Source organism: Podarcis tiliguerta (assembly GCF_965153285.1).
Source record: "Podarcis tiliguerta genome assembly, chromosome: 2".
NCBI classification, from domain to species: Eukaryota; Metazoa; Chordata; class Lepidosauria; order Squamata; family Lacertidae; genus Podarcis; species Podarcis tiliguerta.
The window spans coordinates 119,334,594-119,459,548 of NC_139535.1; the positions used below are offsets into that span (position 1 = coordinate 119,334,594).

The window sequence follows — 124,955 nt, forward strand, 5'->3', positions numbered from 1 at the left end:
GGCAGGTTCTTCTTATGTTCTTATGACTAGTTCTAATGGCGTTTAAGTTGACTTTATAAGAAATGTCTGGGTGGTAAGAAGTAGTTTGGCAATGGAACCACTTACCTAGAGCAGGGATGGGGAACCTTTATGGTCTTGTGGGCCATATCTTTCTCTCCCCCATCTGGGTGGGACAACTTTGACAGGTGGACAGGACCACCCACCTGTAAATCTTCTGATGTCATAGTGACATCAGGTGATTGACAGCTGTGTGGTCCCTCCCATCAGTGAAAGTTGTGTTGGAGTAACTGGACATGAGAAGGGGTTAATTTCCTTAATTAGCTCACCCATGGATGAGCAAATCGAAGGTGCAAGGTCATCCAAGTCAGTTGCTATGCTAATGGTCCAGTGCCACTACTATATCTGTGATTAATGCATGTCAGTTCAGTAGTGTGTCAGTCTGTGAGCCTGCAGTTTGTCTGTCTGCTAGTCAGTTATCTAGTCAGTGTTACTTGCCAGTGTTAAGTCTTTAATTGCTGAACTTATTCAGAGCAGCAAAGATACTTTGTACGTGTATGCAGTGCTTTTTCTGGGGGGATGCAGGGGTACGCATACCCCTAAACATTTTGTGAATCTAAGTTTGGCCTCATTAAGGGGAAGTATTTGAATATGAGTAGGAAAATGAGAGTACCCCTAAACATTTTTTAAAGAAAAAAAAACACTGCTTGTATGTATCTGTATATATCTGTATCTGCAAAAGCCTACAAGCTGTATACAGTGGTACCTTGGGTTACATACGCTTCAGGTTACATACGCTTCAGGTTACAGACTCCGCTAACCTAGAAATAGTGCTTCAGGTTAAGAACTTTGCTTCAGGATGAGAACAGAAATCGTGCTCCGGCGGCGCGGCAGCAGCAGGAGGCCCCATTAGCTAAAGTGGTGCTTCAGGGTTAAGAGCAGTTTCAGGTCAAGTACGGACCTCCGGAATGAATTAAGTACTTAACCCGAGGTACCACTGTATATCTGCATCCAGAACTGTTTTACTGAGCCTTATCTTCTGCAACAGTAAACTATCTGAACCATCTGCTTCTGTGTGGCGACTAATAGGGAGAAACTTCTACTATGTGGTTATCTCATCTGATGGCCTTTGGGATCAGGGGCAGAACAGAACTCCCTATGCATCCTTGTCAAAATCCAGGTTCCAAAATGTCTCTGATATTGTCCTCTTCACATTCCTGGGAATATAATTCATTACAAAAGAACAGAGCAAGGAGCAAAGCCCAGGTTGCTTGCACCACAGTTCCAACTGCACCCCTTTGTTCTCAAAACATCAAAAAAACCACATCCAAATACACTCACACCTCAGATGTATCCTTTCTGCTATACGGTCATTGCTAAGACTCGTTAGGGGTGAAGGAAGGCTACCCAGCACCCAGTGCAGGGTGTCAGGGGCAGGGCAAACCGCCCGGCGGGACATGTGTATGCAATGGCACATGTGTGGCACCGCTGCGTGTGTGCAGTACATAGCGGTGCCACACATGCGCAGTATGTAGTGCCGGTGTGCATGCGCCATGGGCCGTTTGGTGACGGTGCTGCTTGAGCGCCGTACGGATGGTGGTGGGATCCCTCCTCCGCCACTGCAGCCGCGAGCGGAGGATCTTCCATACGCATTGACGCGATGGCATCGGCATTTAACTTTGAGATGAAAGGATAGGACAGAATTAAGAGATCTGATGATATTTTGAAACCATTAATAATTATAAGTATAAATGCTTCAAACGGGCCTCAACTTACCAGTTGCCAAATACACATGTTGGTGCTGGTGCTTCTTCTTTGTTGTGGTTGTCAGCTTACTAAAACCATGCTTTTAAATACAATATGCATTTTAATTGGGACATTGGAAACTGAAATTTGGTGGCATATATTGTAACTTGCCCTGATTGCTCAAAACACCCTCTCAGCACACCGTGATCAAGCCTCTTCTCTCTCTCTCTCTCTCTCTGTTTTCTGCATCTGCCTTATAGGAAGAACAGTTGACAATAAGGAAGTTTAGGTAGCAATGGGAGTGAACGATGGGTGGTGCAAGTATTTCCTTTGCAAATTTGAGGCAGCTGCATAATAGAGGGGGATAGTAATTGGCAGATGCAAACATTGCATGGAAGTGGGGCAAGTGATGCTGTCGTGGGACTTCCTGATTCTTGGACTGCTGTAGCATGTATCATTCACACAATACTGAATCTGGCCATTGGTCTACTCTCATTGCTCTGTTATCTACTCTCATCAGAGGAAACCTACTAAGATTAAATACTGTCCTACCCGAAGTCCTTTTCATACAGAGATATGAAGAGCTGAACGTGAGACCTTCTGTATCAGGGTTGGGACACTCTGACTCCCATCAGCCCTAGTCAGAATGGCCAATGGTCAGGAATGATGGGAGGTGTAGTTCAAGAACATCTGCAGGCCCATGGGTTCCCCCATCCCTGCTCTCCCTGCAATAGCCTAGGCTTCACTGCCACGTGATGGTCCTTCCACCCACCCACCTCCCAGCCAGGCCCTCCCATTTTTTTAACTGTGTTAACACCAAGCCATGTTCAGATGCAGCATGGAACTGCACAAGCAGAGCTATGCCAAAGCTTTGGCTTTGAAAAAGAACACATTACATTGCAAACAAGCATGATTGCTACACAGTCAAGCTGCTAGGCTATATTTCATTTGAGCTGTTTGTGAAAGTGCAAAACTGGAAATCCCCCAAACTATGCCCCCTGGCTTGGCCTTCACTGTACCAAGTCATAGAAGTTTGTTTCTGATGAAACATGGTCTAGATTTACTGTAAATTCTCTCTCTCTCTCTCTCTCTCTCTCTCTCTCTCTCTCTCTATCTCTATCTATCTTTTTTTTTTTAGCTCCAGAGCAGTGACTCCCAATTCTCCCCCAATGAACAGGAGAAGCAAGCTGGTAATTCGGGTAAATCTGCGATATGCTCAGCAAACCCCCTGTAAGCTCCGGATCAGCCAGCATTTTCAATCTGTTTTCAGAGAGGTACAGAATGTTTGCTTAGCAGTGGCCAAAGGCCAGGAGATTAATCAGTGGGTTTCCTCCCTCTCCCCGCTCCCTTGCATCTGCTCAGACAAGCCACAAACAAGACAGCTAGCAAATCTAACAGCAGGCAGACAGGAGCTCCCATCAATGATCAGGGGCACTGCCTGCCCCTCTATTCTGGGGTGGTTGCTTTTACAAAATATCCTGTTTCCTTCCTCCCCACCCAGGACCCTGTTGCATGCAGAACAGGGTTTGCACACCTGTAAGACCATGTTAGAAGGTGCACATTCCTGAGATTGCACTTCTGAGATGGCAATGAAGAGGACATGCTTGGCTTCCACTTTCTCATATTCCTTGTGATGATGCACAATAAAAATGGAATTAAGGCAGCTGTCTCCTTTTGCTATTTACTATTTGTCCAACTGAGCCAGGTATCATGCTCTAGCCCTCCCCAATCTGGTGCTCTCCAGATGCTGCTGGACTACAACTCCCATCATCCCCAACCACCGGCTCTGCTGGCTGGAGCTGAGCGGAGTCAAAGTGCAAAACATGTGAAAGGCACCAGATTGTGGAAAGGTAGTCTATTCTGACTGGCACCTCAGAGGTGGTATTGAGGATCCAAAGGTTGATTGACATGGGACATTTCATCATCCCTCTGACTCCTCTGAGTCACTAAGTCTGGAGCAGTTCAGGATTTCAGGATCTCTGTGATGACCATGGGGTGGACCTGTCTCCTGATTACTTTCTGTCCAGCACTTGTGACAGGGCATTCACTGTTTAGAGAGGGAGGTGAAAGGAACAACATGGGAAGCTACCATGGTCCAGCCAGCCAGTGGCAGAGCCGAGGTTCAGTTCATCTGAGCAATGTTGGAGTGTATGATGTTCTTACGTCATTTTTCTGAAAATATGTATGAAGGATGGTCTTGTTTTTCACACTAATCCCCCCCCCCCAACACCTCTCCCAGTTCTTCCAGGTCTCCTCCTCCACTTCCCTTCTTCATCTTTCTTGTTTCCAGAAAGAAGCCAATTTAATTCTTCCTCTCCAGGTCTAGGGAAGAGAAGGTCCTTCGAGGAACAGGGTGACCTGTCTACATCCTAATCTCCACTCGCTGTGGGGGTGGCAGCAGCACTCTCTGCCTCTTTGTCAGCTGGTGTCAGTTTTCACGGCAGATGGTGCTTCCCTCGCAGAGGGGCAGAGGCCCCACTCGGGCTATTGTGCTGCCTCAAAAGGCTGGGGTTGGCTGAACTGCCAGCACCGAGGTCAGCAGAAATCCACAGCTCAGGCTTCATGGTGAAACCCACACGCGTCCTCAGCCCCCTAGGGAACCAGGAGGAGATCCCTATGTCGGGGGGGGGGGGGAGATCTGCTTCAGCAAACACTCCAAGTTCAGGGATTCTTAAAAGTGCCACAGATTTAGTGATGGGATAAGTAATTTGAGAGTTACGGAGACTGAAGTCTGCCAGGAAATCATATATTCTGACCTGGATGCCACTGTCCTCCTCATATGAACTCCTAGTAGTTACTCCACATTTCTTTATTTCACTTTTTATTGTCACCATTCCTCCAAGAATCTCAGGATAGCATATGTCAGTATCTCCAACCTTTTCAGACCCAGGACCCTCTTTGAACCCAAACATGCATCCCATCTCTGAATCTTTTACCACATGGTGGTAGTCCTCATGTTGCAACCCACCTTGGATCAGGTCACAACCCACTAGTGGGCATACATAATCTTCTCCCTGCTTTATCCACACAACAACCCTGTGAGTCGGGTTAGGCTGAAAGAGGGAGAGAGAGACTGGTCCGTGATCACCCAGTGTGCAGGGGGGTTGGACTAGATGACCCTCATGGTCTCTTCCACCTCTACAATTCTATGACCTATGACCTGACCTTGTCAAACCATGTTCTGGCAGGTAACCAGCACTGCAAGTTACTGATAACCAGTCAAATACAAAGCTGGCCTGACACCAACTTCTTTGCATTCCCCCCGCATGCCTGGATGAGGCAATTTGTCCCTGATGTCTCACCAAATTAAATCCTACTGGTTCTGCTAGAGTCCACAGAGGAAAAGGAGGTGAGGACCCCTTCAGTTTTGTTGATAGAGGAGGACACTTTGGTAAGCAGAATTTCTCACTCCCCTACAGTATCTGCCAAAATTCCTTCCTTTCCTATATCTTGGTGGTAAGAACATGTGCTGTGCAAGCCGCAGGTTCAATCCTCAGCATCTCCAGGGGGTGGGGGTGGGGTGGGAAAAACCCTGCCTGAAACTCTGAAGAGCCAGTGGCAGCCATTGCAGACAATATGACAATACTGAGCTAGGTGGACCAGTCATTGGACTGACCCAGTGCAAAGCAGTTTCCTATGGCTCTCTTGTTGAAAGTACAGATTAAACTGTGTCTGCCATTACACCTGAACACTCTACAGCTCTGAATACTAGATTGTCTTGCCTAATTGGCCTTCATACTTAGTAGCAGACCCCATTGCTCCCTATGAGGGTTTCCTCCAGGAAGATTTTAGCTAATTCTGTTTTGGAAGGGGGGGGGATAGGGCTGTTGCTGAATCTGTAATACAATCTGAGCTTCCCTCTAAATTGTTTGAAATGGCACCAAGATATTCACCTAGAGATTCACCTTCAGAACAGTTTCCAGGTTTGGCAGCTCCTCAGGAAATCTGCTCTCAGTCTGTCTGTCCCCTGCAACTTCCCCACCATGCCCCAACCTCTCCTTCTGGGCCTAATCACCACACCACTTCCATTCCGTCCAACATGTTGAGTCCTCTAACCAGGGTCTTCCTGTCCGTGCTCCTATGCAAGTCATATGACCCATGTGAGATCACATGCTTTTTCAGAACCATGCTCTCACACATGTTTTGGGGTGCCATGTGAGATCATGGGCCCGAAGAAAGCACTCTTTCTTGATGTGAAATCATACAAGAACACAGTGGTTGCCGTGCTCTCATGGGAAAAAGCAGGATGTTCTGGATTTTCCAGGACACTTGTGGGGTATGCACTTCCCAGGAGGAGAGGACAAATAGGCTGCTGTATCTTCTCCTGTCTCATCTCTCACAGCTCACTCATTTGAAGAGGGCAGCTCAACAGGCACCAAGAGGGAGGGAAGGAGGGGCAGGGGAAGGAGGCGCCAGGCTCTGGCAATGGGCTCCTTGCTAGGACATGGGGATCAGGCAGTTCCTGCTGGTGCCGACCCCTGATGACAACCCTCCTTCAGGATCTCTCTCTGCCTCGCCATAAGACTCTTCCTTCGGCCACCGCTTCCCCCAGCCATCCACTTGCATCTGTGCCTTAAGAACATCTTGCCCGATTACAACTTTTCCGGGAGGATTGTTGCGCAGGACGAGTTTAAAGACAGGATTATTCCTGCTCAAACTCTCATTAAACCATCCCCCAAACCCTCATTGTACAAGATTAAAACAGAGCCCTAATCTCGCCGGAGCAGCAAGATTTCGCAAATCATTCCAAATCTCTCCTCTGTTAGTTTTATCTGTTTGGGGGGGATTAAGCTGGGAGGTCTCCTGAACTGTGCATTATAATAAAGCAGGGCATGTCTGCACATGACAGCTGTCATATCAGGAACGCTGGATGGGAAGGAGCACAATCCCACCTCCTGCCTCCACCAACAGCTTCATTTCTTCCCTTCAGAACCCCCCCCCCATGCTAGGACTGGCCCCCATGCTTAGTCAAGATTGAGGCTGTAATTCTAAACATTTACAGTGACATTAGCATAGTTTTCCACCCACTTTCTGTAGGGCAGAATTTACATGACATCACTCCCATGTTGGTTTGTGTTCAATGAAGTCCTACTCAGTGTAAACCCATTGAAAGCCGTGAACCTACGTAAATCAGCCAGGTCCATTAATTTAAATGGACCTGCGCTGAGTAGAACTAGTGGAGAATACCACACTCATGGTTATTCTCTAGTGTTTCCATGTGCTCCCTCCATTTTACAAGAATGTGTGCAGTGAGTGCACATGTACACAAGATAGTGTGCATAATGTGACCACTTTGTGAATTTTTAATAGTACTTTGGCATGTCCTGTGGTTTTGGTTAGAGAACAACAGCATCATTGCATGTGTGAGAGAAAGAAAAGTCCATATTTTGTGATCTCCACAATCAGAGCCAGCAGGACATAGCTAGGTAAGGTAAGCATGAGGTGCTGTGGGGCAGCAGGGGCAGGGACATAGCAATGACAACACTCTCTAATTTTGTGTTACATCATCAGAGGCAGTTTTAAGGTAGTGTGACTGATTCAGCTGCACTGAGCGCCGGCATTGCAGGAGGTGCCGCAACAATTATGTAGAATGGAGAGGCAGGGCGCCCAAATTTTAGTGTTCCATTGGGTGGGGATGGAACCTATGAGTTTCTGCACGCAAGGCAGACCCTCTACCATTGAGCTCTGACCCAGAGAAGGCAGATGTCAATATTTAGATTGTTCACACTATGCATTTTTCTTAAAAAAGCACTCAATAAAGCAACAGGAACAAGAAATGTCAATTGCCCAAAGTCTTACTGGTATCCACTGGAACACATTGCATGCCGTCCATTGTGCAGTGAGGAATTTTTTCACCCGTTAGATTCAATAGTCAGTGTGCACTGTATTGCTTAACACCAGGTTCCATCCATGCCTATGAGAAGTTCTACAAGGTCGTTGAATAGGTCAGCAAGGACATGCAAAAAGAAAAAGAGGTCAAGGCTCCCAGACTGGAGGGTCTGAAGGACATGCAGATCCAAAAGTTAAAGTGGCTGGCGGGGAGATGTGTTGGGGTGGGGAGAGGCGCCTACATGCGTCGCCGTCACCTTTGTCAAGTGCAGTTGCCCTTTCAGGACAACACAAAAGCCACAACGTGGTGGCACAGATGGCCCCTTTCAAAACAGAGCAGGCTTCTGTCCCTGTCTGCCCACAGGCTCCATCCTACATCAAAATCCCTTTTAATTGAATCCACACTTTTATACTTCATTACCTCCCTGATAGATTGGATTAGGATGGAGGCCGCCACCACCGTGGGGAACAGTTGGCTGCTTTCAGTCCAATAAGGAGGCCATGCATGAGGGGGCAAGGAGCGCTGTGGAAAGAGCCAGTCACTCATAAAGAGAAGCTCCAGCAAGGAGGAGTGGTATGATGGCAAGATTCCCCTTCCCTGGGCTTCCTCCACCCCCCTGCCTGGAACTAGGGATGGGACAAGGTGTCCATTTCAGTTTCTCCCAGTTTCTCACTTCTCTGGTCTTAAGTTCCATTTTCTGTACTTCCACATCAGTTTGCCCAGGTAAGCATAAAAGTACTCATGAAAATTCACCAGCATTTTTGTATGACTCTTTCTCCTAATATATAGAATTTTGGCTAATCCGCACATTCTTTTGCAAAGCAGTTTTCGCTAATATACTATATAACATATGCTTTCACATGCACAGTTTAAACTAGAATGTGCATTTGTTTACATGTAACGTGGCTGGAGAAGTGCCTTGCAAAAAATGGGCAAGGGAAGATTTTGAAGGATGGCTGCGTTTTGCAAAGTGCAATTTAGGGAAGCTCACCTTTCAATGTGAACTGAAGTGAATTTCTTTCCCACCCCTACCTGGAACCATCACTTGTATTCACCCATGATTGGCAGAGCCCAGCCTTCCACCCACGCTCCTTCGTAATGCAACTTATTCAGGTCCTTAATGTGTACTGACCAGGCTGCAGAAAAATCCTCCTGTTTAAGCCCAACACTGTTTCTTCAAACTAGGATTAGGTTTACTCAATTCACTTTAAAAATTCCCCAAGTGATTTACAACCAAATAAAAGGACAATAATGAAAGGCACATAAAATTACTAAAGTATTCAGCAATACAGTTATATAAATGGTGTGGACCAAATGCCCTGGAAAACATAAGCGCCTTTGCCTGGCACCCAAAACAATGACAAGAGACTCATTCACCAGTTATACTTACAGAGGTACAAGCATTTGTATGAATAACTGCATACTCATTGATTTCCACAGCTCAACTATTGTGTGCAGAGGTGTACAGAAAATACTACGGTCCCTGTTACATGTTTGTGTGCCCAGGTATATAAACTCATTGATTGTAATGTGAGGACACCACTGAGGTTGGTGTCACATGGGCCTTCCAAGGAACAGCATTCCATAAGCATTTGTTCCATAGACCAGCTTGTAACAGCTCCCTATAACTCATGAGGAGAGGCACAGTGGTACCTCGGGTTACATATGCTTCAGGTTACATATGCTTCAGGTTACAGACTCCACTAACCCAGAAATAGTACCTCGGATTAAGAACTTTGCTTCAGTCGGGCAGCAGGAGGTCCCATTAGCTAAATTGGTGCTTCAGGTTAAGAACAGTTTCAGGTTAAGAACGGACCTCCGGAATGAATTAAGTACTTAACCCGAGGTACCACTGCATTGCCAAACTGTTTGCTCCTCAAAAATCAGACATAACACAAACAGCAGACACAAAACATTGTCCCTACCAGAGCAATGTGTGCAGAATCATGCTTTTTACTCTAGAATAGTTGATCTAGAATAACTAGATTATAGACCATAACCCTCAAGCGGGGGGGGGGGGGGGATCTTGGACCACCCTCCTTATCAATCTCCTTGAAAACAAACTCTCCCTCCCCTCTGTTGGCTTGCTCATTTGGAACTTCCTGTCAAATGGTCAAGAGAATCAGACCACTTAATGTAGGACATGAAATAGGGTACCTTCAGACTCTTAGTATTTTGTGGGTGCGATTCACATGCATACCATGACTTTGTGTTTTTGCATTTAAAGAGTATTTAAAGGGGTCTGTCACCTGAGTCCAACAAATCCACTTTTAAAATAGCCACACTGAGGCTTTTTGCAGTTTGAAAAGTGATGGGTAAATGCCATGAAAAGTGTAGGATGAATGAATGACCAACATGAAATTGTATAAACACGCTATGGGCAAATAAGAAAAATGCAAGACGAATGCTCACTGCTATCTAACCTCCCTGTAAGCAAGTTAGAACAAATGTTCAATAAAGACCAGGTATAATCTAACTTCTGCATAAGCTTTGTGCAAAAAGATCAGGATGAATGCGCAGTAAATAGATTGTCTGCAGGGACCCATAGGAATATCCCTTGCACGAGCTTTCTTTTGAATGGAATTACAGATTTGTGTGTCCTCTGCAAGGACCTTTCCCAATATCTTTACGTTAAGCATCTTCTCCTCCTCCTGTGTTTGGTTTGTGCCATGTCCTGGGGGAGATTTTCATCCATTCACCCAATGGGTGGTGAATCTGGTATTTTAAAACTACACACACACACCGGTCTCTTTCCTGGGCGAGAGCTTCCTGCGTCCATATGGGATAACTGCCCCACATTCTTCTGTTCAAAAAGAACACAGTTTCCTCATTAACCTTTGCTCCAAGTTGCTTTGTTTAATGCCCAGCTTTCAACGAGCTGCCAGCCATGCTCAGGAGACCTGCTGCCTGCCCCCTCCCCCCGCTCTCTGCACAAACAGCGGGAAAGGGAAATGCACATTGTGCGTGCACTGCACCAAATGGCCTGGACTGAACACTGGGAGAGCTCAGCTGCCTCCCCTTGTCCCTTGTGGTTGGCAAGCTCTGTGGATAGAGTTGCCGTCTTTCAGCAGCACTTTGAGCATGCACGCGCGCGCGCACACACACACACTTATTTATATTTTTTAAATGAGGGTAAGGTAAAGGTAAAGGACCCCTGGATGGTTAAGTCCAGTCAAAGGCGACAATGGGGTTGCAGCACTCATCTCACTTTCAGGCTGACGAAGCCATCGTTTGTCCACAGACAGCTTTCCGGATCATGTGGCCAGCATGACTAAACTGCTTCTGATGCACGGAGGACCATGACTCCACATTCTGTACTAGGAAACCCCAAAACTCTGGGACCAGAATTATTATTGTAAATGATTGTGGTGGTTTCTCTGCAAAGATCAAAGGAGCTATCTTAGATGCACTAGTTCACAGGGGCAAGGCAAGTTGACATGGAAGTGTCATCTCCTGGCCTCCAGGCTGACTAAGGGAGAGCTGGAACTATGGGATCAATGCTTTCTTCTGCATCCTTCCTCAACTTGCACTGGTATATATAAGCTTTTCATACCTGGGAGACCATAAAGACCTTTCAAGGGAACCAAAGATCCCTTGTCACCAGGAAGTATCTTCAGTCTTAACTTTCCTTCTATGGATGGAACAAAAGTCATGCCCACTAAGTGGGGCCTTCCCCACCTCCCTCTTCCCTATGAAAATCTGGAGACATGTAAGAAAGGTGGAGGACATGGTGGGAAGGCAGAAATCCCATCAGCCTCAGCCAGCATGCCCAACATTAACAGATGATGGGAGCTGAAGTACAACTACTTCTGGGGGGCCATAAGTTCCCAAGCCTAGCTACAAGCAAAACAAGAGCAAGGATCTATCTAGTTCATCACTCTTTCCAAAAGCCATCAACCAGATCATTCCAGGAAGCCCATAGCACAGAGTGAAGGTGGCCAGTTCCCCCATGTTTTCCCCCAAGGCTGATTCATCAGTGCCACCTTTCCCCTTCTTTTCCAGTCTTCAAGTTGGACACCATCTCCCATCCATCCCAGACAGAACTACCAATGGTTAGGAATGATAGGAGTTGGAGTCCAGCAAAAAGTTCTAAAGAACTTTTAACTGAGTTAAGATTAAAAAAGGATGTGTTCCAAAAATGGAAAAGGGGGGAAACCACCAAAGAGGAATTCAAACAAATAGCCAGCGCGTGTAGACACAAAGTCAGAAAAGCTAAAGCACAGAATGAACTCAGGCTTGCTAGAGAGGTTAAAAGCAACAAAAAAGGCTTTTATGGGTATGTTCGTAGCAAAAGGAAGAACAAAGAAACAGTGGGGTCACTCAGAGGAGAAGATGGTGAAATGCAAACAGGGGACACAGAAAGGGCTGAACTCCTCAATGCCTTCTTTGCCTCAGTCTTCTCCGATAAAGAAAACAATGCCCGACCTGAAGAATTTGGAGCAAATGATTCAGCAGAGGATACACAGCCCAGAATAACTAAGGAGATAGTACAAGAATACTTGGCTAGTTTAGATGTATTCAAGTCTCCAGGGCCAGATGAACTGCATCCAAGAGTATTAAAAGAACTGGCAGATGTGATCTCAGAACCACTGGCAATCATCTTTGAGAATTCCTGGAGAACAGGCGAAGTCCCAGCAGACTGGAGGAGGGCAAATGTTGTCCCTATTTTCAAAAAGGGGAAAAGAGAGGACCCAAATAATTACCGCCCAGTCAGTCTGACATCAATACCAGGGAAGATTCTGGAGCAGATCATTAAGCGAACAGTCTGTGAGCACCTAGAAAGGAATGCTGTGATCACCAATAGTCAGCATGGATTTCTGAAAAATAAGTCATGTCAGACTAACCTGATTTCATTTTTTGACAGAATTACAAGCCTGGTAGATGAAGGGAATGCAGTGGATGTAGCCTACCTTGATTTCAGCAAGGCATTTGACAAGGTGCCCCATGATATTCTTGTAAAGAAGCTGGTAAAATGCGGTCTTGACTATGCTACCACTCAGTGGATTTGTAACTGGCTGACTGACCGGACCCAAAGGGTGCTCATCAATGGTTCCTCTTCATCCTGGAGAAGAGTGACTAGTGGGGTGCCACAGGGTTCTGTCTTGGGCCCGGTCTTATTCAACATCTTTATCAATGACTTGGATGATGGACTCAAGGGCATCCTGATCAAATTTGCAGATGACACCAAACTGGGAGGGGTGGCTAACACCCCAGAGGACAGGATCACACTTCAAAACGACCTTGACAGACTAGAGAACTGGACTGGGCAAAAACAAACAAGATGAATTTTAACAGGGAGAAATGTAAAGTATTGCACTTGGGCAAAAAAAGAGAGAGGCACAAATACAAGATGGGTGACACTGGCTTGAGAGCAGTACGTGAAAAGGATCTAGGAGTCTTGGTTGACCACAAACTTGACATGAGCCAACAGTGTGACGCAGCAGCTAAAAAAGCCAATGCAATTCTGGGCTGCATCAATAGGAGTATAGCATCTAGATCAAGGGAAGTAATAGTGCCACTGTATTCTGCTCTGGTCAGACCTCACCTGGAGTACGGTGTCCAGTTCTGGGCACCACAGTTCAAGAAGGACACTGACAAACTGGAACGTGTCCAGAGGAGGGCAACCAAAATGGTCAAAGGCCTGGAAACGATGCCTTATGAGGAACGGCTAAGGGAGCTGGGCATGCTTAGCCTGGAGAAGAGGAGGTTAAGGGGTGATATGATAGCCATGTTCAAATATATAAAAGGATGTCACATAGAGGAGGGAGAAAGGTTGTTTTCTGCTGCTCCAGAGAAGCGGACACGGAGCAATGGATACAAACTACAAGAAAGAAGATTCCACCTAAACATTAGGAAGAACTTCCTGACAGTAAGAGCTGTTCGACAGTGGAATTTGCTGCCAAGGAGTGTGGTGGAGTCTCCTTCTTTGGAGGTCTTTAAGCAGAGGCTTGACAACCATATGTCAGGAGTGCTCTGATGGTGTTTCCTGCTTGGCAGGGGGTTGGACTCGATGGCCCTTGTGGTCTCTTCCAACTCTATGATTCTATGATCTGGGAAGCCACAGCTTCCCTATCCCTGTCTTAGGCAAGTCAAAGGCTTTGGCCCTGGCCTCTGGCCCTGCCAAAAACTGATAGGTTGTGCCCATGAACCCACCAGAAACCACCAACCTCTTTACTCTGGATCCACACTCTCAAACCAGCCTTGGGCTCTGCCCCCTTTACCTAGGGAAGTGAATTCTGGTCTGCAAATTCTGCAGATTCCCTCTTCAATGTACCTCTATACAAAATCACAGAAGCCTCCTCTCCCATGGCCTCTGATCACCTTGTTTTCCAGTCATTTCAACTGACCACCACCACCACTTTCTCCTTCAGCCACATACTGCAATGTTATGACCAACACATGGTCTTCTCATCCTGTTGGGTAAAACAAATGTAACTGGGCTTTCTTCTCCATGTATTCTGCAACCAGATGTGGCCAGAGTCCCATCAGGGTAGTTAGAGCCATATCGCTTACTGGAAGGGATTAGCGAGCATCCCAAAGGCCTTGGAGATTAGTGTCTAATGCAGTCAGCTTTACTGAAATCAGGCTCAGAGGAGGCTCTAACCCTCTTCATCCTCGCTTTGGGGAAGCTGTAATAGTTGGGATTCTCTTTGGACTCAGAGGCAAGAGCCAGCAGCATCTACAAATCCAGAGCTCTGGTTCTCAAACAACAGGCTTGCTGTTCTGGCACCCTGACAGTCTATGTGACAGACCTGCATGAGCATCATTCAGAGATGCAAGCAAACAATGTATAAACAATTCCAATGGAAATATGATGAGACCAAATTCCGCACCCACTGGAATTTGTTATAAAATCCTGGGTGCAGATTAGGGCAATGCCAGGGGCCAACCCAGCCCAAAATATTTCACTGCCTGAGAAGAAGGACAAGGTGGTGTCCCTTCCCATCCCATGCTCCCCAAAATCTGTGCGTAATGCAGGCTGGGAGACTTCCAGCCTGGTGGCGAAAGGGCCTCTCCACGTGGCCCTTAGGATTCTCCCCTTCCCCAGGCACTTCCTCTTACCAGCCTTGCTTCACACCCTCCCTGAGTGTTTTTGCCTGGCTGGAATGTGTCCTTGAACTCTGATCATGACTCTTGATTGCCCGGGGGAAGGATAGAGAGCAGTGTGCGAGTATGTGTGTACAAAGGTAAAAATTTTATTCATTGCTCCATCCACATTTATCTATGGTCCCCCCCCCCCCGGCATGTGACACCCCACCCCCACCCCCAGAAGTTGCCCAGAGGGAAATGCTGCTTCCTTTTCCTATATCCTTTAGAACTTCCTCTCATTACGTATCAGCCAGACACTGTCTTATCTTCCCGGCAGCTGCTGAAGATGTTCCATTTCCAGGAAGACTTTTACATGAAGAAATTCTCTATTCTTATTGGACTAGAAGTTGTATTTGCATGTTCTTAGTACTGATTATTCTATTGTTAATCACTTTGCTATGGTTCTTAGGATGCAAATTGTATGTGAAATAAATTAAAGTTGTAGGTTTTTAAAAAAGAAATCCTACATGTCTTTGCAACAACAAAACTCAAGACCTTTTCAGAGCTCTGCAGGCAGCACTCTAGACAACCTCACATTGTGAGTCCTGACAGGAGGGCCGGCCCACTCCTGAGGCAAGGTGAGGTGACTGCCTGTGGCAGCAGGATCAACAGGGGCAACAGATCCAGCCTCCAAGGAATGTGTTGCCTGCAGCAGCTGCTGCTGCTGCTGCCACTATGATGGCAGTGATGGCTGCAGCATGCTCCTTGCAAGTAGGATCTGCCACCTCTTCAGCAGCCCCACGCCCCACTCCCACCCCAGTGCTGCCTCTAGAGTGGTGTCTCAACAAATAAGGAGGCACTGCTGGTCTCCTGCTACCCACAAAGAAGAAATGGCGGAGGCTGCTCTCTACACCCAGCCAGCGTGAGTCAGAGTGGGCCCCTTCCCTCCACCTCTGTGATAGCCTTTGATGCCCTCTTTAGCCACCAGGTAAAGTTGATTTGATCCCTCCCCCACCAGAGAACAAGGTGTGAGGGAGAGGAGGGGAGAGGAGCACCATATTATGGTTTGCCTCAGGTGTCAAAATGCCTTGAGCCCACCCTACCTACCAAAGACCTATTAAAGTCCAGGCTGGTAAGGCCTATGTGGAGACAGAAACAACCAACAGAAAAAGGTCAGTGTGAAACTAACTGCAAAGTGTTTTTTTAAAAAAATGTACAAGCAAGAATGCACACCACTCATCTACCTCTTAATTATTTTGCAGCAAGAAAGAGATGAACTCCCTCTCTCCTTTCATAACAGATTATGAAGGAAAGTGAATCCCCTTTTTATTCACCCATAAAAGTCCCTGGGACCTATTTGTCTGCAATTTGACGGAATTAATTCACAGCAGCAGGGCAGAGGGTGTTCCTGTGACTGCAAATTTCATGCACTTTGTCCAAAACAGGAACAAGTTACAGCCATTTTTAGTTTCCCTGTTACAATGAGTTGGGGAACAGAGAACTTTATACAAAGTGGCTTAGAACCTAAAATGCAGATTATAGCAGAGGGACTGCAGAGCTACTCAGAAACAGATTTATTTTTTTTAATTCACAGATATAAATGCAAGGTAAATCCTCACCCACACAAGCACAATCTCATATGCTCTGTTTTAGTGCTTATGATCTTTGCTTCTAATATTAGGAAATAAAAGGTTCTTGGCTCAGATCATCCAATGAGGCTGTTACTTAGACTGGCTGCTATTAGCATCACTGCTGGAACTCTTCACTAATCTGGGTTTTGCATCAGTGCACAGGGAAAAATCAAGTCCCTCACACTTCTCTGTCAGGGGTCATTCATTCTGGGAAAGCTGCAGTTCCTGAGCTCAGAGTTCCTGTCGGGGTTTTCTGCTTCACATGCAGCTCTTTGGATGACTCAAATCCCATGCCAAGGCCAAAGAGCTCTTTCTCCTTTTAAAGGCCTGCTCTTTGGAGATGCAGGGCCTCAGGCTTAGGAGGGCTCTTGTTCTGGGGTCCATTCTCAGTGCCTCAGGAGGGACTTCTCTGAAGTCTCTCAGCCCCACTCACCTCACAGAGTGTTTGTTGTTGGGGGGGGGGAAGGGAAAGGAGAATGTTAGCCGCTTTGAGACTCCTTCGGGTAGTGATAAAGCGGGATGTCAAATCCAAACTCTTCTTCTTCTACTGACAAAATCATTTTAAAGCACAGCTTAATTCAGTAGCAGATGTTGGGCTTTTCCTGCAAAAGCTCTCAGGTTCAACCCCCGGCATTTCCAGGTAATGCTGGGAACGTCTGAATCCCTGGAGAGATGCTGCCAGTCAGTGCAGACTGTACTGAGCTACGTCCCCCAATGGTTTCACGCAGGTCAAAGCAACTTCCTGAAAAGAGCACTTATTTTGAAAGAGAAAATATTACAAATAAGGGATTTTCCTTAATCCAAATCTTCCCTTTAAAAAAATTGAAAAGAGAGAGAATCACACATTTTCTCTTGAACATTTCCATTTTCCTGGACCTTCACATTTGTAGCTCTGCTACTTTACTGTTGGGCTACCACATTGGGTCCTGCTCAGTTAAAGAGCAGGCTAGGCTACATTCTATGACATGTCCACCAGTTCCCATGGCCCACGAGCCTCCAACCTTGGGATGCTGAATAACTGACAAACAGATGCAGGAAGATATGGAGCAGCCAAAAGTCAGATGGTGTTTCCTGCTTGGCAGGGGGTTGGACTCGATGGCCCTTGTGGTCCCTTCCAACTCTATGATTCTATGATTCTAGGTCCCATACTGTTGTGGGAGTGGGAATCTTCTGATTTGCAGCAGCTCAGATCAAACTGATATAAGAGAATGCGCCGTGCCTCAGCACAGCAACCCACAGAAGAGAGAGGCTTTGGGGTCACCCCAAGCTTTTCTGTGGCCAGAGGCAATCAAAATGGGGACCTCTTGCAGTAGCCAAGCAGGTGCCATGCAGATGCTATTGGACTCCAACTCCCATCAGCTCCAGAGGTGATGGGAATTGTAGGCCAACCATATCTAGAAGGCACTGTAATGACTACCCCTGTCCTACACTGTGAACATATAATAGCAGAAAACTGACAGTCCGTCATCCTTTAATGGCATGCAGAATCCATAGCTTCAAGCAGCCGCTTTGTAGTAATGCCTCATGGGGATGCCCTAAGCTACACTTAAGGGATTTTAATGGTTTTTCTTTTTTATAAAAAAATATTGATTTAGAGAGGCTCCCTGCAACAAATTAGGAGACTGTCTGCCTTAAGGCACCTTTCAGCTATGACAACTCCCTCTCCTGGGGATGGCACCAGCATCAGGAGGGCCACTTAAGGAAACGCAAAGGTGGTGAAGGTGCCTCTCAGATGAAATAACTTGAGGAGAATTGCTTCTCTTGCGCTGAGCCATTGTCTCATTAGCAGCCCCTTCTGCTGTTTTGGAGCCTGAGCGGGGAGGAGCCCACGGGGACCACTGGCCAACCGTCACCCAGATGCTCCCTTGCACAGTCATTAACCGAACAAAACGAAAAGGGGACCCCACGGGGCCCTCGTGGGAGGGGCTGGCGTCACCATCTTAAATTCCCTGACTTTGCTGTGCTCAGGTGGGGCTCGAGGCTCTGGCAGCCCCTCTGAGATATAATGCTCCCCCTGTCAGATGCAGGCCTGGGGGAGCCCCACGTCATCTCTCCAGCTCTCCGTTGGCAACAGATGTCTGACAATCGGCTTGCTGGCCTCTGCACCTCCCTTTCTTCCCAGGCCGTTGCACAGGCCTTTGTTACACCGAAGTTTTGTTTTGTATTCCAACACCCACCACTGAATTGGATTTCCCCAAGGCCTTCTCCCTCTCTCTCTCTCTCTCTCTCTCTCTCTCTCTCTCTCTCTCTCTCTCTCTCTCTGTCCTTCAGCCCAGAATATGTTAACACCTAGTAGATGAATGGAAAATCAGAGTGAATGATAAGACAGAGCTGAGCTTTTTCTCTCCTGCTCTCAGGGAACACTGCAAAACAGAGCTTTCCAAACTGTGTGTCGTGACACATGTCGGCTGCAGTGTGTAAGTGTGCCACGTGAACACTCCCTACACTGGAAAGGGGCTAGTTTAACCTCTAGTTTGCTAGTAAAACTGAATTATTGTGTTGTGAGATGATGCATGTCTAAAAAGTGTGTCACCAACATGAAAAGTTTGGAAAGGATCTGTATAATACTATAATCTTCAGGCCGAGGCCCAAAGAAATTGGCAAAGGAAAAAAAAACCTGAAACAGCCATAAAATCTCCAACATTTGTCAGGGGAAAATAAGGATGTTTGCCATAGAGATTGCTGGGTGACGGGGGGGGGGGGGGGGGAGGGGAGAGAGATTGTTGAGCTCATCTGCTGGTGTGGAACACAGAAAACTCTCTTACCCTGAACCAGACCATTTGCCCCACCTGGCTCACTCTTCTCTAAACTGACCAGCAGCATCTCTCGGGGGTTTTACACAGGGGTTATTCCTAGCCCTACCTGAAGATGCTGGGGATTTAACATGGGGCCTTCTGCGTGCAAAGCAGGTGCTCCGACCCTGAGCTCCACAGCCCTTCCCCATGGGCTTGCCAGCCCAACTGGAGGCTGTAGCGCACCAGGCTCTCTTATTCAGCCCAGATGCTAAGATGATCCAATGAAGCCCTGCTCCAAGGCTGACAACGATTTGAGGGATGGCAGGTGACAACACAAAGCAGGGCTTTGATGGTTGCAGAATTCCTTTCCAGCAGAAACTCCCTGCCAAAGGAAGGCTCACAGCAACGTTTCTTTGATGGCTTTCAGATAGCCAGTAAATACAGATCTGCTAAGAAGAGCCTTTTCCCACTGCCTTTTCATCACTGGATCACATTCATTCAGTGTTATACCAGCTGCACTGGCTCCCGGTGCAGTACAGGATCAGGTTTAAGGTGCTGGTTTTAACCTTTAAAACCCTATACGGTCTAGGACCCTCGTACTTACGGTCCGCAAATGATAACACCTTGGAGGTCTGGGCAATAGATTTCGGGTATAATATTGAATATGATGCATGGTTAAAACTGTGGAATGAAAATTTAAAATTTACAGCTTGCATGACATTAAAAGAAAATGTAATGAAAATGATGTACAGACAGCGGTAAAATTGGCTAAAATCTATAGAATGAATAATAGAATGGGTTGGAAATGTAAAGAGAAGGATGGAGATTTTTATCATATATGATGGACATGTGACAAAATAAGACATTTTTGGGAGCTGATATATAATTAACTTTAAAAGATGTTCAAATATACTTTCCCCAAAAAACCAGAAGCATTTCTACTTGGGTTGATGGGGGAAGAAATTGCGAAAGCAGACCAAAGATAATTTTTGTATGCCACAGTTGCAGCAAGAACTTTATTAGCCGAAAAGTGGAAATTACAGTATATGCCAACGATTGTGGAATGGCAGATGAAAATGATGGACTATGCTGAAGTGGTAAAACTGACTTGCAGAGTCAGGAACCAGGAGGACACAAAATTCCAGAGAGACTGGAGTAAATTTATTGACTACATTAATAAAAAGTAAAAGATTGAAGACACTATCAAGAATAATTCCTACGATGTGGACTTTATAGTTTAAGTTATAAATGTGATATATAGATTGGTAATAGAAAGCTTGTTGAAGGGGGGGGAGTCTTAAGCCTGGCAGAGCATGGAAAGATTGGATTGGCGATGTAAAGTGAAATTATTGTTTGATGAGAAAATGAAAAAAAAAATTATATATATATATATATATATATACACACACACACACACACATATATATATAGAGAGAGAGAGAGAGATAACACCTTGGAGGTCCCAGGCCTCAAGGAGGTTAGACTGGCCTTGACCAGGGCCAGGGCTTTTTTGGCCTGATGTAACACCCTGTCACAAGAGACCAGGGCCCTGAGGGATTTGACATCTTTCCGCAGGGCTTGTAAGACGGAGCTGTTCCGCCATGCCTTTGGCCCAGTCTGACGCCCTCTCCTTTTATAAGATCCTTTCATAAGACCCTGCATGTAAGTGGCCTCCCAAACTCTTCCCACTGGCCCATACAAGACCAGCACAAATACCCTAGTTGGGCCTGGGGAGCACTTAATGTTCCCAACCCTTATAGTTATAATATTTATTATTATTCAGTTAGTGGAAGTTCAGTTCAGTTGATATACAACTGTGATAAATCAGCACTGAATACCCAGGATGAAGGAATTTGCCTGAATTAATAAATCCTCAAGAGGCAGAGAATAATTCTATTGCTAGGTCCATTATTGGCCTGAATCCAGCCATGTTCCCATCATTTGCTTATTTCTCAAATGGAGCAATACTGCAACTGCTATGAACTCAGTCCTTAGATATTGCCCCTGAATTGCTTAAGTGTGCCTCTGAATGCCAGATGCTGGAAACTGTAAGTGGCGAGACCTCTGTTGCGCTCAGGTCATGCTTTCAGGACTCCCATTGGCATCTTGTGGGCCACTGTGAGATCAAGAACCTGGACTAGAACTAGATGGGTAACTGCCCTGATTCTGCAGGCTCTTCTCATCTTACATACATTTTGGCTCATGGGCACATTGCACCATAGATTCTATGAACAACTTTTTTATCCAGTGTCACACTGAATTGGGAATGGTAACCTTAAACTTGTGCAAATGCAAAGTCATTTTCAAGTACACATATATGACCTTGGTGCAAAAAGGTGGTATTTCAGGAACTGATGAGATTATGGGATAGGGTTAAGCACATAAAGGATTATAACATCATAAGAAAGCACCTGATACGTAGATATAGACGATATAGATAGATAGATATAGATATAGATGAGATTGCTTGAGACACCACTGAAAATTCCCTAGTCTTCAACTAATGTTCAGTGGATTTACTGAAAGAATGGTAGGTTTCAATAAAATGGCCAGATTTCTTTGAGCATGTCTTTTTATTATCTGGAACTACATTTGATTTTGATTTAAAAATGAATAACATTTGAAAATAGTTCTTTAAAATGAATTTTGGCAGCAGCAGGTCCTTTCTTAAGCCACCCAGTCAGCTTCTAAGAGGTACAACAGCACAAACAAGCTACTCCTTGGTCCTCTCACTGCGCTGGGAAACCCCCAAGCTTGAATAAATTGAGGTTCCTATTAGATGGAGATGTTCGGCAGAGGCCAAATCCCACAAGGTAAACAGCAGTGGGGAGCAATCCAAATAAAAACTGGCCAACTGTGCTATGTGTGGAGTGCTGTGTCCCTTTTGGCCAGTTCACCCCCACCCCCTTCATGGCAGCTCAAGTGCTGTTGGCCGGGGGGGGGGGGTCCATGGCCCTCCCCTTCTCACTCCACTAGGGAAGCCTATGCAGGCCACAGCTGTAAACTGGCTGCAGAGTCACTTGGAATAAACAAATTCTCCTGCCGAAGCCCTGTGGAGCCAGCCATAGGCTTCAATAAGCAAATGCATTTCTATAAATCAAGCCCTGGCATCTCTCTCTCTCTCTCTCTCTCTCTCTCTCTCTCTCTCTCTCTTGTCTGCAACTTCTCTCCTCCATCCCCCACCCCGCCCACCACAATGTTTGGGTGTCACCTGTGACCCCCTGGCAGATGGTGGAGGGAGGCCCGCCCCTTTGCTCAGAAACTGTTGCAGCTGAGCCATCTGTCAGGCCACGGATGTCCCAGCTCCCAGAGGCTCCCGCTTGAAGCTCACTGTTCACTAGGCCCCTGTTCAAGCTGTATCTCCGCCCTGGGACCTGGGGTTGCTGCTGCTGCCGCCGCTCCTGAAACTACTGCTCCTTCTCACACTGGCTGAGGAAGGGGCAACAGGCAAAAGAGCTGATGCAGAGCTGGCAACACTTTGGGCTGGTAGGTGGGTTTGTCACCCTGAGCAACAGGTCTCAAGAATGCTGTTGCAGATCACTGTGTCTGCACCAATCCTCTGGCATGGTTAGTGTGTATTAACATGGAGGAAAGAGTTTCATAACTTAAGAGCAACTGGAGGTTCAGTGTGGTGGCTAGCCTCCAGCTACAATGGGTTCTGCCATTCAAGGGATCATACAGACTGTTGTGCATTTCTTTGGAGGTAAGCTCCCATTGAATGCGGTGATCAAGTTCAGTTGTAATGCTAAGCCATGGGGGGTGAGCTGCAATGAATCTTGGATTCGTGCACTTCCACTTTCTCCCCTCTGCATGTGATGGGAGGACACTGAAATCTTTAAACAAACTACCATTTCCTATTACATCTGAACTCGGGGAAACTGTGGTTTAAAGTAACAGCTTAGTGCAGACAAGTTAGGTTCAAACCAATTTCATGTGAAGACTGGTAGCCTGGTTCATGGGCATAGAGACCATTTGCTTGCAAAAAATCTATCTGCTGGGATCAACTAACCATAAACATCTGGCTTCTTTCTCCAACACAGTGTTGGAGACCACCTGTTTCCAGTCATTGGACAATATTGGTGAGTTACAGAGTGGGGAGGTGTCCATCCACTTTCCTCCAAGTTTTAGTCCTATTTCACATCTGGCCAAGAGCCATTAGAGGTAAAGGTAAAGGGACCCCTGACCGTTAGGTCCAGTCGTGACCGACTCTGGGGTGCTTTATTCCTGCCTGCTCCCTTCTCCCTGCAAAAATAAGGGTTCTGCACAGTGCTGTTCTTTTAGAAAAAGAGGTGCTGGAACTCACCATGAACGCCCACCTTCTTCTCTTATAATGGCAATGGCACCCACCTGAGAGGTGCTAGAACTGAGGTCCACCAAGTTCTGGCTGAAACAAAGCCCTGGTTTCTTCTCCTTTAAAGGGTTATAGAAATAGATGTATAAAATCCATTCCTTGTGATTCTCTTTCTCTTTCTCTCTCGTAAAATTCTGTGACACTATCTTAGCAGGTCAGGAAATGCCAGTGTTGGAACCAGGAACTTTTGGCTCTCTGTAAAGTTGCCCCTTGGCTGAGCAACCTGATTGGAGCATCTTCCTGGCAGTCAAGTACTCAGGGGTGTTTCATCTGTCCTTTCCATCCAGGCTGGCCATTGGGCTCTCTTGGACAGGCTTCCTTGTTTGCACTGGGAGACCATGCCTGAGCAAGAATAGTCTTGCTGGCTCTGGTGTGTTTCTAAGCCTAACTTTGAGATTAGCTTGACTGTGACAGCCTTGACATAGCAGCACAGCCAAGAAGCTAGATGGACTCAGCTGTGCACATGGAGGGCAGCTTAGTTCTCCCGTTGCCCCCATTGGTCAATGGACTGGGCAGTGTGGCTACTTATGTTCTGGCAAAAAAGGAAAAGAATGCATCAAAAGAGGACATTATGTTGCAGAAAAAAATCCATCTCCTAATACAGATGCAAATTTAGAAAAATATCAGTGTAACTTCAATAGAAATGCAGCACATCTTGGCATAGTGGGGAAGACTGTGACCAGGCAACCTGTGGGCTTGGTCCACCTGCTGCCCAAGTTCTAAATGTTGATTGCTGGCTTCAAGGTCCCTCCTGCTCCCACTTACCCTCACATTAAGGTTCTTCATCTTAATCTGGACATGGACTGCACAACCCTTCAAACAAAGCAGATTTGGGGGACCTGCAGCCTCCATAATATTGTTGGAGTTACAACTCCCATCATCATCCCTGACCATTGACAATGGTGATGGGAGTTGATGGGAGTCGGGAGTCCCGCAACATCTGTAAGGCCACAGATGTTCTCCATCGCTTAAAAAAAGGATGCCTTGAGACAGTGGACTGTCCTCTGCAATGTTGTACACATGGCTACCCACAGTATGGGGGAGCATTCAAATAAGGAGTCAAGCAGTTTGGGAAGACAGCGGGCAGGGCTGGGTTTGGAAAAATGGCTTTGCCACTTGGTCCACGTTGGGCGAAAGACTGGTGCATTCTCCCCCACAGGTCCCACTAGACACTAGCTACCACATGGAATAGAAATGGGATCTCAGGCAATGAGAAGGAGTCCAGTATGACAGGAATTGATGGACAACATCGTTGTCTTTGGGACTCAGGACTTAAGGGGCATTGGAGAGAGCAAATGGCAGGAAGTGTGACTCCTTTCCTACTGAAACATGGATGGAGAACCATGGCTCTCCAGATGTTGTTGAACTCCATCTCCCATCAGCCCTAGCCAGCATGGCCAATGATCCGGGGTGACAGTCCAGCAAGTTCTGAAGTGCCACATGTTGACTTTTCCTGGCCATGGGCAATTGCCTCAGTGATGGTGGGGAGAGCGGACAGCAAAGGAGCTGAATTCAGGAACCAGGGGTGAGAGCGGGACTGTGGGAAAGGAACTTCCCACACCTTTCTACACCCTTTTCTACACCCTTCTACATCTTTGCCTTTCTACACCCATTTTGCTCGTGGATACAGAACACCTTGAATGTGGAGTCCTTCAGCCAAGGTCCATAGCAGGAGACAGTGTGCCTCAAGCGCCCCCAAGTGGCTGCAGGTCAGCCTGCTTTCATTAAGGCTATCTCCAGAGAACAAACAGCTTTGCTGACGGACTGCAATGCTCACAAGTTTGGATATTTTCAGCTTAAGGGTATGTAATGTAATGTAATGTATGTATGTAATTTGATATTATATCTGATATCTTCATTTAAGATGTGATAGCTTTTGGTTAGTTAACATGCTGTGGCATTTCATATGGGACCATTGGGAGAGTTTGAGATCTCAGATTTGATACCTACCAAAGTCAAATCAAACAGGCAATGACTATATCTCTAAAGTGCTCACATTTTGATTTGCCAGTGATGACTTGAAAGGGATGCCTTTCTAATGGAATACTGCTGGGCAGGCAAGATGGAGCAGAAGGTACTTGACTCCTTAGGCCAGAGGTGACTAACCCCCAGTATGACCTCACTGGAAGCCCATTTATCAGAGGGGAAGAGGTCCAAACCAGTCAATTTTGGTGGCAATGGCAGAATAAAAATAAAATAAAATAGATACAGTGTTTGGGGGGGGGCAGGGTGTGGAGCTGGTTGCCAGGGCTTGCTCAAAGTGTGACACTTTGGAAGCAAAACCCCTTTGGCCCTGCTGCATCTTTAACTGCCTCACACCTGATGTCTAGGGCAGGAGGATGTGGCTTGGCCAAAATATCCTAATGGGCCTAATGGGGAGGCCTGATGGGCCTAATTCAGCCTCTGTGTTTGGAGGTTCCCTACTCTCCTCCGGAGCACTGCGGAAAATTTAATACATGATTACACCCAGCAACCCTAAGGGGGTAATTTATGCATCACCAGGAAAGGAAGACCACAAAATTTGCAGGCACTTGTTTATATGTAAAGTTGCAATTTTGGAAAGAACTACTAACAAAAATACAATACATCACACCATAATAGGAAAGGCTGTGACCAGGGGACCTGTGTGACTGCCTCTTTGGTTCGCTCTCCAGGTAGTAACTATTGATCGTCACCTTCAAGGTCCCTACTCACTCTTTTTAGGGTTATTGGACCAAACAACCTCCTTCTAATAGTGGAATGTCTTTTGTCAACCTTTCAAATATTGTCTTTAAAGGAGGATACTTAACCACCCTAAGCTGCTCAGGGTTGCTTAGAGTGTTCCCACAATAGCCAGATCAGCTTTTGAGGACCCAGTGACAGATCAGGGGGCTCACTAGAGTACTATTTGCCTGGAGGACACCATCAACCCTGGACCCACCTTTGCTGAGAAATGTTGCTAGCATTCTTGACTCTAGTTTGGCTGCCTGTGAAATTTCTTGGGGGTAGGAACCTCAATTTTATACCAAATTTTGCCTTAGATAGAAGGATACGACCACCAGTGGTTCCTAGAGATGGTGGTGGTGTCCTGCCTTCAGTGTCTCAAGTGGCATGCCTTTAAATACCAGTTGCTGGGGATCAAAAATGTGGAGGGCGCACCAGTGCATGTCCTCCTTGTGAGCTTCCCATGGGCATCTGGTTGGCAACGGTGAGAACAGGAGACTGGACGAGATGGACCTCCAGGAAGGCTCCTCTTATGTTCTTACGTTGGTGGGACAGAAAAATTTGTTTTCCCCCAGTTGTTGTTGTTGATGATGATTGTTTCACTTTCCATTTACATTCTCCAGGTGTTTTTTTGTGAATCCACCTTGGACTGTGCTTTAGGCAAAATGTGGAGTCACTTCTGGCAGAGTATTACTTGGGGCATGAATGGTGCTCACTGCCACAGATGAGTTCCAGTCACAAGACCTGTTGCACACTCCATATGACTTAGGCAAACAAACAGACAAAAATGTGCAATCGAAAGATGAAATGCTATGTAGAGCAGCTCCCATACAACTGCGGTTGCATCATGCAGACTGCATCTGGCCATTCAGGATGTTTTCATACTCAGGATCTTGTAGCATCATGGGGAGACCACATAAGCTGTGGCTATGTACTTTTTCCCATTTCCATAGGTGGATTTATCCCAGGTATAAGTCTGAATCCCCAGGTTGTGGCCCCCAATTTTCAGTTGACACCTGAAGAACAGAAGATTGACATTTAATAATCTTGCTACTCAAACCTTCAGCTCTTTCCTTTGAACCAGACCACAGTTCCAATCAGAAGTTCCACACTGGGAGAAAACTAGTTCTTATTCAAGTCAGCTTTGCATTGCCACCAACACACTTCTTTCCCCTTTCCCACTTTCCCCCCCTTCCCCCTTCCTCAGACTGGTGCATGTGGAATCATCAGCCTTACAAAAAAACATCCAGATCACAACTCAACATATTTCCAAGACACGGATTGTCCTGGACTGTGTGACCTGAACATGAGCAGAACCAGTCATAAGACAGCTGCAACATCTACAAACAGTAAGTCAACTTACTGTGTTTGGGTGAACCTGTTCCATACCACTTTGAGGCTTTTCTTTTCCTTTCTCTATTTTTTACAATCAAGCGGCATATACATCTTATGAAATAAAATACTGTTCCTGAGCCACCTGCCTTGTCCTCTCTCTTAAATTTTATCTGCACCCTCCTCTTGACCATTTTTCATCTGAACTAACAAAGTATTTGGCTCTCCATTCCAAAGGCAGTAGACAAACTCCATGCTTGCTTTGCAAGGGACTAGATGCCACAGATATATTAGTGCAGCTGTGCAATTAGTACAGCTGTGCAAAGGACCCCCAATGCAGTTCAGACTTTGATCAGTGATCCAATTAGGAACTGATTTGGGCCTTGAACTGAATTGGGGTATTTGTACAGTCCTAATGTCTAATTAAGGGGTTTAAACTGTAATAAAATGTCGTTGGTGCTAAGGAGTGCAGGAAGAGGAAGAATAATGGCATTGTAGAGTTGGAAGGGACCTACCCCCTGCATTGCAGGAATCTTTCACCCAACATGAGTCTTGAACCCACAACCCTGAGATTAAGAGTCTCATGCTTTACTGACTGAGGTATCAGTCTGGGCAGAAGACATGAGGCAGAGGCTCTTGCTTGCATCTTCTCCTTCTCCCCTCTTGCAGTCTATCTACCTTTCTATATTGTTAAAACCAAAGAATCAGAACTGAAATTGGAAAGCGACATCCACTGAACCTCAAAACAAATCTCCCCTTCTCACTTTTCAAAAAATCATATATTGCTGATTTAGGAACTGTATCTTTAAGAACTTATTTTGCATTTATAGTAATGAATTAGGAACTGCAGCTTTAAGAGCTTGAGCTTGCTCTCCCCTCCTCCTTCCCTTTCCCTTTTCCTTGCATACTATGGCGGGTTTTGGGGGGCACTTATTGTGCTTCATGGTGAGTACCGGCACCCTTTTTTCTAAAAAGAACACAACACACTGGAGAGGTCTATAGACACAATAGTTATGTAAATGTCCTGTAAATACTCACACTTTTCCAGGCCTAGCAATGAAACACAGTGAATAGAGTCCAAATTCTAATTCAGGGCTGCTTCCAATAAAGGCTGTTCCAACCTCCTTGTAAAATCCATCCCAATTGAACTGCAGCCCCAACACATCTGGGTATGAGGTCCACTAAACCGGAAAACGAAAGCACCAGAAATTATTAAGGAGGATATTTAAAAACATTGGGGGGGGGGGAGAGAGAATTAAGGAGGATATTTAAAGACATTGGGGGGGGGGGAGAGAATTTTGCAATGTTAAGCTGTGAAAACTCCCCAGTTCTGAGTATATGAGTATTTGTGTTGATGGTGGTACATAAGTGGTTAAGCATGCCGCACCTCCAATGTTTGGAAGAATACAGGTATACTTTTTTTGTGAGAGTTGAGGGGTTCATCTTATGGGTAAATGAGGCTAGATGATTGCAATGTGCTCTGCATGAGGTGCAGATAAAGTGAGTGGACAGACTGCTTTTAAAGGTAATTTGGAAATCACTTGGATGCTTGTGGGGGCACATGGTCTGAGCAGATAACATCTGTAATGTGCTAAAAAAACCTAAAAGAAAATACGAGGCATTACACTTACTTCTGTAAAACAAGAAAATCTTTAATAATAAAAAACATCTGTAATGTTCCAGCTGCATTGGTTACCTGTTTGTTTCCAGCCTTAAAAGCCCTAAACTATTTGGAACCAGGTTATTTGAAGGACCTGGCACCGCCAGGTAGGGCTGGGATTGTCCCCTGCCTGAAACCCTGTTGAGCCACAGCCAGTTGATGTAGACAATACTGAGCTAAATGGACCAACTAAATGGACTCATGAGAAGGCTGCTTTCTCTGTTCCTATGGCCAACTGTACCCAGGTAAACCTGCCCAGGCCTTGAGATTGCCCTCAGAGGTCTTATGCACAGGCTGGCCATAGACAAGAGAGAGACAGCTTTTTTGGTGCTGATGGATCTGCATTTTACTGTTCTGAGGTAAGCTGCCTTGAGATGCAAAGCAGCCATATAATACTTTGGAAAAACTAAGTCAGAATATGTACTCCCTGTGCTCTGTTCCTCTTTACCTTCTCTTGGTGATCAGAACATAACAGATTGTGACCTTTCAAAGGGGAGGCACCCTCTGAAATAGGTGTTCTAAGAAGAGAGGTCCCCAACCTTTGGGGACTCAGGAACACATTGTAAATCTAGAGAATTGCCATGGGCACCACAACATGCCCATTTCACAGAAGAAAATTGCCAGTGCTCAGGACTCCCTCCTCGCAAAACACCTAACACTTTCCCCAAAAGGGTGTTATGAAGGCTTTTGTTTTAATTAACATAATAGGCTCGGACCTTGGTGGTCACTAGAGGAGATGCCTGAGGATATCCTGTTGCCCACAGGTGCAAAATTCAGGACCACAGCCTAAGAGAGTTCAGTTAAACGGCAGAATGCAGTTTACTTAATAGAGTGGTTTGAGCTTTGCTATAGGCAGCGGGTGAGTCTGGCATCCAGCATTTTCATTCCCCCTGAAAAATATGCTTCTTAGGGATCATCTCATTCTGTCACCCAACCCTAGGTGGCAGTGTAAGGCAGTATTTTGTGGAGAGGCACCTCCAAATGAAGCCCTTTGTTGTTTATTGCTATATATCAGGCACATGGCTGTTAGAGCAGGGAGACTAGGAACAGGCAGCAGAGGCTGGTTTACTGGGGCAAAGGGGCACTGCCCCACCAACATTCGCTCCTTTCTGTGGCACTAAAATAAATTTTCTAAAATGCTTGATCGATGTGTGCTTCTGTTATTGTTTACACGGCTATGTGTTAATTTGTACATAACTTATGACAAAGTAATAAAAAATAGTAAAAAAAAACAATGTTTGCAGTCATTGAGGTAAGAGTCTGTGTCTCATTTTAGCTGTTATGCAAAATTTCTGGATTTTTTTTTAATGGAACTTTCATTCTCCAAGATGCCTTCAAAGAGTCTGGAAGACTGTAGCCATTTCCAGTGATACTCACCGGACCATCATAGTTGTAGCTGAAATAGTTAATTATACCCTGCTTCTCCAGCAGATAAAAACGAATCCAGTTGTGGAACCCAGATACTTTTCCTTTCTTGACTTCCCCTAAAAAGTAAAGAACATTTCCCATTAATGGTTAGTAAATCCTCCTGCCACTAAATATGGGCATTTTAAGTTTACTTTCGGGTGATGAGAACAACAAAAGCAAAATATGTATTTATTTATCTACATATATATATATATGCACAGCAACAGATGTTGTGGTCGGGCTGCACCGTTCAGCCAACCTGGTTGCAGAGGTGTGAAGTGGCAATGAAGTCAGTGCAGTGCAAATGTGTCAGCACACTGCCACTGCCACTGCCTTGCCCCTCTTCTTCTCCATGCCAGTAAGCAGCAGCAGTGCAGCTGGAGGGAACCCAGGGGAGTGGTGCAAGCTGCCCTGCGGTCTAGTACTGTATATATATTAATGCCAGTTTGAGTCTTCCTGTGCAAATGTTCATGTAGCCAAAACCACAGAGAAGGCGAGTAGATTCAAGCTAATGGTGCTACCCTGTTTCTAGACCTGACCGGCTACATGCTGTTGTGACATCATCATGTGCTTCTTAATTGTTTAGATAATTCAAAATAGAAACTTCCTCAAGTTTAAAAAATGGTGTCAAAACAGAAGCAGATGGGGCAAACAACAGTTGCAAATAAGTGGAGGCGGGTAATTGCATGAAACTGTGGAAGGTGGAGGTTTGTTGGTTTTTATGAGTGTACCTATAAACACATGTTCAAAACCACTGGAGTCATGCTCATCCTTGCCCCTGGAATAAAGGCCAAACCATATCTCCTTTAGGTCAGCAACAAACTCTGCTTCTGTGCCATAACGATCTAGGAAAGAGATGGGGGGGGGAAGACAAAAGGCATTAATTTCTCACTCAAAAGAACCAAAATAAAATATCCCAAAGAAATCCTATATCTCCTCTTTAATGTTCTGCATAGCTTGGGTGAAGCAATGGGTACCAACTGTGTTTACTAATGATGTGACACTCGCAGAAAAAGTCGTGTTTGAATGAAAGCCAGACTTTGCACTAAAATGTTTAAACTGTCATGACTTTCACCCCAAGAATCTTGGGGTTCCCAGCACTAGAGAGATTTCCTTTAAAACAACAGCAGCACAAGAAAGAAAAACTACAATATCAAGGAAAGAGAGGGATATACAAATGAGAGAATAGGTACAGGAGGGTTTTGGGCAATGATGTTGCACTCATCATCCAACAGGCACTGCCACTCCCCACCCCAGCACACAAACACACCTTAGACAAAAACAGCAGCCACATAAAATAGCAAGAAAAAGCTCTCCAAAATATATTAAGAATTATTTATTTCTTTTTATTTATTTCTTTTTTATATCTCCATTCATCCATAGACCTTGGGGCAGTTCACAACATAGAAATACAAGATAAAAACACAAAATACGTAATAAAAACAATTGCAACCAACAAATCTCCCTCCCCTCCCACCTCCTCCCACAAACACATTTAAAAGGATGTCAATCAGCCAAAGGCCTGGCTGAAGAGGAACATTTGTGCCTGATGCCTAAAGGTGTATAACGAAGGAGCCAGGTCAGCCTCCCTGGGGAGAACATTCCACAAATTTAAAAGGCCTTGGGGAAAACGTCTTTACCTGGAGAGGGCCTCTCTGGGGAGGGAACCCCATAACTCAGGTGCCACTACCAAAAAGACCCTTAAGTTCAGTTGCATAGGTCAGGCGTATCCAACTCCAGAAATTTGGACTATAATACCCATAAGCCCCAGGTAGCATGGGCCATGGTCTGGGCTGATGGGAGTGGTAGCCAACAACACCTGGAGGGACCATAGTGGCTATGCCGGCAGAGACCTGAAGAAAGACTTACGTTTGCTGTGCAGGAATTTGTAAAGCACTTTCATCACCTCAGTCTTCATGACCTCACTCAGGAAGTTATCCTGCTCCTTCAGTTGCTCAGCAGTGAATTCTTCCCCTGTCCCTACACTTTTATGATAATTATCCAGCAGCTTAATGAAACTGGCATAAGTAGGCTTGGAGAAGAGCTTCTCCTGGTTGACGTAGCTGAAGAGCCTGCACACACACAAACAAAAATACCTGCTATGAAGATGGTCTTCTTTGTTCTCAGGGGGTCCCCAGCTAAACACTCTGCTGAGGTTAGGAGCCGAAGCACACAGAAATGGAATGTTTCCTATTAAAATGCCCTCTGCCTGGACTGTACTACTTCAGGGAACACACAACTGAACGCTGCCTTGTTTCTATTAAAAAGAAACAACTTTGTAATCATACAAATCTAGCATGTGGGGAGTGTCACAGACTGGCTGGACATAGAGGAATGGTGGGAGAAACCAGCTGGGGAATCCCAAAGTGGAGAAGGCTCAGAGCCCAGGTGGTGGTGTGACAAGGGTGAGTGGGCAGATGGAGAAGAGGGAGGAGACTGGCAAGAGGACAAGCACCATGTACTGCTTCTATTCATTGGAAAGAATCCTAGAAGAAAAATGAAAATTATCATGGGTGTGCATTTGAGGCATCTGTCTAATTTAAAAGGAAATGAGAATTTCCCTCTTGCAGTATAGTTCAGCAATAACATTGGAAGTAACTTAATGTCTCCAATCACTGAGGTCTGTCACTCCATCATTAGGAAATGAAATTTCAGATGAAATTTCAGATAGATATGAACTTTGGTGAAATATTAAAATCTAAATGCAAAATTTCGCATTTATGGTGAAATATTTTTATTGCAGGAAGTAAATCTTAAAGTCTTGTTGGTTTAACCGTGTATTTTGCACAGTTCTTTTGTGCCCCTTAAGACTTTCTCCCAGGAAAGTGAGCATAGGATTGCAGCTTAAGGGTTCCATCCTCTGCTTGAGATCCACCATCTGATAGGACGCAGATTCAGTGAGAACTCCTTTGATACAGGTGGAATTTGAGATATGCAACCAAAAGGATTTTGCAATCCTATGTATGCTGATCCAGGATAATGCCTCAATGAACACTGTGGCACTTCCAAGTAAAAATGGATAGGATTAAGCTGCATGCTAGGAAAATTTGCTTGAGATTTCCCACCTTTGTTTCAGTAATCAGTATTACTCATGTGTATGTTATAGCATTAAAGAAAATAGGAAACCTGATACCCAACATTCAAAAAAGTATAGTTGTTTTTTGGCTGTAACTCAAGTCTTGCTTCCAAAGTACTGGTGCACAAAAGCCCAGTAAAAGGAATAGTTTCCCCTTAAAAATTGTAAATGGAATATCCACTTGCAATTAATGAACTGAAATTTTTAGATTTTTGGATGTCCACATGCAAATTTTAAAGTTGAGAATCTCAATGAGTATTCCCACCTTTGCTTTAAGCGCTAGAATGTTAAATAGGTAGATTCCACCGCCCTCCTTTAAAACCTGTTTCCTGTAGCTGAGATGCAACCAGTTGAGCATCATCTACATTTACTGTGCTGTGTTTCTGCTTGGCAGGGCAGGAGGCCACTCAGGGCACTTAGATGAAAACTGTGGGGAGAGCGAGCAATCAGGAGAGAGAGCTGCAGCCGTGGGATGCAACTGTTTAAAAGTGCAACTCTAGAGCTCAGCATCTTTCCACCTCCTGCTAACCCGGAGGCACGCCCTGCAGGTAGGAGACGTGGGTCCAATAGGATGGGATGGGAGTTGGGAATCTGCAGAGAGGAAGGTGGTTGAAATAAATGTTTGAATGGGCTACTTTGATGCGGGTGTTTGGTACTGTTTTCTGCTGGTTTTAGCAAAAAGGCTTTAATTATTAAGTTACTTAAAAAGACAGAATTTAATAATCTTGCTAATTGTTAAACTGTAAGGCTGTTAAATAAAAAGTACATTGCAAACTAGGGTTGTTGGAATTGCAGACTGGGGGTTTCGGACACTCAAAGGGATTCTTCCAGCGTGGTGTGTGGTGGGGAGGGAAGGCTGCTCTGGTTATCCAAACTGAACGTAGTAATAATTTGGTTGCATTTTACAAAGCACTTCAGGGCGGTTCAGACACTTCCTTCCAGAAAGCTCCCCTGCCTGTGAAATCTTCCTAACAGCCTTGTGAGGGGGGCTCCTTCCTATGTTTGTAGCAAATGGTTTTGGAAGCAGGTGGCAGTTTACTAAGATGCTGGCTTTGTTTGATAATTTGTATTTTGCTGCCTATAAACCTTACGTGGTCTGCGTTAATTTTCTTGCCCTTACTGGCAGTGGCAGTCTCTTGATTGCTCGCGCTCTCTCTCTTTTCATCCATCTGCAGGCTGGAGACCTCCTTCTTTGGAGGTCTTTAAGCAGAGGCTTGACAACCATATGTCAGGAGTGCTCTGATGGTGTTTCCTGCTTGGCAGGGGGTTGGACTCGATGGCCCTTGTGGTCTCTTCCAACTCTATGATTCTATGATTCTATGATTTAAACCGCTGCAGGATCAAGCGGCCACCAGGGGGCAGACTTCCCCAGTGGAAGACAAGATACATCCACTCAATTGAGCGAGAATAATTATTTTAAATCTGCTCTTTACAAACATTAAATGCATGCAGGCTTCAGCTCCATCGCTGGAGTTGCAGCTGCTTAAGTCTAGCTTGATAGGGTTTTATCAGAGCTCCCGTCGCAAGTTATTTCAGTGCCAGCCTTGCAAATGTGTAACACTGACATTGATGGTCTTGGGGCACCTGCAGAGTGCTTTTTGTGGTCTGGGAGAGGGTGGACATGGCAGACAAGAACAGTCTACCTTTGAATACCAAATAATGAGCTGCAACTGGAGAATACAGCTGTGCTCAGGTCCTGCTTGGGGTTTTCACTTTGGGGGCATCTGGTTGACCACTGTGAGCACAGGATACTGGAGTGGAGGCGGGCCACTGGCCTGATCCAGTAGCCAGAGACTTAATGCTCTTAAAAACAGGGCACCTTCATGTATCAAGTCTGTGTGGAACTCACGGTTCTGGGGACTGGTCCTTGTTCTCCTGATTCTTTGAAGCTAAGTGTTGCTTGTTAAGGGTTATATCAGCCTCCCCAGCTCTGTTAATGTCGCTTTGGTAAAGCTGCTCAGATGTTTGTTGCAATTCTTCATTGGTGATTGCATCATCACTACTGGAGAATTCCCCTGTGGGAGAGACAGACATTGGAGTGTAAGGACAACCTTCTGGATCTGCCCAATGACCCATCTAGTCCAGAACCCTGTTCTCACTGTGGCCCACCAGGCGCCTGCATTCAGGACCTGAGCAAGACAGCACTTTCCCCTCCTGTGGTTCCCAGCAACTGGTGTTCAGAAGCATGCTGCCGCCTCAGTTCCTCCACAGTAGCAACCAACAACTCTCGCCAGTGAACCAACTCACCATCTGCTCCTGGTTTGTTATTCTACATGTCACAAACAACTCGTCTAAAAAGCAATTCAAGTACTCACCATCAAATACTGTGCCCGTTTCTTTGCCATCTACATTAGCTGATAAAAGAAAGGAGAAATGATTGTACACAAACCATATCAAGGCCCCGTGACCAATGCAAAATGAAACTTTTTGAGAAGTGTCTTGACTCTTAAGGGCATCTTGGTGATAGTGATATATTTTTAAAAGAAAATATTGTATTTTAGCTGTTGCAACACACCCTTAGGGTGAAGGGTGGGTAATCAATTGTAAGGATGGTAGTGATGATGATAGGCTAGCATCAAGAACCAAAACCCATTAGTCCAGTGTTTTTGTTGTTGTTTTATACCCCACCTTTCCCCCTGACCAGACAGGTATAAACCTTTTCCATTTATTTATATGGATGTTTCTGTCATACCAAACTGGACCAGACCTAAGGCCTACCTAGTTCACCATCTGTTTCCCACAGAGGAGGTCAACCAGATGGCTTTAGGAAGACAACTTAAGCAGGGAATGACCACAGGAGAACTTTAGTAACATTAGTGTCCAGAGTTTTCACTCACCTTGATGGCAATGGCTATGGTAGTCTTCACAACAGTTCTGGTGTCGTTCACATTTGCTGTTGCAGTGGCAAACATCTTTTGGATTGTATTTTTCATTACATCGCCCTTTGCAGGAATCAGGCGGGCCATACAAAGCTGAAATTAAGGTTGGATTCTGTGGATTAGCAGATTGCCGTCAAAGTGAAAGTGGGCATATGCAGAAAGGGGTGTAGTACCACTGTATAGGTTAGGAGGGCTAGTGGAGTACAACCTTAAACTGTTTCAGAAACATTTGTTTGTGTTATCAGAATGCTGCAAGAAGTGATGAGTCCCTTAGAATATACAGGAGATGCTACTGGCTAGCTTAATCCATGCAAAAAGGAAGCTGCCAGATTGTCTACTCTGATGGCTCTCCAGTATCTCAGGTGTGGGTACATTTCAAATCACCTGCAGCCTCACATTTTTCACCTGGAGATGCCAGAGATTGAACCCAGAGCATTCAGAATACAAACATATGCTGCAGCCTTGAGCTATCATCCCTTCTCAGCTCCTTAATTATGCTGGGACTGGCTAAAGTTGTGAGTATGAGGGAAGGGCACTCTGTGCTTAGAGACACTCTTACCAATAACATAACAGCATTGCATTACTGTTTCCTTCAAGAAGCTGGGAGAAGCAAGGTCACCAAATAGATACATTTTTGAGTGAGTGCCATGAACTCCACTCATTATGGTCCCCCCTACCTTCCTTGGGGGTGGGGGTGGAGGTGTTTGTTCTTGTTGTTTTTATTATGTATTTTGTGTTTTTATCTTGCATTTTTATGCTGTGAACCACCCTTAGAGCTACGGATGAAAGACGGTATGCAAATGTAATAAATGATACATAATTAAGATGCCTCTGAATCCGATGCTGTGCTGCTGGGAAAGGACAAGCGCCTCTTGAGATGTAAATACTGTGAACTCTTTCTCCATAAAACTCAGGTGTAACTATGTATGAATAAACCATATTTCATAAAAACACTAGCCAAGGAAACACAAAACCTGGTTATGTGCCAAGACCCCTGGAATCTCTTGCTACTTCTCGGCAGAGATTGGTGAGTAGCAATACTTTAGCAGCATCTATGAAGTGTGTCAACCTCACTTTACCTGTTTCCCTCCTACAAGCTGACTCACCTCTATTTTATCCTATGCCAGGCACCACTTATTCCCAGGGTTACCTCCTTTTCTCCACCAGCTCTGCTCTTGTGCCTTAACAGCATGCAGATCCCCCCACCCCCAGAGACAAAAGCAGAGCACCCAGGAGAGCTAGATAAGAAAAGAAGCTGGCAACCCTCCCCCCTCCTTTGCTCCTATTCCCTGTCCATCTAAAGTAGATTATAAATATTATAGGCAAAGAACCACAGGACCACCAGTAATAGCACAGAGGTAGGGAACATGGATAGCTGTTTTGGACCACAACTTGCATCAGCCCTGGCCAGCAGGACCAATGGTCAGGGGAGATAGGAGAGAGAATTCAAAATTTCTGGAGGGCACCACACTGACTATCCACCTTGAGGCTTTTTAAAAACTGCTTTGATATTTTTTATTTATTTACAATCAGAAGCATATTTTTTAAATGAAATCTGCTTCCTTTTAGTGCAAAAAAAATATGGAATCTTAGGACATGAATGGAAGGCAAGTGATGCAGACACTCTGATGGAGCTGATATATAATGGTGTGTGTGTTCATTATGCTTCGTCTTTTAATGTGCAGTTGCCTAATTTGCATGAACTGAAACATGAGTATCCTTCAAAATATGCACTTGTCCAGATTTTGTGATGCACTTCTCCAAACCCAAAGAATGTATTTAAAGATGTGCATGTTAGGGGAGTGGCCATAAACACATATATAAATAACACAAATAAATGCGGGGAATATGGGGAAACTGCTTGCAAAAATGTGTATATTAGGGGAAATTAAATTTAAAATGTGTATATTATTGCACAATAAAATGTTGGTTTTTGTGATTACAAAAGTGATCCAAAGGGGCAAAGTGAAATTATGAAAAAATGAGAAGCAGAGAGAATCCAAATTGACAGATCCACACATCCCTGGAAGCTGTGCAACTCTTTGAATGTGACCCTGATTTCCATCACTCTCTAGAATATAAATCAAATGATTTCACATGCAGCTCCACAAACTAAATATGTGCGAGCGTTCTCTTGTTCTCAGGAGGACAAGAGTTCCACAATGCATCTTATTTGCCGAAGGCAAATGGCTGTAATCATGCTTGTTTATATAACGAAGCTTGTAAGCTTGAGCAGAGTAGACACTAGTGAGACTTTTTGCCATCTCCTGATCATGGTAAGAGATTCAATCTACAGGGGGTCAGCAAAATTCCCCGAAACCTGCTGTTAATGACTGGGGAAATAAAAAGCACATTTTGATTGCCAGGGGAAACCTCAGTGATTTTCAAAGTGCAAATCTGCCTCAGAACATCAGTGGAAATTGGAAGCGGACATTTCGGCATACTATATTGTGTCACGGTTTTTGAAGTTCAAAGTAGTTTGAGAAAGCGTCTGTTTCCATGGAACACACTACTTTTTAAAACTTACTCTTGCTTCTAATAAAATTGGTTTTGTAAAGTTTTGAAATAATTCATAAACCTGCAACACATGTTTACCAGAGATGAAAGTATGATGCACTGACCCCTCTTTTAACGGCCTTCAGTTTTGGGGGTGGGGAGCGAGATTATCTCCACATGAAGATCACCACTTGACTCAGTGAATGAATGAATGAATGAGACTTTAATTGCATCAGCCATTGCAGCCATTGCAACAAAAGAACATTGCAGTATATACAGAACAAAATAAAAAGTCGATTATATAAAACACAGCTTAGAGTCCTGAATCAGCAGTCAAATAGCGAACCTTATTCTGATTGCTTGTACTCAGTACATTTGAGGGTCTGATCTTTTTCCCTAGCAGAGACTCAAGGCAGCTTACAGATAAAAATAAGAACAGCTAAAAACAATCATTAAACATAGAATTAAAACTATATCTACACACAGACACACACACACCCCTATCAAAACCATAAAAATAATTACAATAAAAACCATACAGCACTAGCCGTTTTGTTAAAAGCAGTCAATTTCCCAAAACTTGTTGGAACAAGAAGCTCTTCACCTTCCGGCGGAAGGACGGGAGCCGGTCTAGCTTCTCTAGGGAGGGACTTCCAAAGTCTGGGAGGAGCCACCACTGAGAAGGCTCTGTGCTACTTCCCTTCCAAGCATGCCAGTGTGCCTGTGGGACTGGCAGGACTGAGAGAAGAGCTTCCTCTCCTGAGGATCTCAGAACCCAGACAGGTTCGTATGAGTGAACAGGGTCTTTCAGATATGCCATACATTAGCTCCCCTTTTCAATTTTCAACACAAAAGTTAAAAACTCAAAAACAAATTTTATTTAGAGATGAATAAATGTGATTCATGGTGTTACATTTCATATTTCAGTCCCTGGGTTGCTGGCTCGCTTTATTATTCATCATCACCTAGGTAGTAGCTTTTTGTTACTTCATTCAGGTTAATTAATCATCAGTTCATCATAATGTGTGACAGATTGAGGAGCTTGCTAAATGTGGCAACTCTTACCATCCATTAAGTAACTGTTCCAAGCAATTGTGCAATAGAGCAAGCATCAAGAAAGAGCGGTTAAACCAGAACATATTTATTAACTTCATAAAATATGCATTTTAAAATGACGTCAACCCTCCCCATAGATTTGCCTCTACAAAGTTCATTAAACTGATGGGATTTTTTGCACAGGATTGCAGGCATTTCAAGAAATATATGATGATGATTCAGTTCTTTGTTCTACACTATGTGCAACCCGACATTACAGCAGGAAGACCTTCTCATTCCTCTTCTGTGTCCAGGGTGGCTGTCTACCAGCTCCATCTAGTATGCTGGCTGAGACCCTACCTGCCTGCACGCCATCCCAGCAGAGTGGTACATGCTCTGGTTATCTCCCACTTGGACTACACAATGCACTCTGCTTGGGGCTACCTTTGAAGGTGGCTCAGAAACTCTAACTAATCCATAATAAAGCAGCTAGACTGGTGACTGGGAGTGGCCGCCAGGACCATATAACAGTGGTCCTAAATTATCTTCACCGGCTCCCAGTACATTTCCAAACACAAGTCAGAGTGTTGGTGCTGACTTTTAAAACGCTAATCGCCCTTGGCCCTGGATACCTGAAGGAGTGTCTCCACCCACATCATTCTGCCTGGACACTCAGGTCTTCCTCCGAGGGTCTTCTGGCAGTTCCCTCATTGTGAGAAGTGACGTTACAGGCAACCAAGTAGAGGGCCTTCTCGGTAGTGGTGCCCTCCTTGTAGAACACCCTCCCCATTGGCATCTCAAGGGAGTGGCGGGGGCGGCAGTGCGCCCCGGGTGCCATGTCTGGGAGGGGACAAGAACGCACCCCATGGGGTGCTCACCCCACCACCCCAGGTGTGTCGGCGTGAGCAGCCATCGTGCCGCCGCAGGCACATGTGGAGGATCCCGCCACTGTTTGTATGGCTCTCGGGTGGCACCGGTGGCAAACCGCTATGTACAACACATGCATGGTGTTGCACGCATGCGCTGTGCGTAGCGACGCCACACATGCACTGTACATAGTGGTTTGCCACCGGCGCGGCTGGAGTGTTGTATGGATGGTGGTGGGATCCCTCCACCACCAGCAGGAGCCGCTTATGGCCAGGCGGGGCACCGTAAAGCGGCAAAGCAGGAGCCACTTACGGTGATCCGGGGGTCCCCCTCCCAACCTCCCTCACTCCCTGGCTCGGTGTAAGTGGCTCCCGCTTTGCCTCTGTACAGCAAGCCGGGGAGGGAGGGAGGGGGACAGACGGGAGCCGTGGCTCCCAAGAGGACGAGCTGAGCAGCTTTGCCAGCTCCCCCACAAAGCAGCATAGCTCCCCCCTTCCCCCAATGGCTCAAGGTACTTGGGAGTCACAGAGGCATAGGAAGGGGGGTGGACCTCCCCAGGTGTTATCGCTCAGGGGGTGACATTTGGCACCCGCCCATGACTCCCAAGCCTACCCCGAGCTGTCAATGTGGGGGGGGGGTGTCAAAAAATTCTTCACTGGGTACCACCTGGGCTTGCTATGCCTCTGACCCTCCCTTCAGATGTCAAGGAGATAATGAGCTACACAACTTTTAGAAAACATCTGAAGGGAGCCCTGTATTGGGAAGTTTTTAATGTCTGGCATATTATTATCTTTTTATGTGTGTTGGAAGCTGCCCAGAGTGGCTGGGGTATCCCATCCAGATGGATGGGGTATAAATAATAAAGTTGCTGTTGTTGCTGTACCCTCCCCCTCCCTCACCACTGCAAAGATGAGGATTTTTCTGACACTAGGTCAACACCTCCAACCTAGGAATAAGAGAACTGAGGGAGGACATGAATGATAGCCCTCTTCAGATACCTTATGGGTTGCCATTTAGATGTGGACAGAGCCTTGCTCTCTGCTGCCCTAAAGGGCAGAGCATTTAGTGTAAGGTTACCAGGCATCCCTGTTTCCTGGGGACATTCCCCGGATTTACAAATCAGTTCCCATACAAAATCCATTGAAGTTGAAAAGTGTCCCGGATTTATTGAAAAAAATCTGGTAACCTTAATTTAGTGGGTTTGAGTTACAGGATGGTAGATATTGGCTGAACATCAGGAGAGGAGAACATCTTGCCCGTCATGTAGAAAACACCCTTAGAATGAGTCATGCCATTGGTCCATCTAGCCCAGTATTGTCACACGCAACATATGGAGACAGTGGCTCTGAGGATGGAAGAGCTATTTATCCAGAAAAGTAACAGTGCAGACTCAGCAACAGACACCATGATCAAGAGTCAGGAGGTCAGGAGGTCAGAAGTTCAGGAGCAGGACAGGAAGTTCAGAACTGGTCAGAAGTGACGAAGCTGTCCCAACAAGTTTCCCAACCCCTCCCACTGAGCTTCTAAAGATTAAGTATAGGGCACTCACTCGCCTTGTGGGAACATCAGGATTGCAGGTGGATCTGTTCCCATCTGTGAAGGCAATGATTCTAAGTGACAGAACTGCATCCTCCTGCTCAGGCTCCTGTGGAGCCATTGCCACCTCCTGCCAGGGAAGGACTTTGGTAATATGGTGCCCTGAATAAAAATAAAATTTGGCACCTCCTCCTAAATATTTATTCCATTCTGCTCCCCTCGGCACAGCACCCTGTGCAGGGAAACTGCCCCCACCACCGTGAATCCAGCGTTGCTCCTGCTCAACCTTCCCTCTCCCTTACCTGATCCACAGGAAGGACAGAGAGGAGACCTCCTCCACCTTTGCCACCACCCCCTGAGGTGGCCCAGGAAAGTCCTCGTGTGCTGAAGGTTGTTGTGGTGGGGAGAAAATGGAGACTGGAAAGGAGCAGGCTGGGGGGGGGTGCAGAGGAGGAGCATGACAAGCGCAGGAGACAAGGAGCGGCATGCTCGGGGGGGGGGGCACAGCAGATCTGCCACCCCTCCCAGCTGTTCTCACCAAGCCTCACAGACTGACTGGCACAGGGATGGCTGAACAGGGATTTGAACCCAAATCTCTTGGGTCAAAGCATAGGTGTCAACTCCCTGGGGCCCTGAGTACCTGAGCACCCACAAAATTCCCCATGAAGGAGTCGGGCACCCACAAATTTCAGTGCCAGGGCCATGCATGCTGCACGGCACCCACAGATGCAGGGCCAAGCTGGCATTAAAGGGAAGGTGCCATAACTTAATGCACAGCTCATGCCCCCAGGCAGGAAGAAGATGGTGCAAACAGCTGCAGGGAAAGCAATGTGTCAGGCAACAGCCCAGAACCATCTTCATGATAAAGCCTGTATGTGATTTATGTTCTATGGCTGATCTTGCTGGTAAAGTTCTGCTGGGCCTGTACCACTTCTTAATTCAGGTAGGAAAAATCTCATGTTTCAATGCTCTGGCGCATGAAAAGAACTTCAATGAAAGTTGAAAGTAGAAAACTAGTAAAACAGTGTTTCTATTATTTTAAAAACAGCATTCACAAACAATCCCTCCCAGCAGCATTCTGAAGTGTTACAGACTCAGGAGGACATCTTCTCAAGAAACCAATCAGCTCTAATTAGCTGTAGATATTGGATGTTCCTCCCAGCCCATAAGTCTTTGGCAAAACCACCTGTCTGCTTCTCCTGGTTCTGGATTGAAGGACACAACACACGAGTAGTCAGCCTTGATACTGAGAGAGGACTATCGTGCACCACCAGAAGCATGAACAGTGTTCTAGAGGAAGGTTAGTGTGCCCTTGCAATCAGTGAAGCATTTAATATATGCAAAACTGACATGCACAATTCTGTTTTAGTACTGTTTGCTTTGAGTAGCATTTCAAAGGGGGCGGGGCAGAAAATTCACCGTGGTGGAAAAATTTAGGTCATCTTGGGCTGTGCTGTTCTTGGTAAATTTCTCTCTTCAGTCAAAGGCCCAGATATCATCAGGCTTGGGTTTTATAGTCTCGTAGCTACACCCCCCCCCTCCAGTTTTGCAGGACGTTTGCTTAAGATGACTTGGCACAAAAAGATAGAACTATGCTGTGAATCTGCGTATTTTGAGAATAAGAAACAGCCTGGTGTGGGCACAGCATAGACACGGCATGGGAGTGTCAGATTGGCTTTGTCACGGCAGCCACAGCTCACCAGACTCCCCTTCTTTGCCCCTCCTCGCTCCATATGTGGCAGCGCCATGTTCTTAGAAGACCGAAGAGGAATACAAGTCTGATCCTTGGGCTGTTTCTCTCATTATTGTCCACTCTGCTCTGACTGGCAGCAGCTCTCCTGACATCCAGGGTTTCCCAACTCTACCAAGAGATGCCAGAGATTAAGGCTGGAACATTTTGCATGCCAAGCACGTGCTCTGCTGCTGAGCCACAACCCTTCCCCAAAGGCAAGGACCTTCCCTATAGTGTCACGGTGCTTTTCTATTACAAGATGATGCAATTTAAAAATGACAGATTTTGGAAAAGCCCAAAGAACTTGGGAAGTGGCTCTACTTCATTCAGTCCATTTCCCCCTAATTATGGCAGTAACTCTGTGACAATAATAACCCATACTGCACATGAACCAGCCTTTTCTAGCTATGTGGAATGACAAGCAGTGGTGCAGGCTGAATAACTCTTTGGGGCTGGACTGCAGGGACTAGAAGCAATGGAATATTTTTGTGTTCCCCTCAGTGAGAGAAACTTGGAAATGTACTACTGGAACCATGATCAAGGACAGCATTTTCACAGTACTCTTTCTCTAATATCAACAGGGCCTGCACACAATAACAGCCATATTTACCAAATCATAGAAATGCATAACCTTTTTTAATATTATTTCTTCTTAAACACCTCACGGTGTTTAAGACAGCTTCTTGTCTAGTGGCAGACTTGACCACTGGCAAATCATCTCTCCTGAACAGTAATACTATAGCTTTGTGCGACTACCAGAACAGTCACTATGCTCCCTTTTATCCTGGTTAGCTAATGAGTACTACAACTGAGCAGGTATTTGCCAATGATCATAAATATAATATAATAGTTTTTTATTTCTAAAAAACTGTCTGGAGAATGAATTTGGCATGAATCCAGCTTATACTAAAGCTACAATCCAATTTAGCTGTATGTCCAGATGGGAAAGAGAAGGGCACACCATTAAATATGTTGCAGGTGTTTTTTCAGAAGCCCAGAGGTGGGGAACTTTTTTCAATGAGCCACTTCATGCACAACCTTCTGGGGGCAACATGCTGTGCAGTGGTTAGAGCCAAAGGCAAAACAGGCAGTGCAATGGATGTGACTCTTACCTCTGTACAGTAGGCTACATCTCAGTCATGCACAAGTCAAAAGCTTCTGTGCGCACACAGACATCTCTCCATCCAGGCAAGCAAACAAACAAGGGGCATTCTCACAGATCAGGAAGAGCCTATTGCTGCCAGGCAAAAGCACTCAAAAGGGAGAAGGCAAGGGCAGCAGGCACCAAAGGAAGGAGATGAACCCACTCAAGGAGGGGAGCCCACTGAGGACACCTGGCCCAATGAACTCCCCAGTACCACCCAAAACCCCCCACGGGAATCAGCATTGTTTACTCTGTGTGTGTGCGTGTGCGCGCACACTCATTTCAAGTAGCATACATTCAATGGCCACTTTTCAGTGGAGTGCTACCCAGTGCTTTATTTCTGGGGGGACACAGAGGTATGCATACTCCTAAACATTTTGTGAATCTTTGTGCTTTTGTCCATTTACTGTATTTATTTTTCCCAAATTGAACTATAAAATGGTGATTTTCTTGAGTCAAAATGAGTACCAAAACATTTTTTAAAGGATAAAAGCACTGGGATTTGTGGAACAGCTCTAGTTCACACATTCCCTTGATGACTGCAATATAAAGTGATGAATTGCTTGCATGTGCTGCTCACCCAACCTCACAGGTGGAACATTCCTGTCATCTGCTGTCACCTTAAGTGCAATGCCTGGCAAAAGAATCAGCTTGAGACCCACCTAGGAGTTATTGAGCTTATAGCAATCAAATGCAGAGTAATCAACCATCTCTTTTCATTGCAACCTTAGGCATATTTACTTGGAAGTAAGTCCTGCTCTCTTGGAGTTGTTTGCTAGTAAATGTGTTTAGGATTGGAGCCTCTCAGTTTTGGACTTAGAGGTGGCTCTGCAGTTGCAAGGGGAAGGACCATAACTCAGCGGCATGGGCAGGACACATGTTTTGCATGTAGAATGTCCCAGGTTCAATCCCCAGCATTTCAAGGTAAAGCTTGGAAATAGTCCTATGTGAAACCACTAAACCACTGATAGTCAGTGCAGACTATTGGTCATGGTGGGAGGAACATGTGGCCTGCTGGACTCCACCTCCTATAGTCCCTGACCTTTGGCCATGGTGGTTGGGGCTGATGGGAGCTGAAGTCCAACAGCACCTGGAGGTGGACAATACAATAGTTCCTTAAGCAGTTCTTCCTCAGCACTGTGCAGCATCAAACCATAAAGCATCTCTTTCTCTGGGTACAGGTAATCTAAACACCCAATCTATTTTTAAAAAAACTACTGCTACTACTGCTACTACTACTACTTACATCCAGATGCCAGGCTGCAGAAAGCTCCCGCCAGGAGAAGACATGCCCAGGTTTTCATGGTCCCAGTGGCAGAGATGGTGATGAGGGTGAAGTTTCAAGGAGGCACAGGGAAGAGAATCAACCAACTGAAGTTGTCTTTCATCGCAGCATGGTTATATATATAAAGCTATGGGTGGTTCATGCAAAGCAAATGAGGAGGAGCTTTGAGGGTTGGAGAGAGATAGCATGGCATCACACAGGGTGGGAAGAGGTGCATGTGAGTGTCAGTCAGCGATGCTCCTGCCATAGGTATGAGTCTGTGCATCACCTTGTGTGATATCAATCAAATTAGCACAGCCATCAGGCAGGAAATTCCTGTTTGTAGCTTCTGTGGCAATATGTATTCCGCTCTACAACAGAGGTGTTTCAAGATATAGTTACTAGCAGTGGGTTTATTTTGGGGAACTTTATAAGCCTAGAGCCCCAACTGTTGCTTTAGCACCATGATTCTGAAACTGTAGCAATTAAGAAGTGGAGTCATGCTCCAGAAAGCCCTTGGTTAAAATCTGATTGTTCAGCCTCAAATTCTGTAAGTGGCCTTCGACAAATTATCTTCAGCATCACCCACAGTCTGCAATATGGGGAAGAGAATAATAGTGATCTACCTTACATTTGTGTAAGGACAAATGTGAGGTTGTTGATATTTCTTCCGGCAATCTTGTGTAAGGACACAAATGTCAAATAAAACGTCAGCTCTACATCCTTCTGATGCAGATACTGTATATACCTCAAGTAGGGATGGGGTGAAATTAGAAGTAACTCGCATTTAAAGGCAAACTTACTTAATTTTCAATTTTTGAACTTTTTCTGAACTTTGCAACTGTACAAGCAAATATTAAAAAAATTTGTGCCAGGTATTGCAGAGGAATGTTAATCTGAAAAGTGTGTGTTGAAAATTTACATATGCTTTCATGTCTTTTCCAGCTCTAACTGGAGGAGCATAGATAGTTAGATAAATGCTGTGGTTGTTGGCAATCTGTCTTGAGAAACAATGGAGTGCACCTTCAGGGGTGAAGTCAAACTTGTGTTAGAAACCACCTTCTTGGCCATTGGACCCAATATTCGTCTCACCAGCTCAATCTGCCAGCGCTTGTCTTCGCATGTAGGGGAAGTCCCTAACTCATTGAGGGGTTTGAAACCCATCAGCTCCCCTCACCTGATTTAGCTGACCAGTCAAAACTGTTCCTTGCGTATGCCCACTGTCGTATGCTGACAGCTTCTAGGAGCCATGTGAGTGCTGCTGAGTACAGAGTGGGCACTAAAGGTGGACAAACTACCCCAGAAGAAGCTTGACATGTCCCCCACCAGAGGTACTATCCCTCCCCTAACATCCCATGTGCGTGCTGGTCCCTCAGATTTGAACCAAACCAAAGAAACTGCACCAGCTAGCCAAGTTAAAGAAAATTGTGTGCTGAGAATTTACAATTGCCTGACTGTGTGCTTCTGCACATTTCCTAAAAGCTGCTCTCTGCATTTATGTCCTGTCTGTACTTAATTGTCATAATATAATCAACAAATTAGAAGCCAGGGACAAACACAAAAGAGAATGCCTGCTCTTATGACTGGGCAAAACCAAAGTTGCTCCTCAAATACAAATTCACATAAATGCGGGTGTGGACTGCTCTGGTCCAATTCAGAAGAGGGGTGGAATGGATTAACAGCTAAATAATGCTCAACTGTAGACAAGCCTGTTTCCAGCAAAAAAAAAAAAAAGTTGACAGACAGTGAGTGAAGACATCCTGGAGAGACAGCTGTGGAGTCCCCTGGTTAAACGTCTTCTCAATCAAGTCAGCGGTTAGCAATTTAATTTGGTTATCATCGTGATTTGTAAGTCTGAACCATTCAAGAAGCTATGAGAACAGTCCTCATCTTTGCACAGGACAGTCAGAAAATCCAAATGTAAGCATAAAAGGGGATACATATCTGTGTAGATCCATTCACATATCTGTGAAGATCCATTTAAAATGCTACACCCTTCACAATCCAACATGAAAAGAGTTACAATGGCAAAATGTCAGCCACTGGAAAAAGCACATGGTATCTCCCTTTGTCTAGATTAAAATTGCAAGCTTCTTGAGGACAGGAAATGTCTTTTGTTTGTGCACTGATGGAACTATTTAATTAAAAGCCATCATCACTGATGAAAGGGCAGGGAAAAGGTCATAGAATGAAGACATAACAAGGGAACACACAATAAAACCATCTGGTGCAGGAGATCCTGGCTTTTCCCCTGCTTCACAACTGGAATTGTGGATGTATGCACCAAATAAAAAATGATTGCTAATGCAGCTTTCAATGTACCCCTTTGCCAATGCTTCAGGTAGGTGCTAATCTTTTATGCTATTTGTTAAAGTGCAGATTTATCCATTTCTCCTCTAACTGGTCATTAACTTTGTTTGCCTTTTTTTCCTTAATTGACACTTTCCCGAAAAGTGCAAACTGCTCTGGGAATTGTTATTTGGTGACAATAGCATACAGCATATAGGGACGCGGGTGGTGCTGTGGATTAAACCACAGAGCCTAGGATTTGCCGATCAGAAGGTCAGCGGTTCGAATCCCTGCGATGGGGTGAGCTCCCGTTGCTCGGTCCCAGCTCCTGCCAATCTAGCAGTTCGAAAGCACGTCAAAGTGCAAGTAGATAAATAGATACCGCTCCGGCAGGAAGGTAAACGGCATTTCCGTGCATTGCTCTGGTTCACCAGAAGTGGCTAAGTCATTCTGGCCACATAACCCAGAAGCTATACGCCGGCTCCCTCGGCCAGTAAAGTGAGATGAGCGCCGCAACCCCAGAGTCGGCCACGACTGGACCTAATGGTCAGGGGTCCCTTTACCTTTACCTTTACCTTTACCTTTACCATACAGCACAGCATCCTCAAAATTTGGCAAATATCAGAAACAGAGTGAATGTTGAGCCTGTGACTGAAGTTTCCTGGACCAAAGTTTCATCATATTCACTTTCTAACAAATGTTATCAAACCCACACCATCTACTGGGATAATAATGCATTACTCTAGGCTAGGAGTATCATTTGCATCACTGGTTGATTGTGCTGTACAACTGTACAACTCTGCACCAAAACTATGCTCCTTACAAATGTTTAAGTAGATTTGATTCAATATGCCTCCTCATATAAACCCTAGGCAGCTTACAAGCTCGTTTCTTTTTGCTGTTAAGGCAAAAACTCGTATAGAGAATCCTCCTTGATACAGGATGGTTTGAACCTACGGTGTCTTAGGGACTTATGATGCCAACATCACATTATGACGTCAACAGTGAGGTCATCAGCAGTTTCCTAGCAACAGGTAAAAGCTAACAATCAGTCGGCAGGGACAGGCTGCCACTGGCAAGGCGGAAAATGAAACACCGCCCCAGAAGAAGTGAGATGCGAAGCGACTGCAAGGGAACAAAAGTACTGTCCAAAGTTTTCAGAGGTGCAGATGGGACAGACAGGAGGGAGGTCCCGAAGTCACTCTTTGTGTCCCAGAGCGAGACACACTCCCACCTGCGCCATGCCGAGAAAGCAGGGGTCCGAGCGCTTTCCCCTTCCAAGGGAACCCCCCCCCCCGTTCTTTAGTAAACGATCAGAACAAATAGCAATCTTTTGGAGCGCTATAGAGCAGCTTTCCAGCAGAGGCGTGGGAGCAGCTTGCCAAGAAGTGTGGATAAGCCCTGGGAAATGTTTCCCAGGATTGGGCGTTTTGTCAGGAAGTAGCTGCGAAGAATGATAAGAAATGCTTGGCAGTGACTCTCTCCTCTCTTGAAAGGAGGGTTGGCTACACTTTGAGAGCTGAAACTATAGTGGTACCTCAGGTTACAGACGTTTCAAGTTACAGACGCTTCAGGTTATAGACTCTGCTAACCCAGAAGTAGTACCTTGGGTTAAGAACTTTGCTTCAGGATGAGAACAGAAATCGCATGGCAGTGGCAGAGGGAGGCCCCATTAGTTAAAGTGGTGTCTCAGGTTAAGACCAGTTTCAGGTTAAGAACGGACCTCCGGAACAAATTAAGTACTTAACCTGAGGTACCACTGTAATGGCTAGGCTGAACTTAGCAGTCTGAATGTGTGGGCTAGGGGGAGAGGTTAGACAAAGTCCAAAGCATACAGAGCCTCTTGTTTTCAGGACTTGGGCTAGTGGTTGTCCTCTCCTGCACCTTTTTGGGGATTTTCCAGAAGTTCCTGCTCTGAGGGTCATGTTGGTGAGAAATGACCTTGAGAAAAATGATATTTGCCTGCCTGATGGCGTTTTTAAGAATTCCATTAAACCCTGTCAAGCTTCCCCCCAGCTCCAAGAAATGAATAACTGAGTTGCCTTCCTCATTTTGTGGCACGTGGGGCTATAAAACTGAGGTTTGCAGCAGATTTTTGCCTAGACAGCCTTAGCTGAAAAAGAGATAGTTCTGAATTCTAAACTGTTTCATTCTTACAACCAAAAATATTCCTTTTTAGGGTATATAACATGGTTTGCAAGAAGATCAAACCTATCCATTCTTAAGGAAATCAGCCCTGAGTGCTCACTGGAAGGACAGATCCTGAAGCTGAGGCTCCAATACTTTGGCCACCTCATGAGAAGAGAAGACTCCCTGGAAAAGACCCTGATGTTGGGAAAGATTGAGGGCACAAGGAGAAGGGGATGACAAAGGACGAGATGGTGGGACAGTGTTCTCGAAGCTACCAGCATGAGTTTGACCAAACTGCGGGAGGCAGTGGAAGACAGAAGTGCCTGGCGTGCTCTGGTCCAGGGGGGCACGAAGAGTCGGACACGACTAAACGACTAAACAACAACAAAACATGGTTTTAATGTATGGTTGATGTAATGTGATCTGATTGCATTTTAATATCGTTTTGTGAAACACCCAGACGACTTTGCTATTTAAACAGCTAAAGGGAAAAAACGAATGGCTCACTTTCTGAGGAGTATTTAATTACTGAATTATATCCTACCTTTTCTCCAAGGAGCTCCAGGTGGTGTCCATTGCCTAATTTAACCCCCCCCCAACCCTGCAAGGTAGGTCAGGCTGCGAGGCAGCAACTGGCCAAAGGGCACACAGGGGAGTTTCATGGCTGTGTGAGGATCAGGCCCTCTTAAAGTATTAGTTCAAAGTCCATTGTAATGAGATGCTTCACCTTTATTTATTTGTAGGACACAAATCTTTCCTTGGGTTAGATTTAGCTATCCACAGTCGCCCTTTCAGCCCCTCCAGACCCTGCATGTGGCTGCCAACCTCTAGTGATGTCACCAAAGTTCATAATTACGGGGGTTCATAATTTGCCTCATCATGCTTGGATGTATTCAGACTGGAGCCATGCTCCCTTGGCATTAAATTCTTACTCCTTTTTTTTGGGGGGGGGGGGAGCCTGCAGAAGTTGTGTTTGCACTTTACTGAAATGGGGGGCGGCTTTTGCACGAATTTGAAATTCAGTATCATTTACTTTATTTTTATTTATTTAAAACATCTGTATACCACTTCTGTACAGAGAAGCAATCCACAGAAAATGGGGCAATATAAACAATAAATTTTAGCACCAAGTGAGCCTTAAAATGCTTGCTGGAATAAGAAAGTCTTAGTTGTGCATTTGAAGTTCAGCAAGGAACCCTGCTTAATCTCAGGTCTGGGGCTTTTTTCTTGAGCAATGAATCTGACTGTGGGGAATGGGAGCGATTTCTGCTGGATCAGATTAGAGAACTGTCTACCCAACTGCTTCCCACGAACCTCAACCCTTTATCCACCAGACCTACACATAGCAGATCACATTGTGCTACATCTGCAGGATTAGGAAAGCATTTTCATTCCACATGTGAAGAGATGTGGAGCAGAAAGGCACTTAATACAGCAAACAAGGACTCAAGAAAGTGATCCAAGCCACCTGCTTCAGGAAAGGCAACATCTAATTCTGGAAGAAAATTATTTCTGGGCCTTGTGTCTGGAAAATTAGGTGGATCTTTCCCAGACAAAAACTGCAGCTTCCAAATCTTCCTTGCTGGGCTGGGCTGTATATCTAATACTTTGGCACATATAACTTTGTCTCTATCTCCTGGCAGTGAGTTCCACAGTTAGCACTCACTGGAGGGAAGAGTAAGGTTTCCCTGATGCCTTGCTGGATGCTGGTCGGATGATGAGGGGCGCATCGTTGAGCCCCCCTGCCCGGACCCCAGGGTAGAAGTACGGCCGGAGGGGTCCAGAGAAGGAGTCTGCAAAGGTAAAGATGTGCGACCCATTATCAGCATTATAGAAGGAAACCTCCCCTGCATCATAGTCCAGGAAGATGCCTAGTGCCCCAGGCCTGGCTCTCAGAGCTAGTTCTGTGAGAGGGGAGGTGAGGGCTGCGTACTCATTGCCATTCCTCAGCCACACAGTCCAGAAGCCAGTTGCTGGGGAGGGAGTGAAGATTCCTTGGCGGCTCACAGATTCTCGGCACACCCCCAGGGTCCAGCTGGTCTTGCTCTCCACACACACTTCCCAGTAGTGTCTCCCAGTTGTGAACTGCTGACAACCCAGCAGGCAAGTGCACGTCTCAAAGCGGGACAAGCTCTTGGGCAGGTCTTGCTTTTGATCCCCTACTTGCACACAGAGCAGGTTGTCAGAGAGGAGCAGGTAGGGATTCGCTGTGTCCGGGTCGAAGGTCACCAGTACTGCAGGCAGAAAGAGACACGTTCAGTCCTGATGTGATGTTACTGCACCAATACAGAACATGTGACATTATAGTAGGATGCTGAATTATAACTACCCTGCCAGGGATTCCCTGCTTGTTGTTCTGCCTGGGCTGACAGCAAAGTATAAAGGGGCCTTCTCAGTGGTGGCCTCCCTGGTTACAGAACTCCCTTCCAAATGGCATTAAGATGTCCCCCACATTAGCCACATTCAGGTAACCTTTTTCATTTGCCCAGGCCTTTGGGGTGTAAGTGGTATTTTTGGATGATTTTACGATCTTTGCTCTCTAATGTTGTTTTTATTCTGCTTTCATATCTGGTTCTGATGTAACTGATTACAAGTTTACTGCTGAGTATGTGATTTTGTATGGTTAGCTGCTTTGTGTTCCCATTGAAAGCAGGGGCAGGGTAGACAGACAAGGTAGACCAGGTCAGACTATTGGACACCTAGTCAGAGATTTTCTCCACTGGTGTTGGCTCTTTAAGGGATGCACAGCCTAAACAGATGCTACTAGACCACAGCTCCCATCAGCCCCAGCCAGCATCAGAGTGATGGCCGTTCTAGTCCAGGAGTAGCTGGAGGGCATTGCACTGGCTTCTCTTCCTCTAGGTTGTCAATCAGGCAAGGGTCTTTCCTTTCCCCTGCTGAGAATCCATTTACATAACTCCAGATGTCAGGGACTGAACCCAAGATCTTCTGCATGCAAACCCTGTGCTCTACTACCAAGTCATACATGATTCTCTCCCAGGTTTTGTGCATGTGTTTGTGCTTGGGGCTCCAACTTGAAGTGAAGAAGGTGCTCAGGCAAATGAGTACAAGAGCAACCGCGCTCCCTCCAGCTGTCGTTGCTTCCATATTGCCGTGCTGACTTGCCATAGCCAAGTTAACTCAGAGCTTTCCAAACTTTTCATGTCGGTGACACACTTTTTAGACATGCATCATCTTGTGACACAGTACCGTAATTCGGTTTTACTAGCAAACTGGAGGTTAAACTAACCCCTTTCCAGTCCCAGGAGGAGCGTAGGGAGCATTCGCGTGACACACACACACACTGCAACAGACACACAAATGTGCCGCAACACACAACTGAGTTAGCTCTGACCTAACTCAATAGAGCTGGTGGAGGGGCTGTCAGTGAAGGATGAATGCTCATTGTCATATAACCAGCACAAAAGCAAATTGGAACAAATGATTACAGCTGGGTATAGGCTGACTTGGTTGTTTTGTGCAAGCAGAATGAATGCTCAGTAAACAGGTTACCTGGAGAAGCCCAAATAAAATCAGCATCCTGTCTGTTGATAGACCTTTCTCTGGTCTTTTATTGCTTAAGAAGGCTACTTGCCATATCTGTCTATACATCACTCAAATCTGGAAGTAGCTTTTGGCCGCAAAGTTCCCTACCTAGAAGTAACCTAGGTCACTTTAATCATGATGGTAATAAGTCTTAGCCTGCCAAGTGTGTTCAGGAAATTTATTCACCTCTACCCAAGACAATTATGACAAGGGGCTTATGAATGGTAGATGGCAGAAGCACTGCTCATGGAACCACACCTTTACCCAGATACCAGTTTTGGTGTGACGCAGTTGGGTGAGCAGCCAACTGACTCCTGTTATTCTGGCAAGTGCTGAGCTGATGCATAGGCGCATCAGGTTTAAAAGATGTGTTGCTGGCACTCAAAGTTGCAGTTGCTTGTGGTTCTTTATGGTTAAAAGATCAAAGCAACTGGTGAGTCATTCTGAAAGGGGAAACAAACTTTGGCTGCAGGCTTGAATGAAAAGCATATTTTATGGTTTTGTTTCAAAAAACCCAGATGCAAGGAGGGAAGGGCCAGTACAGCTGAAGTAACAGTCATTCAAGAGTCCATAAGTCTTTAGCTGTCACCAGTCTCATCAGTAAATAGATTGGAGAAGCTCATTTTAATTTGTGATTAAAGCTTTAGTTGAGTAATCCCACCCAGTTGAAGTTCAGAGGCTCCCAAACTAAGAGCTACAAATTGTGTATGACAACCACATGCTGAGAAGAAACCTTTCTCTTTGCTGCCAAGCTCACATGACTAACACAGCTCTGCACCATTGCTCACTTACCTGAGTATCTCTGGAGTGACTCCATCAGCCCAGGAACATCATATAAGTCCTGTAGATCCATTGAGATGGGCTGGGGTTCCTGCAGTGATACATCCTCACTCCTAAGGAGAACATGTCAGTAATTATCCCCCAAAGCCAAAGGCACCATTTTATGACCCCACAGTGTCATGAATGAGACCAAGTCACAATCCAATGCTCATATTCTTGGGAGTAAGCCCCAATCAACACAGCAAGACTTATTTCTAAGTAAGTGGGCTGCAATATGAATTATAGTTATAATGAGAAGAGAAGACTCCCTGGAAAAGACTCTGATGTTGGGAAAGATGGAGGGCACAGGGAGAAGGGGACGACAGAGGACGAGATGGTGGGACAGTGTTTTTGAAGCTACTAACATGAGTTTGACCAAACTGCTGGAGGCAGTGGAAGACAAGAGTGCCTGGCGTGCTCTGGTCCATGGGGTCACGAAGAGTCAGACACAACTAAACAACTAAACAACAACAGCAACAATAAATTATAGGGTACTGACCTGGTCAAGGCTACCTTAACATCCTAGAGGAGAGAAAAGAGAAGCCTGTAAATGTCCAGGGACTAAAACTGACTTATGAACATTGCTTAAGAAATCCAGAAGTACCAGAACTGCATCTGCTTTATCAAGGTCATTTTAGGAGATGCCATTCTGTAGAGTCTCACCTTCAGCAGGGAGGCAGCTGGCTGCTGGCATTTCTGCTCCATTTCTGAGATCAGATCCCGTAGTCTTGTGCACTGCCCAAGCAGGAAGGCCCAGTTCACCTGCAGCTTCTTCAGCGTCTCCTGCGCCTCATCCTGAAGCTGCCTCAAAAGCAGCTGCTCCTCTTCGGCCATTGCCTGGCGGCGTCTTTCGTACCCTGACACAATGAGCGCTCTGCGTTCCTCCACTTTCTCCTGCCAGGGACATACACAGAAAGCAGAACTGGCCATTGGATCAGACCAGAGAGAGACCCATCCAGTTCTGCATTCTCTTCCCACGTGGTCAACCAGATACCTGTGGGAAGCCTGTGCGAGAGCAAGAGCGTTCTCCCACTCCTCTTCCCTAGTGACTGCAGACAGACAAATCTGACAGTTTCAATTTCTCTGTCTTTTTCTCATTTTTCCAGTCCTAAACTCAGTTCTCCACATTTATGTATTAGTCTGTGATTATAAATGTTTTTTTAAAGGAAATTCATCAGTATTTTAGTGTACATTTCTACAAATGCATTTTTATCTGTTAGTTAGAATACACACATTTTTAATGCACATTTCCCCCCTAACGTTTGTGCAGATTATTTAGTTGCAGAACTGAGTCACAAAATTAGGAGAATTATGAATTTCAAAGGTTAGCTGCATTGCAGTTTCCATATACTTTCAAGAAGGTGCACCAAACTGAGTTTCTTCCCCATTCTTAGCAGAGACTGGTATGCTTCCTCTGATACTGGAGCTAATAAGGAGCCTGCGCTGAATATTATTCTTTAGCTAACTGTTTAAAAATAAGTCACCTGCCTCACCTAAAAGGGAAACAACCCATTAAATAACACATATAAAATCCCATCCATATTCTTATTAAGGTCCACCAAACACCTAATAAAACTCCCCTGTCATATCTATGGCCTTGTTGCATGATCCTGGCTGATACTTAGGCTGGTAATAGTATTTCATGTCTTTTGTCTGTGCTATTTGGCTGGAAGATTATTGGTGTTTTGTAATTTTAGTGCACATTTATAGCTGGAGGAGAGAAAGTCTGCCCACTTTTAATGAGGTTTTCTTATGCAGAACATCCCTCAAAATGGTTCTGTATGAAGAAGCAATTCCCTATTTAGTTCCCATGGCAACATATCACCTGCATTTGCTAGACATAGAGATGTTCCAGGCCAGCTTTCTCCAGCCCCCTAACCTCATAAAAACCATATTGTATCTTGTGACACAAAGGGTCAGTGCACCAGAAGGTTGATGATTTGAGCCTACCAAGGGGTGACTGTGGACAGGATTCCTGCCTTGCAGAGCATTCATTCGACTAGAGAATCCTTGAGGTCCCATCCAACTCTACTACGATTCAATGTACACTTACATTCCAAGGCCTGAATATTAAACTGCTGTTAACAACAAAACTACAGAGGTCTATTCAAAAGCTGGAATTTCTAAGCTTGCCCATACAAGTCCCTTACACTTTTCCTGTCCTGCATGGCTAAGGCATTTCCTACCTCTAATCCATTTGGTTATAGCAATGCAGTGTGTTTTTGTTTTTCAACATAAACAGTATTTCTCAGAGCTGACTTCTCAAACACCTTCTTATGCAGTTGCATAACCACATTCCTCAGTGACTGAGAAAGCATAGGGCGGATCTGAGTAGGGCCTTTGTAAAAGTTACCTGAGCTGCTTAGAAGCTGTCCTCACCTTACAACGCCACCACCATCACCCTTGCTGGTTCCTTGTACAACTTGGGTTACATGCTTTATACTTGATCCAATGACATGCATGAGGGTCAAGTGCCTCTGAGGAAGTGCAGAGTACCTTCTCATTCCCCCTGAAGTAACCACAACCAGCTTCTCCTCACACACGCAGGATCAAAGGTGAAGATTCTCAGGAAGACTCTCAGCTCATTGTATTCTATTTTAGAGAGAGAACTGAAGCAACAGATTGGCCAATTGTGGGTCTTTCCCAACCCCAGGAACAGAAGAGCTTCCTGCTGATTCACATTCCAGGTTGTGAAAGACACAGGGGGGGGGGAGAGAAAACGGGCAAGCCCATGCACAGAAAATGATGCTTGTGCCCTTTACATCGTTCAGAAGCAGGAAACAATCATGGCACACACATCCATCACAGCTTTGTCACCTATAGTTAAAGCTGCAGCAAAACACAGAGAAAATTAAATAGTGGAGCTTTCCCCAGTACTTCTCTCCACATGCATGCCAGGGGCAGTAATAGAAAAACCAGCCCACAGACCTATTTAAAAAAGTTGTTGAGCAGGCAGTGGTCTAGCCCAGCCACAGGATGACAGTAGAAGCCAAGGAGCTGCCACAAAGTCCTTCACATCTGGTGCTCGAGGAATGCAGAATGTTTCCTTGGTCCAGCCTGCCTAGCACCGACTGGCAGTGTCTCCCCAGAGCGAGCCTGTCCTATGTGATGCTATCCATCCATATGTTGTTGGACGACAACTCTATTATCATCCACCATTGGTTATGCTGCCTGGAGCTGATGGGATTTGTAGTCCGACAACATTTGTATCACATTAGCTACCACTGCTCTAGCGTTTCAGATGGGTGATTTCCCCAGCTGTGCTTGGAGATGCCAGGAGGCTTCTGTGTGTCAAATATTTGTTCTGCCACTGGGCTAAGTTTCCTTGAGGGAAAATCCCATGTTGTCCCTTATATTCATGATACAGGTGTCTGTAGCAGCACCAGTCTACCCGTTTTCCTGCATCCCACCCTGAGCCACAAAGCAAAGCATCCCTGAAGAGCACAGATCTCTGTAATTCCAGGCTACTGAAAAATGCACTATGGATGCCTGTTCCATGTTGTGTCCATCACAAGTACAAGGAACTGGAATGCAGGTGGCACAAATGTATCAGCTGCTTTTTGAAGGTGCCACAAACACAAGTTTCCTTCGCCATTCATGAATGTTGAGCCATGTGACATGTTGACCCCACCAGCCACCCACAACATTGCTCTGACCTGCAAAAATCTGGATGAATTGAGGGATTTGATCTTTGCAAATTTCTGTTTAACAATCGACCCCTTTATTATTTGGACATAATAAACTACATCCTCCCCCCAGGCTTGTGCACAGCTGCAAGGAAAAGATCAAAAGTCTGCACTTCTGATGAGCATTCTTTCTGATCCCTAAACCATGGCTAATCTTAACTATGGTTTGTTGAAACAAGGCTGCTCTATAAGCCATGGTTTGAAATTGGCTTGTTTTAAGCAAACCATACTTAAAGATCAGCTGCAGCTGGGCCATGCAGGGAAGGGGAATATATCAGCCTGAGACTCATTCACATTACAATAAGCAAGGCTGTATCGTGATGTGTGAATGCAACCATGGCACATGAAGTAGCACAGATGCTTCAGCTGGGCAGGTTGTATTTTAAAATACCTTTTTGAGGAGAATTATGCTTTACTGTCCTGGATCGCCAGATGCTCACTGTTTTAAATAGCCTTGCTACTTCAACACCCAACAGACTAGCTGCTATGACTCCATGGCATCGCTTAATGAAGCTTTGATTAGGTACTTACCTTCCACTGAGCTGTTTTCTCTGCCTCTTGGGCTTCCAGCTTTGATGCTTCCCCCAGAACCTTCCTGAGAACATCCACAGCTTCCCTGAGCTTAATCTAGGGGAGGAAGCACAAACAACTATGGTGGCTCTCAGGAGTTTCGCTCCAGGACACTACACTTGGAAGGTAGCAATGTCTCTCGGGGACAACAAGTGTTCTGATAGAGCAGGACCAGCCTATGGGCAGGATGGGGCCTCCCCACCTGGACTACAGTATCCCCTTGGGAGGGGAGTCTTCAACTGCTGCTGCAGGTAAAGCAAGAAGAATATACAAGAGGCAAAGCACTGAATGGGTGTGAAAGCCATTTTAATAAAGGGACTTAATAGAGTTGCCACCTTTCTTCTCCCCCCAGCCCTTCTCTGCTGAATTTAACAGCAACTGACAGCAATTAAGCAAGTGACTCTTTCCCTCTCTTGTCTCTCCCTACCAGGAAAACCTCACTTGCTGAGTCTGGACACATCAGATTGGAACAAACCACGGAACAGACTCCCCCGAAAGGTGGTGGACTCTCATCCCTTAGAGGTTTTTAACCAGGGCTTGGATAGGCATCTCTCATGTATGACCTAGTTGAGATTCCAGCATTGCATTGGGTTGGACTAGATGAACCTTGGGGGTCCCTTCCAACTGTACAATTCTGTGATTCTATGAAAGGAAAAGGGAGCAGGGACAACTGGAAAAAGAGCGTGCTGGCAACTCTCATGCCCAAACTGACTCCCACCAGTCAAACCACAAGGTTTGTGGGAAGTTGCTGAAGGGCTGCATACCCAAAAATGCTGCAGTCAATTCCAGTATTCAATTCCTAAAGGAACCTTTATGAACAATGGTTTAAAACCACAGAAGCACTGGCTTGCTCATTCAGAGTATTGTTTTAATGTCCTACAGAACTTGCCTTCAAGCTGGATGTTAAGCAAAAGAAGAAATTGGTTTGAGGTAGGAAGAAAAGCTATCCGATCTCCCTGGCTCCTGTGCTTAAATCCCAGGGGCTAGAGGAGGTTTTGTGTCTCACTTGTTTTTAAAAGCGTATGGCAAGGCAGGGGCTTGGTTAAAATTGGAGAGAGTGGAGGTGGCTTTCCATAAGGGCCCCTGCTTCCAGGCACCCCATAAGTCAAGCACAGGCCATACAAGATTTAAGAAAAAACCCAGTCTATATTCTGTAATAGCCATAAGGTGGAGAGGAGGTGTTGCGCAGACTCAAATTAGGCAAGTCCTTGTCCATAACAAAAGAATCTCAGGTTGTAGCAAAGCTTATTATTGCTATTATTACCAATTTTGGGGGGATCTTTGAGGTGGGGGTCAGAAAACTGAGTTTAGAGGGGCACAACAAGCCCCCAAGTCCGTGTGTGCGCATTTGTGTGTGTCTACACCTACATTACAGGTATGTCAGGTGCTGAAGTTATTGTTTTTATGCCAAATAAAGACATTCCCATTTTACTCAGGTTTTTTATGGTTTTGATGAACAACTCTTGTGGCCTCTTCCTTTGTTCAGCTGTTTGTAGTTGTATTTCAAAAATACATTTTGGTTTTGGTGTTGTTGTTTTTACTTATGCATTGGATATCTTTGTTCTCCCTCAGCCTGCGGCTGTGCACAAGCTATACCTTTAAAGTACATTCGGAGCACATCTTTTCTCTCAGAGAATTCTGGGCACTGTTGTTTCTAGCAACCCTTAACAAACTACAGTGCCCAGAACACTCGGGGGGGGGGGGATGTGCTCCAAATGTGCTTTAAAGGTATAGCATGTGCACAGCCCAGCAAAGCTCAGAATAGACCCCTGATACTCCCCACAACATTCATGACTGGTGCAGCAGACACATGGACAAAACAGAAGGTCTGCTTGCCCCGACTCATTTCTAGCTAAGCTCACGGTTATAAATCAAGACACAGGCTCACCTTGTAGTCATGAGCAGCCTCCTCAATGGGCAGGACCGTGTGCGCCCGATGCTCTCGGGATTTGTCACACACCAGGCAGATGGGCTCGCCGTCGTCTTGGCAGAAAAGCCGCAGCTTCTTGCCGTGCCTCTCGCACAAGGCCTCGCCGGGGCATCTGCCTGGACGCAGAGCCAGCCGCTCGATGCCCTCCACGATGTTGGCCAGCTGCTTGTTGGGCCGCGAGCTGCTCAGCAAGAAACCAGCCCGACACTGCGGGCAGAGAGCCACCTGGGCCACAGACCCCGCTGCCCGCTCACAGTAGTTGGAGATGCAAGCCTGGCAGAAGTTGTGGCCACACTCGATGGTCACTGGGTCCCTGAGGTACTCCAAGCAGATGGAGCACGAGACCTCCTCCTGAAGCCTCTCCACCGGGTCTCCCACCGAGAAGGCCATGCCTGCCCAAGAAGCCGCCCTCAGTTCTTCCGACGCTCTCCTGAAGCGAGGTCCAGAACTTTTGGCCGTGGTGGGTGTGGCCACCATAGGGAGGGAGATCTGGTTGACAATTTCCTCCTTGGAACCCCTCCATGGGTTTTTCTGCGGCTGGCAGTTTTCATTCCAGACTGCTCAAAAAAACACAACAGCCTCCGAAGCAGAGAAAAAACTGGGAACCAAGCCAAGAGATGACGCCACCAGCGTGGAGGATCTCACAAACAAGGCCAAGGATCATGTGACCTTTGCTTGTCCTGCACTGTAATGGGCTGCAGGCATCTTTGAAAGAGATCCCACACAGTATTTCCACTGGGATATCTCCCTCTGCCTCTAGATTATTTGGAAGCAGTGCCAGCCAGTCTCCTCTATTCAGGGAGGAGCCTTTTTATGCTTTCCCACCACATCTTTGCAACAGCCCACACTGTAGACGGTTCTTGAGAAACACACCCACATTCTTCCTGCTGGTTTAGATTGCATTCACCCTCCCCAAAAAATGCATAGAACCCCCCCCCCCCCGCTGCCACCCTCAAGCAGGGATTAGTTGTGGGTGGTGCCTGTCTGTCACTGATTCTGCTACCAAACTCAGGTAAGGAGGGTTGACAAGAGAGGCCCAGTGTGAACCAAGAGCGGACTAAACAACATGTCTGGGAGAGTGCCAATAGAAAATATTTTAAGACATCAGCCTGAGGAAGACTGAGCATGTTCGGTGGCCGTGTAATGTACAGTGACTGCTGGAAAAGACACATGGAACATGACTTGGAAGGCATGGCATGCTGGAACCCTGAAGAGGAGCCCTCCTTTTGTGAGGAAGGAGTCATTGAAACATCAAGTTGCAGATGCCACGTGTCTGTGGCTGAGTACACAGCACATTCAAAGTACATTCCCCACCCCAAAGAATCCTGGAAATTGTAGTTTAACCCTCACAAAGCAACAGGTCCCAGCACCTTCAAAGAAACTACAGTTCCCAGGATGCTTTAGAGGGTGCTTTGAGGGCATGGTGTGGATGCAGCCTCGGGGAATTAGGAAGCTGCAGACACAAAGAGGTGAAACAAAAGTGGCTCTGCAGGCTTGCTGAAAAGATTGAAGAGGGTTGGGAGAGAAGCTCTGGCTCCTCCTCAGACCATCCCTAATGAGGTTTGCCTGCTTCCCTCTCGACACATGATAACACGAGAGCAGGCCTTTTCTGCAGTGTCGTCCTGTCTGTGGAGTGCTTTCCCCAGGGAAACTCGTGTGGCACCTGCATTACATACTGTGTTGTTATGAGTCTGTGGGTGCCAGACCACTCTTATCCCTGGATCCAGCTAGTCTTAAAAGCCAATCAAGCCAGGCTAGCTTCTGGGTGATGAGCCTCTAAGGGGGATGACGGGGCTCCGTAGGAGACAGAAAGTGGGTGGGGTGGGGCCCTCCCTCAACTCACAGGTAGTGAGAAGGACATAAGCCAGACTTGAGAGTTGAGATGGGGGGGGGGGGGTATGCAACAATATTTTTGGTGCCAGGCAAAAATGTTTATTTTCATTCAGGCATTTGGCTGACTAAACCATCTGTGGCCTTCTAAATGTGTCAAATGGGAGGTTTTGTTAGTTTGTTGCTATTATGTATTTTGCTGTCCACACAAGTCCATCACATCCCTCTGGCACAGGGACTGAACGCAGTCCTCAGGGCCCCTCAATGTGGCCCTCCAAATTCTCCATAGGCCACACCCATCACAGGACCTGCTTCAAACCCCTTGTCTGGATAGAGAATGTAAAAGGGTGTGTACGTGTGTGTAAAAACCAGTCCACTGTACAAAAGTAACATTTACCATTGTTCCTCTGCTTACTTTTGACCCTAGCCTGACCCCCGACTGACAGGTGGCCTTCAGAAGGCTGTCCAGAAAAGAATGTGTCCCTTTGTGAGGTTTGAATGCTGCTCCTGGCATCAGACTCTGCATGTACGGCCCATAGCTGATATCCCAAGATCCTTTGCAACACTGCAAAGAAAGATTTATGAAAATCAATATGTTCCCAGGGTGCAAGTAAGAAAATGCCGGTGTGTGGTGAATCAGTTTCCTTGAATTTTGGTCCATTCATGTGTGCTAAGACAGTAGTGGGCCAAAGCATCATTGGAACGAGCTCTCAGAGACGGAGCACCATTGTGATGGGGTCTTTTGACACCTCAGCTACAGTGCTATAGTCAGTAGAAAGAACAAGGATAAAAGGTGGGAAAGCTATTCACAAAGTCACAGTCCACCAGAAATACACAAGCAAATCTTACTGTATGCCTTTTTAATAGAAAAAAACCACATTTCCATTGAACACTGATAAGTGATATATGGGAGCTTTTGCTCCTTTCTCCTTAAGGCAGCAACATGTGGTCCATAAAGCAGTCTTTCTTCGGATCAGGAACCTTGCAGCCTGCAAAAGCATCATCGGTAGCAGCTGACATGTCCTTTCTCTGGCCTGGACATAGCTGGCACCTGCATCCTGGCTGCAGAGCAGAGAGCAAGGCAACCACCAAGAGAATGAAGAGCTCTCCCATCTGCTTGGGATCTCCCCATCTTGAAAGTAGGGCTCGCTCAGTAGTCCTTTGCCCAGGTCAGACAATATGCACATCCCGGCTCCTTTGCCTCAGCTTCTGGCAGCGTCAGGATTCAAGGTCTCGTGAGAGCCGCAAAAGGTCCTTCTGGCTGTCGATCACCCTCAGGTGCTGGGTGTAGGCCCAGGTAGCAGCTGGGCTTCGTGTGCTAAGAGACTGCTCTGAACCTGAAAGAAAAAGATCCCGATATCAAGGAAGGATTTTGAAAGAATTCATAGATCATTTTAGGGACATAAATTTTAACAAGGTAAAATTCACGATCTTGCGAGTGACAGAGATTTCTAATTGCCGGGGGGGGGGGCAGGGGGTTCAGTGATCTGTATGGCTTCTTAATGCTCCTCATGGTTAGAAATTAAAATCCTCAAAACTAAAAATAAGTTTTATTTGGATCATTTCCTTACCTGGAATCTTACCTAACCCATTCCTTAGTTTGGAGAGATCCCAGATCCTTTTGTAGTTGGATTGGGTCCTTGAGACATGGGGACTGAGGGTTTTGACAGTTTATTCTGCAAAGTACATGTTTGATGAGGGGATATTGAATGTTGCTCTGCACACATCACACAGGAAATGAACTATTCAGGATGGTATCCTGAATTGTTCAGGCACCTGCCATATTATCCAGGGTGGTGAACAGCTAATCAAACTGCACAATCAGGAGTGTGAAAAAGCCAATCAAATTGTAGGTGTGTAAGGAAGTGTAAATGTAAGGCACATTGGGTCAGAAATACTACATCATATAGCATTCATATAGGAAATGGCTTGTGGCTGCCCCACAATTGAAATATTGGGGTTGTGGCTAGGCAGCTTAATGAATACATCAGCTCAGCAAGCAAGGGTAGTGAAAAAGCAAATTCCACCTAAGAGATTATTATGAAAGGCTCTATATATAAAAATGGGTGGTGCCACAATGTCTTCATTAATAACTATCCCTTTAAAGCAAAATATTGCGATCTCAGTTTAATGGAAAGAAAAGAGGACAAAAATTGGAAAAACTAGTAATCTCTCTCTCTCTCTCTCTCTCTCTCTCTCTCTCACACACACACACACACACACACACACTTCAGGCAAGCAATAAAATGGGCAAAACCTGCAAAAAAAGGAAGTTTTCTATTTAGAGCTAGGAGATTCCTTATGCCAAGTCCATCTAGCACACTACTGTCCACACTGACTGGCAGCCGACTCAGACAGGAGTCTTTTCCAAGCTCTACCGAGATGGAACCCGGGACCTTTTGCATGAGCTCCTGCAATTTATAAAAGGGATCCCCTGGAAGTTCTAACAGTGCTGTGACTGTTACTGAACCTGGGTTTTGTAGCCCTCTTGCCTCCCCCAAACCTCACCGCCACTAATGTGTTTTTTTTTGGGGGGGGGGAGCCTCAAGACAATACCGAAACACTGGAATGTAATTATTTCGATGGTGTTGTGTGCCTTCCCCATAAAAAGTGTGTGAACAAAGGAGGGCAGAATCAGAGAAAAGGGGTTGGTGTGGAAGCACTCTGTGTACAAAAACCCTCCCTTGCTTACAGGTAGAGGCACGCAGTGCCCGGGCTTCTTCCAGGAGGTGCTGAGGACGACTCCGCAAAGGGGAGAGTGGAACTGGAGTGGGGAAGAAGAGGAGAAGGGTTAAAAAAAAAGTCTGCTTAAAATCCGTTTTGCTTATTATCATTTAATTTTTTGTCATCCTTTCAGTCTATTTGATCTATGACTCACCTGCCTGCCTTTGGCTAGTGGCCTTATTTCAATACTAGAGCCCTCACAACATTTCAATTCAATTTCATGGCCTCTCCCCTTCCCTTCCCTTCCCTCCCCACCCCACCCCTACTTTTTCTGTCTTCTGACCTGTATCAACCCTGAAATAAACCCCCAATAAGCCCCAAGACCTTAGAATTATATAATCATAGAATTGTAGAGTTGGAAGGAACCCCAAGAGTCACCTAATCCAACCTGTCCAGGTGAGCTGGAAAGTTTAATCAATTCTGAAAAGAATTCAACTTAGTGCAAAAGAAGCAGAAGGGCACAATGGTTTGCCTCTGAAAGAGGAGGCCATTCTAGCTCTCCAACACTTGTATCTGTTTAAATGCATTGACCTGAGGGTCCACCCTTAGGGATGGAGGAGGAATTTGCTTGGTCCACTTTATGCAGAAGACCAGTCCAATTTGACGGTCCAAAACTTTTGGGTTGGAATGCAATGTTTCAAGATTTTGCAATGCAGCATCAGTGCACAAAAATATCTATCTTGTGAGTCCTGGAAGACCTGTCTGGAGCCTTGCTGGCCTTTTCCCACCTGGCCTGGGAGGGCAAGGCGCTGACTGACTCCAGCTACAAAAGCTGAGGCTCCTGAAACCATATTGGCTGTGGGTCCTGGGAGTTCTTCTCCCTCCACTACTGGCCTTTCCCCACCTGACTTGGGAGGGAGGGGCCCTGGCAGACTGATTGACTGCTGTGGTCTTGTTTAGGTTGTTTCATTGGGGTTTTTCATTGCTATTGATTTTTGTATCTTTAGTTTTAGATCTTATTAGGATTTATGTGGAAATTGTTTCAATACTTTTTGATGTGTTTCCTTTATTGTTTGGGACTTTTGCTATGTTTGCAATGCTGTAAATCTTGTCATGTTGCCTGCTGCCTTGAGCATGGTTTTAGCAATGGAAAGGTGCCATACAAATAAAATGATGATGATGATTAAATGAAGATAAAAATGTGCATTTTATGGAAAAAACCACTGAAGAGTATCAAAAACTATGTATTTGGAGAGAAATGCATACAGTGCCATTCATGATAATGTGTATAACAATACTGCATACAATATAAATGCAAACCCTTCTTTAAAAAATTCCACATAAAATAAGACAGGGCAGACCTATAATTGTGTGCCAGTAAAAATGGCAGGGGATGAGGTTAGGCTGATCTGTCCATCCAGCTCCCATTCTGGAATGTTAGGTGCACTTTGCTTCCGCTTATCCCTACTGACACCTGTCTTGTGCCCCTGCTCCCCTGCCCCACTCACGGTTGGGGTGACTCCGACAACGATGCACGAGACGAACTGCCTTGGCCATCATGCGCTGCATGGAACAGACAGGTTTAATGTTAGGCAAAAATCGTTTCATCCTCATCTCACCCCTAAGTGAGTTATTTGCAGACAAAGAGGACAAGAGAGCATGTTCAAAGTGTCCTTATGCACAACTGAAGTTTCTCAACACCTAAAAGGGAACTGTAGCTTCTTCTCTCCAGCAGGGGAGTGATAACTTTCTCTAACTGATACTGGCTCCTCCTGCCATTACCATGCCACAGTGAGACTACCCCGGTTTCCCCAGCCGTGTCTCTCCACTCACCAGCTTCTCAAAGTTGACAAGATTCTCCACCAATGTGCAGTTACCCTCATGGATGAATGTCAGGTCTGCGAAGGGAGACAAAGATCTGAGTCTGTTCATCACACAGTAGCCCAGGCACCGGGCTGCCCACAAGATTGAAGGGGCCTGACACACACGTGACGTCAAACATGTGCCCCCAACATCACGCAGGCTGGTGCAGTCTTCCACTAGCTGCAGGTAGGTCTGATGGGGCCTGATGGGCCACGGAATATTGAAATGGGGGGCCTTCCCTCCCCCTCCGATGGTGCCCCTGCACAGTATGTACAGACAATGAAGTTCAGCAGATGAGCTGATGGGCTTATATATTTAGTATATTCTGCCTTTCTTACATGATGCAACTCAAGGTGACATACATGGGACTATCATGCAGTCTCCCATCCAGGCACTTACCAGATCTTCCCAACTTCAGCAGGCTGGCTGCATCATGTGCCCTCAAGCCGGGCCCTGAATCTAGTCTCGTGCCCCACCTTTGCAAAGTAATGCAACGAGCAAGAGCAGAACTCCTCCCAAGGCAGCAAAGGTTGTTAGAGGACACCTCCACATTACCCAACACATTCATTCAGGAGAGGAGCCATAGCTCAGGGGTCAAGTGCTGTTGCTGAGACGGGCTTGAAAACACAAAGCTTGCTTCTGACCATGTGTGAGAATCCCCTGAGCCAGATGGGATGGCAAGCCTGAGTTCCCATGGCCAGACCCCAGACTTAGATGCTTTTTCTTAATTATTTCAAATTTCATATGTTTTGTGAGTTTAGATCCCTAAGGTCTCAAGATACAAAGAGCATTTATGCATGCAAACCAACAGCCAAGGTAGATTTAGTAAGGAGCATGCAGCTTATTATACCTTTAAGCAGGAGGGGCATGAAGGGAATCAAAGGGGGAGTCAGTTTCGCCATGGCCAGCCTGTAGACCCGGTGATTCCAAGAAGGGTCCTGGGAAGAAGGAAGGAAGATTAGCGTTGGGACTGTTTGCAACTGCCTGTGCATCAGGCGCACGGAGCCTCACCCCAAAGCTACACTTTAATGGTGTTCCTTTGCTTGTCCAGGACAGTAGAGTCTAGTTCTCACCAACAGCAGATTAAGTTAGTAAGTCTGTTTCTGAACTATACCATTTCAGGTGAAGGCTTAGAAGATAGCATGCTTTCCCCCCCCTGCACCCCCCCAAAAGAGAGACCTATGCACACAGAACTCTTTCCCCAGATTTTTGGCACTGGAGCATATAGTTATGTGAGTCCCCAGCTGCATCCACACTAGGGGCTGGTTTCACCTAACCCAGTGTGTTGGCTGATGCCTGCGCACTAGCTTAACGGGGCTTTCCACCACCTCCCCCCACGCCCTCTGTGCCACCCACCACCAGGAGGTCAGGAGAACCCCCAGAACAGCACACAGGGAACAGAGAGGGGAAATTGTTCCATTTCGTAAGCAGAAAAAAGACCTTAGAATAAACAAGAATTGACTTTTCATCCCTTCTCAAAAGAGCCCGACTCTTTTGCTAAAGGTAGAAGGACAACTGGGCACCAACTTGAAGGGCTGGTTAGTATCCTTCTTGGGATTCTTTTGGGAAGCCTGTCTCCTGCTGAATGAGCCAACAGCCACAGAGGACTGTTCAAAAAGCCCCAAGGGAGAAATCTGGGCTCACATCCACATCTCAGCCATAGACTTTATAAGGCAACTGTGCAGAGCACTCTTTCAGCCCCAGTTCCCCATCTGTGAAATGGGAAGAGCAGCGATTTAGCTCGCAGACTGAACACAGTAAAGAATAGCAAAGCACTTTGCACATGGGGAATGGTGCAGAGATGAGAGAAAACGGTGACAAGGCTCCAGCACCGTCCAAAGATAAACAGGACCACCACTCACCAGCATGCGCTCCATGGTGCCAAACAGCTTCCGCGTCTTGTGTGGGAGCTTCTGTGGAGAGGAGGGAGACAGAGGCAGGAGGGTGTTCAGAAATGGCCAACAAATTACTGCAGAAAGTCAGGGCAGGTTCACGCATGCACCGTTTGTACTTTGATTAGAAGGGATTTGCAGGGGGGGGGGGGGGGGACAGAATTGACACATCCAATGCCACAGATAAAACTTTAGTATTTTCCTGCAATATCTCAAACAGAATACATACAGTTAATCTGTGCAAGTGATGGGCTATCAGGCTAGGAGATACAGGCAATATCCAGGCATGTGTGATGTGACCATGATGAGGCCGGGCTCCTTCTCACATAATCACATTCCCCCTTTCAACAGCTGTTTTGCAGCCCTGCCTTCCCTTCAGCCTTCACCTGCATCCCCCAAAAGGAATGCTAGATCCATGGAGGCACCTTACAGAATGGTGGCAAGGACTGGCAATTGAAAAGGCAGCCAATCACTTCTCATTGTTGCTGCTGTTATGACCTTTCTCAACCTGGTGCTTTCCAAATGTTTTGGACAACAACTCCCACCAGCTTCACCAGCCTTGTGGCCAATGGTCAGGGGCGATGGGAATTGTGGCCCAAAGCATCTGAAGTGTACCAGCTTGGAGAAGGCTGGTATATAAGCAGTTTCAAAGCATGCATGGTTAGTTCAGTTTGTTTCCCTTCCCTCTGTGGCAGAAATGTACCTCCCAGGTCCTAGAGAGGCGGCTGATGGTGGAATGGCTCAGGCCAAACATCACTGCAAAGAAAGAGTTCAGGTTCTTTTGGTCCTTCAGGCTGAAAACAAAGACACAAGAGGCACTCAGCTCAAAGCGGAAGTTTGTGTGAACCCCCAGGTGCTTCTCATGTGAAAGCCAGGACAGGCTTTACTGCTCCCACAGTACTTAAAGCCATGGTCTCTCCCAGAAAAAGGAGGTGACCTACATACATGAGTGGCCAGAAGCTAGTTCAAACCTACAGGTAGATCTTTGGATCAGTAGATCAGGAAGGATTTCCGCTTTCCAATAGTTTAACAATAGTGATAACATTAAGACCTCTCTCTCACATACCCTTTCAATATATTTGACTGTGTCGTGATCTGGCTCTGGTTTTGCTATTTTTCATTCTTGTGACTTTACCCCAGCCTGGTGTCATATTGTGGTAAAGGGTGGCTCAGAAATCTTTTTCAAAAATCAATGAAATAAGGCTGCTGAAACCCAGAGATCTTGGGAGAAAATCAGGAATGGCACTTTCCAAAGGTGACAACTCTATGGGGCCATGGTACCTCCGCCCCTCCCCCGCAATAAAATATTTAGGGGGCAGCCCCCCAATGTTTTATGCCAGTTGCTGCCTTCCTCCCTCCTTTCCTCCCTCTCTCCAAACTGAGCACTGCCCTCTTTCCCAGCTTGACTCCTGGCTTTTGGTGCCATTTCCAGGTGTGTCTATGCCAGGGCAGCTGGGGAGAGGCAGGACCGTAAGAGAGGTGAGTGGGTGATGGGTGGGAGACAGGTGAGCAAGCAGAAACTTCTTGCATGCAGGTGGGGAGTGAGAGGCAAGTGGGGGAGGCCTGTGCCCAGCTGTACATGGCTGAGGAAGGTGCACTCTGCAGAAGTACTGGGAGGTGCCCATATAAGTGCCCATGTTTTGTTCACGTTGGCACCCATGGCATTTTCAGAGAACAGAGTGTAAAAGTTACCGAGAACAAATTTTTGGGCCAAGCATGTCTGTCTCACAAATAACTCATTCCCCTGAGCCACTATTTTGCTCTCAGCTCCGGACCTTGGGGTTCTAGTGAAAACAAAACACAGCCTCAAATTTGCAAGCCTGATGCCTGCTCATTCCTGGCCAACTGCTTTCCTTTCAGCCAAACTCTTACTGTGCAGCCAGCTTGATGAATTTTCGGAGCAGCTGGGCTCTCTTGATAACATCAGGACAGAGGCAGAGCTCGGTGGTGACCCAGAACTGCAGCTCATTGAAACGGCACAGAAAGCGCTCCAGGTTCGCCGTGGTTGCATTGGGAAACTTCTGCGGTCCAAATATGTAGTAGATCAGCTCCACCTTAAAAAACACAACAGCCAGGAGAGTCTCCGCTGAAATCCAACCTTAAAAATATAATGCTTTGGCTCAGCTCCACTTGAAGACATGCAACCCACTCTCCTCCACCTTAGACATGCAGGGCAGCTGTCAAAATCTCTGCACAATGCCATGGACATGAGGGTGAGGAATGGCAGGTTGCAGTGTGTGTGCACAGCAAGATCTCCTCAGTCCCAGGGTCTGGTGCCTCACTACAACAGATTTCATCTGGGAACAGATCTCCTTACTTGATGGATGCTTTTGAAGAGGTTCCAGTCATGCTCAGTGAACTGGTTGGCCAAGTCCTTGGAGCTGATGAAATCCAGGTTTTCTGAAGAACCCGCCGTGGGGCCTTGCTGCTCAGGGTGAGGGGCCTGTGCAAATGGGAGGAGAAATAAGTGCAAGCCACTCTGCAGGGGAACCTGTGCGCATGCAGGCCTGTGTGCGTGCAATTTGGCCTATAAGGCATTCCCCCAAAACTGTGCCCAACTGTCGATAGGCTGGTATGTTTATTCATTTATTGAATTTGTATACCACCCTTCATCCAAAGATCCCAGGGTGATTCACACAAGCAAAAATACAAAATGAAAACACAAAATACATAAAACAAAAACAACCGAATAGCCCTGCTCCCACAGACACATTTAAAAGGCCATAGAATGTTAATCAGCCCAAGGCCTGGTTGAAGAGAAACCTCTTCTCCTGGCACCTAAAGATGTGTAATGAAGGTGCCAGGCGAGCTTCCCTGGGGAATCCATTCCACAAATGGGGAGCCACCACAAAAAAGGCCTGCTCTCAAATATACACAACTTCTGGACCTGTCATGGAGAAGGCATACACAAAAAGGCCTCCAATGACGATCACAAGGTCCAGGTTGGTTAACATGGCGAGAGGGGGTCCAAGAGGTATTATGGTCCTGAGTCGTTTGAAGTTTAGCTGATGCCACTCTGGTGGGTGAGTGGCATCAGCTGGTGAGTGCACCAAGTCTGCAGCAGTGGCACCCACCTCCTTCCCACAGGAAACCGATGTGCTGAGCCAAAGCAGAAGGATTTAACCTCCTCACTGCTCAGTTTGTCTATGAGTGCCAGTTCCCCTGCTGCGAACAGGGGTGCACAGCCAAAAAAGCAGGATTTAACCCACCATTCACCAGCTGATGAGCAGCAGAGAATTCAAGCGTGCTTCCTTTTGTCAGATGGTTACATCCATGGGGATTGTGCAGAAGATAATTTTACCACTTGTGTCCAGGGGGTTGAGCCAGAGAATCAAAGTGAGAGCTTTGCGAGAATCTGCAGGGAAAACACACTCACCAAGCTGTGAAGCTCCTGGACAGTGGCAGCAAAGAGTCTCTCGTTCAGCCCCAGGGATGTAAACACACCAAAGGCCTCCAAGGGCAAGACCTCTTTATCTGCCAGAAAGAAGGAACAAGAGACATGGCAGTGCCCCAAGTTGCCACAAGGGAGCAGTATTGCTCAAGGTACCCTTATTTCCAAGCCTAACTGACAAATCTAGGTGTGAGCAGAAGAGAAAATAAACAAACATACATACATACCGGTACATACATACGTACATACATACATACCCTGCCCATCTGGCTGGGTTTCCCCAGCCACTGTGGGCGGCGCCCAACAGAATATTAAAAACACGATAAAACATCAAACATTAAAAACTTCCCTATTGGTCCTGAGCCATTACAGGTAAACCTCAGAGTGATTTGTAACATATCAGCCATGAGTTCCAACTCCCAATTCAACAATGCAAGAACAAAACACCTAAACTGATGCAGAAAGCTAACCGGGGTGAACTTTGCATGGCAGGACTATTAGCTCAGCTTATTTCTGGCACTGCAAAATAATTCCAAGGCTCAGAATGTAGTCAGAAGCACCCTGTTCTTTAATTCCAGCTACATGTCTTTTGCACCTGGCTCTGGCTGGTTGATCTTGGGGTTCTAGTAAAAAAGCAATCAATAACCCTGAAATCAGTCCACGAGGGGAGGCCAGTCACTAAGGCAAGACAGGGCAGTTTTCTGCATCCCCAAATCCAAAGCTAGACCACAGCAGTCCTGTGCCCCCGTAGAGTCACATTCATAAAATTCCTATCATTCAGTACTTCCCTGGAGTCTTTTCTCTCTGAGTATAAGCAGAACTTAAAAGAGGTACAGAAATTAATCATGTCTGGAGGGATACACACAAACACAAAACCCCCTATGGTGTGGGCTGGCAAGGTGTGTCATTTTAGGAGGTGAAGCTTAATTTTTGCAAATTTCTTCAGTGAGGGATCTTAAAAACATGTTTTTGGGTGTGACGGATTCAAATATGCTATTATTTTTGTGATTGGTAAAAAAAAAGCACCTAGGCTGTTTTCAGAAAAGCAAAGAATTTTAAATTTCACCTTCTGAAAATATCAGGTAATGCTAAGTAATAACAATAATAAATAAATAATATTGATATATAATATAACTACAAGTAGTTGGCAATCATTTTTAATGATTTCTAGGCAATTTCACACACATTTTACTTAGCAGGTCAAACTAAATTATGTTAATTGAACCAAAATATCTTGAACGCCCAAGTCACGTTACAAGTTCTTAGCCCTCTTCATTTTGGGAATTTGAAAGCTGATAAATTCAGCATGGCCTCCCAGGGGGGTGGCTGCTTCTTTGCCTGCTCATTTAAAGAGGGCTCTTTCCCCATCTCTGGCGCTTCTGGAAAAGGTGAGAAGGTGGTGAAGTGGAGACAGCCAATCAACCCAGACCAGCAACAGGTAAGCACTACAAACACAGGGGCAGCAGCTCGGAATGGGGGCAGCAGCCCCCCACAATCTGCAGCCTGAATCAGCTGCCTCACCCTGCCTAATGACAGAGCTGGCCCCTTCTATGCACACAGTTCTGCTGTAAGCCTGAATAACCACTTTCTTCACAGTTCAACATGGGACACAAAAGCACCTCTGGATTAAACACAGCAAGAATTCTTTCCCAGTGCTGCAAAACAGTTTACGTCTGTTTCATCCTTGAGAAAGGGCTGCTGAAATCATGCACATTGTGGGGGCTGCAAGTGGATCCATATCACCTGCATCACCATGCAATACTGGGCTCCCACCAGAGACCATGTATGTTCTCAGAGGGAATCATGAGAGGCTCACTCACCTCCCACGGAATTGATCTTGACCAGGACCCATTCTTTGCTCCAACCAGGACAGTCTGCCAGGGATGTGAGCACTTCCTGGACTGAAGCATTCACCCGAAGCACCGTTGTGAGGCAGGAGTAGTCTGGCCTGTATATGTCATACGGGACTATATAGGAGAAGCAGGGAAAGAGACGAAAAAGGAGGGGACAGCAGCTTTAATGCAGGAGCTAAAGCTTTGTACACTTTGCTCACAGAAGCGTTCAAGTTCAATCATCAGTAATGCCAATTATAGCAGGACTGCATCACCTATGTGGACATATGTGATGAAGGGCAGAATATAAACTTAATAAATAAAAATAAAATAAATCCAGCCAATTGGAACTCTCCAGCCATGTTACTGCAGCGACCTTGGGGGCTGGATATATGTCCCTCCCATGTTGGCTGGGGCATCCTGGCATTCTGAGAATTGTCCAGACGAAAGGGCAAAGCAAAGGGCAGGCTGGCTTGGCGAGCGACCGAGTGAGCGAGGAAGCAACGCTCAATTACCTTTGTCCTGGGCTCGGATAGTATAGCTGCTGTTCAGAAAGGGTTCCTCCTGGCTGGCAAACCAGTCCACTGCACTTCGCACCTGGGGGTGACGGAAAGACAGAAGGATGCATGAAGGTGCAATGGGATTCTCTTCCACCCAGAGGAATCTTTAGGCCCAGGCCTGTAAATAAGGCTAAAACCTACCAGCAATAACCTGGAGAGTAAGAAATCTTTTTCCGTCAGAGAGTCGCTTGCCCTGAATGAGCAATGCTTGAAGGGAGGGGCACATTCCCCTGGTGAAGGGGGCAGAATCAAAAGTGGGCAGCACATGGGATGTGGCGCTTGCCTTTGTACAGGAGGCTCCATTCCAGCCACAGAACAGCCAGAGGTCTCTGCCCTCTCCGTCTTGGCAAGATGCCTTGGTGAAGAAATGTGGGGTTATCTGTGCTTGCCTCAAACACAAACTCAGAGATGTGACGAACTGTCACTCCTTGGGTGTGGCACATGCTTACCAACTACGGAGCTAGCCCAAACCTTGAGGGTGAAGCAAACAGGCCCTATTTGATGGCTACATAGAGACCAGAATCCATCTGACATGCAAGGCTGTGAATTTCTGGATCTTGCTTTTTATTCTGCTGGGGAAATGAGATGGCTCCATCCTAGATTTTATTTTCACATTTCTAGACCTCATTATTTTGAGAAATACATAACCAAGCAAGTTGCCTAAAATGGAAAAGAGGAGAGTTTTGGATAGTTCCTCTGCCCCTGGTGCCAAGGAATGGAATAACATGATTCTTGTCTGTCTTGAGTGTCGCCTAACTTGAGTTCTGCTTTATTTCTGACAAATATATTTCAAATTAGTGGAGGGAAGGGAGCCGCCTTTTCAAATGAAAATAACTAAGCATGTTTGTCTGCTGTGCGTTGTTTGCAGCCGCAGCTCCCTTTAGCGAAGAACTGTGGATTCTCTGGCAAAGGGCTTGTACTTTACCTGAAGCTTTGGAGATGCGCAGTTGCCGCCATTTTCTAACCTGTCCAAAGAGGAAAGAGGGACCCCGTCACCATTACTGTTTATTCTAGGTTTGGAAACCCTGGCGAGATGTATAAGATCAGATGAAGGAATAAAAGGTGTAATGACAGCTGGGTGCAAAGCATATAAACTGAAAGCATTTGCGGATGACCTTGTGATAACAGTAGAAGACCCGATGGCAAGTATACCAAGGGTCTTAGATAGAATTTCTGAGTTTGGCCAAGTAGCAGGTTTTAAGTTAAATAAAAACAAAATGAAAATGTTGGTAAAAAATGTGACAGAACAATACAAAAAAGATTTACAACAAAAAACAGAACTGTTAATTTAAAAAATGTAAAATATTTAGGGGTATGGTTGATGACAAATACAGTGGTACCTCGGGATGTGAACGGGATCCGTTCCAGAGCCCCATTCGCATCCTGAACAGAACGCAAGATGCGGCGGCACGTCTGGGCATGCACGGGTCGCGTTTCGCCACTTCCACACATGCGCGTGATGTCATTTTGAGCGTCTGCGCAAGCGGTGAAACCCGGAAGTAACACACTCCGTTACTTCCGGGTTGCCGCGGAGCACAACTCAAACGCACTCAACCCGAAGCGCATTCAACTCGAGGTATGACTGTAATATAAATATTTTCAACTACAACTATACATCCACTTGGAAAGAAATAAAGAAAAATTTGGGGGTGTGGGGAAGGTTATCAGTAATAAAAATGCATGTATTGCCAAGAATGCTATTTTTATTTCAATCAGTTCCCGTAATCAGTGGAGCAAAAAGATATTTCTAAATTTATTCGGCAGGGGAAGAAACCAAGGATTAAATATAATTTGCTAACTGGTACTAAGGAAAGACGTAGCTTCTCCCTGAGATTATATTATGAGGTGTCATGTCTTTGCTGGTTTCAAGAGTGGATAACTTAAAAGAATGTGGATATTCTAGATTTAGAAGGCCATGATAAAGATTTGGTTGGCATGCATATCTATGGTATGAAAAGACAAAAGTGCATAAAGGTTTCCTAAACCACTTGGTAAGAAAATCGATTTATGTAGTATGGGAGGAATACAAAAACCTATTGGAACAGAAAACACCTTGGTGGCTCTCCCCACTAGAAGCAATATCCTTGAAAAAAGTAAATGCAAGAAGTGAATGGGCAACTTATAAAGAGCTGTTAATGGAAGTAGAAGATCACTTTAAAATGAGAAAAATTGAGGATATAAGACATTTAGTAACTGGTTGCAGTATCACCAATTAAATGTTGTATTTATGAAGGGTAAAATAAATGGTTTTAGTAAGGAAATTTCAACGTTTGAAAAAGACTTACTGGAAAACAATGAGAAATTACTTTCAAAAATGTATAAACTGTTGTTAGAATGGCATACTAAAGATGAAGAAGTTAAATCAGTAATGATACAATGGGCAAAGGATATTGGACATAATATACAATTTTCATCATGGGAAAAGTTATGGAGGGGAGATCTAAAATTTACAGCATGTTGTATGTTGAAGGAAAATTATAGGAAAATGATGTACCATTAGCACCTAACTCCTACTAAATTAGCAAAAATGTATAGAATTGCTACAAATATTTGTTGGAAGAGTAAAGAGAAAGAAGGCACATTCTACCATATGTGGTAGATGTGCAAAATGACAAAAGCATACTAGGAAATGATTTCTAATGAGTTGAAAAAAATGTTATAAATAACTTTTGTGAAAAAACCAGAAGCTTTTTTCACCAGGAATTTTAGGTCCAGAAATACCAAAGCAGCAGAAAAGACTATTTATGTACACTACGACAGCTGCGCGGATACTGCTGGCCCAGAGATGGAAGGAAGATAAAATACCTAGCAGAGAAGAATGGCTAACAAAGATGATGGACTATGCCAAAATGGCGAAAATGACCGGGAAGATCAGAAACCAGGAAGATAATAAATTTAATAAAAATAACACTGTAAACAATTAAAAACATTGGCAGGATTTTAAAAACACTTGCAATGTAACAAGAACTATGGTGACAGCTGAGTTTTAAGGAGATATGGAGAACATTATGCGATGCAGTTGGAAAAGAATAACTATGGAACCCATGAGGGGGAGGGAAGTCTAGGGATTCAGAGAATCCTATTTGAACATGTGAATGCAAATGTTAAATGTAAAATCGAATAAAAATATTTTTTTAAAAAACAAAGAGGGAATATTATCAGATCTCAACAGCTATTCATGTTGGCTCAGCTCTTGCAGACTGCATTTGCAGGAAGTGTGAGAAACAGACTCTCTAGCCAAGCAGCAACCGCTCAATTACAGCAATGAAAGAGACCAGTAAGATATTGAGGCCCCCAGGTGCAACCAAACATCAGACCTTCCCCACACATTTAAAATAACTCACCTAGTGTAGAGAAGCAATGACCGGGGGGCGGGGTGGGGGTTAAAGAACACATTTTGTCCATATTTTATCTGACCTTGCTTCTCCCCTTCACCTCTCAGAACAAAAGACACCTGCTGGGTCAGACCAAAGGCTCATCTAGTCCAGCCTCCAGTTCTCAAAGTGGCCACACAGATGCTGCTGAGAAGCCCACAAGCAGGACTCGAACACAATACGCCTCTCCTGCTTCTTGTTCCCAGAGGCTGGCACTGAGTTGTACTGGAGGTCAAACATAGCCATCGTTGTGATTAGTAGACCTCCAGGTATTTTGCCATTCTTTTTTGCCTCATCTTCCCCGCACATACCCAGATCCTCGCAAACACAAACTGGGGCAGAGTAGAAGACTCACACTCGGTTCCTCCGGCGATCCTGCATCTGTTCCCTAAGCAGGGGGTCCAGACGAGCATCCTGGGCTGCACACTCTGACAGGCTCTGCAAGAGAACGGCCAGAGCTGATGAGCAGAAGCAGCCAGGCTGGTTGCTACAGAGCAAGAAGGAGCAGACCAGCCTCCTGCAGATGCAATCTCATGCCAAGCAAGCAACAGCCTCCCACCAACCCAAGTCGACTTTTATCCTCTCATCCTCTCCTTGTGTTGCACCTCTAGCACTGCTCCCTGCACCCGTCCTGTTACCTGCAAGAAGGCCACAGAGCTGGATTCTGCCTGCAGCAGGCGCCCATAGAGCAACACCCACTGGTTCACCAGCCACAGGATCTTCTGCCTTTTGCCCAGGATGTAGGCAGCTTTGTCCTGTTCGGTGCCCTCCGACGGTTCCGAATGAAAGGTGAACAGTAGTCAAGGAGACACAGAAACACAGCCGTATGCAAGGTGGACCAGGCCCGGCTCTAGGTTTTAGGGGGTCTTAGGCTAAGTCCCTCTGGTCGGCGTCCTAAAAATGGCAGCTAAACCCAGCTGCTGCTTAAAGCTTAAATCAATGAGGCAAATTAGTCATGATTTACAACTTTTGCTCCCTTAATCTGAGATGCCCTTTTAGTCAAACTAAAGTTTATTAACTGGTTAACCTAGCCAATTAATCAACTAGAATTTACAGCCCTGATTAAAATGTATGCTGTTCAGGCGAAGCCACTTTCATTCTTAACCTGGGACACTAGAGATGTATGGAGCATACATCTGGGATCTCTCTAGTGCAAGGATGAGCAGCTAGCAGACCCTGGGCCAAATCTGGTCCCCAAAGTCTCCTCACCAACACTGCTATTTAGCATCCCAGAGGCAAGGCAGGCAGGCACAGGGAACAGCTTGCCAGCAGCCCACCAAACTAGGCCTCTAAAGTGGCCTTCCAAACAGAACTGCTTGGTGACTAGGGAGGGTGTAGGATCCAGCAGAGAAACAAACCACAAAGGATATTGTTGGAGCAGAGCTCTGCACAGCTGTGGTGTTGGCATGAAGACATTATGCGTCAGAAGGAAATCTCCAAGGAAGGTGTCTACAGAGATGGCAGAGAAGCTTGGTGAAACATTACTACAAGGGCTAGATGATCTCCTAGATGATCTGCATTTAAACGCCTGTAACCTGACAAATCGTCCCATGCGCATTCTTCCAGTGTACACACATTGCCCTGTACACTTCAAGGGAGACGACAACTCCACAAATACAAAGGAATGTGCCTGTGTAGATGCCCCTCTGTTCAAACTTCTTCCCCCAGTTCTTGGCTCTAAAGTGGCCCATGAACCAAGGACTGGCATGGGGTTTTCTCCGGTGTATTAACTAACCCTTCTCTTTAAGTGGCCCTCGACTTACCTATGGGGTCAGAGAGCGTAGAGTCTGGACGCATAGTTTCCAGCAGATAATCAAGTATTTTTTCAGGGGTCCCAGACATCACTGAGTACCTGAACAGGAGACGAAAGCATGAACTTCTCAGATAGCATGACAATGAGGTGGAAACCAGAAGCAAGTGATGCACCTAAGCAGTAAATGCCGCCCCTCTTCCCATATCATTAGCTGATTTTGGGGGGAAACAACAACCCAGGTTTGGCATATGAATATTTTTCTCACAAACACATTACATAATAGGTTTTGTAGTCTAGAATTGCCACACAAACAATGAGTGATGATCTCCTGTCCATATTTTGTGCCCACAGTTGTACAGTATCGTATATTTTGTAGTCTTAAGGTTGCACATGAGCAAAGAAGCATGCAGAAGAACTACACTATCGACAACTACCATACTTGCCCAGTGGATCTTACAGAAGCAGATGGAAATTTAAATCCATCTTCCTGTGGGGGGAGTGGGGAGCCCCAATGTTTTGGCATCAGGAAAACTCCAAATGTTCTCTCTGATCCTATTTCATGTGGAATCCAACAGCAGTGCTACGTTAAGATCCTCTAGAAAAAGCACCATGGCAGTTGGGATGAGCTGCTTCTGCAGCTGCCTGCAAAGCACTTCCAAGAGCAGGAAGTACACCCAGCCCTGTTTTGTGGGGAAGGCAAGAAAAACAAGCAGAAAGCGCTTGTGGGTGCATCAGACAGAAGCTACTTCTGCCTCTAGGAGGGAGCACGGAAGCGAAGGGGGCCAGACCGCAGTACCTACTGCTCCCTGGAGTCCCAGGAAGGTGACTGGAGCTGCTGCCTTGCAAATTCTTCTCCAGAACAAGCACCACCTTCCCATGTTCCTTCAGCCGCAGAGTGTTGGCTTCAACATCCTAGACAGGAAAGCATAAGCTAGTGAACTGGGTTGCATTACCATGCTTCGGGCACGTCTACACTGGAGCTGAATAACAGCCATTGGCCCTAGGCCAATGACATCCTCAGATGCTATCCTAATGGGCCTCCTTTAGGGCAGAAAATCAGTGAGTTGTACACTTCTGGATTCCATGTTGGGTTCCATCAAGCCTTGTGCAGCTCCTCCACCTGAAGTCAAAGTGCTCAGCCCAGTCTGCTCACTCTGCCACACAACTAATTTCATAATGGTGTAAAGCAGGGAAAGAGGCCTAGGATTCTAGTTCTATGCTATATCTGCTGTGAGAGATTGCAGTCAAATCCAACAATGCATATTCTTGCTAGTTAGTAAGTTGAGGGGCAAATAACCACAGAGCTGTATTGCTGATAGGCAAAGACCATGGAAATGTAATGGGTAGAGGGGGCTCTGTGTGATGTTATTTCCCCCTCCTCTCCTGGGGGACAAGGAACATACAGAATTTCCTCTTTCCTCCTCTCTCTCTCTTCCTTCGTCAAGTCATGAGGGCAGACATGCCCTCTGCTTGTTCCAGTAACAGGCATACGTCTGAAGCAGTCTTTACTGTAAATATACCGCATTTTTCGCACTATAAGACGCACCAGACCACAAGACACACCTAGTTTTTGGAGGAGGGAAAAAAGAAAAAAATATATTCTGAATTTCAGAAGCCAGAACAGCAAGAGGGATCGCTACGCAGTGAAAGCAGCAATTCCTCTTGCTGTTCTGGCTTCTGGGATAGCTGCGCAGCCTGCATTCGCTCCGTAAGATACACACACATTTCCCCTTACTTTTTAGGAGGGAAAAAGTGAGTCTTATAGAGCAAAAAATACGGTAAGTATTTTACCTGAATAGTTTTTACTGCTGCTGTAGCTGAGAACCAATGCAAGACCTCGTGTAAGTAAATCATATCTGAAGCTTACTTTTCAGTCTGGGTGAAGGAATAGGGGGAGTCAGCTTGCTTCACAGCTGGACACAATTAAAAGAAGGCTTTGCAGACTATTCCTAGATGCATACATTTTGCATTACACTGATAAAATGGAAGCATGTGGAGGAAGACCAGCCAGGAATGGGCAAATGCCCAGTTGAAACAGAGTGACCGGTCATTTGCAACCTGCCCTTCACAATGGATCCCTGCTCAGGTGCCTAAGGGAAAGCAAGGCTGCTTCTGGAAAGGACGGGATAATAAACAACCAGGCTTTGCAGGTGGGATGGAGGGACTTCAAAGCAAGGAGCTTAGTGTACAGAGGAAAGGAGAACATTCAGGCACAGACGTGTGGCAGAAGTCCTGGAGAAACTGCTGGTAACTTCATTTATTGCTGCCTCCTGATCCCTTAATGCCCTCAAATTCCTTACATTTGAGACAAAATTCCTTCCCAGGGCAAACTATTGAGCACTGAAAACTGTCAGAGAATGGAAGGACCCCAGCCTCCATGTGTGACCCAACTCCTGGCCCACCTTGAGGATGCGATTGAAGTCCCGTTTGTCCACACGCAGAAAGTGGCAGCTGTCTTCACGGAGGATGATGGTGGCTGCACGGGGGGCATCATTCACCAGCGCCAGCTGCCCAAAGTCATCACCCTCGTGCAGAGTGGATACTAAGCCCTGAAAAGTGAGTGCACCACGTCCGTTACTGCTCCAAGGGACATTTCCATGGCAAATACGGGGGACCCTGCTGAGGGCAACTGAATACCAAGGCCACTCACCAATTCTCCTTTATTTTCCCTCCCCTCGCTGCTGTCACCACCACCCCTCGTGATAGGCTTATTTTTGTTCTCTGACTGGCAAAGCATCTACGTCTCAGGGCAGCCACTCCTGGTGGGCAGGGGCTCTTCAGGGTTTCATGCAGGTGTCCTTTCCAGACTCAACTCGGGACTTTTTGGGTGCAACACATGCACTCTTGCTAAACCTGAGGCTGCTGACTCATAGGCTGGGCATTGTTTGGGGGTTTGGGCAGTGGGGTGGGGATGGGGATTGTTGCTGTTACTGATATTTTTTATTTTAGATCTTACGATTTATGTGGAATTCATTTCTACTTGGCTGTGTACTTTTGGATGTTTTATTTGTTGTTTATGATCATTTTTGATATGTTTGTGATTACATATTTTTCTCCATGTTTCAAGCTGCCTTGAGAATGGTTTCAACCATGGAAAGGTGGCATACAAATAAAATTATGTGACTTTGTAACTTGTAAAGTAGCACCTCTCTGCGTTGGCAGCTAAGAAGATCAGGCAGAAGGAACTAGATAAAATAGCAGTCAACTGCAAAAGGGGATTCGGATATTTAATTTGGCACATTTTACTAGAGAATTTTCTGCTATTCCATTTTATGGAACAAATAATCATGGTAGTTGTGACCGTGGTTTATATTGTATGTGTAGTGCCTGATGATTTTATGGTTATTGCTGTTTTTCCTTTGGTTATTTTTCTGAATGATGCCATGGCCTATGGCTAGCGCAATAAAAGTCTACGATGATGATGAAATAAAATTATGTATGTATATATGTAGATATATGAATCACAGTCCTCCCCCAAAGGTATGTTGACTGACTGAGTTATTTTTCAAAAGAACACCAGAGGGAGAGCCGGATCAGCATATTAAATATGACAAGCAAGGTGTTCATACTACCGTGAAACTTTGGGACAAACAAGTATTATATTGTATATAAATGTAATCTGATCTAAAAGCATCAATATATGACAAGAAACATCTACGTAAATAGATTTCTCTTAGTCCAGATGTGGATATAAAATTTCCTACACACACACACCGAACTTAACCCCAAGCTGACCCCTTCCAGAGATTAAACATACAAACCTTGTCACGTGTGACAACGTTGACTGATCCCTTCCAGATGATGTACCAGGAGGTGCCCTTGTCCCCTTGGCTGAACACTGGAGGGGGGAAATCCTTCGCATCAGTGCTATGGGACTTATGCTTTGAGACACATGCAAAATGAGTGCCCGAGGGCACAGACCAGCCTTCCCCAATGTGTTTGGGACTACAACTCCTATCTGCCCCAGCCAGAATGGCCATGCTGACGGGAGCCAATGGGAATTATAGTCTGAAACATCTGGCGGTCACAGCAGGGCAGGGAAAGAAGCACAGGCAACATGTTAGAGGCAAAGGAGGAAATGATCAGCTTGGACTAGGGTGGGGAGGGGGCACAGGAGCAAGTGGGCAAAGCAAGAAGAACAGGTTCTCAAGGGAGCCTTCAAAAGAGCTGCCACAGGGAATTGGAAATGAGGATAAATAGATAGGAAGTTTTCCTTCTGAATTGCACAGGGTAGAAGATTGCTGTGTGTCACATTTGACCCTCTCAAAAGTCACTGGGATGATGGCATAGCAACAAAACACAAGACCCATCCCCATTCCAAAGACTACTGCAATGCACTCTTCTTTCCTTGCGCCTGATCCGGATATAAAACTTCTGCTCAGAGACCTGCCCTGGTTGCTGATTTGCTACCAGGCCAAGTTCAAAGTGTGATTATTACTATAAAAAAGGTAAAGGTACCCCTGCCCGTATGGGCCAGTCGTGTCCGACTCTAGGGTTGTGCACCCTTCTCACTTAAGAGGCCGGGGGCCAGCGCTGTCCGAAGACACTTCCGGGTCACGTGGCCAGCGTGACAAGCTGCATCTGGCAAGCCAGCGCAGCACACGGAAATGCCGTTTACCTTCCCGCTGGTAAGCGGTCCCTATTTATCTACTTGCACCCGGGGGATGCTTTCGAACTGCTAGGTTGGCAGGCGCTGGGACCAAGCAACGGGAGCGCACCCCGCCGCGGGGATTCGAACCGCCAACCTTTCAATCGGCAAGCCCTAGGTGCTGAGGCTTTTACCCACAGCGCCACCCGTGTCCCACTATTATTACTATATAAAGCCCTTAACAGCTTGGACCAGCTTACCTATGTGATCGTCTTACCCCCCTGAACACCCACCCGACTGCTTCCATCTACAGAACTGGTACTGTTACAGGTGCCACATAATTAATACTCAATCCACATTTGTAAGGAATTGATGCCTTAGTGTGGCAGCATCCCAATTTTGAACTCCCTGCCTAATGACAGCAGGCAGGAGCCTTCACTGGACTCTTTTTCAGTGCCTTGACAGGCAAGCCTATCAAGACAGGTAGAAAGCTGACATATCTTAATCTGGTATTTAGCTTATCGTTGGTTTTAATTATTTTTTGGAGGTTTTAAATTGTTGCTTTTCACTGATAATTTTATTGTTTTTTTTGTAAACTGTGCTGAGGTTTAACTACAATCAAGAAGTGTATAAATATTGTAAAATAAATAAACAAGCCAACTTAGAGTGGCTGCAAGATACTGCTCCTTGATAGTGTTTGCCTGGTTGAAATGTGTCTTTCAACTCTGATGATACACGTTGATAGCTGGGTGGAAGGGAGAAAAGTGTGTGTGTAGAAAATAGCTCTTTGCACAAAGGTAAATTTGACATTCCCTGCTCTGACCACTTTTGCCTCGGGCACCACCCACCCCTGCCATGTGGCCCCAAGAAGGTCGCTGAGATGAGACATGGCCCTCAGACTGAGCTATGGGAATGCTTGCAGGAAGTCAAGAGAAGAGCTAGGCTGAAAGTGACTAAACCATTGCCAGCCAGTTACTCACACACAGTTCCAGCCTTTGCATGGGATTCGAACAGCAGGACAGCAGCCAGTTCCCTCTTCACCTGTGGCAGGAGGGAGACAAGCAGTGAGCTTGCCCTAGACAACCACTTGCACAAACAGCCGAGGCAGAACATAACTTTGGTGATTAAAGGTGTTGGCCACACTGGCAGAGGAAGAGGGGGGCGGGGGGGAGTGTACCACCCCCGGCAGCGTGATCCTGGTGGGGTGCCATTGCGGCTGCTCCCCCCACCCATGCTGGGCGCCATGCCCCCGCAGACAGTGTGCCATGCCCCCAGGATACACGCCAGCCACGCCACGCCTGCTCTCCGCCCCCAGTGCCAGAGCATGAAGCTCCGCCACTGGTTGGCCAAGCAGGAAGCAAGTTCATGGAAGGGACACATGCATAAAGGCTTCTAGGGAGGAAACATCCACACTTGGGTCAGCACAGTTCTGATAACTACATACTATTCATACTAGTCAATAGCTATACTCCTCTGTAATCTTGGTGGTTCTTAAAGAGAAGTCCACCTAGAAGCTCATTTATGTGTACTAAATTATAGTCAACAAAAAAAATATAGTGATACATATTTCTTAACATCAACATACGGTGCTATATTTGTCAAATTTTGCTAATAATGCTGGATGACAAAGTTCTGGTTACCAGATGCCCCTGGTGGTGGTGAACTGCTCACCACCTAATCTTATTTATGGACTTACCAGCCAGCTGCCATTCTTTCGTTTTTGATTTCTGGACTGTGCTTAGACTGCTTTGCATGTTCAAATTGACACAGCTCCCCTCCTCTGATTCACCCATCAAATACAGTCCATTAAGTCACTCAAGCATACTGAGTTCAGAACTGAAGAAAAAGGGACCCTTGATGCAATGGCTCTGTGCGTGCGTGCGTGTGTTGGAAGTATGTGAGCAGAGAAAATAAGCAAACTGAAATATTTAGAAAACTTGACAGGTGCCAATTCTAAAAGTAGCATCATAAATTCTTTACATCTAGTGTAACAGCAAACACCCCCCCCCCAACGTGCATGTATTTTCACCCCCTACATCTGTATAGGAGATGGATCCAGTCTGACGCAGGCTCAGGCAGCAGGTGGGCAGGTTTGAAGTGACTGACAAATGAAAGGAAGCAACCAGGTGGAAATAGGACAAATCTGCTAGATAGGTTCATCCTATCAAATGGAATAGCTAATGGCGGGGGTAGGTGGGATTTGTTTGGCCATCCCATTGGTTTCCATTCCTAGCCATCCATTACTCATGGCATTCAAATTAAAGATGGGCCAAATGAGGCAGAATCTGACCGTTACTTACAGAACTGGAGAGATGGGCGACAGCTTTGATGTGCAGCAGCTCCTCAAAGATCAGTGCAAGCTCCTCATCTGTGCGCTGGCCAGGGCTGGAGGAGAGTGTACAGGTAAGGCACACATATGTCAGGTTCTCCTGTCACTTTACAGCACTCACCACCACCACATCCTCAAGACAGTGTGCATTACCCTGACTCCTTCAAAGCAAAGGATGCAAATTCATGGCATAAACCTCCTTGCATCTTCTGATCATGGGGAAGGACAAGGAAGAGAGCAAACTACCAATGCAGCAACAGGACATCCTTAACCTCCATCACGAGGGCGAGACGCCAGGTAGCTTGGCTACAATCATGAGGGCGAGAAATTCACTTTTAAAGTTAGGAAGAGCCTGCTAGAACAGGCCAGTGGGCTATGTAATCCAGGATCCTCTTCTCACAGGGGCCAATCACTTGCTGAATCAGATCAGATGTGCATAAAATCCAAAGAGACATTTTCCTTAACCCTGTGTCAATTCAGCACATAATATCAGATTTTTGTAAAGCATAACTGCGGACAATGAGAAAAGCTCTCAGACCCAGGGGAATTAATCAGCAAAGAACAGCATCAAAATACAGGTCAAGCAAAAGTGTGTATGAGTCCCTAGAAAGGCAGGATTTAAATAAAGCGAATGAATGAAATAATCAAGGAAACAATATATACATTTCTTTCTATCTTCATCTATCCACCTGCACTTTCGTCCACTAATAAACAGAAATGGCTTTGCTGTTCTATCAGCAGCAAAGCCTTAAACCTTCCACATTTCCTCCCTGCCTGCCACACTATAGCTCAGTCCTCACACTCACAGTTTGTGCAAGATGGTGGTGAGCAAGGCGGTAGGGCCCAGTTGGGTGAGCAATGCCAGTGCCTCCAGGAGCTCCTCCCCATCCTGGTCTTCAGCGCTTGGCTCCAGGGCCACGAAGCGGAAGAACTGGGTGTCGCGGTCCTGGAAATAGCTCTCCTGCCGCACTGCACAGGGAAGGCGGGTGAAAGCAGGATGAGAGTAAGAGAGCACAAGGGGATGGGGAGGGAACCTGTGGTCCTCCGGGAACTATTGGACGACACCTCCCATCACCCCTGATTGCTGGCTATGTCGGCTGGGGCTGATGGGAGCTGTAGTCATCAGCTACTGGAAGATCACAGCTTCCCTGCCCTTAGAACAAGCCAACAGAAGATATGAAGAGCCCCCTGCCAGCATATCTGCTCCCAGTTGCGTCGCCTCTTATAGATTTCCCTTTCTCCCTGTGACAGGCAGCTATCTGGACAGTGAAGGAGTGCAAAGTGGCATTACAGCTGCTGGGTGAGACCAGTGGGCACACAAAGAAACAGAGGGTGAGGGGTCCTTGGAGAGCACCCAATCCAGCCCCCTTCTCCAGTGGCAGACCTTGGGGTTTCAAATATCAGCAGTGCCCTGCGCGATGCCAAAATTCGGTGCCCCCCAAGGCTTTCCCTGTGGAAACCTGCTCTCTTCTGCTGAATCGGAGCAAAGAGCAATCTGCAGAAAACCCAAACTGCTGTTTGTGTCGATTCAGCAGTTCAGATTGGGTTTTGCTGGGGGAAACAGCAGGGCAAAAAACAAAAGTGCTCTGACGTGGACTGGCTTGGTTAGATAGCACCGTGAGCAGTGCCTAATGAGCAGCGGGATCCTGAGACTGTCATGGCCCCCCTTCTTTCCTCTGGTTGTCTCACCATGAGCCAAGACTCCTTCGTCCACCAGCACCTGGCAGAGTCCAAGGGCCTGACTGCGCGTCTGTACAGAAAACTCTGCGCTGAGAAGCACATCCACCAGCTCCTTCCCAGAACAGCACTGCCTGGAAGGGAGACACCAAACAGAGTTCATGGTAAGAATTCCCACAATCTGCAGCAGAGCTGGATGGGCAAGTTCTGAACTTCAGATTGGATTTTCAGTTTTAAAGCTCTAGATCTCCCCTCCGCTCCCCCTCTCCCTTTCCTTGGTTTTGGGGGTTTCATCTTTTGGTTGTCTGGAAAGGACAAGACAAGACAGTAAATTTCTGGAACTCATTGCCATAAGATGCGGCATTGGCCACTGTCTTTAAGGACAATTCATGGGGGGGGGGAGGGTCTTTCCAGTGGCAATTTAGTCATGTATAGCCTCCAAGTTCAGAGGCAGAATGCCTTCCTTACCTACCTGTATCTATTGCCATCACGTCCTATTTATGGTTTCCCTAAGTTGGTCACTCTGGGAATGGGTTGCTCGATTAACTCAGGGATGGGGGACCTGCAGGCCTCCAGATGTTGTCGGACTCCAACTCCCATCAACCCCAGCCAGCATGATCAATGGTTAGGGATGACCAGAGTTGTGGTCCAGCAATATCTGAAAGGCCAAGTTCCCTATCCCAGGACCAGCTGGGCTTTCAGTGCAGGATGAATAGGGACATTAGGTTGGTCCAGCCAGCACGGTGTTGTCTACTCTGACTGGCAGAGGCTCTCCAGGGTCTCAGGCAGAGAAAGGTATTTCTCGCCTCTTGTTAACTGATCCTTTTAGAAGCTGAAACCTTCTGCTGTAGAAGGCAGAACTGCAGCAATAGCTTCCCAGCCGCAGAGTCACTACCATTTACTGGGGGTGGGGGAACACTGACACTGACTTTGGGAAAAATTTCAGGGGCAGCTAGTTGGTTCACTCGCAAGAGCCCCCCGCCCCTAAAGGAAGCAGCATGCCCACAGACCCTGCAGCTCACTAGCTGCCCCTGACTCCTTCTACAAGGGACAGGTATATGCACACCTGTAAAGCCGGAGGTGGTGCTTGTGATCGCGGATTAGGTCCGGGTACAAGATGACCAGATGTGCACAGAGGAGCCTCCCTGCTCTCTGAATTTTGTTCGATGAAGCCTGTGAAAGAATATGGCAAGAGCTTGCTTGCTACATTTGTACCAGACAGCCATTCCACCAACCAGTGTTCCAGGATGGGAAATGTGACCATTTCAAACACAACAAAACAAATGCAGGAACAATTAAATACAAGTATTTATTCACCTATTTATTTACAGCATGGGTGGGGAACCTCTCTATTGCATGAAGGGGGGGGGAATCGCATTAATTGCTCTGCCCACTTTGCTTCTGGCTCTGTGCACCATTGGCATGTGGCCCTTGGAAGGTTGCCCAGAAGGGAATGTGGCCCTTGGCATGAAAAGGTCCCCTGCCCCTTATTCATGGCATTTCTACGCTGCTCCACAACACAGAGCACCCGTGTGGCATAGCGGTTGGTTTGTTTGTTTTTGCTCAACACACAACAAAAAGGACAAAATAAACCATAGTGAGAATACCATCAGTCACACCATAGAGAATTAATATAAATTTCATAATCCATAAACTGTAATCGTCTCTTCTTTTAAACCCGACTTCCCATCTACTCCATAAATGAAATTACCATTCTTTGCTGCCAATACATGTTATTACTGTCATCTCAAATCACTTCAAAATATGTTAAATCATATAACTAGTGAACAATACTGCTGGAATTATTCAAATGCTGCTACAGATTTTAAGTCAGTATTATTAATTTTCAAATATATTTTAAATACTTCCCATTTTGAAATGAATTCTTTCCTTTGTTTTTTAATTTTTCAGATAGGCTATCTAATTCAACACAGTCAATCATTTTTTGGACCCACTCTTGTCTTGAGAGAACTTTTTCACTTTTCCACATTGTAGCTACAATGCCACTGTTGCGTAGAGAAAAATATCATTAATTTTTTTAGGAAAGTCCATATCAATAATACCCAGTAAGTGTGCCTCTGGCTTGAAGTTAAAATCATGAGGACTACAAGTGGCGTAGTGGTTACTGTGCAGGAGAAGGACCTGGCAGACCAGGGTTCAAATCCCCACTTGGCCATGAAGCTCACTGGGTGACCTTGGCCCAGTCACTGCCTCTCAGCCTAACCCACCTCACAGGGTTGTTGTGAGGATGAAATGGGGAGGAGAAGTATGTCTGCCACCTTCAGCTTTTTGGAAGGATGGTGGGATGGGATAGGATAGGATAGGATAGGATAGGATAGGAAGAAATCATAGTAGCTTTCAGAAAATAAGACAAAACTTCCAAAACCACCAAAGTTAAAGCACCAATTTTAAAATGGAGAGACCTGTGCCATATAGTTATTTAAAAGGCCTGGGTGAACAGAAAGGCTTTCATCTGGCACTGAAAAGACCACAAAGATGGAGCCAGTGAGCCTCCCTGGGAAGCCTGCTCCATAACTGGGGTGCCACTACTAAAAAGGCCCTCTCCCTGGTGATTATGGCCCTTGCTTCATTTGGGGAAGCACTCAAGAGTAAGAAAAATATTGAAAAGACAGATAAAACAATAAAAAAACACTGAATGCAACCAGTTAAAACCAATTACACTATATTCATAAGGCAACCTGTGAGTCAAAGCTTTGCATAAATGGGAATGTATTTGCTTGGCAGCAGAAGATGAGAGACAGGGCTAGCCAGGCTTCCCCGCTCAGGGTCCCACTTTTGGGGGAAAGCAGGGAGGAGAGGAAAGGGATGTTATGCATAGTTGAACAAGTTGTCGTTTGCAGAATAATAAATATGCATGAACAATTGTGTCATATTTATAAACACTTGACCTCCAAAGTCAGATATTTTTGTCTCTGGTTCTTTTCAGCCTTCCACTCACTGTTTCATAGAAGCTCAAAGGTTCAGTCCTAAGATATCATCAGTATGGGCCTGTTCTTGTTTCCATTGAATACAGAACTTCCTTTTAAAAGCTGGTTATTTTGAAGGGAGAATACATGGAAACAGGTTCGTTTTAAACTCCTCTGTCAATTTGGTTTTAAAATCTGATTTTCTTCCAACTTGCATCCTGGCTACGATGATTGGCTCTCAGCCAGACACGGATCACAGGCTTCCGATATATATCCCCGTTGACTGCCCCCAGCACTTCACAAACATTGCCTTGTTTCAATAATCACAACCACCTTCTGAAGCAGGTGAGTGTTAGCCTCCCTCATATGGGGGAGCAGGGTGGGGGAGGACTGAGTCTGAGAGAGTGGTTTGCCCAGGGACACGGGGCAGATCCTTGTCAAGAACTGAGATTTGAAGAAAGCGCTTTCTGATTTCGCTGTCATCAGAACATAAGAATAGCCTGCTGGCCCATCTTGTCCAGCATCCTGTTCTCACAGAGGCCAGCTAGATGCCGGTCGGAGGCCAGGGAGCAGAAGATGAGCCCCAGAGCCCTCTCACCCCCTGTGCTTTCCAGCAACTGGAACTGGCAGTTGTGATCTTCACAATCATGAGGACTAGGAACTTTTTTAAATATAAAAAAATGCAAATAGAGTTTTGTAGCTTCAAATTCCATGGGATAGACAAGCCTTTTCTACATTTACACCTACATCATGTAACACCTTGCCCCTTGAGGTTCTTATACTTTTCAGGCTTTTGCTGCACCACCGTGTACTAATGTGATTTTAGTGTGCAAAAGCTCCCATGAATGTGGCATAAGCCTCAGAAAGGTGGGATGGAAATCTATAATAATAATAATAATAATAATAATAATAATAATAAATGCTTGCACACATCCCTGAAATACATAGACAGACCTGTGTGAAAGGACACACATCATACCACAAGCCTGTTAGCCCTTGGGGGGGGGAGTAACCGCCCCCACTTTTAGGCTGTGCTTCCTTTGTCCCTGTCAAGACGGCTGTTTGATATTTACCTGCTTTAGGCTGTGGCCAGGCACTAAGGCTGATTCGGTGTCTGGAAGAGGGGTCTGGAAAACAAAAAGATCAAGGACATTTCCTTAGTCCATTTACAAAGTGAGGAAGGGTCTGTCGGTTGCGTGTGCTAGCCCAGTACGCAGCCCAGTGCAGAAGCAGGCAGGCATCCTCCCTTGCAAAGAAAGTGGTTCCTCATCCCTGCAAGAGAGAACCTGTGCGCGCGGGGGGGGGGGGGGGGGGAAGAGTTACCAGGCTGACCAGATGTCACATGTTAGGCACCCATGGAGCCACAGTACATCTGAAGGGAAGAAACGCCATGCCGTGCCACAACCCCAAGCCTTCGAGAAAGGAAAACAGGTCTCTTTGTCTGACCTTCATTGGGCAAAAAGCGGCAGAGTTTGGTAGCCAAGTCATCTGTGGCCAGAATGCTAATGGGAGTTGGCTCTGGGGTGGGAAACATGTGACTCTCCAGATATTGCTGGACCACATCTCCCACCATCCCTGACCATTACCCATGCTGGTTGGGGCTGTTGGGAGTGGGAGTCCAGCAACATCTGGAGGTGCCACAGGTTAGCTACTCCTGAGCTAGGAAGTCCGCTCACACAATGTTGAGTAGGACTTCCCACATGAATTTGAGCCCCATCACATGATTACACCTGATGTGGAATTGGAAGAAGTAACATAACGGCACAATGGTTGAGATTCACTAAAGGAGAACTGGTCAGAATGCTGATTGTGTGCAAACTGATAACTTAAGATGCCTGAGGCAAAGGTAGCAGATGAGTATCACACCTGAATATGCAACCTGCCTCCATTAACAATAAATAAATTAAAGGTCCAAAGGCATACAAAAGTTTTGCCTGTTTTGATCTGTTTGAGTTGTGATGGTGGTCCCTTCACATACATACGCATCATGTGATAGGCATCATGTGATACTGCTCTCGTCATGTGATGAGCATGCAGGTGCAAACTCATCCTGAGGCCCACAGCAAAGTTTGCCCCACCCAAGGAGCAGCGGAAGGCAAGGGAGCTCCACCCCTTTCTGAAAATCAGCATGCAGCAGAAACTCACACAGAGTAAGAAAATAGTTGTCAGATGTTGGCCTTGTGACAAATGGTTGGCTGGAGATTAGCTGTGCTCTGGGTGTGGTTGGTAGGAATGAGTTTTATATGTAAAAGATTAATAAGGATGCCTTTGGGAGACGTTACTGTGGTGGAAAAGTGTTGTCTCAGAAATTTCATTTAGTTGCCAATGATGCTTTATATGTGGATTTTTTACTGCATTTTAGCATTTGATTCTTACTTGTAACCAGTGCTATGTTTCTAGAAAAAGAGGTGCTGGAACTCACCATGAAGACCTCCCTTGTTCTCTTAGAATGGCAACAGCGCTCACCTGAGAGATGGTGGAGCTGAGGTCCAGCAAGTTCCAGCTGAAAAAAAGGCCTGCTTGTAACTCTTTTGTTAAGAGAATATTTTCTGTACCTGCTAATCATGCTGCTTTAAATGGGAATCTTATTGCATTTGATTTTCTTCTGAAATTTTATATTTTTCCATTTTGTCATGTTCTATTTGAAGTTTTAAGATAGGCTGTAAAACCACTTGGATATTTTTAGAACCATGTAGAGTTAGAGAAATTATTTAAATAAGTACATAAATAAAGATTATACTTTTAAATAAACATATCTGAAGCTTTATGCAGAATCTACAGAGATTCCCCCCCCCCAAAAAAATGCAAATCAGTATAAAAATGATTTAAATAAATGGTTTATTTTCTACTTACTTTAATAGACATATTTGCAGGGACCAGCCTTAAGCACAGCCAGACCTACAATGAGGTAATGTGAGGCAGCTAGCCCAAGAAGCGGATTCTGTGTTCCATTACAGATGGAACTTCCCACAAATGAACCAGATTTGCTACAGAACACAAACACAACTCTAGTTCAAGTGTTTGCTTGGCCAGAAAGCTCTGGAATTTGGAGTGGTATCATGATAGAGCCCACAGAAATATTTCAGCCTTTGAGTGGTTTGCCAAGTTACCAATAGTTTCTTGAGAAACTGCCCAGCACAGAGAATACAACGCAAGTCCCAAGAAGCATCTCTCCTGGCCTGAGATAGAGTAACCTCTAAACAATATTCAAAATGGAGGGAAACATCCAGAGAGACAGAGGCAGGACTCTCAGAGCTCATTTCTGATGAGAATACAGGCACAGGAAAAGGTACTCTGCCCCTAAATGCAACCAGATCAGCCCCAAATGCACGACCCACTTGTCCGTATCACATTCAGTTACAGAACAATCCTCACTGTGTCTCTTGAATTTCAATTGTGACAAGGGGAGACACCAGAAGCACATCTTCAGCATCCCAAAGGCACATTTCATGAGCATGTGGCCACCCTGTTGCAAAGCCTGCCGAGCTCCTCCTGCAAAGCAAGGTTCCACTGGAGTGGGGCTGATAGTGGGAGGTGCCTCACTATTCTGCTGTGACACCCACCCAGGGGCATATGGGCTGTTCCCTCCCTGTCCTTATGCGCTGCCTCTTGTAGCTTTAGGAATTTGTGTGCATGCCCTTCTCCCTGCCCCACAACCAGTGTGTGTTTCTAGGCTTGGGGTGGCACATCCCTGTGGTGAGACTTCTGGCACTCAGGAGCTGCGCACTCCTTGCCCACTTACCATCCTCCCTGGGGCTGCGCTGATCCCCACCCCCAGCCAGTATCAGGGAGTATCTGAACCACCGTCCTTGAGAGCACATGTGCATCTGTGCAGCTGTACTGACCATCCCCTTCTCAGTGAGTGATAGCTAGTAGGAAAGGATAAACAAGCATGACAGGGTAGATTTGAACCAGTGACCTCTCTGGTATGTTTGTGCCTACTTTGCAAACTGCACCACAGAATCCCTCTGCCTGCTGCAGCTTCCTACTTTTGGATCCTTTCCTGCAGGGGGGGAAGGGAAAATGTTCTGTGCGATGGAGATTTCACCCTGCGACTCCTGAGCATGCTAGTGGAAGATCCCTTGGCCACTGCCTGGTCCTCTGCTTTGTTTGTGCTCTGCAGGGCATGGCAATGTGATGCGACGCTCCTCCAGCTCAGCCTCCAGAGGTCAGCTCCCTCCAAGCACACACTGCTGTCCTTGGATTGGTTGGCATAGGTGATATTTCCAGGGACACTGGAAGAATGTCTGCTACTTTTATGTAATTTCACCGCCCCCAGGTTGACATCAGACACAGCAACTGTGATTCACTTAGCTGAGATTCTTGCATTGCAACAGCAATTCTGGCATTGCAGAGGGTTGGACTAGATGACCGTAGGGTGCCTTCCCAACTCTACAATTCTGATTCTACAAACTGCTCTGCCAGTATAGCACCAGAGTACCTCTCTCCTCATCTGCAAAACTCACCTGTCAAGTATGATGCTTACTGCAGTAGGAACACTTCCAGATACTGTAACCTCAGGGGTGATGGGAAGGTGCTCTGCACATGCTCTTAAGACAAGGACAGAGAAGCTCAGCTTGAGGGCTACCGGAGCCCTCCATGCCCTTTCCCCAGCCTTCAGGAGTCTGCCCGGGCCACAGAGAGAGACAGACTCTGCTCCATGTCCTTCTTGAGTGCCGCAGCACAGCTGCAGTGTGGTCTTGACAGGGATGGAGAAAGGTATGCTGAGAGGATGTGTGTGTGCAAAAACCTCTAGGTTTTGCGTGGCAGGAATTTGGCCTATTGCACAAAGGTCAAAAACACATCCTTTTCTCCTCCCATTTTTACCTCTGATCCAGCCTACAACCAGCATGCGGCCCCCAGGAAGCTTTCCATAAAGGAATATGGCCCCTAGGCTGAAAAGCCCCCCTCCTCTGCTGCAAAACATTCTTTTATTTCCCTGCGTTTATTCTAGGCTAAGCCCACCACACAGGGCCAGATTTAGGTTTGATGAGGCCCTAAGCTACTGAAGGTAATGGGGCCCTTGATATGTCCAGCTGTCCTTTGTCAACAACAAATTGTCACTGTTTTTTGTGTTGAATATATGCTATATGGTAATCTATGGACCTAATAGGTATCTAAAGCCATTTGCACATAGCAAAATATGTATTTTATCAAAGTAATTTGTTTTTTATCTTATATTTTGGAAATGTACACCCACCTTTTTTCCCCTTTAATTTTTTTGGGGAGCCCCAAGAGAGTGGGGCCCTAAGCTAGAGCTTGTTTAGCTTACACATAAATCCAGCACTGCCGCCACAGCACCAACGGGCCCTATTTTAGCCCCTTTCTAAAATCAACGAATCTGAGATCAGAGGGAGTGGGCAGGCCAGGCAGCAGAAATGCCCTGAGTCTCAGGAAGGCAGCCTCCCTTCCCAAGGTCTCCTGCCAGTTCTCCAGGACTCCTCATTTCCCCAGCTGTGGAGTACAAACAGCACCCCGCCCCTTGGCCTGTTTACACGGCAAATATCACAAGGGCTGCCATCTGTCAGGAGCTGGAGAAATGCCTCCAGACTCAGCAGGTAAGGGAAGAAACACCGGAGAGGCTTTAGCAACCGAGCCCAGCAGGCAGCCAGCCAGGGAGGCCCCAAATTCTGCCGAAGCCTCATCACATTGCCTTGTTTGCCACCCAGAGATCAGAAGAGCTTGCCGATGCCAAAGTGAGACACCCAGAAGTCACCCTGCCTTTCCCTGAAGCAATATCCTCGCGCATCAAAAAGCATGCAGAAAAATAAATGGGTTCGTCCCTAAGAGCTTAGCTAATTCATGCTGATATCTTTCACCTGCCCAATAACAATTTAATAACAACAATTTAAACACAGGAAAGTAGTGCGTAAAGCAGAGTGCATTGTGATGACCCCCAGACTTTGGAACTCCTTGCCCCTTGATGTACACCTGGCCCCCATCCCTGGGGGTTTCCAAAAAACACACAAAGGTGTACCTTTTCACCAAGGCTTCTATGAATCTGCAATGATGGTTTCCTTTCTGCAAATGTTGTTATTGGTTGGTTTGTCGTTCTAATTGTTTATCTACTGCATTTTATTGTGTTCACGCCATTGTAATCTACTGGTCTTCAACTGGTGGGTCAGGGCCTGATCCAAGGTGGATTGTCACAGCAGCAGCAGCAGCAGCATGCAGATGTGACGTAAAAACTTAATTAATGGGTTCCAAATGCATGTTTGGGCTAAAGGTGAATCCCAGGTCTGAAAAGGTTGACTACTGTTGTACTCAACCCTGACATCTTTGGTGAAGGGCTAGTAATACATATGCTAAATATATGCACAGCTCCTCCCCATAGGTTCCGATTCCCACCTGCTCCCCTTAGCCCTCTTTTATCTTCCCTACACCTTTAGACAGCCAGAGGTCAGCTTGGTTGTCCACAGACCCACCCAGCACCTGAAAAAGGCCCATCCTGCTGAGATCACATCAGGACAGGTGCTTACCCCCAAAAGAGGAAATACATCTCCCTCCTGAAAAAGGACACACATTCCCAACTCATATTCACATAATCTTTGCATAGAATAATATATAGGCGCAGAGGCAAGTTTTCACATACCGTATTGGCCTGAATATAAGCCGCACCCACAAATAAGCCCATAAGGTTGTGAATATAAGCCACACTTTTCACGGTTTGGGAGAATTTGGGAGAAAAAAATAGTGCAGCTTATATTCGGGCCGATACAGTAATTGCTGTCTTTTTTTCTTTTCTTTTTAATGCATCTTGCCATAGTGCAGAAGGCTGTGGCCAGGTGGCCTGTTAGACGTTTGGAATGGAGTTAGCTGTTGATGGGCAACTTTCTCCCCTAGTGCACCTGCTCCCCTGCACTCCACTTTCTGTTGCATCTCTCCTCATTCCTTAGGTAGGGCCAGCTCCAGGTTTGAAGAGACTAGTGCACTAGCTGACGGGTCTCCTCTGTTGGTGGGTGAATCTCTGGAGGCAACAGTACTCCAAGTAGCACAGTCTAAACTCAAGTTCACTTTCTCACAATGTAATGTAATGCAATGTAATGTTTCTTTGGAGGGATTGTGGGAAATTAAAACAGAAGCTAGAGCCAGCCTCCTTGCTCTGCTTGGAGCATCAGAAAAAGGGGGTGGGGACTAAGGCGGCCCAAAGATGCCACGTTGTCCTGTTGATGTTCCTATCCCAGGCGAGGGCCTGGTTTGGAATGAAATCTTAGCCTGTGCTTTTCCACTGACCTCCAATCTTCCCTTCAATACGCCAAATAATCAACATCCTACCATTTATTACTTTCTAGGGTTTAGGGGGGTCCCCCCAAATCTATAATGTATTTGACAGTCTCGAGTGACATTAAACATGGATCCCAACTCTGAAAAGGGTGAAGACGGCTGATTGCTGTAATCACTGCAACTCCTTGTAATCACTGTAGCTCTGTTAAAGAAGCCTGCCTAATCTGCAATCTCAGAAGCTGTTACATCAGCAGGGCAGGCGTGCCAAGCATTCGTGCCAGGGGCCTTGTGCCGCCTTTTGCTTTGCCAAGATAATGTTGAAAAGGTGAGCGGATTAGGCCCAGAAGCACAGGTGAGTCAACCTCCCAACTGATGTGCAGCTGGACCAGCCCTTTCCAAAGCTTATGAGCACCTTCACATTGGCCCATGCCACATATCTACCTGATAAATTAATCCACCCATGCACACGCTAGTGCTTATGTTAGTCCTCAGCATCTAGGGGGGGCAACATCTGCGCTGCAGAGGAACTAACTCCTGTTTGAGGCTGAGATGATCAAAATTATTTACAGCATGTGGGACCTTCAACATAATTTGCAGTGTAGCCTCACCATCTTGTGGAGTGCTCCTGTGCAAGGTTCCTGCCAACCAGACTGGCCCTTCTCTGCAACACTATTAGTTGTAAGGTGCTCAAGCAATGTATTCCATTCTATTCCCCAACAACGCTCTTTGCCGGGTTTTACATTCCCCCCCCCCCAAAAAAAAATATACACTGGGTGTTCTGTGGTTAGTGGGTACTGAGCCTGCTCAGTCCTCACTGGGCCGTTTGTTGGCCCCTTAGCTTGTTTTTCCTGAAAAGCTTGGGGTTTGTTTTCTTTCTTATTACTGCAAGCCTTGGGCTGCTCAGGGCATGCTAATAAATTCTTCTTGTTTCTCAAAAACCCTGCTTTGGCTCCATTTTCGTCATCACTCATACCTGAGTTTGCTATTAGAAGAAATAATATATTTTGGAGGCATGGAATAGACCTTAGCCACAAACAAAGTGTCAGGAGCTGGAGTCGGGAGCAGGTCAGAAATAAAACACTCAGTGTCAACTAAGTTAACTCTTTATTCAAACAAAACAGCTCAGGCCTAGTGATCCCAGCAACTCTTCCCAGTAGGTCTTGTCCCAGTAAAGCAGTTGCAAGGACTGAAGTCCTTCCCACTAAGGCTCCTCTCCTGGGTCCTTTCCGAGCAACCTGAGGCTCCTTCATCTTGTCTCTCTTTGCTCTGCCCTCTTCATTCCTCTCTGTGTTCTGGGATACCAGGGGGGATAAGACCTGGTCACAGCAGGAAGGGAAGACTCCCTGGCTTCTTCAGCAGCCTGCCTCATCTCTGTCCCTTCTCTCCAGCCTCCACTTCTGCCTCTAACTCTGGACTGCTCTCTGCCACAGCCTCTTCCTGCTCACTAAACCCTGTTACCAACACCTCCTCCTCCCAGTCTTCTTCCTCTTCTTCTGACCACACATTGTCATTCCACCACCAGTCCCCTAGCTCTGAGCCTTCTTCCCCTGGGGGTTCCCTAGCTGTTGCCTCTCACCATTTCTCTGCATCCAGCAGGTCCATGACACAAAGCTGCTTTCCAGCAAGTTCTGTTGCCACAGAAGCTACTTTCTGCTGCCATAAGTGAGCCAGTTTTGCTACAGGGAGTTCCATGTGATAAGACACCTAAGCTGCCCAGTCCTGTGGGCTCATAATGGGTAACAACAATTATAAAGCCTAAATATAAATCACTAATGAAAACCAGCTTTTTCTCAGTTATAATGCTAGCTGTTGAAAGCTTGCCACCCCGAAAAGTTCAGAATTAAAAGGGCAATTTTTGCACAGCTGAAATCAACCTAAAGGAAGGACACCTTAATCAGGCAATGGTATATTTCAAGTTTGGTAACTCTTGTGTTCACTTTAGTTTATATATTATTTCCTGTGTTTTCTCCAAGGACCTCAAGATTATTAATAATAATAATAATAATAATAATAATAATAATAATAATAATAATTTATATCCTGTCCTCCCTGGCCAAAGCCGGGCTCAGAGTGGCTAACAACAGTAAAAATAGCACAATTTACATAAAATCACAGTCAATTAATTAAAATACATTATAAAGTCAATTCAGAATCAAATTAATGGCAACCATTGGGCTAGAGTTCTATGAGGATTACAGAAGGAGGGGGGTCAGACTGTGCCTTGACCAAAGGCCAGGTGGAACAGCTCCGTCTTGCAGGCCCTGTGGAAAGATGTCAAGTCCCGCAGGGCCCTAGTCTCTTGGGACAGAGCGTTCCACCAGATCGGGGCCACGGCATATAGTGCTGTCAGCCCCACATCTTATGAGAATTTGAACCTGGTATTCTTGGTCTAATTCCACAAACAAACCACTACACCACAGTGCTAAAGAAGCATTTCACTTCTATGAGGCTCACACTGGATTTTCAGTGGAGATTAAGTCACATTTCATTACCACGCTAGAAAGAAAAGCCAGCATCTGCCCCCTTAATCATTTGCCATGAGGATGGAGCTGTGAAGGTCATCTGACAATGGCCTGTGGCCCAATCGTGTTTGCTCTAGAACCACTGCAGTCACCAACAAACACCCAGCAGGGAAAACCATGGTAAACTGCAAGATAAGCCAACACTGATTTATTTCCAAACCATTATTGATCAGGTGTGATGAGGTGGCAGAGGAACTTTCACAAGTACCATATTTTTCGCTCTATAAGACGCACCAGACCACAAGATGCACCTAGTTTTTGGAGGAAAGCAAGAAAAAAAATATTCTGAATCTCAGAAGCCAGAACAGCAAGAGGGATCTCTGCGCAGTGAAAGCAGCAATCCCTCTTGCTGTTATGGCTTCTGGGATAGCTGCGCAGCCTGCATTCGCTCCATAAGATGCATACACATTTCCCCTTACTTTTTAGGAGGGAAAAAGTGAGTCTTATAGAGCAAAAAATACGGTAATTCCGCAGCAAAACAAAAGTAGCCAGTAATTATCAATGCACCATCAGTTACCCACTTTTTTTCCAGCTGTGCCTTTAGGCCAAATCACCTGGAGGTATTTTTTTCCAAGGAAATAGCTGGATTTTAAATAGATATTTAGAATTCCAAGGGAGACAGAGAACGGCACCATTTCCCCTCTCCTTACCTCGGGGTCAGGCAGGTGAATGCCTACTGAGACCATTGGAGCTGCAGAAAGGGGTCCAAGCTTCATAAAAGATGACGCAGGCTCTGCTATTTTGGAAGCAGCAGATCCTTCTTCACTGCCATATCCTGGAGATGTAGCATTTTACTCTGTAGCCACACATGCCAGACACCCTAGGGGCAAAGCTTGGCCAGAAGAGGACCAGTCTGACCTGTTTCTTAGCCAGACTGTTAGAAAAGCCTGGGATGAAGCTTCAGCAATTAACTCCATCAGTCCTGTTTCCAAGCAGGAGGCGACTGCTTGCCAAGGAATTAAGAATCAGATCACTCTGTTTGGACATGTGGCCAAATTTAGTTGGCTACTGATTCAAAAATACACAAAAACCAAGCTCCCCACTCCTGGCTTACTAACAGTACATGTGAAAAGGATCTTGGGGTCTTGCTTAACACGAGTCAACAGTGTGATGAAACAGCAAAAAACCCCTAATGCTATCATAGGCTGCATCAGCAGAAATATAATGTCCAGATCAAGGGAAGTAATAGTCCCACTCTCTTCTGCCTTGGTCAGACCACACCTGGAATATGGTAGCCAATTTTGGGCACCACAATATAAGGAGGATATTGACAAGCTGGAACATGTTCAGAGGAAGGTAACCAAGATGTTCAAGGGTCTAGAAACCAAGCCTTATGAGAAGAAGTTGGGAATGTTTAGCCTGGAAAAGACCGAGAGGCGATAAGACAGCCATCTTCAAATACATAAAGGGCTGTCACGTGGAAGATGATCCCAGTACATACCGAGGGCATGGGTTTGCTTCCCTTGGAATAAATGTCACAGGAGACTTATGGTATTTCTGTGATAAAAGGTTTTGTTTGCATATGTATACAGGCTGGGCATAAGATAGAACAGGGCCAGCCCAGAACATTTTGTCGGGAGAGACAAAACAGAAATGCTGCCCCCTCTGCTGCCTCACCCTCCATCACATGCCCGCCCATCATGCACGTCCACCCACTGCAACCCAGAGGCAGTGGCAGTAGCACAGTGGCTGGAGGGTGTGCAGTGGGGGAGGCAGGAAGGTGCCAAGTGTGCAACAAAGGAGGAGGAGGAGTTGGGATTTGATATCCCGCTTTACCACTCCCCTTCAGGAGTCTCAAAGCGGCTAACATTCTCCTTTCCCTTCCTCCCCCACAACAAACACTCTGTGAGGTGAGTGGGGCTGAGAGACTTCAGAGAAGTGTGACTGGCCCAAGGTCACCCAGCAGCTGCATGTGAAAGAGTGGAGACCCGAACCCAGTTAAGAGTCTACCACTCTTAATCACTATCACACTGGCTCTCAAAGGGCAGGAGGTGGTGAGCTCCTCAAAAGCCTGATCTGCAACCCCTTCCAGGTACTCAGAGGCCACTGCCTCGTCTCACCTCAAAATGGAAGGTTCACAACACTAACACTCCATCAGACCCTGCTCCCCAACAATGGGGGGGGGGGGCATTTTAGCCATAGCTTCTCTCTATCACTTTCAGAATCAGCTTTGAGACAGCCAGTCTGTTGTTTTTTCCACACACACACAGGCAGAGGAAGGGGAGAAGAATGGCATCACCCTTTTGAGAAAGATGTATGGTATGGCTATTTAGTTTCTGGGACAACACATCACCTGTACTTGGCCATCTTTTTAGTTATGGAAAGACCCACTTTTTCCAACCAGAGGTTTCTCCCAAGCTAATGTTGTCCACCTGATTTGACCTTTTTAGCAATATCTTTTTACAACCATAGTCACAGCCCAAATGTCACTGCAACATGTTTCCTTAATTCCCACCACTATAGGACACATCTAGTCCTTTCCCCAGTCTAACCAAAGTGCTGCTTCCCTTGAAGCAACTACACTGATCTTTATCTTTCCACCACAGACCCTTCCCCCTCAGAGTATCTGTAAACATTTTGGAGCAAATTTGGCACCAGCCAGGAATGTGGACTCAAAGAGGCAAGAGAGGAGCCATTTTTAGCACACAGAATCACTTACGTCAGCACATTTATGAAGTGTGAGAAAATAACAGCAGAACAAAAGGCTGTTGTAAAATACGACATGGTGCATGGTGCATGGGCCGATCCCAGCTGTGCCACTACAATGGCTGAGACTGTGTAGGTTGAAATGCAAAGCCCACATGAGATGCACATTGGTTTCAGATGCAACAATGGTCAATACCAAATGGGCACTTTAAAGGTGCTTTAATTATCACTCTGTAATCTCCCCCCCCCTTTCAGTTTACAAGTATTACCACCATTCACAAATAAAGCTTTTTGAGCTTCAAATGTCACCTTGCTTGTCTCAAATAGTGAGGTCCAAGGCACTCCCCAATTTGCCTCCCTAGATGATGGTTCATAATATATTGTAGCCTCACTCAGATACAATTCCATCATGACATGTTTTGTGACATTCTAGACAGTGTGTGACCTTCACCCCTCTCCATTTTCTGCATTACCTGCCTACCAGGTGACCTCTCTGACTAAACGGACCAGATTGGGGAAATGCCTTTTCAATTTCCCATGGCTTGTTCAAAGGCCCTTTCTTTAAAAGGGCGGGGATGTGTACACCAGTAGGCACACACAGGGTAGGAACCCTGCCTCCCTGCAGGTATGGTTGGCCTACAATTTCCCATAATCCCTGACCATTGGCTGTGCTGGTTGGAACTGAAGGGAGCTGGAGCCCAGCAACAGTAAACCACTTAGTCTGAGGTTGCAGATGATTGAGCATTATTTAAATCCACTTAGTCAAATGAATGACTAATTAAACATCTGGAGGGCACCAGGTCCCCCACTCCTGATGAGCACACGAAACAGATGAGACAGCTACAAAACTGGCAAGCCTTTCCCAGCACTGTCAGTTTCACCACAGACTGGGCGGTGTGGGAGAGAAATGGAAGGGCTGGCCAGGCAGCAGATTCCCATAGTCACGTAAAAAGTAGGGAATGTGAGTCAGGGGGGCTTTGTCCCCAGTGCAGCAGGACCCCTCTTAGTGGTCCTAGTTCTACGCTAGTTTAATCCTTGGCATGCAAGTGTTCTGTGTGCAGAGTGCGAGTGGGTGCACATTGAGAAACAAAAGAACCTGTCCCACATGGGCAGTGTAACGGAAGAGGGAGCAGAAGGGTGTTCGACAGCAGGGGAGCGTGATGGAATGTGGGCTGGAGTTAGAGTGAGTGACAGGTGGACCGTGTCTCTCAAGAAGACAGTTGAAGGCTGCTGGGAAAGAGAGAGGCAGAAACAGAGAGGGAAGAAGGGAGGGACAGAGAGAGCTCATCCAAAAGACCTGTTCATTGAGCATTCACCCTCATTCACTTGCACAAAGCTTGCACACAAGGTTAGATGATACCCTGTATTCACTGAGCATTTGGTTTACTTATGTGGTGGTTATGCAACAATGAGCACTCGCTTTGGTTTGCTTGCACGGTAGCTACATATCTTCCCATTAATCAGTTGTTTATCCCACACTTTTTAGTGCAGTCCGCTGGTCACTTTCCTAATGGCAAGAAAGTCTGTTGTGGGTTTTTGTTGTTGTTTTTAATGTGGATTTGTTGCACCAGAACACTGCAATCCACTTTAATGGCACAAACCTAAATTTCCTCTATGCAGCTGAATGCCTCCTGCAAAATCAGTACTGGAGGTGACCAGTGAATGAGATGGGAGGGATAATGAAAGCCTAAGTAAAGGTAGCTTTTTCAGGGTTTGTTATGTGAGGTAAGGGCAGCCTTCCTCAAGCCGGTGCCTTTCAGATGTTGTTCGACTCCAATTCCCATCATCCCTGACCCCCTAGGCCAGGCATCCCCAAACTCGGCCCTCCAGATGTTTTGGGACTACAACTCCCATCATCCCTAGCTAACAGGACCAGCGGTCAGGGATGATGGAAATTGTAGTCCCAAAACATCTGGAGGGCCGAGTTTGGGGATGCCTGCCCCAGGCCATGCTGGCTGGGGCTGATGGGATTTGGAGTCCAACAACATTTGGAAGTCACCAAGCCAGGGAAGGCTGGGTGAGAATATCTGAACTTCTCTTTTAGTATTCTGCATGAAATGGCTACTTGTTCTAGGTCCTATATTCTAGAAATAAATACATGTTTACTGTTTTAAATGTCAGTGTTCTAGCCTAGGTTGATTACAAGGTTGGTGTATCCCATCCCACATGTCTAGTCAAACAACAATAGAGAGAAAGAACCCTTTTGCCCGCTATGACTCAGTAGGTGTGGCAGTACTGTATTGCAAGGACCATCAAGGGACCTCTAGACTCAGCAGAGTAGCTGATCTCATCACCCTCTGGGCCTCTAGGGGACCCTGAGAACGTCACAGACCATCTGTAGTAGCAAATTCTAGGGACAGGTTTGCCATAGTGCAGTTCAGGAGCCATAACTCAGTGGCAGAGTACACGCTTGGCTTCAACACCTAACATGACATTCTGTGGCTAAAATTATTTCTGGGAGCAGAGCTGGGGAAGACCTCTGCTTGTGACCCAGTATTGCTGCTGCCAGTCAGGATGACTTGGCATGAAAAAGCTGCCTGTATCCTCACCACACACCTGCCCAACTGTGACTCACCAATCCGAAGGCAGCCCATCATCCACGCATGGGTCCCAATGCAGTGCATGCAGAGAAAGCTGGAAGGGATCATCACCACACATTCAGGCACATTTGGGCTGGTTGCCTTTTTACCATTGCTCATCTTCTTTCTTGGTGACTGCATTCCTAGAATCCTAGAATTGTAGTGTTGGAAGGGAACGTGAGGGTTATGTAGTCCAACCCTCCGCAATGCAGGAATCTGTTGCCCAACATGGGGCTCAAACCCATGTTCATGAGATTAAGAGTCTCACGCTCCACCAACTGAGCTGTCCTATGCACACTTTCTGAATAAACATGCAGAGGATTGCACTGTTAGCTGCTGAGACGGGATATCAATTGAGTGAAGCAGAAAGCGCAAGACACACCGGCTCCTCCTTGCCTACGCATCTGATTGCTATCCAGATTTTTCTCCATGTCAGCAAGAGAGTCTTTAAACTCCCACGAGGCAAAGATGGGAGCCTGTCCAATATAATGTGTATCTCAGCAGCACTGGCCAGGGGCCTCCTGAACCTTTAATATTTGTGTGGAAGAGGAAATTTCAACAGGTGTAGCTTGTCATGCCTGCTACACCTGCTTAAATTCCAACACAACTATTAAAGGTGCAAGAGCTGTCTCTTCGTTTGTATCTGGATTCCTTAAGCTCGGCTCTTCTTCATCCTCACACAGCAGGCCTGAGAGATGGGCTCCTTTTATCCTCATGGTACTAAAGAGTGGTCACCAACAACAGGTGGGGTAATGACCAGACTGTCCCATTTCAGACTCAAGTAATGAGATGAGGTCTCAAAACGACTGAAGGCTCCTTCGTAAACACACCCTAATTCTCTGCATATGAAAATCTAGGTGTCGGCTAGTGGATAAAGATATTTTTGCACCTAGGAGCATTGCCTCATACAAACCCAGCCACACCATCTGCTGCTTGGGAGGAGTGAAAGTAGCAGGTAGCAGCTGGACCCTCACAACACCCAGAAAACCTACTGCAGAGCTGAGCCCTGTATCACCTTGTGCAGACTCTAAATCACAGCAGCAGTGCTGGTGAATCTTTACAACATTCCTGCAAGGTGGGCTGGTATTATTTTGCATAGAAAGGGGGGCTAAGGCTTTGTGGAACATGGAAAGCTGTTTTACGTCAGGTCAGACTGCAGGTCAGCCCAGTATTGTCCACTCTGACTGGCAGCAGCTCTCCAGGGGTCTGTGGCAGAGAGGGTCTTTCCCCACACCAGCTACATCAATCCTTTAACTAGATATGGCAGGCGCTGATCCGAGGGCCTTCAGAATGAAAAGCCTGTGCTCTTCGCTCTGGGCCTTCCAAAGGGCTCGCTGCTGCATTCACTCATGGAAAAGGAAAGAGATGAGCCAGGGACTTGGCTCTTGGCTGCTGTAGGAAACAAGCACAATCTCAAGTTGTTTCTACCTTTGGTTCCTATCTCATATGAGTTTGCCTTTAGCCCTTACAAAATAACATTCCCAGATTCCCAGGATTACACAGCTGATAAGTTGCATTTACGCCGTATTCTTTGCTGCTCCCACTTACTGCAGTGAGTGGCCGGATTCTGTCTTCTGAAGGCAGCATCCCCAAGCTCCAGCACCCTGCCTTCCTCACCTCTCTGATTTCCTAATACAAGCAAGTTGCAAGCAAGTTAAAACAGCATCAGCCCCAATTGTGTCCTTGGGGTATCCCACTGTTTACATCCCCACCCTTGGCACGACTCTTCCCCGACGACTGCAGCCCCTGTGTTGTTGATCAGGACAGCTGTTCTTCCGGCATGCAGCGCCAGCTCTGAGCGTCCAAGCAACTTCCTAAGGGGCTCTCACCTCCCCCACTTTCCTGCCCGTGGCCGCAGGGAGAAGAGAGTCTGCCTGTCGCCAGAAATCCGGCCTGCACGGGCAGCCAGCCAAACCTGGGGCCTGCCGTTTTCTTCCTGGCTATGTTTGGCTACTTCTGTCCCCAAAAGGCCATCGCCCTTCCTCAGACCAAAGAGAACAGTCAAGAATTCCCCTGGGGAGCCTCCTTCCTCTGGGTTTGATTGTATGGTGGGCTGGGCTGGTGATCAGGCAGGCTTGTGCGGAATGAGGACTGTTTGCTTGGTTTTGGAACAACTTCCTAGAACTCAGGGACTTGAGGATCTGTCTGCTTACATATGTTGACATATGCTGCACAGCTTCGTTGACAGCCAGTGTGGTACAGTGCTGGACTAGGACTTGGTAGACCAGGGTTCAAATCCCCACTTGGCCATGAAGCTCACTGGGTGACCTTGGGTCAGACGCTGCCTCTCAGCCCTACCTACCTCACAGGGTTGTTGTGGGGATCAAATGAGGAGAGTGGAGAAGCATGTATGGCACTTCAAGTTCCTTGGAAAAAAAGTGAGATATAAATGGAATACATAAATTGAACCACAGTCCAATCCTGGTTGCCTTCATACCAGGGTGAAAACCTTGGTCTGCTAAAACAGCTTTGGAAATAATAACCAAGTGTGGGAGTACTTCTGAGACCAAGTGCTTGTCTTTCACCGCTGAGTATTGACACCCTGCCTTCTCATCTCTTGGATTGCAAAGGAAGACTCGTATTTTCAGAAAGCCAGTTCAAGTGCTCTCACATACTGGTCAGATGCAAGCTATTGGCTGCATTTATTTTCCTGCTTGTTAGAGATTGGTATCCCACCCTTCCTCCAAGGAAATCAGCTCACCAGTTTTTGCCTTATGGCAATGCTGTGAGAGAGGGGAGGCCAAGCGACAGGCTTTGCCCAAAGTCATCCAGGTCCCTTCCCAGTACATTCCAAGAGGGAGAGGGCATGGGGACAAGATTTTGTCACTGTCCCATTTCTTCTAGAGGTCTATTGTTAACTTCCCAAATTCTAGAGACGAAAGGGTATGTTTAAAAAACAGCAGCAGCATTTAAGCTGGAGTCCTGGGGGCAGGGAGTGGCGTCCTTGCCTGTTAGCACTAAAATAAAAGAGGGAAAATAGAGTGACTTGTGCTTGTTATAACTTGACACCGATTGCTTGCTTCCTCCAGAGAACCAGGAAAGGAATCCATCATCTCAAAGGGGTGGATGGTGGAGTAGACCAGTTAGCAATAAGCAGGAATCTCATTTGGTCCAGATGTACCACGGCAATGAACCAATGAGGACAGTGGTATAACAATTTTAAAAACTGCCACCAAAGCTAAGGGGGTCCGGGATGGCTCCAAATTGAATGGGGGACCATGTGTTGAGAGTCCTGCATTGCAGGAGGTTGGACTAGATGACCCTCAGGGTCCCTTCCAACTCTGTAATTCTATGATCAGAAGCAAAGGACTGCAAGAGGTTCATGAACCCCATGACTCATTGATCCATCTCAGATTCCTGGCAATCCCAGCTTTTATTTTATAGTGAAGATTACATTTCAAACTATGTTTTCACACAAACAGATATAAAGAAGCCCAATGGCATTAGATGCAGGCTTTAAAAAACAAAACCATGTGGTATCTCTCTCGTTCAATCCATGCAACTGACTGCCTGATTTATAGATACTACACTAGTATAAAGCTAGAACTCTAAAAATAAATAAATGAACAATTTCTTTTTAAAGGAATCTAAATTCAGTGGAAGGCACCAGATTTCATATGTGCACACCTGTGGGAGTAAGCAATCTGATCTGTAATTAGATATTGATGAAGGTAGGGATAAGCACTCTTGAGCCACCTCAAAACAGCTAAACTCTAATGATTTTCATTGTGGGTTGGAGATGTTAAGCAGTTTGTGTGAGAATGATCCAGCATGGTTTGTGTGGGCATGCAAGGGATCCCAGGGCTTAAGGACCCAAAGGGCACATTTGCTCCTATACCTTCTAAACATTTGTCCTGTTGATGCTTCTGAATAGGTCTGCACACAGCACAGCTTCTACCCATACGCAGGATCTTATGATCCCCACATGCATTAGCCTGCTCATTCCTAGACCAGTGCAATCTATGGGTAATACTGGCCGAGTTTATATGGTGGTTTTGAAGATTACTGAGCTGGTATGCAGAGCACTTTGCATACTCAGAAACTCTAAATAAATGCTTAATACATAATAATAATAATAATAATAATAATAATGTGCTGTCCATGTAGGAATTCTAGAACTCCAAACCCTAAGGGGCAGTAGATAATAGATCTCAACAGGGCTTACATCTCTGACAAAATTCCTTGGGATGGGCATCTGTTCCTACTTACTTGGGAGCAAGTCCCTTTGAACTCAGTGGGACTTACTTCTGAGTAGACATATACAGACGTGTGCATGTTATTTCATCTCCTGTCAGAGATACAGTGTGGATTAACTGAGCTCCTTGGAAGAAGGCAAGGTACAAATGTGAAAAACAAAGATTGCATGCATAGTGGCTTTAACCATTTGCTACATTGCCACGATTAGAAAGGGTGTGTGTGGAAACAGACAAACCGAGCAAAGCCAGTGGCCACACAACTTCTGCAGAGTACAGCACTGAAAACAATTGCGACCAAAGAAGTAAAGTGGACAGGTTGGGTGCTACGAATGCTGGTCCAGGAGAGACTTGAGAGAGTGTTTGTCAGCCCTGTGCTAAAAGGTTATGCGCGCACACACACACACACACACACACAGAGAGAGAGAGAGATTCCGGTTATGGAAAATGGCTTCATGTCTTTTCTGGAGCCAAGAACATGCTGAACCCTGGCCCTGTTTGTGCCAGTGGTTTTGCTATCACATTGACTCAGAGCAGCCTGCAAAACCAGCTCTGGGCATAATGACAAACAGGTAGCTTATCCTGACTGGCTCCACATGCTCACTTGGGGACAGGAGAAGCCTCCCTGTCATTCAGAGCCACCTGCCTACCCAGTCACAACAAAAACCACCTGTTGAGACGCAGCATCCAGCTGCAGAGCATCGGTACTCACCCATCGGATCCCCTGGATCCTGGGGGCGCTGCCCACCTGCCCCTCCAGCTGGATCTGATAGCTGTAGCTGCGGAACAAGTGCATCTTTTTCCAAATCACTTCGAGAAGACTTTCTTCTGGGATGGGATCCATGAGCCCCTTGGGGAGCCGGGGCAAGTCTGAGACGTCACCAGGCAGAAGCCCGACATTCCACCTTCTTCCCTGTCCCCTCCATGCCACCTTGGGGAGCAAAGGGAAGCAGTGAGAAAATAAAAAAAGCATTTTGCTCATGCTGCATTCTGCCTGTGCAATGGGAGGGCAGGGCTTCTTATCAGTTCCTCTGCCCCCCCCCCCAACTGCAGTACTGTAATATTGTTGTTATTTATATTTCTGTATTACTGCAATATCACAGCACTCCAGGGTGCTTAAAGCACGTTGCCGACACTGTCTTAATACTCCTAACTACAACCCTGTAAGGTGGGTGAAGATGCTTAACTCCAGGGACTGAAGGTAAGAGCAGTTTTCCTTGCCTAAGGCTACCACTTAAGCGATATTAAGGGTGACATCTGAATTCAGGGCTTCCTGGCTCACAGCTGGCAACTCTAGCATGCCTCCGTTCTCATGGCTCATTCGTCTGCCAGCCAATATAGATGGTGGCTGCGCCGGGTATCTGGCAAAAGTGGTGCCGCTTCGTCGTTCTTCCATGGACTCTGGTCCGCAAAAGCTTCTGGCTATCAAACATCCGTTAGCCTTGGTTGGAGGTGTCACGAGGTGGGTTGATTTTGCGGCTTCCCCTCCGCTGATGTCGCTTCTCGCAGGCTTTTAACTCAGCTGCTTATAGCTCGGCGCCCGCACAACCATCCGAGGCGCTGCCATGCCCGCACCCCACCTGTCGCCAACAGGTAACCTTCCTCGGGCACCACGCACTCACCTTCATGCCCACTACTCGGCCCGCCTGGAGAAGCCTGTCCAGAGTGGGGGCGCTCTCTTGGGGGGCCCGGATGGATGACCTTACGGGGAAAAGAGGCGAGCCGAACCATCCTCGGGCAGGAGAAGCCCCGAGGAATCCAACGCGGAACCCATTGGAAGCGACGGCTTTTCGGAGCCGGTACGTGCTTTACGCAAAGAGCCCTGGCCGGCTGGCCCGTTTAGACACGCGCGCGCCCCCGCCCGCTGGCGCTGGAGCAGAAGCCGCCACCAGGATCTTGCTCTGGGCTTCCTGGTCCCGCACTCGCCCAGGACGGAGAGCGAGGGCTCCGGCAGCGCCTTCCCTCTCCGCCAGCCCGGCGAGCAAGAGCGCGACAACGCGCCGCCGGGGCTGCAGGCAGGCAGGCAGGCAGGAGAGCGCCTGGCGCGCCGCCCGGAAGCTCTGGGCTGCAAAAGGCGCTCGCGGAGGCCGGGAGCGCCACGCCCCACCACCCGCGCCACCCCACCCGCGGCTGGGGAAGGGACCTGGCAGGCAGCGGCGCTTCGGTGAAGCGAGTCTGGAGGAGCAGACTCGAAGCAGCCGGACCAGCGCCCCGGCAGCCTTCAGAAAGCAGCAGAGAAACGGGCCCCAACGCCCTCCTACAAGGGGCGGCCCAAGATATTTTGGCCCCCCAGGCAGACCGCAAAATGGGCCCCCTCTCCGGGCCAAAGAAGAAGGGGCGAATGAAGAGCTACTACATTACAAACAAGGAGGCGGGGAACAGCTATATCGGTCACAAGGGGTGGGAGGGGGAATTGGTTTGTTTTATGTTTATTTTTTATTTATAAAATTTGTATACCGCCTCTCATCCAAAGATCCCGCGGCGGTTACCAACATAAAAATACAAAAGCAAACAAACCAATAAACCCCGCTCCCACAAACACATTTTAAAAGCCATAGGGCCCAGCTCACCTGGCTTTGAGAAGGCAGAGCAAGGGCTGGTGGGAGACCCTCAAATGTTGCTGGGGGCACCAAAAAAATCCTCAAGGGCAGCATGTGGCCCTTGTGTTGAACCACCTTTGTTTAGGATGATGTTAGTCTGAATTAGTCACTTAATACATACAGTGGTACCTTGGGTTACAGACGCTTCAGGTTACGCGATTTCGGGTTGTGCACCGCACCGAACCCGGACTGACTGGAATGGGTCACTTCCGGGTTTCGGCCTTCGCGCCCGCGCAGAAGCACTAAATTGCGCTTTGCGCATGCGCAGAAGTGCTGAATCATGACCCGTGTGTGCGCAGACATGGCACTGCAGGTTGCAAATGCTGTGGGTTGCGAACGTGCCTCCCGCACGGATCACGTTCACAACCCGAGGTTCCACTGTAATTACATTTTCATTCTGGATTTACAGCTGTCCATGGAGGCACAGGTCAGGGCGGTTGTCTACCAGCTCCATCTCGTACGCCAGCTGAGATCCTACCTGCCTGCACATTGTGGCACATGCTTTGGTTCTCCTACTTAGATTACTGCAATGTGCTCTGTGTGGGGCTACCAGTGAAGGTGACTTAGAAACCAGTCCCATCAGATGTCAAGGAGATAAATCACTACAACCTTTAGAAGACACCTGGAGGCAGCCCTATATAGGGAAGTTTTTAATGTTTGATGTTGTATTGTGTTTTTACTAAACAAATTTGTTGGGAGCCACCCAGGGTGGCTCGGGCAATCCAGTCAGATGGGGGACATGTTAAAATGCCTATAAACATACTTCCTATTCTCAATATAATATTAAAACACAGAGATACACATGTGCAGCAAAAGCAGACATATTAAGTCAGGCAGGCTGCAGATCCATCCAGCTCAGCGTTGTCTACAGTGGACCAGTCAGGATACAAGGCAGTCGTCTTTCCCAGGCATATCTGGAAATGCCAAGGATTGAACTTGGGACCTTTTGCATGCAAATCATCCACTTCACCACGGAGCTCTGCTCAGGGCCATCTTAAAAGGGCCAACCTTTCCTTAAAAAAGGTTCCCCAGAGTTGTTGACCTTTTTACCTTTTTGTAGGGACCTGACACCACACTTTCACTCTAACAAGTCCATAGAACAAAATAAAATGAAAAAGCAGAAGGAATTCTAATGAAGTCCTCAGTTCCAAAGCAAGACTCATTCAAGACGCAACAGTTCTTCTAATTCATCCTCATGATTCAAATTATCACATATCAAAAAGTTAAAGCAATCACCAGTTTGTTGTTCTTTAAATAAATTGATAAAGACACAGACAATGAAGTTCCCGGCCAATTTGTGTTTAAGTACAAAGCTGACGTTTTCAAATATTGTGGGGGGGGGGGGGGGGTGTGTAAAGCAGTGACATCCTAAACCTAAAAAGGAAGAAGAAGAAGAGGAGGAGTTTGGATTTGATATCCCGCTTTATCACTACCCTAAGGAGTCTCAAAGCGGCTAACATTCTCCTTTCCCTTCCTTCCCCACAACAAACACTCTGTGAGGTGAGTGGGGCTGAGAGACTTCAGAGAAGTGTGACTGGCCCAAGGTCACCCAGCAGCTGCAGGTGGAGGAGCAGAGACGCGAACCCAGTTCACCAGATTATGAGACTACCACTCTTAATCACTACACCACACTGGCTCTCCCAAAAAGGGGCCTGTTTCCGGTAGTGGTAGCCTGCTGAGGGCGTCCGCATGGCCCATGACCACCTGAGGAAGCGAGGAGACAGCACTTGGGGGGTCTGCTTTTCGGGGGTAAACAAGCCAAGCAACAGCTTGTGGTCAGTCACCTCGGTGAAGGGCTGCCCGTACAAGAAATCATGGAATTTTTTTACTCCCTTCACGATTGCCAGACCCTCCTTGTCGATTTGCGAGTAGTTTCGCTTGGTTGCGTTGAGTGTCTGGGAAAAGTATGCCACCGGTACCTCTCTTCCATCCGGGAGTTGGTGTCCCAGGACAGCGCCAATGCCATAGGGCGAGGCGTCGCATGCTAGCATCACCGGCAGCCTCTCGGCGAAGTGTGCCAAGACCGAGTTTGAGACAAATCCTTGACTGCCTGGAATGCACCCTCCTGGCGCTGGCCCCACACCCAAGGGGCCCGCTTGTCCAGGAGTCTGTGTAGGGGCTCCGCTACCGCCGCCTTGTGGGGAAGGAAGGAATGGTAAAAGTTCAATAGTTCGAAGAAGGCCTGAAGTTCAGTCTTGCTCTTGGGCGCTGGGGCATCACAAATGACCCGTACCTTGTCCCCAGTCGGGTGGACCCCTTCTGCGTCCACCATAAATCCCAGAAAGTCCCCCTGAGGCACTCCTAGTAGACATTTTCCCCACTTCACCTTGAGACCCGCCGTCTGGAAACGGTGCAGAACGGTGCGGAGGCGGTCCTCAAACTCCTCTGGTGTGGGCCCGGCAATCAACATATCATCGAAGAAGGGGGTGACGCCAGGAATCCCTTTAAGGAGAGAGTCCATTAGATTCTGGAATATGCCACACTGACACCGAATTGCAGCCGCTTTAACCTGAACGCTCCTCTGTGCGTCACAATCATCTGTGCCTCTGCTGTGGCCTCATCTACTGGCAGCGGTTGATATGCTTGGGCCAAATCCAGCTTGCCAAAAAATTTCAACCCAGCCAGGATGGCAAGGACATGGCTGACCACTGGCACTGGGTATGCATGGGCCGTGAGGGCCTTGTTTATGGTACATTTGTAGTCTGCGCAGATGCGGACCGAAACATTAGGCTTGACGGATGTGACGATTGGGGTTTCCCAGGGGGCATTAGGCACCGGCTCCAGCACTCCTTGCTCCACAAGCCAGTCCAATTCCTCGTCTATACGGGGTTTCAGGGCGAACGGGACCCGGCGGGCCTTGAGCCTGACCGGTCGTACTGCGGGGTCAAGCTGTAGAGCAATGGGGGGGCCCGTATACTGTCCCAATTTCCCATCGAAAACCCCCAGAAATTCCTTGCATATGGCGTCCACATTCACTTGTAAGCTAGTGTGGTTCACCCCGGTGACGGCTAGCCCCAGTGGTCCAAACCATGCCAATCCCAGTAAGCTAATGTAGGGGCCCTTGACCACAAGCAAGTCCAGTTGCCGCGTCCGTCCTCGGTATTGCACCCTGAAGGTCCCCACCCCCATTGTGGGGACCTTACGTTTCTGGAAGTCCCGGAGGGTGAATGGGGCCGGCCTGAGTTTGGGACCCCCAGTAGGACACAGTTTCCTTAAGGTCCTTGCCGAGATTATGGATTATGGAGTTGAACCCGTGTCAAGGTCCCTGCAGCATGGGGCCCCCTCTATCTGTACCTCTACATAAATTTTCTCTACGTTGGGGTGGGGCAACTGGTATACCTGGAAGTCCGTGAGCTCCGTTGAGTTGCCTTGGTGCGTTGGGCCCCGGGACCTGGGGCTCTTGGATTGGTCATCTGATGCCTGGCGTCGGGTGGGCCGAGCCCGACACACCCGGGCGATGTGTTCTGATTTTCTGCACTGCCTGCACTCTGCATTGAGGAAACAGCTCGTCCTCCTCGTGACTTTCCCCGCAGCTTGCGCAGTTCCCTCCTTCTCGTCGAGGCAGCTGTGGTATGTGGGCTGCTTGAGTGCGCTGCTGTACTCGGTGCACCTCCTCCCTGTCAGATCCTGAGTCGTCGGTGAGGTCTTCGTGGTGGACCCTCGGTTGGGACGGCTGGCTCGGCCGTGCCTCTTGTGTCGACCTCTTGGCAGCTTCCAATTCCAGGGCCTCCTCCAGAGCGACCTGGAACGTTAGGTCCTTCTTAGCGTAGAGGCGTCGTTGCAGCTTCTCATCCTTCAGGCCACCGACGAGGCGGTCACAAAGCATGTTCTCCAGCTCTGAGAAGTTGCAGAACCGGGCGGCTTGGCGGAGAGAGGTCACAAACCCAGTTATGGTTTCCCCAGGGGCTTGTCGCTTTGCATAGAAGGCATTTCGACGAGCCACCACTGAGGGCTGCGGCGAAAAGAGCCCCTTCAGCTGTTCCATTATTGTTTTGTATGGAACAGTAGCGACGTCTTCAGGCGCAAGGAGAGCCCGGGCGATTTCAAACGTCTCCTCTCCGCAGACGCTGAAGAATATCGCCCTCTTCTTGGCGGTGCTGCAGTGCTGTGTGTGGCAGTCAGCTCAGCAGGATCCCACCTTCGTCGCCAGTGAAATATACTCAGAGTCACAAGTGATTTCATGCTCTTTATTCAGCTCATAGTGGTGAGGAGGAATGAATAATAGTCCCCTCAAAGTATCTGCTTTATATACATTATTTACACAATGGGCTGCACATGATTGGCTAATTCCGGAATTCTACTGTATGCCAATCAGGTTGTGGATTCACTTCTATCTGGAGCATGAATGGGTGGTTCCTGCCAACCAATCATACTGCTACATTGTTCTAGGACCAATCAGACTGCTGCATTTTGGATCCTATTGTTCTAGGACCAATCAGACTGCTGCAGTTTGGATCCTATTCAACTCAGTACATAACAAGACTGAACTGCTAATTTGCTCCAGCAAAATCTAAATGTCTCATGACACCTTAGAGCCTAACAGTGTTTTTGTGGCTTTGGTAGACTTCACTGCATAACAGAAAGAGTCATCCCTCCCTAGAATAGAGGTAACAACACAGGTCTGTGCCACTTCTTTGTCAGGCTCAAATATATACAAGATAAGAACAGAGTGACTAATTTCATAGCAGCAGCCACTGAAGACATCGGCTTTCAAGCTATTACATGCTAATTTAACACGTGAGAATGAAACCCAAACTGCCCATAAATCCACCCTGAATACAAACATATTGTATTGTATGTTTTTGTAGGCCACAGCCCAGTTCAGCAGACGCATGCCTTTATTATGATTGCACTGGCGTGCGGTGAAACGTTTAATAGGGGAACGGTAAGGGCTAGAGGTGCCAGCTTGTGAGGGGGGTTGCGGGGGGAGGGGAGTGCGCTTGACCTCCAGGTGTCCAGGGATGCATGAGCATTGGGCCTCCCTCCCTAAGGGTGGCTCCTCTGGGGGGAAGAGGCAGAGGCTGGACACGGCGCCTCCCGGCTCAGCTGGCCACTTCGTGCCATGGTGGCCACTGCAAACGGAGGCTCCGGGTGCAGTGCTGCTTCGGCGCAGCATGGCGGAGGCGGGTGAGGGCAGTGAGCTGATGCCGGGAGGTGCTGCATCCAGCCTCCGCCTCTTCCCTGGCACCCTCCAGAACTTGGTGCCCTGCCCCTCTGTGGGTAAGATGCCCCTGATGCTGGAGCCCTGCTGCCTCCTTCCCAAAGCTGCACGGGCTTTAGAAGGGTAGTGGGAGGGCTCTTGGACCCATTGGAAGGAGGCGCCAGGGAAACATTTAGGTCCCCCAGTCCACCGACTGCACACCACTGCATTGCACCCTTTCCCTGGCCAGTCTCTGGCACTTGAATACAGATTCAAACTTTGGTCTCAGGTAAGACAGCTGACAATTGCCTTTTGTAGGGCCTCACCTTTCAAAGAGGCAGCCTTTGTTTTTAGGCCTGATGATACTTGCATAGTAAACCGTAGTTAATCATAACTGTGGTTTAAAGTGACCTGCAAACTCTGTCACTGGCTATAATTTGTCAGCATTACACAGTTAATCAGATTGTAAACTGGATCAGTACATGATTCCACAGGGCATCCAAGATGAAGGCTGTGCTTAGAGATTGACTTAGTCTGGCATATTAGTCAGTGCCCAGTGAGTCAATTAACTAAGAGACCGTCCTCCCTTTCTTTCCTTCCTTCCTTCCTTCCTTCCTTCCTTCCTTCCTTCCTTCCATGCTGGCCCAAGAGAGTCAAAGTCTCCTGCCCTAAGCAAGGACCTTTACAGAACTTAAGCACTGGGAGGGGGCGAATCAATGTAATTCAAAATAAATAAGTAGGCAAAAGAAAATAAAAATGGGAGAAGAGTGTCCAGTGGAGTCTAACAAAACTACTCCCAATGCTTTTTAAAAAAATCAAATGTTAAATTCTTTCCAATATATCTATCTATCTATCGTGTGTGTGTGTGTGTGTGTCCCTGCTTGGCTAGTGCCCCCAGCATGTTCTTAGTCTGCCTATTTGGTAATCTAGCCCTGAGCCAGACCCCAAAATGGTGCCATGGGAACAAAAGAGATTTCTTGGCAGAATTCATGACCAAATGGAACTGCCATGCTTATTTATATACCCCTGTCCTGAGGTTTTTGCATTCAAAGTGAGTTTGCAACAAAACTAAATGCACTAATGTTCCACAACAAGAGAGTTCATTATGAAACCCCTCCATTCCTCAGGTGCTTGGGAGGGAGGGAGGGACACGGCAGGGCCTCCTCCTGGTGGGCTTCCCACAAGCATCTGGACGGTCCCTCTTTTGAACAGGATGCTGCTCCAGAGGGATTTTTTGTCAACCCATCAAAGTTCTTCTGATATTCAAAAGGCAAAGTTGGCAAAGCTCTGCCTTGTGCTATAGTACAATCTTCACAGCTAGCCATAGGGTTGCCAGATGCAAAAAGAGCTCAGGGCTCCTGCACCTTTGGTACCGTATTTACTCAAATGTAATGCACAACTTTTTTGGCCATGTTACGTCGTGAAAATTAGGGTGCGCATTAGATTCAATGGTGCATTTACATTCACCAGCAAATACTTTTTTGGTTTCAAGGTTTCAAAAATTGAGGTGCGCATGAGATTTGCTGGTGCATTAGATTTGCATAAATATGGTAGTTGTGTAGAAGGGGGATTTCAGCAGGTGTAGTGCCTACATTTTCTGAAATGTCCTCTTCTACAAAACTACGTTTGTAGGCACGTTCGCAACCCGCAGGAGCCACTCCCTCTTTTTGCACCTGACCAAGGTGGTCTCCTCCCCTGCTCTTCCTGAAAGGAATTCTTTAAGACCAGCGTCTCCAGGAAAGTCTTTCTTGTGCCACATGAGCTTCAGCTTACAACTCCAGTTCCTCCTGGAATTCCCCATCCTTTCCCTGACACTTTTTGACAAACCCTCTCATTTCTATGCACTTGTCTAGACTCATCCAATGAAGATAAGAAAACTTCTGTTCAGGGACCACACACTGCTTCTAATCCTCTGCACACAATACTTACAGAGTTGGTATGAAATTGTTCAATACAGGAGTACCAGTTTTTCAGCTGGGCTTGTAACTGTGCCTTTCTTTGCTTCTTGATCTGCAGGCATTAGGTGCATAGCTGTCAACTTTCAGATTTGAAAATAAGGGATCAGCAGCCTCGAAAATAAGGATCAGCAGCCTGACCTGTCCCAGGGACAGTCTACGGGATATCTAACAATCCGGGATAGCAGCAGGAAGCAGCGGGAAACGGTGCTGTAATAAGGGAATTTCCTGCAAAAAAAGGGAAGGTTGATAGCTATGATTAGGTGGCAATAATGTTTCTATCTGCTGCAAAAAAAAGCTTTACCTGCTGATGTCTGCAGCTGAAGTGCAAGGGATATTTGTATTTATATATATTTTTTCTCTTATGTTGTTAAATCAAAGCAATGAGAAGCTGCTAGGTCCTGACCACTATGTCCACCCTGCATCTTTTATACCAATTGCAAACATCTAATCCAGCAATAAATGAAAGCTGCTGGGTTTGGGGTGGAGGGGGAAGGGATGTGAACAGCAGCCCCAGTTGATTTCCTGTAATTGCCCCATTAAACAGAACTCTTTCCACCATGTCAAATGCAGGTACCTGAGCTCTGCTCTATCTCACACTTATCAGGTTATTTAACTGGCGTTTGCTACCTGTATCTGAGTAATCATTAATCTTTTTTAAGAGCCGCAACAGGCCCAGGCAGGCTTGCTGCTAACATCACATATATGTGTTGACGTGTGAGTGGTTTTTGTGTGTGAGTGTCTGTGTGTGTCCTGGGCAAATAGCAGAACTCAAGAAGGAAACTGAGCTTTCAAAAACACCCCTTTGCAAACTGAGCTAACAGAACTTTTATCGCAAAGCATGCCTTTGGGATGCCAACCTTCCTTCAAGCCCCTGTGAATACAGTGCAGCTTGGATCAGCATGAACTAGCAGGTGATTCTGTGCCACGGGCAGTTTTACCTGCTTATTTCTATACATCAACTACTGCCAAAGGCCAAGAGCGAGTCCAGCCAGGTTTTCCTTCTGGTCGGCTGGCCACCTTATTTCCCATCACAGCAGCTGTTCCTAAAGGCTTCCAAAAGAGCATTTGGGAAGGGCATGGAGAAGGACTGGTGAGCAGGGTGAGTCCTGAGGGCCACATTTGGTTTGCAGGCCTAAGCTCCCCACAACCCCACTCTATGTAGCTGCAGGAGGGGCCCTGCTAGGATGTAGCATCAGGGTGCCCCCAACCATCCCTGGACCCCTCGAAATAGAAACAGCAACCGTAGGAATGATGCCAGAAGCAGCTTGAGGGAGGGCAGCCACCTCAGCCTAGCCAGTGCCATTGCCTAAGGAAAATATTTGCAGCTATTTCCTTTCAACTGGAAAAACCCTATTTCCCCATCCCCAACGCCACCAACAAGAAATAAATCTGGCTTGGTTTCATTCCCTTGGGACAGGCGTGACCTGTTCTGCTTTCCATGCTTCCTGACCTTAGAGTAGATGTGGGAGATAAGGACTGTGACGCAGACCTGAGAAGCGGGAGGCGGACCGTGATGGGGAATTGCAGGAAACTCCGGAAAGGATCGCACAGCCTGACACTGAAAGGGGCTTTTCTGCACCAGCGCTTCATACCAGGCAGTCCACACAATCCTTGGTAGGGTCAAATGGTGTAGAAACACCCAAAGATGCAGACATCTCCGGAATGGGCAGTAGGAACAGCCAGGAACGGGGTTAATTACTCATTTATCACATTTTGAATCCTCTCTCTCAAAGGAATTTAGGGTGGTGTGGAGGGTTTTCTCCTTCCCAGAACTTCACAACCATCTTGTGAGGTAGGCTTAGAATGAGAGATTATGCCTGGTCACCTGACTTTATGGGTTAGCATGGATTTGAACCCAGGTCTGGTTCATGTTCACAATAAAGTACTCTCTTTCTACTATAGCACACTTGCTCTCACCATGGAAAATTTATAAGTGAGAATAATCATCAGCCCTGGAACCGATTTTAATTCACATTTATTTATTTTAATATTTTGCTTACTAGAACAAAAGACCTCTAAGAAGTTTAAAGTACTCTTTTCTTTAAAAATATATTTTTGTTCGTTTTCAAATTATTATGGAACTACAGAGACAAGTAAACAATATCAAAAAATTCAATCATATATCCAACTAAGAGCAGAGCATATGAAACCTAAACGCAACACCCAGTAGTCTTGAACACAGAGTGTGAGAGCCAGTGTGGTGACTAACAACACACTGAGCATGTCCCCGAGGCGCCGGGGCCCAAATCCCACTTCAGGGATTTTTATTGTTTTTATTACTGATTTTAAAACGCAGCGTATAACACACTGAAACATGCAGTCCAGTCCACTGTTCTGGCTTCTGAAGAATGTGCTTGGTAGTTTTGACCAGCCTTGTGCAATTTTGTGGTCCTCGCAAATTTCTCTCCCACATTGTTCCTCAATAATTCACAGTGAAATATAGCACTGATGGTCACAAAATTGCATTTGGAATGATCTCTGGCAAGATCTCATGACTAAGACGATTCCAAATATTGGGCTAGCCTCTTGTCAGAAGTAGATGATGAATTCAGAAGTGAGATCTAGAATCGTATTATAGAACTGTCGAGCTGAAAGGGATCGCGAGGGTCATCTAGTCCACCCCCCTGCAATGTAGGCATCTCAACAAGGATTCAAAACAGAGAATAGGGAGAGAGGTTAGAAAATGAATGGCATTAGGGGTATCCAATATCATTCCTTGGGTACTTTCCAAATAAGTATGGGTCATTAGTCAATAATTTACAGGAGTTTCTCTTAAGAGTTCCAATTGGCCAGCAACACTTTCCTCCAGGACTACTGCATTCTGTCCCTCCCGCCTCATAATTTACTATTGTTATTTTCCAACTGTTACTGAACACGAGAACTTAAAGGATTTGTTGGTTTGGTGTACTGGGATTTCTGGAAAGGTCCCCCCTCCCCATTTTGCAAGCCTTCCTAAGAATGCTGATACCAACCTTTTTTTCCTTCCTTAGATCAATTTTTGTCCCATTTCTATCAGCACTCGCCATCTCAGTTCACTGAAAACACACTGGACCGTGTACTTCTTACCACTGCTTTGAACTTACAGAATGTGGAATTTCTTTCTTTACTTTATTTTATAGTGGGGCGAGGGAGGAAGGGCTTAGGTTTCTGTATTTTATTTTGGTATGACTAGTCAACCATGCACTTTGCACATTGTCCTGGGATCTGGAAGGATGGTTTATAATATTTTTAATCAATATCTCTGGCTGGAATTTTTGTAGTCATACACAGTACTGCAGCCTTGATTCTATTTTATATGATCATTCTTACACATTTGGAAACAGGATTCAATTTTCCAAATCTTAAGTTGAAATCATAAGGCATATCTTTAGCTCACAGAAATGGTTGGCAAGTTTCCTTTCATGCAAATATATGTGCAAACTTAGAGATGACGTACTTGGCATCCCTTTATGGGTGGATGGCAATAAAAAGGATCACTTCCACCTGCAGTTTAAGTGACCAGCAAGGCAGAGCAAACAATGTCTCATCAGTTACATTTGGACCCTACTCTCCTGTGAAATTAACTATATGGGGTAACCTAGATTTGAAGACAAGGAGGCAATCCTTTTTTGAAAGAAGTGGGTTGATGGTGTGATTTATTTGCTAAAATTAGTTAATAGGATTGGATGGGGAGAAATGTCATTTTCAATACTGCAGTTTACCTGGAAGAGCTGATTGGCAATATCTTCAGTTACAACAGAATGGCTATTTGTGGACTGTCAGCTCTGAGCGCCTTGGCATTGCCCATATGCTTGAAGGGAAGAATCAAATTCCTATAGAAACCTGCAATTGGGTTTTTTTAATAAATGTTTGTGGGAATGTTTTAAAGTGGATGTTCAGCATCTCAAGAAATAGGATGGAATAGGGAGTTTGACTGGGCTGTATGGAACTAATGTGCTTTAGAATCTAATGCAATGCTTATTTAGAGACTGATCCAGTCAAAATAGTTGTTTG

The 124,955-nt window shown here is 46.3% G+C and overlaps 3 protein-coding genes across 8 annotated transcripts; all 3 read right to left on the minus strand.

Moving 5' to 3' along the window:
- Nucleotides 1-25,839: 25,839 nt before the first annotated feature.
- ENDOU (endonuclease, poly(U) specific) lies at nucleotides 25,840-49,683 on the minus strand. The gene is made up of 10 exons (XM_083428313.1): nucleotides 49,621-49,683; nucleotides 46,433-46,598; nucleotides 36,335-36,469; nucleotides 35,813-35,851; nucleotides 35,347-35,512; nucleotides 32,291-32,493; nucleotides 31,153-31,266; nucleotides 30,392-30,498; nucleotides 28,393-28,535; nucleotides 25,840-27,038 (listed from the first exon to the last, which is right to left on the minus strand). Exons 2-10 carry the CDS (start codon nucleotides 46,488-46,490, stop codon nucleotides 26,924-26,926), a joined length of 1,080 nt encoding a protein of 359 aa, XP_083284439.1. The 5' UTR covers nucleotides 46,491-46,598; nucleotides 49,621-49,683; the 3' UTR covers nucleotides 25,840-26,923.
- A 2,560-nt stretch (nucleotides 49,684-52,243) lies between these two features.
- Nucleotides 52,244-62,311, minus strand: TRIM58 (tripartite motif containing 58). Of its 2 annotated transcripts, XM_083428269.1 has the most exons (6): nucleotides 61,379-62,309; nucleotides 59,452-59,547; nucleotides 55,898-56,128; nucleotides 55,734-55,756; nucleotides 55,208-55,308; nucleotides 52,244-53,103 (listed from the first exon to the last, which is right to left on the minus strand). In XM_083428269.1, exons 1-6 carry the CDS (start codon nucleotides 61,895-61,897, stop codon nucleotides 52,532-52,534), a joined length of 1,542 nt encoding a protein of 513 aa, XP_083284395.1. In that variant the 5' UTR covers nucleotides 61,898-62,309; the 3' UTR covers nucleotides 52,244-52,531. The 2 variants fall into 2 exon arrangements, with proteins under 2 accessions (XP_083284395.1, XP_083284396.1); XM_083428270.1 differs by lacking the exon at nucleotides 55,898-56,128 and having other exon boundaries at nucleotides 61,379-62,311.
- A 1,784-nt stretch (nucleotides 62,312-64,095) lies between these two features.
- Nucleotides 64,096-113,617, minus strand: RAPGEF3 (Rap guanine nucleotide exchange factor 3). Of its 5 annotated transcripts, XM_083428228.1 has the most exons (29): nucleotides 112,887-113,598; nucleotides 111,977-112,195; nucleotides 94,523-94,603; nucleotides 93,174-93,227; nucleotides 90,240-90,346; nucleotides 89,186-89,307; nucleotides 88,303-88,465; nucleotides 87,468-87,552; nucleotides 86,148-86,208; nucleotides 84,341-84,417; nucleotides 82,982-83,128; nucleotides 81,376-81,491; nucleotides 80,590-80,678; nucleotides 80,197-80,275; nucleotides 79,465-79,615; nucleotides 79,182-79,264; nucleotides 76,378-76,417; nucleotides 75,408-75,489; nucleotides 74,881-75,027; nucleotides 73,046-73,143; nucleotides 71,987-72,112; nucleotides 71,542-71,723; nucleotides 70,373-70,463; nucleotides 69,640-69,690; nucleotides 68,628-68,715; nucleotides 67,748-67,812; nucleotides 67,423-67,477; nucleotides 65,943-66,014; nucleotides 64,096-64,587 (listed from the first exon to the last, which is right to left on the minus strand). In XM_083428228.1, the coding sequence occupies exons 1-29, from the start codon at nucleotides 112,890-112,892 to the stop codon at nucleotides 64,469-64,471; spliced, it is 2,856 nt and encodes a 951-aa protein (XP_083284354.1). In that variant the 5' UTR covers nucleotides 112,893-113,598; the 3' UTR covers nucleotides 64,096-64,468. The 5 variants fall into 5 exon arrangements, with proteins under 5 accessions (XP_083284354.1, XP_083284355.1, XP_083284356.1 ...); XM_083428229.1 differs by lacking the exon at nucleotides 94,523-94,603 and having other exon boundaries at nucleotides 112,887-113,617; XM_083428230.1 differs by lacking the exons at nucleotides 111,977-112,195; nucleotides 112,887-113,598 and adding an exon at nucleotides 107,068-107,202 and having other exon boundaries at nucleotides 94,567-94,603.
- Nucleotides 113,618-124,955: the final 11,338 nt, after the last annotated feature.

Excerpts from the sequence above, each read along its gene's own strand:
- ENDOU (XM_083428313.1), bottom strand. The coding sequence starts at position 46,490 with ATGAAAACCTGGGCATGTCTTCTCCTGGCGGGAGCTTTCTGCAGCCTG. Across the intron at positions 35,513-35,812 it reads AACGGGCACAGTATTTGATG|GGGAATTCTCCAGTAGTGAT; the intron begins GTGAGTACTTGA and ends TCTCTCCCACAG. Across the intron at positions 30,499-31,152 it reads TTTTGAACATGTGTTTATAG|GGGAAGTCAAGAAAGGAAAA; the intron begins GTACACTCATAA and ends TTTACTTTTTAG.
- TRIM58 (XM_083428269.1), bottom strand. The coding sequence starts at position 61,897 with ATGGTGGCCACACCCACCACGGCCAAAAGTTCTGGACCTCGCTTCAGG. Across the intron at positions 56,129-59,451 it reads AGAAAACAGCTCAGTGGAAG|GAGAAAGTGGAGGAACGCAG; the intron begins GTAAGTACCTAA and ends TGTCCCTGGCAG. Across the intron at positions 53,104-55,207 it reads GTCACTCCAGAGATACTCAG|TACTGGTGACCTTCGACCCG; the intron begins GTAAGTGAGCAA and ends TTCTGCCTGCAG.
- RAPGEF3 (XM_083428228.1), bottom strand. Across the intron at positions 76,418-79,181 it reads GATCGCCGGAGGAACCGAGT|GTTAGAAAATGGCGGCAACT; the intron begins GTGAGTCTTCTA and ends CTCTTTGGACAG. Across the intron at positions 64,588-65,942 it reads GGCACTGCGTGCCTCTACCT|GTTCAGAGCAGTCTCTTAGC; the intron begins GTAAGCAAGGGA and ends TTTTTCTTTCAG.